Source organism: Hemicordylus capensis, chromosome 6 (assembly GCF_027244095.1).
Source record: "Hemicordylus capensis ecotype Gifberg chromosome 6, rHemCap1.1.pri, whole genome shotgun sequence".
NCBI classification, from domain to species: Eukaryota; Metazoa; Chordata; class Lepidosauria; order Squamata; family Cordylidae; genus Hemicordylus; species Hemicordylus capensis.
In genome coordinates, this window is record NC_069662.1 from 23,584,735 (window position 1) to 23,705,021 (window position 120,287).

The 120,287-nt window shown below is 46.7% G+C and overlaps 6 protein-coding genes across 10 annotated transcripts in view; 4 read left to right on the top strand and 2 right to left on the bottom strand.

Moving 5' to 3' along the window:
* SPNS1 (SPNS lysolipid transporter 1, lysophospholipid) overlaps window positions 1-994 on the top strand; it is a 15,992-nt gene extending 14,998 nt beyond the window's left edge. For all 4 annotated transcript variants that reach the window (XM_053265614.1, XM_053265613.1, XM_053265612.1 and 1 more), the window contains exon 13: window positions 727-994. In XM_053265614.1, coding sequence (XP_053121589.1) covers window positions 727-821 — 95 coding nt within the window. In that variant the 3' untranslated portion in view covers window positions 822-994. The remainder of the gene's footprint in view (window positions 1-726) is intronic.
* Window positions 995-43,342: 42,348 nt separating this feature from the next.
* Window positions 43,343-53,417, top strand: LOC128331549 (CD276 antigen-like). Its single transcript, XM_053265109.1, has 3 exons — window positions 43,343-43,453; window positions 48,332-48,670; window positions 52,491-53,417. Exons 1-3 carry the CDS (start codon window positions 43,399-43,401, stop codon window positions 52,673-52,675), a joined length of 579 nt encoding a protein of 192 aa, XP_053121084.1. The 5' UTR covers window positions 43,343-43,398; the 3' UTR covers window positions 52,676-53,417.
* A 1,285-nt stretch (window positions 53,418-54,702) lies between these two features.
* Window positions 54,703-69,117, top strand: LOC128331547 (ADP-ribosylhydrolase ARH1-like). Of its 2 annotated transcripts, XM_053265106.1 has the most exons (8): window positions 54,703-55,078; window positions 57,851-58,080; window positions 60,910-61,008; window positions 62,284-62,389; window positions 62,472-62,551; window positions 66,603-66,786; window positions 68,509-68,723; window positions 68,840-69,117. In XM_053265106.1, the coding sequence occupies exons 1-8, from the start codon at window positions 55,068-55,070 to the stop codon at window positions 69,001-69,003; spliced, it is 1,089 nt and encodes a 362-aa protein (XP_053121081.1). In that variant the 5' UTR covers window positions 54,703-55,067; the 3' UTR covers window positions 69,004-69,117. The 2 variants fall into 2 exon arrangements, with proteins under 2 accessions (XP_053121081.1, XP_053121082.1); XM_053265107.1 differs by lacking the exons at window positions 54,703-55,078; window positions 57,851-58,080; window positions 60,910-61,008; window positions 62,284-62,389; window positions 62,472-62,551 and adding an exon at window positions 65,366-65,869.
* A 347-nt stretch (window positions 69,118-69,464) lies between these two features.
* LOC128331548 (dynein assembly factor with WDR repeat domains 1-like) lies at window positions 69,465-80,550 on the bottom strand. The gene is made up of 11 exons (XM_053265108.1): window positions 80,508-80,550; window positions 79,757-79,892; window positions 79,573-79,657; window positions 79,125-79,260; window positions 77,129-77,318; window positions 76,887-76,995; window positions 75,314-75,345; window positions 74,375-74,474; window positions 73,657-73,722; window positions 71,200-71,292; window positions 69,465-70,474 (listed from the first exon to the last, which is right to left on the bottom strand). The coding sequence occupies exons 2-11, from the start codon at window positions 79,870-79,872 to the stop codon at window positions 70,352-70,354; spliced, it is 1,050 nt and encodes a 349-aa protein (XP_053121083.1). The 5' UTR covers window positions 79,873-79,892; window positions 80,508-80,550; the 3' UTR covers window positions 69,465-70,351.
* A 5,383-nt stretch (window positions 80,551-85,933) lies between these two features.
* Window positions 85,934-97,582, top strand: CABP5 (calcium binding protein 5). Its single transcript, XM_053258880.1, has 6 exons — window positions 85,934-86,011; window positions 89,008-89,038; window positions 90,640-90,783; window positions 93,700-93,809; window positions 95,906-96,053; window positions 97,284-97,582. The coding sequence occupies exons 1-6, from the start codon at window positions 85,949-85,951 to the stop codon at window positions 97,307-97,309; spliced, it is 522 nt and encodes a 173-aa protein (XP_053114855.1). The 5' UTR covers window positions 85,934-85,948; the 3' UTR covers window positions 97,310-97,582.
* A 4,731-nt stretch (window positions 97,583-102,313) lies between these two features.
* On the bottom strand, window positions 102,314-113,072 carry PRODH2 (proline dehydrogenase 2). Its single transcript, XM_053264316.1, has 10 exons — window positions 112,803-113,072; window positions 111,671-111,864; window positions 108,161-108,281; window positions 106,666-106,749; window positions 106,507-106,587; window positions 104,699-104,845; window positions 104,378-104,544; window positions 104,133-104,243; window positions 102,701-102,789; window positions 102,314-102,602 (listed from the first exon to the last, which is right to left on the bottom strand). Exons 1-10 carry the CDS (start codon window positions 113,070-113,072, stop codon window positions 102,433-102,435), a joined length of 1,434 nt encoding a protein of 477 aa, XP_053120291.1. The 3' UTR covers window positions 102,314-102,432.
* Between the last annotated feature and the right edge of the window lie 7,215 nt (window positions 113,073-120,287).

Below are 120,287 nucleotides of genomic sequence, written 5' to 3' on the forward strand. Positions count from 1 at the left end.
GGGAACCTTTTAGATTGTGAACCGTCCAGGGACTTTTTTGTATGGGGCAGTATATAAATGTACTTACTAAATAATAAAGACCAGCTCTTCAGCCCAGCTTTTAATAGTATTTAAGTAATTTTAATAGTTTTTAAAATGAGCTTTATATTAATATTATAAATGGTTTTGTTTTAAATTGTGAACCACCTTGAGCCATTTTTCAGTGGGCGGTATACAAATGAAATAAATACAGAGTCAGACCATTGATCCATCTAAGTTGGCATTGCCTGCACAAAACTGGCAGCAACTCTCCAGTGGCAGGAGTTTCTCCCAAGCCTACCTGGAGGTGCTTCCAGGGAGTGAACCTAGGACCCTTCTGCATGCAAGCAGATGCTCTACCACTGATCTATGGCGCCATCCCCAGGGGAATATCTTCCAGCAGATGGCACTCACATGTAGTCACCCATCCCAATGCAAACCAGGGTAAACCTTGCTTAGCAAAGGGGATAATTGCCACTCTCTACCACAAGACCAGCCCTCCACCCCCAAGGAGGTGACTAAAGGGGGTGGTACCCATCCCCCCCCCTGAACGTAGCTCTGTAAGGAGTCGGGGTGGGGAGTGCAGCCACCTGTGGTGTACAGTAAGCCCCACTGGAGAGGCTTACTGGTGATCAGCCAACTCCTTTCCTTTGCCTCATGGCTGGCACCCCTGTATTCAGACCCTGACACACCCCTTTTCTTCCCCAGGACAGCTGCCCGAATCACCGGAGGGCGAAGATCGCATTGTTGTTCCTCAGCGCGGCCGATCAACAAAAGTCCCCATCTCCAGTGTCCTGATCTGAAGCCTGAAGCCTGAAACCTTTATCCTCCAGTCTGGGAAAGGGGCGTGTGGGCTCTGTTCTCAGCTGCTACAGCAGGGACTCTCTGAATGGACCCAGGCGGGCTTGTGGACAGCTGGGGAAAGTCGGACTCTCAGTGTATGCCGAGTTTTTATAAAGCACAAACTTTATCCAGAGTCATGTAGTGGTTTTTAGCCTATTTTGTGAAGTGAAGAAGGCTTGAGAGAGGAGGAGAGCGCGTCTGTGTCCTTGCACTAACTTCTCTGTGTTAAGAGTAATACAAACCAAGTTCACTACATGAGAGGGGTCCAACTGAGCAAATCTGTGCAATAAACACAGACTGCCATTGGGGGGAGCCACAATCAAATTTTGCCACTTCAATCACAATCTCCCCATCAGGACCAATGGGGAAACTCAAAAATATAAACAGCTCCCAAATGGCTGGGCAGAACGCTCTGAAATTTCACAAGTTCCCTCCCTGGAATCTCCAAGATGGGGCTGGGAGAGACTCCTGCTTGCAACCTTGTAGAAGTTGCTGCCAGTCTGTGTAAACGATACTGAGCTAGATGGACCAGGTCTGACTTGGTATGAGGCTGCTTCTTATCTTCCTCTGTATATGCTGTTCCTGCGTGATGATAGCATTAAACATGTGGATGTTTAAGGAAATCAGTCCACCTGTTGATTTTTAATGAATTTTTTAAAAAATTATTTTTTAAATAAAATTCATTAAAAATCCATGGTGGATTGATCTCCTTGCATGTCCACATATTTAATGCTACTATCATGTGCTACCACCATATGAATTTTGAGAATGCCACGTGGTGACATTTCACATTGGCTGGCTCAGGCTAAATGTATCTAGCACCTGCTGTTACTGGGGACTATGAAGTGGTTGGTGGGCAGGCAAGTGAGGCAGACAGGTGAGATGGGGCAAGAGAGCAGAGTGGAGCAGAGGAGAACGTAGGGGCCTGCAGGGTTAGCCCCTGTACCCCGCCACACAATGGTAGCTCTGCCCCTCCAACCAGCTGCAATTCTGCCACACCCAATTACATAGTACAAGTACAGGCTGTAGTCTTGGATGTAGAGTTCAGACTCCTATGACCCTCCACTTTTTGTTTTTGTTTTTGTTTTGTAAATGCATATCAAGGCCTTGTGGCCAGAGATGAGGTTGAAAATATGCAGACAAGGCCTGCTGAAATCTCAGAAACTTAAAAGGTGCTAAGTAGCATTTCCTGTGATTACTGCATTTACCTGAATAGGAGAGGACTTTGAATTTAAAAAAAATAGAGATTAAATACAGGTTATACCTTTTTATATTTCCCTGAAAGGAATAGGACTCTGAATATCAGATAAATATGGTATGCTTGTGGGTCCTCAGTCCTGTGTGCAGCCCTTTCATCCCTCCTGCTGACTAGCAGGGGCAGAAAGGTCTATAGAACACACAAATGCGTGCTCATTTATGTACATAGGAAGCTGCTGTCCACTCACTGAGTCAGACCCTTGGACCATCTAGGTCAGTATTGTCTACTCTGGCAGCCACTCTCCATGGATGCAAACAGATATTCCCCATTGAGCCTGGGGCCTTCTACATGCAGAACTCACACTCTACCACTGACCCACAGGCACCCCTCACCCACCCATCGTTTCATATCTGGATGTGCGTTTCCTTGATGCAGAATTTGGATTTGATTCAGATTTGGACTGATGGTATTTTGGCAGCTTAACTCCTGCTCGATTCTGAGAGATGGCCTCACAGTTGTCCTTTAGGCTTGACTTCAGATGTTGGTTTAAGAGCTGGGGTGGATGTTAGGATGTAGATGCATGTTATCTCCTTACAAACAGACTCTGAACTTCATGGCTTGCTGATTTTCATGGGGCCGGGGAAGTGTGAATTGCCCCTCCCCAAGGGGAGGGAGGAAACCCCCCAGGCACGCACTGCAGGAGCAGGAGCTAGTCAGTGTCTTTGGGTGACTGCTGCGGCAGGGCTTTGTGGTCTTTCCCCCACCCCTCCCCCTACAAAGACACATTGGAAGGTGTGACTTTCGGAGAAGCTCTTGCTCAGAAGGCTGGTTAGTACAGTCAGCAGAAATCAGACCTAAAGCTTTTCCTGGACTGTGCCACTTGGCGGGTGGTGGTGGTGAATGTTTGGAAACTTCTGCATTTAGGAGAAAAAGCGTATTGGAAGAAAGATACGTCGAGCCCTTCTCTCAGGCATGCCTCTTTCTCCCCTCACCCATGCATGAGGACGTTTTGTTTTCCTGGGAGAGCACTGAAACATCCAACCAGCCAACGCGCCCCCCGCCCCGTGCAGCCTGAAATGGTAGAATCCAGGAAAAGCTTTACCACTTGATTCTTCATGCCTGAACGTGGCTGTGAGCACTGTAAGATATTCCCCTTGGGGGATGGAGCCACTTTGAGAAGAGCAGAAGGTTCCAAAGTTCCCTCCCTGGCACCTGCAAGATAGGGCTGAGAGAGATTCCTGCCTGCAATTTTGGAGACGTAGTTGCTAGTCTGTGTAGACAATACTGAGCTAGATGGACCAATGGTCTGACTCAGTATATGGCGGCTTCCTATGTGTTCTCAGCCATGTGGGAAATCTTGGTCTCCGATTGTGAGTGACAAGGGTGTGTTGACAGGATTTTCTGAGCTTGGGATCTTGTAGGTGGATTGGGCACCCTACCCACAAACTGCTGCTTGGCAAGGGTCCCTTGCTGCTCTTAGAGTTGACACTTCTTCTGTGCTCAGCTGCCTGGCTATTTCTTCTCCCCCCTCCAGTCAGACCTGCATACACACACAAGGTGTGAGAGGCATCCTGATCCTAGGCATTTTTATGCAAGCATACGTCCTGTTCCTTTCAATGGGATGACTTACTCCCATGTATGTATGCACAGAGTTGAGCCTTTTCCTCTTGTGCCACCCCTGCCAGGATCCCTGCTGGCTCTGGGGCCTCCAGTAGCCCTCCTCTCTGTGGTCATGGGGAACGAACGATTCTTCTCCACATGTGCTCCTGTGCGGGCCATTTCCCCGAATGAGAGGTGTGTGCGTTTTAAAAGCAAAAGTGGGCACTCTCTGCTTGATTTGGTGCACCATTTAACATGTTAAGATGTTCTTCCCAAGTATAAAATCTTCCATGTCTCTCTGGATTCCCCTAGCCCAGGGGCTTTCAGACCTGGGCCCCTGGATGATGTTTTGACTACAACTACTATAATCCCCAGTCACAATGTGGTTAGGGATTATGGGAACTGTAGTCTAGCAACATCAAGTTTGGGAATCCCTGCTAGCCCGTGGTTACCCAAATTAAATTAAATGGTGCATAACAAACATAGGGCATTTACTGCCACAGGTTTAGCTGGCTTTAAAATGGGGTTAGACCAAAGCTGGGTAATCCTTTTCATGCTGTTGTTGAAGTACAACTCCCATCTTCAATCACTTGTGGCTGGGGAAGATGGGAGTTGTAGTTCAGCAGCTGGAGGGCCAAGTTTGCCCACCCTTGGATTAGACCAGACCTGCTCCACTTTGCCCCACCAGCTGTGTTTGGACTACAACTCCCATCATCCCCAGCCACAGTGGCCAATAGCCAGCGATCATGGAAATTGTCAGCCAACTTCTGCAGGAGGGCCGAAGCTGAGCATCCCTGGGAAGGACAAATGTATGGAGGAAAATCGGGCAATAGCTATTGGATAACCAAAACCCCATAGGCAGGGGGCGTGTGCATCTGGATACCGGTTGCTGCACTGGTGGCTGCTGTCTTCAAGTCCTACTTGTGGGCAGTGTTCCCAGATGTTGACTACAACTCCCATCACCCCCAGGCTGAAGTGGCTGGGGATGACGAGAGTTGTAATCAACATCATTTGGGAATCCCTATTCAAGGGAAGCCTGTTTGTGGGCCTCCTAAAAGCCTTTGGTTGGCTGCTCGGCAAAACAGGATGCTGGACCGAGGGCAACTTCCATTTCATGCCCCAGGGCTGCTCTGAGAGGGATGTGGACAGCAACATGTGTGGGAAACCTGCTTGGGCCACCAGCGCTCTAGTTACGGTATTTGCACAGAATCATTAGAAAACATGATCAGCTGGAAGTGATCATGGGGGAATGTGGAGTTTAATTCAGAGGTAACTGAATGCTCCGGGAGCCTATTGAACGGTACGGATGGATCTCATGTGTCCTCTTGAGTGAACGTTGTCCTGGCTTGAACTCTCCTAGTTCTCTCTGCATCTGGTACACAATAAAGATGCCAGTTTCCCATATGGAGATAAAGGTTAAGAGTGACTTTGCAAATGAATCCGCAGGTTAGGAAGACAGGAAGCTGCCTTCTATCGAGTCAAGACCATTGATCCATCTCGCTCAGTATGGTCTACCCAGACTGGCAGTGGCTTCTCCAAGGTTGCCGGCAGGAATCTCTCTTGGAGATGCTGCCAGGGTGGGAACCTTCTGCTCTTCCCATCAGGGGAATCTCTTACAGCACTCACTCTTCTTGTCTCCCATTCATATGGAGCCAGGGTGGACCCTGCTTAGCTAAGGGGACCAGTCAGGCTTGCTACCACAAGACCTTGAGCGTGAGAAGAGGAGCCCTTTCGTATGAGTTCAGCCGTCTGGCTCAGCAAATGTCTCAAGAGCCCCTTGCCACGGGGAGGAGGCTGGGTGTGTGTTCTGGGGAGGCATGAAATACTCCAAATAGTCCTCGAAGCCCTCTTGATGCCTGGGTATCACAGATAGGCAAGATGTGCCCTGGCATTTCTGCCTCCCCCCGCCCCACTCCTATGTCTTCTCTCAGTGCACCTGCCCTTACTTCCTGCTGTGGTGCTTCCTTCCTGCCTCGGCAACCGAACAGCAGCATCGCCTCCACCACAGCAGAGAAGTCCTCATCCCAGCGTGGAACCTGAGAGGTCCAGGAGGGAGTTTGGACAGATGTGAGTGTTTCAAATGTGAATGGGAGGGGGAGGGGGAGGAGGAGGGGAGCTGACACGGCTGGCAAAGCCCTGTCCTTGGCTACCAACTTGTAGCCCCTGGGTCTGCTGGAATCCAGAATGTGGCCCTAGGAGCTAGGACCCCTAGAACCTTTTGGTCCAGAAGAGAGAAAAGGGGTCAAGAGGGAGCAAATGTCCGAGGGGGTTACGGGGCAGGCTGAGAAGATGTGTCCATGTAAAGCGCAACGTTGTAGTGTTGTTTTGTGGGTTTTTTTAAAAAAGGCTTTTCTTCATTGCACATGCACAGGGGTTTTTTGCTCTGCCTCCCCCACCCTCTACCCCGATACGATCTCAGTTTCTTGCTCTGCTGTCGCGTTCTTTTGCTCTCTGATATAAATCTTCAGCTTGGGCGGACTTGGAGGATGGGCATAAGAACATACAGGGTAGGACTGGAAAGAGATGGGATGGAGCATTCATGCCCCCACAGGGCTGCCCCTCCGATCCCAACCCGAAGGAGCCCCCTTCCCAAGCACTCTGCTGTTTTGCCCCATTTCCTTCCAACAAGCTCCTGAAGTGCTGCCAGTTTCCGTCCCATAACGGAACCCGTGGTTTGTGGTGAGCATGGCCTGCTGCCAGCGTTCTGGCCGAGTGGGGCAAAAGTGAGGAAGCTGGGTGGAGGGCGATGAGAGCAGGCTGCTCACGCTGAGCCTCTTGCCGCCTCCCACTGGCAGCATGGGCAAGCCGTTCTTCTGGGTGCTAAACAGGGACGTGTCCTAGTCGCCACCCTCCTCCTTTCCCCCTGAGCGGGCGATGCAGCCTTGCAGCTGCAAAGTTGCAGCTGCACGTTCCCTCCCACGGCACCCACAACACAGAGCCGGGCTTTGTTTGCAAGCGCCCAGATCCGGCTGTGGGTCGTGATCGCTGGCATGAGTCACTCCTGCTGTCTCCACGGTTCCCACACTCTTGCGGGGGGAAGGAGGGGGGAAAGCACCCTTCCAGAGGACCTAGGACTTCTTCTGGCACCCACGGGTGGGTGTGCGGTATGGCATGGAATGCCAGGTCTGATACAAAACGAGGGTTTTTTAAAAGGGATTTAAAAGGCTTTGGGTTTTTTGGGTTTTTTTGGCACTGCCAAGTCTGTAGCCTTGGTTGCAAGGCGTTCTCCTTACGGGTACTGGCCAATTCTGCAGCGTGTGACGACCTCCAAATATGAGTCGCATCTGTCATGGCCCCTGACTAGCTGCTAATCCTTCCTGCAGTTACACTGGGGCAGTTCTCTTAATCGCACGGCCCAGGAACCAGCAGCGGCTCCTGCTGACCCCCAGTGTGGCTCCTGCTGACCCCCAGTGTGGCTCCTGCTGACCCCCAGTGTGGCTCCTGCTGACCCCCAGTGTGGCTCCTGCTGACCCCCAGTGTGGCTCCTGCTGACCCCCAGTGTGGCTTCTGCTGACCCCCAGTGTGGCTCCTGCTGACCCCCAGTGTGGCTCCTGCTGACCCCCAGTGTGGCTCCTTGACTAATCGTCTTTCAGCCCTATGCAAACAGCTTCAGCTGAAGCCAAGTACTCTGCACAGCTCCCCTGGCACTGCCCAGAGGTGACTGTGCCCACCACACAGTGCTGTGCTTTCCCTGTTGCTGGTGAGGCTCTTTAAAGGGAAACGGAGCCCTCTCGAGCCCCAGCGCCATCTTGGAAGGTGCACATGGAGCACTGGGGAACTGTAGTTTTTTCCAGGGCTTTCCCCATACAGCCCTATGGAGAAAGTGCTGGGGAGGACTGCACTTTCCCAGCAGTCCATGCACACCTAAGATGGCACTGGGGCTTGACAGGGCTCCTTTTCTCTTATAGCATGCTTGTGCGCGCGCACACACACACACACACACACCCACCTACCTAACTTCTGGCATGAGAGCCATTTCCCTGTGCTGATCTCTGCAAGTGTGATGCTTTCCCCCAGAGAGAGAAAGGGTGTGTGCGTGTGTGCACATGCTTTAAGAGAAAAGGAGCCCTGTCAAGCCTAGACTAGAGAGAGATCCAGTGGTCTAGTTCAGTAAATCGTGCCCCCCCCCGCCGCCAAAAGTGACTGGTCCACAACAAACTTCTATTTGTTTGCTCGCCTTAGCATAACATAAGATGTGCCCTGCTCAGGGGTAAAGCTAGGGGATAGGGGGCCTGTATTTGCCCCTCTCCTCGGTGGCCCCTTGGAGTGAGAGAGATAATGAAGAAAATAGGGAGGGGTGGGGAGCTGGTGGCCCCCCTCGGAGGGTGTGGAGCTGGTGGCCCAGGTTCTTTGAACCCACCTGCTCAATGATAGCTATGTCCCTGGCCCTGCTGGGTCAGACCAAAGATCAGATCAAGCACCCTGCTTCTCACAATGGCCCAGGTGCCTCTGGGAAGCCCAAAACTGGGCACTAAGTGTATGAGCTTTTGCTTTTGGTCCCCCAGCAACTGGCAATCAGAGGCACACTGCCTCTAAACACGAGGGTTCCACATGGCCCTCATATGGATCCAGTGTTTCTGTCCCTCTTCTGGAGCTTTCCCAGACGACAGACTTTACCGACTTTAGGTTTTCTGTGAGTTTGAAGTTGCCCAAAGAAACTGGTGCAAAATGTGGATGCTTTTACCCCGGATATAAATCGGGCTACTCTCTAATGTGCAATGGAGAACCTGAATTGTGTGTGAGGTGCTCCCCGATAGCTTGCAGGGACTTTGGAGTAAATTTGGCTGATATGTGAACGCACACCTCCATTCTGGAGGGGGTCTTATAGACAGGGCTTTCCCCCTGAATCCACTCCTGATTGGAATGTGCCAGTCCACATAATTGCTGTATTTAACCTGATCTCCCTGCTGGCTATCAGGGCCCAGGACAGGCAGGGCTTTGAATTCTGGCTTAGCCCGAGGTATGTCTGATTTAAAATAATCCTCTATTTCCAGCGACCTCAATGTTCCTGCTAAGCTCCGAAGCTTGTCTTTGATATGTGTAGGGGAGCAGCCAGGGCTATGTGAATGCTCCACCGAATCCCCCAGATTAAACTGTCTTGAATCTGCTGCGCAGTGGATTCGCTCCTCGGATACCCCACAGCATAAAGCCCTGTCTGTAAAACCTCCAGGAGATGCAAACTAAAAGCCGGATGTGAAAATCTTCCTGGGGATTTGTTCCTGGCTTCCTTTCCTTATTTAAGAGGATCAGAAGGAAGCAATACAGTTTTACAACCAGCAGCTGCCCTTTTCCTTGGCTGCAATAAACTCATTGCATGGGGGAAGAGAGGCTTATTTGGCTCTATGCATGACTAACAAGTCAGAGGTTGCCAGTTCAAATCCCCACTGGTGTGTTTCCCACACTACGGGAAGCACCTATATCGGGCAGTAGCCATATAGGAAAGATGCTTAAAGGCATCTTCTCATGCTGCGTGGGAAGAGGCAATGGTATACCCCTCCTGTATTCTACCAAAGACAATCACAGGGCTCTGTGATCATCGCCAGGAGTCCACACCGACTCGATGGCGCACTTTACTTTTACATGGAATACACTCCATTTAGCTGGGCATACAGGCCAGCCCTGGATTAACCATAAGACAAAACAAGCATGTGCTTAGGGCATCAAGGGAAGAGGGGCACCACAGAGTTTCCCCCCTAAATCTTTCACTGAACATAAGAACAGCCCTGCTGGATCAGGCCCAAGGCCCATCTAGTCCAGCATCCTGTTTCACACAGTGGCCCACCAGATGCCGCTGTGAGCCACAGGCAGGAGTTGAGGGCGTGCCCCCTCTCCTGCTGTTACTCCCCTGTAACTGGAACTCAGAGGCATCCTGCTTTTGAGGATGGAGGCGGCCTATAGCCCTCCAACCAGTAGACGATGCTAGACCTCTCCTCCATGAAGTTATCCAAACCCCTTTTAAAGCCATCCAGGTTGTTGGCTGTCACCACATCTTGTGGCAGAGAATTCCACAAGTTGATTATGTGTTGCGTGCAAAAGTACTTCTGTTTGATGGTCCTAGATTTCCTGGTAATCAATTTCATAGGATGACCCCTGGTTCTAGGGTTATGTGAAAGGAAGAAGAATTTATCTCTATCCACTTTCTCCACACCATGCATGATTTTATAGACCTCTATCATGTCTCCCCGCAGTCTTTTTTCTAAACTAAAAAGTCCCAGGTGTTGTAGCCTTGCCTCATAAAGAATGTGCTCTAGGCCCCTGATCATCTTGGTTGCCCTCTTCTGTACCTTTTCCAGTCCAACAATGTTCTTTTTTAGATGTGGTGACCAGAATTGTATGCAGTACTCCAAGTGTGGCCGCACCATAGTTCTGTATAAGGGCATTATAATATTAGCCGTTTTATTTTCAATACCCTTCCTAATGATCCCTAGCATGGAATTGGCCATTTTCACAGCTACCGCACATTGAGTCGACACTTTCAACAAGCTGTCCATCACGACCCCAAGATCCCTCTCCTGGTCAGTCACTGACAGCTCAAATCCCATCAGCATATATTTGAAGTTGGGGGTTTTTTGTCCCAGTGTGCATCACCTTACACTTGTTAACATTGAACTGCATTTGCCGCGTATTTGCATTTGCAACTGTGGCTTCCAGCGGCATCTGGTGGGCCACTGTGTGAAACAGGATGCTGGACTAGATGGGCCTTGGGCCTGATCCAGCAGGGCTGTTCTTATGTTCTTATGTTCTGCTTTCCATCAATTTGCCTAGAACAGACATTAAGCTAACCGGCCTGTAATTTCCCGGATCACCCTTGAATCCCTTTTTGAAAATCAGTGTTACATTCCAGTCCTCCAGTACAGAGCCTGATTGCAGGGATAAGTTATATATTTTGGCAAGGAGGTTGGCAATTTCACATTTGAGTTCTTTGAGGACTCTGGGATGGATGCCCTGGTGATTTGTTAGTTTTCAGTTTTTCCAGGCAGTTTAGAACATCATCTCTTGTCACCTCTATCTGACTCAGTTCTTTAGCCTCCATCCCTGAAAAGTCTGGTTCAGGATCAGGTATATGCTCTGTATCCTCTGCCATGAAGATGGACACAAAGAACTCATTTAGCTTCTCTGCAACCTCCATATCATCCTTAATAATCCCTTTCATTCCCTCATTGTCTAATGGTCCAACAGCCTCCCTGGCAGGTTTCCTGCTTCTGATGTATTTAAAGAAGTTTTTATTATTCCCCTTGATACTTATAGCTAAAATTTCATCAAACTCTCTTTTTGCCTCCCTTATTGTCACCCTGCATTTCTTTTGCCACACTCAACTTCAGTCGATTTTTTGTAATTGTTTTTATCTGCCGTGTTCAATTTTACTCTGCATTGTGAAAAAAACGTTTTCTTAGGCTCGGTGAGCGACTAGAGTTTTGAGAAACTACTAAACTATGTATCTGAAGTAAAAAGTCATTGATTTGTGAAAGATTACTGTAAAGAGCAGTGCAAAATATTGATAAAACTTCACATAAAAGATGGTCGTATGTTATGATGTCTGACCTTGAAGATGAAATATTTTTCTCAATCTTCTGTTGTGGCTGTTTATAAGGAATTATAGGTAGTGGAACTGTTATGTTTTACCCTAAACATCCAGAAGAAAACTTTTTAAAATTTAAATAAGTATTAAGGTATAAGTAAATAATTTGCTTGAGTCTTAATGTCTTGTCAGTTAAGTAACGGAGGGGGCGGGGGAGGCACCATTGTTGGGCTGTGCTTAGGGCATCAGTTGCCCTTAATCTGGCCCTGATACAGGCTTAATTCTGGCCAGGGCTTCAAGCAACAACCCAGAGTTGTACCACTTGCTCTGTTGCTTCTTATTTCCTTTGAATTAGCCTTTGCTCAAAGCAGAGCACGTGCTTTGCATCAGAAGGCCACAGGCTCAATCCCTGGGAAAGACTCCTGCCTCAAACCTTGAAGAGCTACTGCCAGTTGGTGTGGACATTGCTGAGCTAGATGGACCAAAAGCCTGATGCCATCGAAGTCAGCTCCGTACGTTTTGGAAGGAAGGAAGGCAGCACGATGCCTTCCTTGTGTTGCTTGGCACTTGGCAGAAAAAATCTGCCGAACGCGTCCAGTTTAAAAACAAAGGCTGCGGAACGAGTTATTTCCCTGGCAATCCATTTTAAAAGCTTTCCATCATTGCAAGGCAGGAAGGAAAATCTCATGGGAGTTCTCCACACAGCAGACTTTACCGCGAGTTTTCAGCAAGGCTTTACTGCGATCTCAAAATTATCCCCAAAACCCAATGCAAAAAGTGGATTTTTTAAAAAAAATCTCGGATACAAATCGGGCTACACTCTAACATGCACTGAAAAACTTGAATTATGTGTCAACTGCTCCCCGAGAGCTCATAGAGACGTCTGGGTAAATCGGCCCGATATGTGAACGCACCCCCTCCATTCCGAGGAGATGTGAGTGAAAGGGCTTTGAAATCCCCATGTGTGAAAAACTTCATGGGAAGTCCTGAACAATATTAGGAGGAGGGAACCTCAAGGAGGAGTTAAGGTGTGTCATTCCTTCAGAAACAGTGAGGAGTGACGGTGTGTATAAGTCTGTTATTTCAAAGATAAGGACTGTTAGACCTCATTGACTTCAACAAGAAAGTTGTCAATGTTGCCCTCAGAATTACTCGCCCAACTTCCTTAACTTTGGCTGCATTGCATTCTGCTCTGCTTCTTGTGACAGAAGAGTGACACTGGAGTTTTAGCCGACTTTCCGAAGAGAAGGCCTATGGCAATGTTCTTCATTGTAAGGCCTGGGGTGGGGGCGGGCGTAGTGGCATCCCCCATCAACCCTAAAGATGGATCCTTGACTAATTGTTTATTGGGCCTGTGTGAACTTTGGCTAGAGCTGAATACTCTGCACAGTCCCCCAGGAAGCATGCAGAGTTGACCGTTCTCACAGTGCAGTGCTACACTTTGACCAGCACCAGGAGGCTCCTTTAAGGGAAATGGAGCCTTTTAAGACCCTGTGCCCTCTTGGGAGATGTACCTAGAGCAGTGTTCCCTGTAAACAGGGATTTCTGGTGGTTACTGACTACAACTCCCAGCATCCCCTGCTGCAATGGCCTTTGGCTGGGGATTATGGGAGTTGTAGTTAACAACATCTGGAAATCCCTGTTACAGGGAACCCTGACCTAGAGTACTAGAGTACCCTTCCAGTGCTTTCCTCCTAGAACTCTTAAAAGAGGGCTTAAAGGACTGTGTCTGTCTAATGTACTTACTGGCTTGCTTGTCAAATTTGTAGACCGCCCCACACTTGCATCTCTGAGCAGTTTACAACATAACAGACTAAAAATTAAAACCTTAAAACAATTTAAAACCACAGTCCAGTTAGAAAGCTTGGGTGAAAAAATATGTCTTTAGAGCCCTTTTAAAAGTCGTCCGAGATGGGAGACCTTCCCATCAGTAAGAAAAGTGCAGTGCTGTGTGGAAGTCAGCAGAGTGTGAAATGGATCTCATGCTGAAGAGGGTTTTGTTTTTGCTAAAGTGATCCTTGCTTGAAAAATGGTGAAGATCAGTGACGTATGAGATCGTATTTTTTATAGAGCTGATACAAATCAAATTCTCAGCACATGGGAGGGAGTCTTAGAGACCCTGATAGTTTGCGTGTGTTTTTGTTTTGGCCAACATGCCATCTTGTTTCAACCTGGCCACTCAAGCTATAGGCAACATCTATTTGTAATTCATTTGCTGAAAGATGGGTAGAAACCTAATTCAGTGCATAATGGGAAGAGGAAAGTGGGCTCCGTCATTCTTCTTAAAGCGACTTGTTTCAAACAGGCTGCTGCCATGTTTCCTTCTTTATAGCACGAAGTTATGTGTTTGTTTTACACCTTTTGCTATCCCCTTGTTCATTCTATTCTTAATATCCTTATTTGACATATTTTTATACCACCCAAAATGCAAGTTCTATGGGTGGCTTACATTTCTTATGAAACATAACATATACCAATTATTTAATTCCTGGTGTTCATAATGATTTTTAATGCAACACTTACATAGCCCCTTATTTATTTATTTGTATTTTATTTAACATATTTATATACCACCCAAAACTTATGTCTCTGGGCGGTTTACAATATCTCTTGGAAGTTTACAAAGTAAGTTGATGTTAGTTATGAGGAAATCACTGGTTTCCTCACTCATTTATTTGAAACTTCACCTAGCAAGAGAGGCTCACGACAATCCTGCCTTACAGGTTTGGGAGCTGTCCTTCGTGCAGAGTGCCAAATCCTTCCTTGGGCTATCCCACCCATAGAGGCAAGCCAGGTAACTGCCTAGAGTTCCAAACTTCCAGGGATATGTGCCTAAATGATGTAAATCTTTTAGAAGGAGAATTGCTGCTAGCCCTTCAGTGGAGCCTTTGTTTGAGGGCTAACATGGCCCCACGCTATCAATAGCTCAGGGGAGAATCCAAGTGAATAGAATTTCTTTGCTGTTAGTAATTTCCATAGCGATTGAAAGCCATCCTTCAATATCAAAGGGAGAAAAACAAGCGTTAACCATCAATTACATACCGCTAGCCAGACCCCGGTATCCACACTTGGTACACCTGCCTCACATTAATCACATTAGGCACACAGCAAGGCACTTGAAACAAGCTTCTCAAAAACTTGGTTTGGGTTGTTTCTGAAGTCATGCAACTGGAATATAAGATGATTTGGGCACCATGTAGGAGATAGGCTAATGCTTTAGCTTTGTATAGTTTGATAGCAGCTGGGATAAACTGCCCAACTCTAATTTTTAAAAAAGCCAAGATTAGGGATGCACCTGAACCATGCTAGAGAATGTGATTCGAGCACTTTGATTAGAATGTGATTCGAGCAAGATTAAGGATGTTCGAATGTGATTCGAGCAAGATTAGGGATGCACCTGAAACATGGTTCAGAATGTGATTCGAGCACTTTGATTAGAATGTGATTTGAGCAATTGTGATTAGGGTGTTCGAATGTGATTAGGGTGTTCGAATGTGATTCGAGCAAGTTTAGGGATGCACCTGAATTGTGGTTCCGAATGTGATTCGAGCACTTTGAGGGAAATGAAAAAGGGGACTTTAAGAAAACAGAGAGCAGGTGCTCACCTGCTCTCCGCTGCCTCTTCCAACTTCCTGCTGAGGTGGTGCTGCCTCGTGCGCCGTCAGCATGCAGATGGAGTCCATGCATAAGCGGGCGCCATTTGCATGGTCAGTAACACCATGCTGAATCTTGCATGAATCTTTCAGCAACACCATGCTGAAACGTAGCTGAATCTTATGCCTTAGCTACAGTGATCAATTGCTGCTTTCATTGCACTCTTATTATTTATTTATTATTATTATTATTATTATTATTAAGCAATTTATTTATTTATTTAGCAATTTGATTTATTATTTATTATTATTTAGCAATAATTTGTACTGTGTTTTTTCCTGCAGTAATAAACTCTGGAGAAGCATTAAGGCTAAATTCTCCCTATATGCCTCGAAAGCTCTAATTAAAGTTCTCTTAGCATTATAAATCTGAATCAAACCTGAATTTGACTTGTTCCCTGAGAGCCAGGAACTCTTTGCACTGAGCAAGGGCATAGGGAGCTTGGCAGGGGCCAGGGAACAAAGTCTGACCAGTGGCTCCCCCGCCCCTGAGTGTTTCTTTTCGTGCACAAAGCTCCCCCCCACAAGCCACGCGCCTTGCACTTGACATCATTTGCAAGGGGGTGGGGCCAGTGCCAAGACCGGAGCTGTCACAGCCCTGGCAGAGTTTAATTTCCCATCAGTGGTTGGTGGAATCACTGAAAGGGGGCTCCAGGCAAAGGAGCTCCCTTTCAGTGATTCCACCAACTGCTGACAGCGGAAATTAATGACAGCCCCATTCCCACCCCGCTTGTGTTTGACATCAGACACAGGGGAGGGGCCAATGCCCAGGTTGGGGGTGAGTTCATCCATCCCCAGCCAGGAGAGTTGTGTGTCTTGCATTCCCAGCTGGTGAGCACTTTGCTCGCCGGCTAAGTGTGGGAGTGGGTGAAGGGATGCCCTAGCCAAGGGTGGGGGTGAGCCTTGGGGGCCCCTCAGGCCCTTGGGACAATTGTCCTCTCCTTGCTCTGTAGCCGTTACACCCCTGGCACTGAGCACATACCCACGACTTCTGCCCCTCATGCAGATAGTCATACATGCAACACTCCGTGCAATCCACTGGGACGCACGCCCTCCCCTGCTGGCATTCTCCCTCCATAACTGATTTTATTGGCTATTTAGAATGTATAGAGCTTGTTTAGTTGAAAGCGAGGTCTTGACTGAAGTTGTCAGCTAATTAAAGGTTTCAAGCTTTGTCCTCCAAGAAAATTGCAAAAGTGGGGTAGTACTCATCTTCTCCTCATGCTGGGTGTCTCTTTTGTGATAAAGAGGGGCCGCTTGTGTGCCTCTCTGCACACTTCCCCACTAATCACCACACAAAACTCCTTTGAAATATGTTAACAAAACCCTGTTCACAAAGCTCTGGGTAGCAGATCTCCCCTGGACTGAGCCTTGTCTTCTCAAGAGCTGCTTCCAAACTGAGTCACCTCAGGAATGTCCCCCTCTCACCACAAGCTGTGTGACTCACCTGCAGCTAATCCCCACCATCTCTTTAGGCACAACTGAAACTGCCCTGTCAAAAACAAACCCCTATCCAGCCAGAAACCAAGCCCTAGAAAAGACTAGCCCTAACAAACTTACCTTGTCCTTTCCCCCTTGTTTTCTTGTTGATTAATTTTGCTTGCTTGCTTCTTTAAGAAAGAAAACAAAAGTTTCTTTCCTTCCCTGGTCTGTGCTTCATCTTCTCAAGAGCTGCTTTCAAAACTCTTTTTCCACTTTGCCCAGTGCTGGGGTGGGGTGGCTTCTTTAAAGGAAATGGAGACCTCTTGAGTCCCTGCACTATCTTGGAAGGCATGCACGGAGTTCTGGGAAGTGTAGCCTTCAAAGTGCTTTTCTCCTATAGCTCTTAAAAGAGGTCTCCACTTCTCTTAAAGGACTCTCCCAGTACTGAGAAAAGTGCAGTATGGTGCTCAGCACAGTGGGAAATGGATCGCAAATTGAAGGGTTTTTTGTTTTTTTGTTTTGGCAAAGTGGCCCCTACTTGAAAAATAGTGGAGATCGCTGAAATAGTGCAAGGGCCATGCTCAGCATGTGGTCAGACTGCTTGTTACATGGTTGCACTGTTGTGCCCCTCTTGGGACCAAAGGTGTGGTTATAAAGCAGGCAGTTTCCCAGGAAAATGACACCCAAAAGCTTAAATCCAAATAAAATTTTATTTTGTTGAATACAGAGTGAGGCTTGAGTCATATAGAGCAGGGATTCTCAACATGTGGGTCCCCATATATTATTGGACTTCAACTTCCATAATCCCCAGCCCCAGTGGCTTTTGGCTGGGAATTATGGGAATTGAAGTCTAATTACATCTGGGGACCACATGTTGAGCATCCCTGATATAGAACATGCAGGACATTCTCCTATGACACAGAACACACAAAATGAAACATATGTCTGGGTGCTATCACTTAACCTCTGCTTTAAGTTAGATGGGCTATTTAAAGGAGCATGCTATACTAAGTACAGTATATACTATCCTACAGACTGGAGGAAGGGATGTGTGGGAAGATGAGGGGCAGGCAACACCTAAACCAATTGGATTGGAAAAAGGGGAACCTGCAAACAAACAAAGTAGAGGCTTAGAGAACATGGACCCGAGTGAGTCTGGATAAAGGAAGTGAGTTAGAGTCGGTTCAGGAATCTATAGAGATAGTGGGGTCAGCTAGACAAGAGACCTGAGCGAGTTAGAGTCAAGAACACACATTGGAGTCAGTTGGGAGAGCGGGAGGAGAGAGACAGACTAAGTCAGGTGAAATAAAAGCAAAAGGTAAGTTACTGGTTACCTCGAGGTGCCTCCCGTGTGGAACAATAAGGAATAGATTGCTGGGTACACGAAGAGGATTGAAATGGAGTTAGACCAAAAGATAGTCTTATCTCGAGAACCAAAACTGGTTTTGGGAAGTTTACCCATTTGCCTTTCAGCTTAGAGGAAGCCAGAGGAGATTATTCAATGGCATTGCTCCCTGGAAGAGGAATGCGGGAAGGGAAAAGTGAGTTTGTGCTAGGAAAAGACACAGCCTTGGATGCCTGGCTGAAGTGTCTCAGGATGGCTGTAAAAGGTCACAAGGCCATGCAGGACATCAGGTTGTGTATATCAGGGAGCCCTGTGTAAACTCCTAGAGGGATAGGAGGCAATATACATGGTTCCTCCCTCACCTGACTCCCTCGGCTAGTCTTGGCTTGGTACTACATTAGCCTCTTCCTGGACTGATTTCCTCACACACAGGTGTGACGAAAAGAGTTTACTCTATGCTTTCCCGGGATCTACCCTCAGTAGAGAGATTGCTCTGATCCCAAACGAGGAGCATGCCGCTCCTTCGAGGTAGGCTGCCACCAGTTGAAGACTGATCTAAAGCCACTGACCAGATTTAGATGTGGCTTCAACAATCTAGAACTGTCTGCCTTGGAACGTACAGGCACTGTACAGCTGGAGTCCACTGCACAGCCGGAGCCCACACAACAACTAGACAACAATATATTATTCAGGAAACAACTCAACAGTAGCGAATGACCTTACGAGGCGCATGGGGAAGTGTCTTGCAAGTAACCCTCCTGAACCTGTTAAATCAGACTGAAGCCACTTCTAAGTATATGGACTTTATTATATAACAAGTTGCACACAGAATAAGGAATTGGGAAAAACAGAGGAAACTGGCACACAGGAATTCAAAAGAAAATACAAAACATTAGCTAACTAACTAGCACTGAGTTTTACCTTAGTCTAGCAGTAAGCAGGTCCTTGGCTGAAGGAGCATTCATCCCTGCAGCTTCTCCTTTTCTGGACACTAGTAACAGCTGGTACATGGTACCTGGTTGCTGCTGGCAGCTCATGACTGTAAAGGTAAAGTGTGCTGTCGAGTCGGTGTTGACTCCTGGCGACCACAGAGCCCTGTGGTTGTCTTTGGTAGAATACAGGAAGGGTTGACCAATTGCCATCTTCTTGTCCCCTATTTTATAGTGACTAAAGAGGGAGAAGGCTTCCCCACTCTTCCAGAGATAGACAGTTCTGGGATCCAATGGAAAGAGTCAGGACATCTCTCATGTAATACTGGTCTTAGGCCAATCCAGGGTAGAGGTTTCCCTCCCAGCTGGAGGTTCCTCCTCCTCAATGAGTCTGAACTTACATGTCTAAAGGTGAGTCCAATAGAACTGGTTACCTATTGTGAAAAAGGGCTTAGGCCTGTAGTTTGAGGGCCCTGTCCCCTCAATAACAAACATAAGAAACTGTCCCATTTAGTAATAAAAGGGAGGAAGGTCCCCCATTCGGAGCACTCAGAGCGGAGTGTATGTGTAAGACATTATTGAGCTAAGGAGGATATCTGAGTTTCATCACAACAGATCAAGCCAGGCTAGGCAACTTTGTGAGGGATGCCAAGTGGAGTGGACAAAGAGTCCAAAAATGAACCTCTGTAAGATGCTGACAAATCCTAGGATGAAAGATGGGCATGCAAGCATCTGGATTGTGTGCAAGGGCCTGCAGGTAAATACCGCGGGAGCTTTGAAAAGCCCGCAATGAATTCGTGTCTGGGGGAACCCATTTGTCAACAGCCAGATGCTCCAGAAAATGAATGAGGAACTATTTGTGATTCCAACACACAAGGCTGGTGTGGAAGCAACCCTAGTTGCCTAAACATGCCCTGCCTCCTCTGCAGGTGCCTTGCCATCCTAGGGCACACCAAACGATTGCATGAGAACTTCTAGCTCAGTGGTGTAATACTGCAGGGATATAGTCCCGGCACTTATTTTCTCCAGTGTCTCGTCAGGGATTCAAAGCCCTTTGCTTTCTAAATGGAAATAATATGCTGCTCTGGCTTATTCAGTGGTTTGTTACAGAATTCCTGTTGAGCCTGTTTGCCTCAGTTTGAAGCCTGCTCTGGAGAGGAAGAGCAGACCTGGGAAGGCAGCAAGCTTTTCTAACAATAAATCAATCAATTAAATATCATCTTCAAACAAACACATAGGTGGAAGGGGAGACTTTGAGGGACTAATATCTCTTTAGAGAAGAAGTCCTAGCGTGTCTGTGTCCCCTTTTTTGGTGTGACCAGGGCTTGTTTTGTGGCTGTGTGGCTTTTCAGTTTCTCTTTTGCCTGGAGAGAGACAGTGGGAGGAGCCAGTTAGGGTTCAGTGAGTCACACCTGGTAGGAGGGGCTACATTCCTGTTGAGCCTGTTTGCCTCCATTTGAAGGCTACTCTCTGCATAAATGGAGACAACCAGGGAGCTTAGCAACAGGAGCTTAGGAATTAGTAAACAGGTATCATAGGAGTTTTGCATGGAGTTTAGTGGGGAAGTGTGCAAGGGAGCTTGGAAGCAACCCCTCTTGATCACAAGGAGCCCTACAGGAAGAGAAAGTAAGTGTCACTCCCTCTCTTATATTCTTGGCGAAGTTTAAACTGTTGAATTAGCTGACAACTTCAGCTAAGACCTAACTTTTACATAAACAATCGCCAAATACTCTAAGCAGCCAACAAAGCCAACCATGAAGGTAGAAAGCCAGCAGGGGAGGGGTGCTTCCCAGTGGATTGCATAGAGTGTTGCATGCATGACTATCTGCTTGATGGGCAGAAGTAATGGGTGTGTGCTTGGTGCAAGAAGCTCCTGGCTCTCAGGGAACAAGTTTGTTCTCTCGGAGCCAAGGTGGCTGATCAGGAGAACCTCAGAGAGGTGCACAGAGTAGTCCTTGAAGGACATAATAGAGGCATCCCACTCCCAGGCTGACGGACATTATAGAACTGCATAAGGTACAGAAGAGGGCAACCAAGATTATCAAGGGCCTAGAGCACCTTCCTTATGAGGGAAGGCTACAATACCTGGGGCTTTTTAGCTTAGAAAAAAGATGACTAAGGGGAGACATGATGGAGGTCTATAAAATTATGCAGGGTGTGGGGAGAGATAAGTTTCTCTCTCTCTCTCTCTCTCTCATGACTCTAGAAACATGGGTCATCTAATGAAACTGATGGTCAGGAAATTTAGGGCTGACAAAAGGAAGTACTTTTTCACATAACATATAATTTAACCTGTGAAATCCTCTGCCACAAGATGTGGTGAGAGCCACCAACTTGGAGGCTTTAAAAGGAGCTTAGATAAATGTATTTGTATTTTATGTATTTATTCAATTTCTATACTGCTCTTCCAAAAATGGCTCAGTGAGGTTTACACAGAGAAATAACAAATAAATTCATGGAGGACAAGTCTATCAATGGCTAGTAGTCTGAGGGCTACAGGCCATCTCCAGCCTCAGAGGCATGATGCCTCTAAATACCAATTGCAGGGGAGCAACAGCAGGAGAGAGGCTGTGCCCTCCTCTTTTGCCTGTGGGCTTCTCAGAGGCATCTGTGGGCCACTGTGTGAAACACAGGATGCTGGACTAGATAGGCTTAGGGTCTGATCCAGCAGGGCTGTTGTGTTCTAAACTGAATATAGAACTACAGTACAATTGAATAGATTACTATTCTTCCAGTTTTCTACTATGGAGAGTATCCACCAACCTCTATGGCTGACAATTCAGATTGCTTTTCTAAGTGAATAACCACATTCAAGCTGTGTAGGACTAGGAAACTATCCTTGACTTCTTGTAACAGAACCTCACAAATTATCCCATCTATCTAAGGGGGGGGGGGGCAGCAGTGGCTCTTGGCTGGGGGGGGGCATAGTTTTCAGGGTGGGAGTGAGTATGCTTGCACTCCTGAATTTGTGACACCGCCACTGCTCTATGCTATATCTTCTCTTTCCTTCTCTTCCTCCCCTTTTATACCTACCTATTTTGCAGGGTCACTTTTTGCTGTGCAAATTCAAATGCTGCAAGACCGAATGTTGGGGGGTGGGGGTGAAGGTCAGTTGCCCCGGTTGTATCAATGCCATACACTGAGTTGTTGACTGATGTGTCTTGTTTCCTGCAGGGCTGTTCACATGTCGCACCACTAGCCTGCCCGATGCTGTTCTTCACCACGGCGCTTGCACCCATCCCAAGTCCAGGGTATCTCTACTGCCTGCCCTGCAGGTGGCATGGAGGCCTTCTACCAGGGCGACATCTGGTGGCTGGCTCTTGCTGTCCCAGCTTTGGTGGTTCTGCTTGTGCTTTGTATTGACTGCCGGGACGCTGAGTTAGACAGTTAAGTATCTTCTTTCTCCCATTTTCTCCATCCCCTGCCCAGCTCACTCCTTTCTGAAGGGGATCATCAGTCACTCCCAGCTTCTCCATCCATCACTCCCACCCCAGGGAACCAACCTGCCAGGACCGCCCCCTTGAAGAACCCAAGGGAAAGAGTTGTAGTATGCAGTGGAGTGGAATCAGGAATATTAATAGTGTAATGAAATAGATATTATGTCCAGAGAAGTAAGCGCAGACTGCTTTTCCGTGCTCTTGCGGTGGGCTGTTTGTTAGCCCTGCTTCTATTCCAAGACTGGATTACAAGTAACTAAATCAGTAGCGGCTGGTGGGCACTGGGGCAGGGTAGGGGAGAACCAGTCACCGAGGCAGAACCCTATCCCCCTATTTACCCTATTTGGGTAAACCCTATTTACCCAAGCCCACCACCACTGAGGGAAACAGAAAGAGCAGAAAAGCAGGGCAAAGGTAGAAAGCAGGGTTGTTGTTGTTTTGTTGGTTTTTTTGGAGTGGGCAGGGAGGTAGAAAGCAAAAAAGCCAGGACAAAAAACATGGAGAAAGGCTGCCAGAAAGCAGAAAGGAAGGGCAAAGTGCAAAAGGCAGAAAGAGGGACAGAAGGGAGAAAGCAGGAATTGCATCCCCCGCTCCCACCAAACAAACAAGCTAGTAAAAAATCAGGCTTACCAGCAGCCAGGGAATCCTCCAGGGCAGGGAGCTTCCTCCAGCCCCTTCTCCCCTAAAATGCAACTTCCTCTTTTGGTCTTACTGGCTGGAACAGCTGCAACTCAAGCTGCTCCAGCCAATCTGATTCCTAGGGGGCTCTTCCTGGCACTGCCCCTAGGAAGAAGGGAAACATGTATTAAAACATACTCCCTGAAGCAACCAAGAAGTGCATTTTTAAACCATTATTTTAGTTCTTCCTGGGGGCAGTGTCAGGAGAAGCCCTCTAGGAATCAGATTGGCTGAAGCAGCTTGAGTAGCAGCTATTCCAGCCAGTAAGACCAAAACAAGTGACAAGCAGGGCAGGAGAGGCTGGAAGAAGCTCCCTTCTTTGAAGGTTTCCCTTGCTGCTGGTAAGCCTGAGTCTTTAGCTTGTTTGTTTTTGCTTGGAGGGGCACTGCTCCTCCTTCCCTTACTGACCAACTAAAGTCCCATTCAAAAGCTGGCCTGGATCAAGGAATGGATTAACCAAAGACACCACACTCCTGATTTCATTTCTCTTTCTCAACAGCACCACCTATTGATGATTACCAGTATAAGTGAGTCTGTGTCTGTCTGTCTTGGGCCAAAGTGAAGGTGGGAACCCTGGACACAGAAAGGTTGGGAAGCAGGTGCATAATCGAGAGGGGGCCAAATGCAAAAAGAGGGCAGACATTTTGGGAAGTGCAAATTCTCTTATTGGGGGCAAAATAGCTGGTGTCCTTCCTACCCATAAAGACCAGCCATCTTGCTACCTGTAAGGTAAGTTGTACCTTCCAGCTCTCTTCTGTATAACTAATAAAGGCCTAGGATTGCTGTCCTTTGTTTGCACCTGCCTTCCTAACCCTGAAAGACAAGGGATTCTCAGACTTGGGTCCCCGATGTTGTTGGGCTACAACAACACTTCAGCTACTGTGGCAGGGGATTGTGGGAGTTGTCGGTTGGGAACCTCTGCTTAAAAAACAAAACTCAAAAAAGAGGGAGTGTTCCCATCTCTGCCATTTGCAAAGCATTGTAAAGGGATGTGTGGGACTACTTCAGTGGGGTAGGTAGGGAATGAGTATGAGAAGGATCAGGATCCCTGGGTCCCCATGAAAGCACTGGAGTGAGAGAATACAATAAATACAATGAATATTTATATATCACTTTTCAACCAAAGTTCCCAAAGCAGTTTACATAGATATAAACCATCAAATAAATAAAATGGCTCCCTGTCCCCAAAGAGCTCACAGTCTAAAAAAGAAGCATAAGATAGACACCAACAACAGCCGTTGGAGGGATGCTGTGCTGAGGATGGATAGAGCCAGTTGCTCTCCCCCTGCTCAGTAAAGAGGATCACCACTTTAAAAAAGTGCCTCTTTGCTCAGTTATCAGGGAACAAGAGAAGATTCTGAGGGTCAGTGCAGTGTGTGTGTGTGTGAGAGAGAGAGAGAGAGAGAGAGAGTGTGTGAGGGCGGGGTTGATTATTAATTGGGGGGGGGGGTCTGTCAAGCAAGTCTTCTATATGAGGAAATGGGTCCTGACCCCATTCTTGTCCCCGCAGGCCTTCAACTTGTAATAGCACTCGGACCTTCGAGTTGCTGAGACGCCCTCCCTGTGAGTAACCATTTCTTCGGTCCTGTCCCAAAATGCAAACCTTGATGTGCTTCCCCTTCCCTAGGGCTCCTCCTGTCATATCCAGCCCCTGCTCCCACCCTTAGCAGCCTCTCCCAAACTTCTGATAGTTGTGCCACCTTCCTCCCCTCCCCCGAATTAAGGTTTAGAGTGGTGTACTTAAACGTAGACCTTTTGGGGTATGGGTTGAGAGTATACAAGAGTAGCACTGGCTCGCCTTCAGAGGAGCCCCACCATCAGTGTCTTCTGTATGGATTTCTCATCTGAACAGGTCTCCTTATCAGGAAGCCAACTGAGAACAAGCATTCCTGCAGAGATCCAAAGAGCAATAAAATCTGACGGCCGGTCATTCTGTTGCACCTCCGCATCAAGGATGATGGAATGACCTAAGAGAGGGGTGAAAGAATAACTTGCCCCTTCCAGCTGATTTTTTTTTTTTTTTTTGGAAAGAGGCAAGGTCAGGCTGTTACACCATGCAGAGTAACAGCATGCATCTTCTTCCAAGGGGGGCTGCTTTGGATTCACAGGAACCTTAATTATTTACTTTTTTTTAATGGCACATGCAACTTGGGAATGACTGCCTTCAGGCAGCTTGGCTAGAATGAAAGCCATGGTCAGCATTTTGCCGAGTGGTCAAGATCTTGAATCTAAAATGCTGAATGTGGAAACTTTGGTTTTCAAAAGGAGATGGAGAGTTAGTTTGACACAAATGACAATTTAAAAAGGAAAGGAAAGGAAAACCAACAATGAAGCAAACCCTATACAAATCAAACATATTTTAAAGTGATGATGTTTGTTAGCTAGTAACGTCTCAAAATCAGGTTAGTTTATATCCACACTAAAAAAAACCCCAGCCACTCTGCACTTTGGGAATCCAAATTCTGTAGCAAGAAAAGTTGGATTTTCCCAGCCTAAATGAGGTAAATTGAGCAATTTTGCATAACTTATTGTATTTTTCATAATGCTGATATATTGCTCAGAAAGCTGTATCCGATATATTCTGTTTTTTGTGCATGCCTGCACAATAGTAGTACCCCAAAACAGCCCTGTGTGTATGCATGCAGCTGCATATATAGGGGAGAATGCTGTAAAAATATTGAATCAGGAGATCCCTCCCCCGCCATTTTTTCGCTCAGCCTGATGCCTGGCTTTCCCCTACGGTGCTCCCCACCTCAATATGTGGGTGTTAGAGTTCAGAGGGGTTAGATTATTTGTCTACCCCACCTGCAGCAGACATGCACAACTAAAAAGAGCACAACTGAAAGAGCACTACAAAGAGCACTGCTGATTAATATTGTTTGTAGGCATGGAGTAATGCTTCTTGTCAATGACTGAAATAAAAATGACTGACTGAGACATGGAGCTGAAGTTCTAAATAAAGTAGTGTATTTAGGAAATACGCCAGAAATATAGAAAGCCTAGGGCCGCACTGCTCACTGAGAGGAGAGCTGGTCTTGTGGTAGCAAGCATGGCTTGTCCCCTTAGCTAAGCAGGGTCCGCCCTGGTTGCATATGAAAGGGAGACTAGAAGTGTGAGCACTGGAAGAGATTCCCCTCAGGGGATGGAACCACTCTGGGAAGGGCATCAGAAGGTTCCAAGCTCCCTCCCTGGCAGCATCTCGAAGATAGGGCGGAGAGAGATTCCTGCCTGCAACCTTGGAGAAGCCGCTGCCAGTTTGTGAAGACAATACTGAGCTAGATAGACCAAGGGTCTGACTCGGTATATGGCAGCTTCCTATGTTCCTATGTACATCAGGAGCGGGGGAGGAAGAAGATGGAAGTCTGTCTTTCAAGTGAGAGAATAAAACCTGAGCGTATCTGTCTAACAAAGGGGCACCAGTATAGAGAGAGCATGGTCAGAGATAGGGATGTGTACAAACGGCTCGTGGATGCGCGGGTGGGGCAGGGAGAGGTTCTCTTTAAAAGCAGGTAAGCAGGTCCTTACCTGCTCCACTGCCGCCCCACTGCTTTTCGGGGCACGGTGCTCTCTCTACTACCAAGGGCTGGCATGCAGCTGCTGCACTGTTCTCTGCATCCTGCGCGCAGTGTCGGTCCACATATGGCCTACGCGCATACTGACGCCACGCACAGGCTGCAGGGAACAGCACCGCAGAGTGAGTGCCATGCCTGGGAAAGTGGAAAGGCGGCAGTCCCGGAGCAGGTAAGGACCTGCTTACCTGCCCTTTCAAGGAACCGCTCCCCGCTCCACTGAACCAGTTCTGCTGCAGTTCAGCACTTCCGAAAAGATGCACCGAACAGTTTGTGGACATCCCTAGTCAGAGAGGGGCTTCCCCTTACTCACTGTCTCTACCCCTAACGCCCCTAGTGGTCAATAGGGTTGGTGGTGCTAGGAGTCGATGCCTTTAGGATCTGCAACTCCAACAGTGGGGCCCAGGGCAATCCCCCCCCCGCAAAAGACAACATGACGCCCCCCCCCTGCACCCCACAGCTGCTGCCAGGTGCTAAGTGTTCCCAGGCCATGATGCTAAGACAGCGGTGGTGACAAGTGCATACTCTTGGACTATACCACCGAACTAGACAGTGGCGGCAGGGGTGCCTCTAGCTCCCTTTGCAGGGGGGAAGAAGAGGTGAAGCCTAGTGGGGTGAGCAGGCGGAAATAAACGACGTGCCTCAGTGGGGTGAGGCAGGGAGTAGCAGCGGGTGGCAGGGTGGAGGTTCGTGTGAGGTGGAGTCTCCAGGTGGCAGGGGGTGGGGCTTGCTACAGTTAGGGAGGTGCACAGAACTGGGAGGGCCCCCTCCGAAGGAGGTGTGTGTCTGCATTTAAGGGGAGGGGAGGGTGCACTTACCCCTCCCTCTGCTTCCCCCCTGCTGGCACTCGGTCGTACCTCCCTGCCGCCTCGCCCCCTTTGAGGAAACCGAGTGCCGGCAGAGGGAAAGTGGAGGGAGGAGTAAGTGCACCCTACCCGTGCCCTTAAAGGCGGACGCGCACCCTGCCTCCGAGCCGGCCAGTGTTCGAACCTGTTCAGAGGCCCGTAAAAGAGCCTCCCCCCAACAGGTCCGTGCACATCCCTAGCTGCAGTCTGTGCCTGAGCTGACTGCCTCACCCTGCCAGAAGGGCCACCTCTGCATGTGTGGGTGGGTCTGGGAGGACAGGAAACTGGGCCCCGCCTCTGCCCAATCCCAGCACTGATGGCCGTGGTGTTCCTCCTTCCCTTTATCCTGCAGCTCCGCCTTGGCCTGCCATCCAGACCCAGCCACAGTCATGGAGGTGAGCAGACCCTGAATGGCTGTAAGGTGATTGCTGGTGGATTGCTGGTATAAGGAGATTGCTGGGTGCCTGTTGTTCTCCCCATCTGTTTTGTAGGATTGTGCAGGCCTGTTTTGTGAAGGAGCAACTATGGCTGAAGCCTCGTTCTCCAGCACATCCACACAGACACGTTTTCCTTTCTTTGTGGACGTAAGAATTGTCCTGGGCGTTTTTCACACAGGGCTTTTTAGCTCACCCCTCCTCTGGAATGGAGGCTGTGCACTCACATATCGGCCAGATTTACCCCCAAAGTCCCCGCGAGCTATCGGGGAGCACTTCTCACATGATTCGGGTTTTTCATTGCGCGTTAGAGTGTGGCCCAATTTATATTCAGGGTTAAAAAAAAATCAACTTTTTGCATTTGGTTTTTTGGGGCAACTTCGAACTCTCAATAAAGCCTCGCAGAAAACCTATGGTAATTAAAGCCCGCTGTGTGGAAAATGCCCTGGTGGATCCAGAGCAAAGGTCCATCCCATCCCGCTTTCTACCTGCAGCACTTTAGCAGGTACTTTCAAGGAGCTAAAAAGTAGGGCATGAAGGCAAGGACTCTTCCCTGTTTGTCTCCAGCATCTGATACTGAGGGGCATACTGCTTTTGTACATAGAGGTTCCATTTAGCCATCCTAGCTTATAGCTGATGATAGGACAATCCTCTATAACTCTGTATAAGGGGAAAGTCAATAAATCTCACCCTTCAGTGTTTAAGAGAGGGAAATGTTCATGTACATCATGCTCAGGAGCACTTGGATAGCATCCAGACTGTTAGTCATATTAGGTCTCCTTGAAATGAATGAGATTAAATAACAAGTCCCATTCATTTCCATGGGAATTAGTCATGACTAACTTGGTCTAAACTTGAGTTAGTCGTGATTAACTTGTCTAACTGATTTCACGTAATCATGACTAAGTTTTAACTTAGTTCTAACTTAGTTAAGTTTAACTTGGGCTAAGTTTGACTTAGTTTTAACTTAGTCATGACTGTCTGATTGACTAACGTCTCATTGATTTCATTCAGTCGTGACTAATGTGTGTCTGGTTTCACTTAGTCATGACTAAGTCTGAAGTTTTTAGTCATGATTAACGTTTCATTTATTTCAGTGGTGCTTAGCCATGACTAGCTTAGTCTGGACCGTACCTAGGGTCTCATTCACACATAGCTGCATATCACTTGATCTCTCATCATTTGTTGCCGTGGATTGCTCTTTGCTGAATATGTGAGCTCGCTCCACCTAAAGGTGCAGTGCTCGAGGTGATATATAACCCCATGGGATATGTAGTATTCAGCCTGTGATGCTGGTATCTCACACATGGAGGTAATCACTTGATGTTGCAGTAATCTCGTGATAGCCATGCGTGTGTGAACTCACCTAGTGAGTCCAAAATAGGATGGTCAGTAAGCTGCTTTCATGGGGCCTGGTTGAGGAAAAATCCTGTCAAGGAATCTGTAAAATAATTCACTTCAAAAATAATGGTTTCTTTCCAGTTCCAGGAGTTCTCAAACTTGGATCCTCAGATGTTGGACTACTACAGTGGCCAAAGGTCATTGTGGTTGGCGATAATGGGAGTTGTAGTCCAATAACATCTGGTGACCCACGTTATAGTCCAATAACATCTGGACTATACATCTGGTTGGGGATGATGGGAGCTGTAGTCCAATAACATCTGGGGACTCACGTCATAGTCCAATAAAATCTGGACTATACATTTGGTTGGGGATGATGGGAGTTGTAGTCCAATAACATCTGGGGACTCACAGTATAGTCCAATAACATCTGGACTTTACATCTGGTTGGGGATAATGGGAGTTGTAGTCCAATAACATCTGGGGACCCCTGGGCTCTAGCTTTCCGTGTATGTATGTGCCGTGCAGACTGAAATAAGAGCAACATGCTTATAGGTGGGGGAAGTGTGTGTGTGTGTGTGTGTGAGAGAGAGAGAGAGAGAGAGAGAGAGAAGGGGGGAGATGTGGGAGGGGGACGCACACCTCTGCCTTATAATGGTGGAACAACATCTCATCAGGCTCTCGAAAGGTATCAGTTTCCTGCTTTACTCCTACAGATGTCCCCCACAGATCCTTCCCATTCAACCAGCTTCAGTGTTGGTGAACGAAGAGGATAATGGTGAGTAACAAAGCAAGCAGACATGAACTCGTAGGCAGTCTAGGATGGAGTGGGAGCCCCTTTCCCATAGAAGCCCTTAAAAAAAAGATAGGAGGTTGTCCCTATCATGGCTACTTCGTTATTGATCTGATTTTTGCAATTTGATACCACTTCGAGAAGCTCATATTGGTTTGGTTCTTTCTTCCCAATGTTAATCCTCACGACAACCCTGTGAGGTAGGATAGGCTGGGAGGGAGTGACTTGCCCAAGTTACCCAATGAGCTTTGTGGCTAAGTGGGGATTTGAACCCAGCTCTCTCAAGTCCGAGTCTAACCACTACACTTACACTGGCATGCCAGCTGTTGAAGTGTATTGATATAAATGCCCGTTTGAGTGTCTGATTCTATGAAGCAGAAAGGGAATGGAGGGCAAAAGGGACAGGATTAGGAAATTGTGACATCTTGGAAAGCCTTATCAGTGACTTTCTTTCTTTCTTTGCATCCTCTTCTCAGACAGCCTTCCCAGTTATGAGAACCAAGGTGAGGAGCTGTGGGCATTATTGTCTGCCTTGTCCCCTTTCTCTGAGTTTTGCAGCTTGACTCATTTGCATGAATCTACTGACTTGCTCTGCAGGCACTTTGCTACAATGTGCTTGGTCTTAGCTGTGACATGCTGGAGGCTGGATTGTGCATGCTGATTTCAACAATCTGCCTTTATGGCTGCAGTTCAACAGCATGGCCTTTGGGTGTCCTTCCGACTCCTGTGAATCTCTCTCCGCTCCTTAACACTCTGTGGTGTAACTAACCCTTTTTTGGTCTCCATCTTTCCAGTAGGGGCCTGTGTCGCTGACGACGATGGCGCTGGATACATGTAAGTTATCCATGCATTTTGGGGGTTATAGGCCTAGACTGCTTAGTTCAGTGGACCATGAACCAGGCCCACAAATTTTGGTCACTGGTACTATCTCAGGGGACAAATGCTCATGGTGATTTTGGCAACGTCTATCCCCCTAGAGATGGAATACAGGTGATAGCATTGTTGCACTGACCGTTCTCACCCCTTTTTTATCCCCCCTCAAATAATTAGAGTAAAATATTGGTCATTTTTTCACAGAGGAAATGGTCAGCGTGGGGTTAGCATAACAATGAACACACTGTACTGTCTCCATACAGTAATCTTTGGAGGATATTTCTGCCAGTCTTCATTTCAATTTCTCTGACAACATCAAGAAAATTTTATAGTAATTTTTTGTGTGTTAAAAACTTTTTAAAGTGTTTAAAATATCATTGCCAATTTGGCCGCTGCAGGTCCAATGGCTGGGCCAATAAAAGTATGATAAGTACTGTATTATTTACCTGAATCCAAGACTAGTTTTTTCCCAAGTTCTTTGATGTTAGAAATCAGGGGGTCCTCTTAAATTCAGAGACCTCTTCTTTTCAAGTAAATGCAGTATAACCTATATTTAACCTGTATTTTTAAAGGGGGTTGTCTTAAATTCAGTCATCTTCGATTTGGATAAATATGGTATTGTAATGCTATCACCTATTTTGCATCTCTAGGTATGGAGACCTTATTGAAAACCACAATGAGCATTATTCCCCCCCCAGATGATACTGACCACCCCCGCTGGCTCCTGTACTGTAGTATAATACAGGGGTTCCCAACCTTGGGTCCCCAGTTGTTGTTGGACTACAACTCCCATCATCCCCAGCTACAAGGGCTGGGGGCAATGTTCCCTCTAACAGGGATTCCCAGGTGTTGTTGACTACAGCTCCCAGAATCCCCAGCTGCAATGGCTCTTGCTTGAGGATTATGCAAACGGTAGTCAACAATATCTGGGAATCCCTGTTAAAGAGAACACTGGCTGGGGGCCAGGGATGCTGGGAGCTGTAGTCCAATAACATCTGGTTTGGGAACTCCTGGTATAACATGGTCCTAGCTGGTAGTGAGTCATAGCAGATCAATGGCAGAGTACAGGCTTTGTGTCTATTCTTATTGGTGGCCAACATGACGGACAGCCCTCTGTTGACGACAGGGACCGCTGCACAGCTTAAAAGGCAGCTCTGACAGTACAGCAAGAGGGCCGAGGGAGGATCTATAATTGGGCAGCTGTGTTCAAAGAACCAGAACTGCCTAACACCTGGGAGCTGCCTGTCTCATCCCTTCCCCCAACCAGTCTCCTTCCCAGCTGCAGGCGTGGAGCCAGCCGAGTGGCGGCCTGCGTCCAGCCCCGCTCGGTGGCCCCCTCCAATATGCCCGTGCGTGTGATGTCACGTGCATGGGGGGCGTGGCTCGGGCTCCATAGGAGCCAGAGCAAACTCCCCCCTCCCACGCCCGGGTGGCCGAGAGCCCGGGTGAACTCTTTGCTAATTATTTCAGGCAGCTCCGACTGCCAGGTAGAACGTTTCCCCCTTCCTTTCCCTCTCTGGAGGGAGAGAAAGGGGGAAACGTCCTAACAGCAGCCCGCCACTGGCCTGGGCTGCCGAGAGCCTGAACGAGCTCTCAGCTCGTCATTTCAGGCAGTATCGGACTGCCTGTTAGGACGTTTTCCCCTTTGTCTCCCTCCAGAGAGGGAAAGGAAGGGGAAAACATTCTATCGGGCAGTCGGAGCTGCCTAAAATAATTAGCAAAGAGGCCACCCGGGTGTGGGAGGGGGGAGTTCGCTCTGGGCTCCTATGGAGCCCGAGCCACGGGGCAGGGCTCTCTTGGCGGCCTTTCCCCATTGGCGGCCTGGGTTCTTTGAACCCTTTCGCCCAATGGTGGCTCCAGCCCTGCCCAGCTGTCTTCATTGTCAGCTGGGTGTTTTATCTGTTCTCTCCCCCAATGAGGGGGAGAACTAAGAAAATACCCAGATGACAATGAAGCCAGCTGGGAAATGAGCTCTGGAGGGCTGTGCAGGGCCTTCTGGGTGGTGGCCACACACCCTGTGTGTGACATCACATGCAGGGTGTGTGACTGGCACATGCGAGGGAGCGCCCACTCTCCCCTAGCTATGAGGGAACAGGGCTGCTACAGGATGCCTTTAAACGGCTTCCAGATACCAGTTCAGCCCTCCTTTCCATCGCTTCCATTGCCAATCAGAGGATATAAAACTGGGTAAGATGAGGCAATGGTCTGATTCAGGGTTTCTTAACCATGGGCCCCCAGATGTTGTTGGACTACAACTCCCAGAATCCCCAGCCACAAAGGCCATGTCTGGGGATTCTGGGAGTTGTAGTCCAACAACATCTGGGGACCTAAGGTTAAGAAACCCTAGTCTGATTCATATAAGGCAACCAACTGCTTATATCTCTGTAAATCCATGGTGCTCTAAGCTTGTCTCCTCTCTCTCCACCACAGCGAGGTACTGCCCGATCCTCCACCTACAGGTCCGGAAAATGGGGATTGTGCTTCTTCAGGTGAGTTAACAGCCAGTCTGCCCCGTTTCAACAACGTTCGCAAAGTGGTTTACATGGAAAAATAAATAATACATGAATAAGATGCTTCCCTGTCCCCAAAGGACCAATAGTCGAAAAAGAAAGACAAGGTAGACACCAGCAACAGCCACTGGAGGGATGCTGTGCTGGGGCTGGATAAGGTCAGTTGCTCTCCCCCTGCTCAATATAAACAGGGAACATCTCTTTAAAAGATCCCTCTTGGCACAGTTAGTGGCATATAAATATTCATAGTAGTAGTAATATGCCTCCTCCAGGTCTGTGGGGTCTTCTTCAAGAGAGCTAACCTGCCTCTCTCCAGACCCATAATATCAGGGTCATCTAAATGAGCAAACAACCTGGAGCTTCCAGGGAAGACAGGAGAATCTTTAAACCCTTTCAGAGCTCCTGAGGGATTAGGGCCAAAGAAGCAGACCATGCAGCTATTTAGGGCTGTTACTACAATTGGGATTAAGTTTGGAGAAATCTCCCACCTTCAGGAGCCCTGCGTGCTACTGATCAGCCCTCGTGAGAATGCTACAAGCAAGGTGGGAGGCAGTGTTCTCTCTAACAGGGATTCCCAGATGTTGTTGACTACAACTCCCAGAATCCCCAAGCAAAAGCCATTGCAGCTGGGGATTCTGGGAGTTGTAGTCAACAACATCTGGGAATCCCTGTTAGAGGGAACACTGGTGGGAGGAGGGGGAAATGCTCATCTGTGAGCTGGGTACAAAGGGATGCAGGGAGTGTCCTCACTCTGTGTTTCCCACTGTCCTCACTCTGGAACTGGGTACGGGTTCTGGGCTCACCACCCAGCTCATACACGAGCATTTTGTCCTCCTCCCATCTTGCTTGTAGAATTCTCACGATGGCCAATCAGGAGCCAGAACCAGGAAAATTCTAAATACCCATTGCAGGGGAGCAGCAGCAGGATAGAGGGCATGGCCTCGCCTCTTGCCTGTGGGCTTCCCAGAGGCATTGGTGGGCCACTGTGTGAAACAGGATGCAGGACTAGATAGGCCTTGGGCCTGATCCAGCAGGGTGGTTGTTATGAGTGTGCATGGCTCCCAGTTAGCAAGGCTCCTCCTACCCTTATGAGGTTCAGGGGAACCGTCCTATTGTCTGACTGCCCGCCTGCTTGGTTTTTCAAATGTAAATAGCCATGAGGGAGGAGGGGATGGGTTAAAGCTGCCTCCCCTGCATTGTCCTGATCAAAATTTCCCCTCCCTACCATGTCCTATTTAAATTTTTAAAAGCAAGCAAGCAGACCCCAATCATCATCCATCTGCTGGTCTAATCTCTCTTCTTCCTGAAGCAATTTAAAAATATAATCCCGAATAAGATTTCCCAATTCTCTTCTGGGGTATAGAAATATGTCACATGAGAAATGCTATTGTACAGAGATAATTAAAGGCATTGGCAAGCCCAAAGCATCAGTCAGTAGAGGAAGGAACCCCTTGTTGCTCTGTATGGTTTCACTACTTTGGCTTTCCCCCTTCTCTGCTGAGGGCGAGTAAAGCTGCTTTCTTTCTTTGCTGGGTGTGACTGAAGAGCTGATAATCCCTGAGGCAGAGAGAGAACAGAATTCCCACAGAGGAGGTTGTATCTCTGCATGAGTCAATGCTATGGACTTAGGTAGGAACATAGGAAGCTGCCATATACTGAGTCAGACCATTGGTCTATCTAGCTCAGTATTGTCTTCACAGACTGGCAGTGACTTCTTCAAGGTTGCAGGCAGGAGTCTCTCTCAGCTCTATCTTGGAGAAGCCAGGGAGGGAACTTTGAAACCTTCTGCTCTTCCCAGAGCGGCTCTACCCCCTGAGGAGAACATCTTTCAGTGCTCACACTTCGAGTCTCCCTTTCATATGCAACCAGGGTGGACCCTGCTTAGCTAAGGGGACAAGTCATGCTTGCTACCACAAGTCCAGCTCTCCTCTCCAACATAGGAAACTGCTTTATACTGAGTCGTAGGGGTGTGCACAAAACCAGTTACCCTAGTTCAGTTCGAATCCAAATCAGATTTCAACAGGACTGAACCGCCCCTGGCTTGGTTCAAATTTGAATTGGCTCGGGCCCGGTTTGAAGCCCCTACCGTGCATTAAATAAGGTTAAAAATTGTTACTCACAGCAGCAGCCTTGGGTAGTGGCAGCTTCCCCAACACCCTCTGGCCTCCCCTCAAGTGTCCTGGGCTGGCTCAGACCTGATTCATGCCCGATTCAGGCTGGTTCAGGCCTTCAGCTCATTTTGGGCCTCTGCGTGTGTGTGTGGAGGCCATTTGTTTGACCTCAGCACATGCACTGTGGCCATTTGCATTACCCGATTTGGGCTGGTAGGGGACCAGAGTCACATAAATGGCCTGTGCACATGCACTGCACAGAGGCCCAAAACAGGCCAGAGTCAGCCCTGGACACTCGGGGGGAGGTCAGTGGGGGTTGTGGGACCTGCCGCCACTCTCCTGCCGCTGCTGTTGTGAGTAACCATTTTTAACCCTATTTAATGTGTGGTAGGGGCTTTGAACTGGGCACAAGCCAGTTCGGTTCAACCTAGAACTGAACTGGGTTTGGTTCAGTTCGAGGTTGAGCCTTCGAACCGAGCTGGTTCTAGTGCAAGCTGGCTTGATTTCAGGCTGGCTCGCACACCCCTACTGAGTCAGATCATTGGCCCATCTAGCTCAGTATTGTCTACACAGACTGGCAGCAGCTTTTCCAAGGTTGCAGTCGGGAGTCTCTCTCAGCCCTCTCTTGGAGATGCTGCCAGGGAGGGAACTTGGAACCTTCTGCATGCAGGTACTCTTCCCAGAGCGGCCCCCTCCCCTAAGGGGAATATTCCTGCTTAGCAAAGGGGACAATTCATGCTTGCTACCTGTATCCTTTCAGACAAGAGGCATGTTCATATCAGCGACTTATGCAGTAACATAAGGAGTGGGGAGTACATATGAGTGTCAGTAATTTACATGGTTATAAAATGTCACTCTATTGCATAGTTAAAATATGTCACTTTTTTGCACCTGTTTGTAATGGTCCCTGCTTTTAATCAAGAATTGCCGGTGCTAAATCATCTTCTGATTTCCACTGCAGGTTCCATAGCAGGGTCATATGAGAATCTGGAGTCCTCCCCGCGAAATTCACTTGGTAAGTGGGAAGAGTGGACCAGAGATGCAAAGGCTGACTCACTAGCAGAATGCTGGGGGTGCATCCAAAATGACTCCGGGAGGGGTGGGATGATTGAAAATTCTACAAAACAGAATTAACTGGTTGCTATTTATAGAGATATTTATTTACTTACAACATTTCCAGATGTGGATACAATTGGATTTAAGGATTTTAACAAAAAGAAGACATCAAGGATTTGTATCTGACAAGTGTAATGCCTTGACATTTGTCAAGACGACTTAGGATTTCACTGGGTCTGACGTGTCCTTCAAAAGGACACATGTGTTCAATATGTTTGAAATTCTAGATATGGAATTTAAAAATGTGACTGGTTTTTGAAAAGGCTTTATCAGGTTCTTCCTGTTTATAACCTTGTCTTCCTCCAGATAGCTTTGGGTAACATATATATGGAGTTATCACAGTGAGATTGGATGACCATAGCTCTGTGTGTATGCGTGTGCATGCCTGCATACGTGTACATATGTACATACATAAATGGGCTAGTTTAATCCCTGGCATCTCCAAATAGGGCTAAGACCCTCGCAGGAGACTTTGGCGGGGGAGAGTGAGAGAGAGGCAGCTGCTGCCAGTCAGAGTAGGTTCTACTGAGTGACATAGCCCAATGATCTGACTCAACATAAAGCAGTTACATAAAGTCCCCTTGGTCTAATGCTCTATCCCAGGGGTTGGATAGAGTGTTGTTGGACTACAATTCCCATCATCTGCAATGGCCAAAGGCTATTGTGGCTGGGGATAATGGGAGTTGTCTGGGGATCCAAGGCTGGAGACCCCAGTTCTGTCCACTCTGCAAAACTGCCCTTGCTGTGATGTAGTGGCTGAAAAGGCATTGCTGGTTCTCAATGTGACTCTCCTCTTTTCTCCCGCTCTTCCTCCCTGCCAAAGGTGAATATGTCAATGTACTCGACCCCGAAGCCACCATCGTAGATCCCATTTTTGGTAAGTGAGGCATTGTGGGCTGTGGGGAGTTTGGTTTAAAAAAAAATTAACTTCAGCACTGCTCTCATTTCCATTTAAGCCATAGGCAACCTGAGGTTCTCCAGCTGTTGGACTACAACTCCCATTATCAATTTACTGTGGCTAGGGATGATGGGAACTGTAGTTCAACAACAGCCTTGGGTAGTCCCATGTTGACGAGCTCTGTGACACGTTGCCTATGAACTGGGGTTGTGTGCTCCACCCTTACCCCATTGCATCTGCTCTCTTCCTGCAGTAGGCACCAGTGATCAGGAAAGTGAAGATGACACTCCAGACTATGAGAATGTCTGCCCTGGAATCTGAGGTAAATAGACTCAAGGAAAGGGGCTGAGAAGGGCTTTCTCCAGGAGCGGCCCTTCCATGAGGCAGAGTGAAGGTTCCAAGTTCCCTCCCTGGCAGAATCTCCAAGAATGGGCTGAGAGAGATTCCTGCCTGCAGCCTTGGAGAAGCTGCTGCCAGTCTGTGCAGACAATACTGAGCTAGATGGACCAATGGTCTGACTCAGTATATGGCAGCTTCCTATGTTCCTATGGGCTTTGATTTCTTGATAATCTTTTAGCTGTTGCAAATTTACGAAGCGAATGCTCAGAGTATGCATGAACAAAAACATTGGTGGTGGGAAGACAATTATTTCTCAGGCTAATGTGACTAACTAAGTCTCATGGTTATAGATTAATATAAGAACAGCCCTGCTGGATCAGGCACAAGGCTCATGGTGTGGGTGGAGAGCTGGCCTTTGCTAAGCAGGTCTGCCCTGGTTTGCATTTGAATGGGAGACTACATGTGAGCACTGCAAGATATTCTGGGACCGCTCTGGGAAGAGCATCTGCATGATTCCCTCCCTGGCAGCTCCACGATAGGGCTGAGAGAGATTCCTGCCTGCAGCCTCGGAGAAGCTACTGCCAGTCTGTAGACAATACTGAGCTAGATAGACCAGTGGCTTGACTTCATATAAGACAGCTTCCTATGCTCTGCTGCTTCTTCATTGGTTAGTGTCTCCGGGGTGCTTTCCAGATTAGACCCCACAACGTGGTCACAGCATATCTGCTAAGTGTGCTTCCATATTTCCTGTGTTGAGACACCGCAGTCCCTACGCTGTCAACAGGGAGCCGTTCACATTCCAGGTGCATGTGCAGAGTCTTAACAACCATGTCTTTTTTCCTCCCCCAGGCTGAAATATTCGTTTCAAAGCAGCAGTTCTTGGTAGCTCCGATCATCCACATGCAGGATGGATCTCTGATGAATGACATTGTTGGCCTGAGGATACCCCTTCTCCAATCAGTCACCCCAAATGTTACCATAACTTATTATTACCCCCATTTGCACTTTGACTGACATTTCCTGAGAATTTCCCACAATCCTATGATGTCTCGCTAGCAAACCTCCGAAAGCTAGATGGTCCTACCCTCTCCTCACCTAAAAGCAGTCTGGGTTGTTTTTATTTTGTGGCTGAATAAAGAACCAGGAAATCCATCAGAGTTGCCTTTGAGGGGGGAATTGGAGGATGGGGAGAGAGGCTTGGATGGATCAACAGACAGTAGCAAGAGTCTGCAGGACCAGGAGAATGGATGAGTCTTGGGAGTCATTAAGCAGTGTGCTGAGATCAGGGGCGGCCCTTTAATGAGGGGAGGGGAGGCAATAACCTCAGGTGGCAGGCTACTGGGGCATCAGCAGGGCAGCAAAATAACCTCTGCCGCTGCCATCAGAGCAGTTCTTTGGGATCAATCAGACTCTTCTTGCAATGAAAACAATGCCCTCAAAATTTGAAAGTTACGCCCCCAATGAAAGGATGAAGTGCACAATTTCACATCACAAAACTGGTTCCCAACTTCTGCTCAAGATTCTCCAATCACTGAAATTTGAAGTTGAGGACCAGAGGTTGGTGGGTTCAGATGACATGTCTGCTGGCAGCCACCCTCCCCAGGAACCTTCCGTTACCATCAGTCTTACTTTTGAGTGCAACAGGCCTATATTTTATTTTATTTTAATTTATTTATTTTAATTAATTAATTCATTCATTCATTATTAATTCACTTTCTATACCACCCTTCCAAAAATGGCTCAGGGGGGTTTACATAAAGAAATAATAAATAAAATAAATAAGATGGCTCCCTGTCCTCAAAGGGCTCACAATCTAAAAGAAATATAAGAAAGACACCAGCAACAGTCACTGGAGGTACTGTGCTGGGTGTGGATAGGGCCAGTTACTCTCCGCCTGCTAAATGCAGAGAATCACCACGTTAAAAGGTGCCTCTTTGCCAAGTTAGCAGGGGTTAATATAACAGGCTAAGCTATATATTACAGGTTAACAGGCTATATATAATCCTGCCACCAACACTCTGACTTTCTTGGGAGGAAATCATGTCCTGTGCACATTTTAGGCTGCAAGATAAGTGAACTACTGTTGAAAGGAGGGTGGGATTCTTGTTTTGCACTGTAGCGATGTCTGTCTGTCTTTTGTGATAGTTTGGGTAACCTCTCCCACACTGCAGATCACCAAATATTTGTGCCATACTGTCCACTGAAAGGCTTTGGGCCTTCATTTTAATGTCTGCAACTTGAAGCATCACAAAATATATATGCCACGGAGGGAGGGATTTTCTGAGATTAAAAAATGTCTTGATAAAGTATCAACTTAATAGTTAAAATTGCTGTCTGTTGTGCCCCTATGCATGCTGCATCCTATGGGGCTGCCTTGCCTGCCTACTAACCCCACATTCTGGCTCTGCCACATACTGTACCAAGGTAGGCTAGAGTCCTGGACTTCCAAGTTCCCACCCTCTTTCTTGGATTCCCAAAGCACTGAAGCTGTTGCTTCTCATTTTGTCAAACCTTACTAAATTAAATCCAAAATCGGGATATACTACTTTTCAGCAAAAAAAGAAGGTTCTCAAAGTAGTGTACATAGCAGTGGAAATAGAAGATGGTTCCCTGTTCCAAAAGGGCTCACAATTTTTTTAAAGTACACACAAAGAAGACACCAACAACAGCAGCCACTGGAGAGGCATTTATATCCTGCTTTTCCTGTAAAGGGCAGCTTCCTCAGAGCAGCATGCATGGTTCTCCACGCTATTTTATCCTCACAACAGCCCTGTGAGATAGATTAGGCTGAGGGAGTGAGTGGCCCGAATGAGTTGCATGGCTGTGTTGGGATTCAAACCCAGATCTTGAAGGTCCTAGCCTGACACATGAACCTCTACACAATCCGAATAGCAACACTTGCTCTGTCCTTGCTAAATATAAGAGAGCTACCACTTTAAAAAGTGCTTAATTGCCCAGTTAGCGTTGATAGATATATATCCCTCAGTTGCACCCACCTATCTCCAAGCGTCTAAGCAGTATCCTGAAAAGCCTTCTACTGAGAAGGGGTTGGGAGGCTTTTATGGGTGGTAAAAGTTTATTCTTTTTATCTCTTATTCCATATGGTGTGCAAACTAAGGCCAGCTGCCTCTGGGAGAGAGGGCAGTGCCTTTCTGGTGGCATCTTGGCACAATTATTATTTCTTTCTTTTACATTTTATATCCCGCTCTTCCTCCAAGGAACCCAGAGTGGTGTACTACATACTTAAGTTTCTCCCCACAACAACCCTGTGAAGTAGGTCGGGCTGAGAGAGAATTATCGTAGACAAATTCTGTTCTCTTTCCCTCCATCCAAACATGCAAGGCAGACCAGGTATTTCTGGAAGAATAGCCAGAAGGCTGGTGGGATATCAACTGAGGTGAAGGAGGACAGGGAGACTGTTGTCAGATGTGTAGTCTATGAGCAGGGCATGAAGATGGCAACCCTCTCTGGCTGCTGCTGTTTCCCAGCATCTGGTATTCACGTATATTGCCTCTGAAGCTGCAGGCGCTGTTTAGATCTTGTGGCTAGCACCCATGGATAAAAGCTATCCTCCATAAAGCTCTTCTCTCCTTTACTCTTTAATTTCTTAATGTCCTCTGTGGTAGTGGCTATCCACACATCATGTGGCAGGGAGCTCCACTATGCGAAGGCCGGCTTTCACTGCCGCTGCCAGTTAATGTCATTGGATGATAAGCCCACATTTTAGTGTGTTACGAGAAGGAGAAAAAACACTCTCCTCCGCACTATGCATAGTTATCAATCCACTAGCCCAGGGCTAGGCAAAGTGTGGCTCTCCAAATGTTGCTGAACTACAACTCCTATCACCCCCAGCCACCATTCGTTACAGCCGGGGATGATGGGAACTGCAGTTTATCAGCATCTGGAAAGCCACACGCTCCCTACCTCTGCACTAGCCTTTCCCTCCTTAGCCACCATTTTCTAAACGAAAAAGCAGGGCTTTAAAAAGAAAAATTCAGAACTGCCCAATGGTATTATGTGAGTGCAAGAAACTCACGTAGCATATGCTGCTACAACACGCCCCTGTGCATTTTCCTTGGCTTTACAGACAGGGCTGTTACCCGGAATCTCCTTCGGAAGAGAGTGTGTGCACTCACACCAGCCACACTTAACCCAAAGTCCCTTCGAGATCCTTGGACCCGCTCCACACACAAATCGGGCTTTGTCTTGCGAATTCTAGCTTATCTCAGTGTATTTCCGGGTTTTTAAAATGCTGGTTTTAAGTTACTTTTTCTGAAAACGCCAGAGCAAATAGGGAGAGGCACTGATGTAGAATCATCAGCATGATAAGAAGGATACTACTCTCTTTACAAATGCTGATCTAGCTCTTCAGTAATCTCCCCACCCCCCCTTGGCTAGAAGGAAAACACGGAGCATGCCATGTGAACCTGCATCAAAACAAAACCCGAGCACTGAGGGGAGGGGCTGCTTCCCTCAAAGCCGTGAGTGTGATTCGGAACGGCTTCGCTCAACATTTACCCCACATCATGAAGCCAGCTGCGCACACATTCTTTGTTACATTCCAATACATTTAGAAGCCTACACAGAGTGGGAGAAAATCCTCCGAGCCGGGAATTTGATCATACCATTGCAGAAGAGTCTTCATTGGTGAGGACTCTGTGAGGATCAGCTGTGGAGTTGCCAGAAGTGTCTTTGGCAGTGGCAGGGAGAGAAATGGGTCCGCTTGATAATGGTCTTGATTCTAGAGGAGCAGTCAGTGGTGAAGCGACATTGGCAACAGCCTGTGACTAGATTTTTGGGTCGCTCCCCCTGCTTGCCTCTGCAACCCCCACCAACTATCCACTGCCACCATCACAGCCGGCTTGCTTCCCTTTGCTGGCCACAACGACAAGGGTAGCAAGCATGAATGGTCCCCTTTGCTAAGCAGGGTCCACCCCAGTTTGCATTTGAATGGGAGACTACATGTGTGAGCGCTGTGAGAGATTCCCCTTCAGGGATGGGGCCGCTCTGGGAAGAGCACCTGCCTGCTTGCCTGCAGAAGGTTCCAAGTCCCCTCCCTGGCAGCATCTCCAAGCTAGGGCTGAGAGAGATTCCTGCCTGCAACCGTGGAGACGCTGCTGCCAGTCTGTGTAGACAATACTGAGCGAGATGGACCAATGGTCTGACTCAATATATGGCAGCTGCCTATGTTCCTATGACATCACTGTCCTGGCACCTATTCTCACCGGGATGGGCTCGTGCCGGAGTGGTGACGTCGTACAGACTACATCACGGCCAGCAAAGGGAGGCAAGATGTCGGCGGGGTGGGTGAGCGGCTGAGTGGGGTCCGTGGAGGTGAGCTTTGTCAGCACCAGGAGGTGCGTCAGCGGCTCCCTCCGACTCCAGCCCCACTTGGTGGCCCGTCTGTTCTGCCCATGTCTGCTCAGTTGGGGCTCCACCCTGTAGAGGAGCCTGGACGACGCTCTTTGCTTTTCTCTTTGCTGCCACTTTACTTTTCTCATTGTTATCTATCAATTCACGCATCATCTAACTTAATCTAACTTTTGCACGACTTAAATTTTTTAAGAATTTAAAGAACTGCGCATTCTTTTAGAAAACTGGATGCTTTGTGTCTGGATGTCCATTTCTGGGAAAGCCCTGAGAAAAAGCCCCAACTGGTATGGCCTTTCCTCATAGGGAAGGCGTTTCACCCCGCGATTCTTTCGGTTGCCCTTATCTGCACCTATCCCAACTCTTCAGTACCCTGTTTATGAGGGGGGCAAGCACCCAGTTATCTCAAGGGCCCAGTGGGTGAGCCGTGTCTGCTTGTAGCCACCTCGGCTGATAACGCACGTAGACACACGCGCACACACTGTCCTCCCTTCGACTTAGTGGCTGTGCTATGAGGTACATCCACACATTCCAGAAGAGCAATTGCTGAATGCAGAGATGGATTTCTTACTGCTGACCTTCCTTGCCACCTCCTGTTTCCTTGGGAAAACCAGTAAGTTGCCAGTGATTTGGAATATGGGGTGATGGGGAACAGAAAGGCGTCTGGTTCCTACCAGCACGCTTCAGACCCACACTTGCTTTTTTCACACGGTGGCACAATTAGTTTGACTGACACTTGGATCAGGGCATGTAGGGATAGAGCAGTGGGACCGGAGGCCCTGGGGAAGGAACCATAGCTCAGGGTAGAACACCTGCTCTGCATGCAGAAGGTCCCAGTTTCAATCCCTGCAGCATCTCCAGGGAGGGCTGGGAAAGGTTCCTGCCTGGAACCTTGGAGAGACGCTGCCAGTCCGTGTAGGTGATACTGAGCTAGCAGGAGCCATAGTCAGACTCAGCAGAAGGCAGCTTCCAGCATTTCCCAACTTTTGAAACAGGAAGTGCCCTCTAACTTCTGAAAAAAGTTAAGAGCTTCCTCAATTTCTAGTGGATTTAACATTTACAGTAAAGTGTGCCGTATGCTGGGGAAGGGGCTGTGTCATGACAGATATTTGATCTAGTGTGGGCAGAGCGGCCGCCTCTTATTACAGCCAGGGTGCACAACTTGAGTATGTAGCTGGGCTACTGCTGATGTTGGCCTCCACTAGAAAGGCTGGACCCAGGGCCGTGCATCGCAAAGCATGCCCAGTTATTCCTGGGAAATACAACGTGGTGTGTATTGAATGGCACACCAATTTTTTTTTTTGGCCACCATTCTGAGCAGAGGAAGGGACGAGAGAGATGGGGAAAGAGAGACTGAGGCTCAAGACTGAGCAGCAAAGACAAGCAAGCACTAGTCTCTCCATCCTCCTTGCTGGGCTTCTTTCCACTCCCTCCCTGTACTACTACTACGACGACAGATATTTATATACCGCTCTTCAACCAAAGTTCTCAGAGTGGTTTACATATAAAAATGAATAATACATAAACATGGTCCCCTGTCCCCAAAGGGCTCACAATCTAAAAATAAACAAAAAGTAGACATAGGAACATAGGAAGCTGCCATATACTGAGTCAGACCATTGGTCTATCTAGCTCAGTATTGTCTTCACAGGCTGGCAGCGGCTTCTCCAAGGTTGCAGGCAGGAGTCTTTCTCAGCCCTATCTTGGAGAAGCCAGGGAGGGAACTTGAAACCTTCTGCTCTTCCCATCCCCTAAGGGGAATATCTTGCAGTGCTCACACATCAAATCTCCCATTCATATGCAACCAGGGCAGACCCCGCTTAGTTAAGCGGACAAGTCATGCTTGCTACCACAAGACCAGCTCTCCTCTCCTAGCAACAGCCACTGGAGGGATGCTGTGTTGGGGTTGGATAAAGCCAGTTGCTCTCCCCCTGCTAAATATAAGAGAATCACCACTTTATGAAGTGTCTCTTTGTTCAGTTAGCAGGGGTATGGGTCCCTCATCCCATACTCTCTGCCTGTGTTTCATGTATCTCCAGAGGCATATGGGTCACAGACTGAAATACCATGCAATAGAGCACCAGTTGCTGAGGGGACAACCAGCAAGAGAGGACACCCATCATCACTGTGTCTTGCTTCTGCAATCTGTCTACAACTGGCAGTCTGTGGGGATACCTTTTCGGGCCAAAGTTCTCAAACGTGGGTCTCCAGATGCTGTTGGACTATCATTCCCATCACCCAAAAGTCATGGCAGCTGGAGCTTTCTCAGACAGCAGGCAGGTTTACTCAAAGGCTTTACTGCGAGTTCGAAGTTGCCCCCCCAAACCGATGCAAAAAGTGGATTTTTTTTACCCTGATTATAAACCGGGCTACCCGCTAACAGCCGATGAAAAGCCCAAATTGTGTGTGAATTGCTCCCCGAGAGCTCACAGGGACTTCAGGGTAAATTTGGCCGAAATGTGAACCCATCCCCTCCATTCCAGAGGAGGTGCGAACTAAAAGCTGGGTGTGAAAAAACTTCCTGGAAATTATTTGCACATGGCTTCATGCTGCGGGGTAAATGTTGAGCAAAGCCATTTCGAATCACATTCGCTGCATTGAGGGAAGCAGCCCCTCCCCTCTGCTCTTGGGTTTCGTTTTGATGCAAGTTCACATGGCACGCCTCTGCATTTTCATTCTAGCCAATGGGGGGGGGCATTACTAAAGAGCTACATTTGCATTTCTAAAGAAAGTATCCCTCTTATCATGGAGAGGAGAGCTGGTCTTTTGGTAGCAAGCATGACTTGTCCCCTTAGCTAAGCAGGGTCCGCCCTGGTTGCATATGAATGGGAGACTAGAAGTGTGAGCACTGCAAGATATTCCCTTCAGGGGATGGAGCCGCTCTGGGATAAGCAGAAGGTTTCAAAGTTCCCTCCCTGGCTTCTTCAAGATAGGGCTGAGAGAGATTCCTGCCTGCAACCTTGGAGAAGCCGCTGCCAGTCTGTGTAGACAATACTGAGCTAGATAGACCAATGGTCTGACTCGGTATATGGCAGCTTCCCATGTCCCTATGCTGATGATTCTACACCAGTCCCTATTTGCTCTGGCATTTTCACAAAAAGTAGCTTAAAACCAGCATTTAAAAAACCCGGAAATACACCAAGATAAGCTAGAATTCGCAAGACAAAGCCCAACTTGCGTGTGGAGTGGGTCCAAGGATCTTGAAGGGACCTAGAGGTAAGTTTGGCTGGTGTGTGAACGCACATGCTCTCTTCCAAAGGGTTAGGAGATTTGGAGTAACAGCCCTGTCTGTAAAGCCTCCTGCAGATGATGGCACTTGTAGGCCAACAACATCTGGTAACCCACATTTGAGAACTGCCTAAGGGGCATCTGGCCATAGCCCGGGGGGTTCCCAAGCTTGGATTCCCCAGGTGTTGTTGAATTATAGCTCCCATCATGCTCACCACTCAAAGGCCATGGCGGCTGGGGATAATGGGAGTTGTAGTCCAACAACATCTGGGGACCCATGTTTGAGAACTCCTGGACTAGTAAGACGATCGTGCTCTGCTCACAAACAGAGCATGATGGAGGTGGCCAGTTTGATGATTCCCCTGTTGCTTGTCACCGACGTCTAGTGCTTGGAGATTGCCGCTAAGCATGCAGGTTTTATTTGTCCATTACAGATATCTGCTCATATCCAAGTTCACAGAGGATTAGACAGAAACAATGACATCCACAACCTAAGGGCGACGCCTGAGAAGACCCAATCCCAGGTCACCACCAAATGAACCGGGGGCACCCGAAGATGACCCCCACTCCTGATTATCTCAATGAGCGGTGGGAATCTTGTAGAGAAAGGAGCTCCCCCAGGTAACCCAGACCTCAGCTATTCAGGACTTTAAAGGTAATAAATCGGCAGCCAGTGCAACTGTTTAAGAACAGGCATAAGGTGTTCTCTCCAATCTGGGCTGGCTGCCGCATTTTAACTATCTGAAGTTTCCAAACTACCTACAAAGGCAGCCCTACATAGAGCACGTTGCAGTAGTCCAATCTGGGGGTTAGCAGCTGGTGCATCACTATTTTGAGGTCATTCTCCTTAAGAAATGGACGGAGTTGTCGAATCAGTCGCAGGTGGTAAAAAGCGCTCCTGGCCACAGCCTCCACCTGAGGCACCAGGGTGAGAGCCAGGTCCAAGAGCACTCCCAAGCTACGAACCTGTTCTTTCTGGGGGAGTGTAATCTCATCCAGAACAGGAAGTTCTATCCCATCAGAACAGGAAGTTCTATCCAATATGCTGATGACACCCAAATCTATTTCTCTTTGTCATTAATATCAGGAAATGGCATTAGCTGCTTAAATGCCTGCCTACAGGCAGTAATGGGCTGGATGAGGGATAATGAACTGAAACGGAATCCAAGCAAAACGGAGGTGCTCATTGATGGGGGTTGTAATCTGCAAGACAGGATTGAACCTCCTGTTCTGGATGAGGTTATACCCCCCCCCAAAAAAAGAACAGGTTTGTAGCTTGGGATTGCTCTTGGACCTGGGTCTCACCCTGGTGCCTCAGGCTGAGGTTGTGGCCAGGAACGCTTTTTGCCAGCTGCAGTTTACCAGTTTCTCTGGGGCATCCTGGAGAGACCACATTATGCCTATTCTTAAACAGTTGCACTGGCTGCCAATATGTTTCCAGGAAAAGTACAAAGAGCTGGTTATTACCTTTAAAGCCCTGAATGGCTTAGGTCTGGATTACCTGAGAGAGCACCTTTCTAGACAAGATCCCCACTCAGAGGCGCTCTTACCCCTGGACTTTGGGACTGAAGTCCAGGGTCTCCACACCCCTTGGGGCCCCCCAAATCCTCTTTAGTCTGTTCTGGGTGGTGTGGTTTGTGCCCTCAAGAAACTACATGTTGCAGCAGGGGGCCTCCAAAGGCCTTTAGGTCCAGGCTCCAAAATGACCTAGGAGCACCTCTGTCCCCACTGCTCATTAAGAACATCAGGAGGGGTCCCTCTTTGGGTGCCACCAGTTCATCTGGTGGCAACCTGGGATTGGGCCTTCTCAGTTGTCACCCCAGATTGTGGAATGCGCTCCCCATGGATATAAGAGGATTATCTTTCTTGGAGGCCTTCAGGAGAGACTTAAAGGCCCCTCTTTTTAGCCTGCCTTTTAATATCTAGTTTTAGTTTTAATGAGTTTTAATCTGGTTTAATTTTTTTTTATTTTAATTGTTTTATTATGTGATTTTTATTTTAATATAAATTGCCCCGAGCCACTTCAGGATGGGCAGTACACAAATTTTATTTATGTATTTATCAAATCTGTATACCACCCCAAACTCCTATCTCTGAGCAGTTTACAACAACTTAAAACAAGTTAAAACACATCAGTAAAAACCTTAGAACAATTAAGGTTCTAAATTGAATGAGCAAATGAACGAACAAACGAACGAATAAGGTGTAGATTAATCGGATAACTAGCAAGGGTTTCAGTCTTTGCCTTCTGTTCCTTGTCCAGCTGGGGAGCCACAAACGAAGGCGGGCCCCTCCCTGGTAAAAGCGTCAGTTGGGGATGATGTCTTGCTGAAATGCACTTTCACCATTGACGATGGTGCTGCAGCTGCGGACCTGAGCCGCCTTACGGTCCTGTGGTTCCACCGAGGCAAGCAGCTGGCTGAGTTTGACAATGGAGTGACCGTGTCCAAGCAGGGCATCAGCCTGAGCCAGGAGGAGTTGGCAACCGGAAATGCTTCCTTGCTCATCTCCAAGGTTGCCACTGCAGATTCGGGCAAATACAGGTGCTACACCGTATACATGCCGGAAATACTCATCAGGGAAGTGACTTTGCAAGTTGAAGGTAAGATACCTGCAAGCCAACGAGCAGAACTGGGTCTTTTCGATGTTAGGTGCCATAAAGGTAAAGGCAAAGTTGTGCCGTCGAGTCGGTGTTGACTCCTGGCAACCACATTGAGCCCTGTGGTTTTCTTTGGTAGAATACAAGAGGGGCTTACCATTGCCTCCTCCCATGCAGTATGAGATGATGCCTTTCAGCACATTCCTATATTGCTGCTGCCTGATATAGGCCTCTCCCATAGTGGATTCAAACCGGCAACCTCTGGCTTGCTAGTCAAGTTATTTCCCTGCTGCGTCATAGAGCTCCCTTATCTGCAGGGGCTGGAATACCTAGGAAATACCCATTTCTCCAATAAATGTACAGATAGGACAGCTGCTAGGACTGGGGTTCCCAACAGGTTTAGATATTAATCTTTATCCATTTATTTCAAAGATTTATTTTCCTATAGGTGGCTGGGGTTTTGTTTGTTTGAGAAGGTGCTCTTGCACAATGGTGCTACTTCAGAAGGATTCGACTTGTTTCTTCTTTTTGCAATAGCAGGGGTGCACAAGATCACTTTGTCAAACAAAAAGAGAGAGAGATGGGAATTCAGAATGCAGTAAAGGCTGGGCAGAGAGCTCTGAAAACGGGTGGGATGGATGGGGGAGAAGCCTGCTGTATGAACAAGCCAAGGGTTGAAAAGCCGTAACAGCTCTGATCAATTGCAATAAAAAGCAGCAATGTGAATGGCCCAGATTTACTCCGATTTATGCTTATTTACACTTATACATGCTTATGTGCATTTATATACTTTTGCCCTAATTCACACTGCAGTGCCTCCTCCTGCAGTAAAGTAAAGACTTCGGTACTATTTCCCAACACAATCTTACCCTCTATACACCTGCTAAGCAGAGACCTCATGCAATTTTCACAGTGTCACCTGCTGGCCAGCTTTTGCATTCCACAAAGAACCAGCCAGCAGGTGGTGCTTCAAAAATCACACTGAGATCCCTGCTCAGTGTGTGTACAGAGGATAAGATTGCACTAGTAGCACAGAAACCTGCAACGGTGTCTGTATGATGAGTAAGATTTCACCTGGAAATTGTGCAATAGCTTTGAACACACCACACTTTAATTGCTGTATGGAACCCCCCTTTGTACTGTTGGGAGGGGCTGGGTTACAGAATCCAGTAGAAACAATATGGAGAAAAATATGGGTTTTTTTCAACGTTGCAGAAGATAAAAATCAGACAGGATATGTAAATATTCTGTATTTCCTGTGCAAATTGGAAGCTCACTTAGAACAGTTTGGTGTTGATCCAGCTAGATTTAATCATGATGAAAAGGCTGCAATCTTCTGTACTCTTACTTGAGGAGTCAGGCTTATTGAACACAGTGGGATTTACTTAGAATTAGTCTGCTGAGCCCATTAAAAATCAGGGGGGTTAAATTAGGGACTTGTTAGTTGTGACCAACTAGTTCAATGGATTTCAGTGGGAGTTAGCCACTGCTTGGCTTAAAAATACAGTAAAATGAGAGGTGGAAGAGTACGGAAAGGGTGAGCTGCGTTGGGAATCTCATTTATAATGTTCCCTCACCAAACCAAAAAAACAACTCTCCCTGAAGTCAGAAAACTACACAGTAGGGAGCGGGCTAGTTAAAAACCTTTCTTCCTGATGTGCTACTTTTTACTTTCAGGAAGGCAGTGGAGCAATCCAAAATGGCATCCCCCATCTGCAATCCAAAGTGGTACAATCCATTCTGTCCCCTCAGAGTTCTAGCACCTCATTCTGCTGCCTGTGTAGACCAAGCCCTGAGGATCAGGGCCTTTGGGCATTTTGGTCTTTGGAACTCCCAGGCCAGCAAGACTGACTTGCGCTTCCCACCCCTGCAATGGCTTTGCAGTGCCTGATCAAAACTTATTTGTTTTATCAGGCACTTGATTGAGATTGATGGTTCTTTCCCCTTTTCATTAATGCTATGCTCTGTGCTGCATTTCAGATTTCAATTGCTTTTCATTTTAATTAATGTTTCTCTGATGTCAATATGGTTGTAATATTGTATTGCTGCCCCAAGCAGTAGTGTACTGGAGGTAAAGGTAAAGTGTGCCGTCAAGTCGATTTTGACTCCTGGCGCCCACAGAGCCCTGTGGTTTTATTTTGGTAGAATACAGGAGGGGTTTCCCATTGCCTCCTCTCATGCAGTATGAGATGATGCCTTTCAGCATCTTCCTATATTGCTGCTGCCCAGTATAGTACCAGCGGGGATTCGAACCAGCTTGTTAGTCTGCTTGTTAGTCAAGCTTCTGCTTGTTAGTCAAGCATTTCCTCGCTTCGCCATTAGGTACTGGAGGGGCGGGGTATAAAGAAATAATAATCAATAAATAATAAAATTGTGTTTTTATCAGTTTTAATATGGTTGTAATATTGTATTTGTGTTTTTATCCATTTTTAATTGATATCTGCAAACTATGGAGATCCAAACTGGGGCCAAAAGATGGAATACAAATTACCTAAAATAAAGAAATAAAATATTATTTTATTTTTAAGCCAGCCTTGCTAGTACTGTCTACAAATCTTAACAGCCAACTAATAAAGCATTGTTGGCTATTAAGATTTGTAGACTGTACTAGCAAGGCTGGCTTTTAAATAAAATAAATAAAATAATTTCTTTTTCTGACAGAAAAACTAATAACTAATAGTTTGTCTCTCCCCCCCCCCAGACTTTTGTTAATAATTTGGGGCATACTAAGAATATAAAAGTTCTTTTCCCATTTAAAATCCCCTTCCTGCCTGATCACCTGATCACCATTGGTGACTGGGCAAGTGGCTATTTACAAACATAATATAACAAACCCCGAGCTGGAAAATGGCGACTAGTGCTTAATAATAAGTACAAGTATGGACTCACAACAAAATGTTGTAGTATATCCCTGGTGTGCATGTGTTACCTGAGCCTGTGCCTGAAAGTTTCAGACACCTTTCCTCCTCAGAAACAGAAGGGGTTGTGAGTGTCTTAGGGCAGTATTCTTCAAGCAGAGTAATTTCCCAATCTTTTTGTTCAGGTCCTGCTTCCCCCTCTTCACTACTGAGTTCCATTATCTCTACCCACCTGGTTGTCTGTTAACTGCCATGTGAGTCTGCGGACATTCAGCTCCACTGAGTTACACTGGGATAGTTGTAGGGCCGGGGAGTGGGGTGGTTGCTGTTGTTTTCTTTAGATCCCCCCGCCCCCGACCCTGTTCTTTCCTTCCTTCAGATTTTTGTAAAGCCAATATATCTGAAGGTTACCCTGAGTAACCTCCATATCACCTTCAGGTGCTCTGGTTATGCATCCATAAGGATCATAACATTTCTAGATCTTTTGGAAATAGATATAGGATGGTGTCCTTTTATATTACATTCATATCTGTATGTAATACATTTAAAAGGGCAGTTAAGACACATTTGTTCACCTAGGCTTTTAATTAGATTTACAGTTTTTAATGGTTTAATATTGTGTTAAATTTTAAATTATTTCAATGTTTTAACATTTTAAATTTTGTTTTAATATATATTGTTTAGTTGTCAACCTCCCAGAGACGTAAATTTTGGGCAGTATACAAATGTGTTAAATAAACAAACAAACAAACAAATAAATATTACATGTAGATATATATTACATACATAAAGTTTGCAGCGGTGTTATTGTGTTATATTGTGTGCAAACACGAGAAATGCAGAATTTGGCAGTGAGCACAACACAAGATTGTCAGCTTTTAATTTTTTAAACATCAAGTTTCTAGTCCTGGTGGAGAGACCTTTATGCTGATGTTGAGTGGAGCTTCTTTTTCAATTCTCTGCAGACCCCTCTCAGCCCTCTGAGGAAGATCGGGAAGATTCACTTGGCTACTCAGATGTCCTGAAAGAGCTGCAGCAGATTCTGAGGGCTTTGGAGCAACTGGAGGCAAAGCTAGATGGGTTTGTGAGCAGCAAAACCACACCAGGATGTGGTTCTGATGCTGTCACCCAACAGCCCTCAAAGCTCTAACTGCATCATGTCTGTACCAACTGAAGCCAACTGTCCTATCCAAGGAACTGTGGGAACTGTAGTTCTGTGACAGGGTTTAATGCAGGGGTAGGTTGAACTACAACTCCCATCATACCCAGCCAACTTATTGTTGTAGGGAGCTGTAGTTCAACAACAGCTGGAGAGCCAAGGTTGCCGATCCCTGGTTTAATGCATCTAACAAATCACTCTTGCAATACTACAGTCCCCAGGACATTTTGTGGGGAAGCAGAAATTATGACCATTAAACCAGCTTCAACATAGTCAAAATCAATAGTGTAATTTTGCTGTGATGAAGGAGACACGGGGTGGGGATGCTGAATGCAATAAAGGAGAATTGACCTTGCAGTCTCTGGGTTCACCAGAGACTGGAGAGCAGGGAACATGGCACAAAGATATGGCTGCCATATGGAAAAGAGGACAGGGCTCCTGTATCTTTAAGAGATGCACAGAAGGAGGAATTTTGACAGGTGCAGCTTATCATGCAGAGAAAAGAACAGCTGCACCTGCTGAAAATTCCCTCTTCTGTATATCTCTTAAAGGTACAGGAGCCCTGTCCTCTTTTTCTGCATGACAGCCCAATTTTGCAGGCATTTCTGGGTGTGCAATGGCAAGAGTGCCCCACCCCACAAAGCAAGAGTGCTGCTTTCTGGATCAGGGTGTGCAGATGTGCGATGCAAGTCCTTGCTTTGTGAGCAGCTGAATAAACCGTGCAGTAACCTCTGATCTGTCTATTTCTTTGGGCTGGGGTGTGGACGGTAGCTAGGCATGCCCTGATGGGGTCATTAGAAGCAGCCTCTCCAGGCCTCTGGGGAGCTCTTGGTAACCCTGGGATTGTCATGACACAGAGTGGACCTCATGGGTGTTATCGGAGAGGTTGGTGAGAATGGCACCGTTTTACACACCGTGTTCTGATTTCCCTCTTTCCCCTTGTGGGGGCAGTTCAAGACATGTTGCTGTTGGGGGGTGGCATGCCCATGGTGATGTGGGGGCCCCAAGTTGCCACCCCATGTCCCTCCTCACACCCATGCCTGAGGAAACTGCCTCATCCTGCTTCACGGAAGGGCCGCCCTGAGCAGAGATAAAAGGCAACTAAGATTATGTTGGGTTTGGAGCATTTTCCCTCTGTGAGAACACCAATTAGTTTGTTTTTAATTTGTTTTTCGTTGTTGTTGTTGTTTTTAAAAACACCTTTTTAAAATTTAGGGGAGCGGTGGGGTGGGGGAAATACCTAAGGAGAGACCTGGTAAGAATTTAATATCATTTAGAAATAATGAAAAGAGACCATTTTGTCTTTCTACTCAGGGTCATCTAATCCAATTAATTAGCAGAAGTAACTTTAGACAAGATAAAACATGACACTTTTTAACCTAGTGCATAGTTAAAATATATAATTCATTGCCATGTACAGAGTTCAGCAGATAGGGATGGCTACAAGCTCAGATAAATATAAAAAAGGGATTGGGGGAATTCATAGAGAATATGATCCAAGATGGCTATTTAGTCATGTTGGCTAAATGGAACTTCCATGTTCAGAGGCAGTATATCTGAGTACCAAAGGCTGGGGACAAACCAACACCTTTCTCCCCTCCTTGTGACCTTTCCCAGGTGATTTAGCTGGCCACTGGTGGAGACCAGTTCTAGACCAGATGGCCCAGGGGCCTTTGGTCCCATCCAGTAAGACAATTGTTGCATCTAATATTACTTCTGATTTTAATCCTTGTATTGAAAAGACCCCCCCAGTCCTGGAGCTGATTTTGGCTTTCGTTTTCCACACATTCCCTCCCCCCCCAATTTAAGCCCTATTTATCCCAGCTGGGTTTCAGCTGTTGCCAAAGAGGCATTCCCAAAACCCCCACTTAATTCCCGAAGCCGACGCCTATTTAGAACTGAAGCCTCCCTCCCCTTTTCATCTCAAATAATGTGTGTCGAGTGGCTATAAAAAGAAACGGGTAGCAGGCAGTGCCAAGAAATACTCTGCCTATGTTCAGAAGCACTCTACGTTTCACAGCCTATATATCCTGAGGGTTGGAATTCTGCCTGGGCGCGTTCATCATCTTACCAAATCAAGCCGCGGGGGACGGACTCTTGGGCGGTTGTTAAAGGCACAAATCTTGTTTTTTTGCTGCCTTTCCTTGTTCCTCCTAAGCCAGCAGAAATATTGAGGGTCAGCCTGAGAGGGGCTTTCACTTTAAGAACCGCCCCCCCCCCCCGCCCTTGGACCTTGGCTGGGGTACAGCTTGCTTTCGAAGGCGCTGAGGCAGCAGAAGCAAGCAGCGAGTGGGAAAGGAGGAGGGCCAGACGAGGTCGGATTAAGGCTCTGCGGAGGGAAGGGACGGGACAGAAGACGCGCAACAAGCCCTGGGCCACCACCATGGAAGGCGTGTAAGCAGCTGGTCGTCCTCCCCCACGGCTCATTTATTTAACAAGCAACTAGGGCGTCCCCTCCCCCTTATGTTTTCCTTGCTTTTTGCAACTCGCCTGGCCTCTCTACCCCTTAAAAGCGGGGGGGGGAGGAGTTGGGGAGAGTTGTAGGCGTGGCCGTAATACATCGAATACACGTGTGCCACCAAATAATTCTGCAGCTGACGTCGTATATATGAACTCTCTTCTGCTGCTCTTTAGAGTTACAGACTAGTAGAAAGACGACTTGTCTTAGATTCTGTTACCGTAATGGACGTAACACAGAAGCATCTCGCAGCGTTAAGAATGGAATGGGCGTGCCATGGGAGATCAGCAAGAGGGTCAGAAAGACAGAGGGGTAGTAGAGCTCCCCCACCCCACCCCCGCCCCGTTTTCCTGGTAAAGCTCTTGTGACAAGTAAAAGTTCAAAAGGCGCAGCTTTCTCCAGAAGGAGATGGCATAGGGCTGCCCTATGGAAAAAAAGAAGGCAGGGCTCTACTTTTAATAGATGCACAGAAGAGGGAATTTTAGCAGGTGCTACTTTTCTCCCTTGCCTGTGCCATCTTCAGAGCCTCATCCATGGAAGAAGAGAAGTAAAAGGGCAGAAGTGACCATTTTGCTAATGGAACAGAGCAGCACCTGTTTAAAGTACTGATTCTCAAACGTGGGTCCCCAGCCCCACTGACCTAAGTCTGGGAATGATGAGAGTTGTAGTCCAACAACATTTGGTGCAGGGGTGTAACAAGGCTGGAGTGGGCCCAGAGACAAAATGTTAAAACGGGCCCCTTGCTGATGCGCACACACACTTCACAATATATAGTCATGTGACTTGCCTCATGTGACTTGCCTCTGGGGGGGGCCTTGAGGCGTGGGGGCCCCCAGGCAGTCGCCTCCCCTTGCCTAATGATAGTTATGCCCCTGATTTGGTGACCCTAGTTTGAGAGCCCCTGAATCACTGGGCTAACGGAATTAGGAATATGTGCCACCAGGTCTAAAACGGCTTACATCTGCCCAAGACTGTGATTTCCATGTGGGGACTGTTCCGTTGTCTTGATAACCTACTTTCATAACCTGAACCCCAAAACCAGTTTACATAGGGATTTTCAGTGAACTGGAATGGAACTCAAACCTAAAATCTCTTGGTTCTCTTGAACTTGAGCAGGAATCAAACTACTACACACACAAGTGATAACCAGTTAAAAATAATTGGTCCAACAAGCAGACATTCAGCTTTGAACTGTATGAGTAATGCTTTGTGTTCCTGTTTTTTTATCCTGTTGTATGCATTTTGTAAGTAAAATGTTTTTAAAATTCAAAAATAAACTGTATATAATGCATTTTCTCCAGTGAAATAGTTATCACTGTGTTCATTTTATTACATTGCAAGCGAAAGACTGATACTATTCCATGTAACTGTATCTAAACCATTCAGTGTGACTAAACCAGGGGTGCCTTCAGCTCCCGTCAGCCCTGGCTACTGACCACTGTGACTGGGGATGACAGAAGTTGTAGGCCGACAACTGCTGGAGGAGGGTTGCAGTTTGATACCCCTGGTCTACGACTGTGAATATTTGTATCCTGCTTTTCAACAGAAGTTCCCAAAATGGCTTACAGAAATAAATACAAACAAAGAAATAAAATTAAAAAGTAGTCTAAAAGAACTTCTGAACCAATTTTTATAACTTTGTGTCTGAACTAGAACTGAACTAGAGAGTAGTTTGATTCCCTGCCAGTGTCTCGGGAGCAAGGGATCACAGTTTGCCAATATTAAACCACTATATTGCATTGTTGGGAAACTGCAGTGGTTTTCCTTCTAAAGGGAGACAGCAGCATGGAATTGCTGAAGATGAAATTGCTGAACTAGAATGTATCCACAAGTTTAATTGTATTTATTTAGGACTTGGTTGCAACCAAAGTTTCCTCTTCCACTATGGGTGTTAAATTGGCACAGTAAAGTTAGGAAGATAGTGTTAGTGCCAATTCCTGTTGTTATTTATGAAGGGTCACTGTGTGCTTATCTTGTATATGTTTAAGCTTTGCAAAGATAGATCACAGAGCATTCTTCTTGCATTTCAGGGCTTTTTGAGCTTCCAACGTTTCCCCCCTTGTACTGTATATCCATGTATATTCAATTGAGGATAACATTCATCAGATGCAGGACTAGATTCTAGGCCACAAAAGCTTATACCTTAATAGATCTGTTTGTCTTTAACATGCCACAAGACTTTTTGTTCTGCTATAACAGACTTAACATGGCTTCCGCTCTGGAATCTTTCCCCAGTAAATGCAGTTATCATAGGTGCTGATGGCTGTAGAGATGGCAACTTGGCTGGTCAGCAGTGGTGGCTCAAGGTCTTTGTGTGCCCCAGGCAGTGTGCTAAATGCCGCTCTCTTGGTGTGCACCCTTCTCCCCCTCTTTTACAAAGCAAGGGGCAGAAGGCCATCTGGCCACCTCACTGGTGCCCCAATACTCTGCTGCCTGAGGCAACCATTTCACTTTGCCTTATGGAAGGACTGCCCTGCTGATCAGGCCTTCTGGTGATTTGGGGAAAGGGCTTCAGTGTGCTGCATAGCTCCCCGCTGGCCACATGCCTTGAATAAGCTGAATACATTATGCAAGATACACAAATAGATACCACTAAGTTAAAGTACTTAATTTCAGCAGGTTGCAGAATTATTTTATTGACACACATCTGTTTCCCCCCATAAAGCAAACACATTATATGCCTCTCAGTTTATACTTTCCCTCTGCAGCCCCCAGACTCCCCCCAAGGAAGCCTATCGTGCGGCGATGGTGCTCTCTGGTGCAGGGGATGCCCTTGGATATCGCAACCAGCTCTGGGAGTACTGCACCTCAGGGCCCCAGATCCACCAAGAGCTCCAAGAAATGGGGGGGCTCAGCAAAGTTCGTGCGGCTCTTCCTGATTGGCCTGTCAGTGATGACACTGTGCTGCACCTGGCAACGGCTGAGGCTCTGGCCACAGGTGAGTAGCAGGAAAGGCCTAGCCATTATGGATATGCTTCCCACTGACACTTGGGGAATAACCTGTCTCTTTCACAGCAGAACAAGGTAGTGAGATGGACTGAACTACTTCACACTGTAGAGGGGGGGGTGTCACATTTCTGAATGCTCCTCTATGTTAATAAGTCCCTACAAGCAGACAACTAGCACAGCAGGCAAATGGCTGGGTGGGGAGCCTTTTTCCCTGAGCAGCTACTTTTCTGCTTGCAAGGTGTTATGTGGAGAAGTCGTCAAGAGTGGTATGGCCTGCCTGTAGTCTAGAAATACTCCATTCTACCACTTCATTTTGCTGCATCCAGCAGCTCAATATGGGCCTGGTTTATACTTGCAGCAGAACAAGGTAGAAGAGGCTTGAAGTAGTAGAATGGGACATACCATGTCACTGAACAGAGAGGTCACATTTTTCATTGTTCACCTATGGAAAAGTTACCTGCTGCAAGTAGAAAATTAGCACAGCAGCAAACAGTCTGGGATAGAACCTGCTTTTGTCTAAAGAGCAATTAAAATGATATCGCCCACCAGCAGTCGGAAGAGATTAAGTCCCCTCTACCTCTTCAAAATTCTTCTATAATATTCACATTTTGCTATATAGAAGGACCTTGGTATCTGCGGGAATTCCATTCTGAGCTAGTGCTGCGGATTCCGAAACTGTGAATACTGAGGCATTAAGTCAATGGGATAGCAGGGGTTAGGTTCCAAAGGGCATGGGAAATTGCAAAAAATAAACACAAAAAACTCCAAATAAAGTGCTCTGCTGTGTGCCACAGGTCCCCAGCATTCAGCAATGCCCCCCAAATGTCTCAATTCTGCCATTTTTTGGGTGGAAAGTTGCAATTTTTAAACAGTTTGTTCTTTGGAAATGAGCCACAATATGGCTCCGGTTCTCATAATGGCAGCCTGGAATGACCTCAGAGGTCATTTCTGGCCACCCCCAATACGTGGATTTTAACCCTTTAAAAACCCGGTTTCCCTCTCATATAGCAAGTTGGGGTGCCATTCACCCGACCATGGATACGCAAATCCAGGGATGCCAGATCTGCAAATAACAGGGTCCTACTGTATGTGTAACTCCATTCTTGTAGTAGCCACATTAAGTATCCCTAGCCTTGTTTTGGTGTTCACTGAATGCCTGAGCAGGGCTCCTGTTCCCACTTAATGGAAGAGTGTTGGGACAACCTTGTTACCGGGGATACTCTGCTTTGGTTGGGGAAGTCTGGTTTTATTTTATTTTTAATTGTAGAAGGCATGTGCTTGAGACCTGGAGTGGCTGAGCCTTCAAATTGGAAACATGGTTTAAAATTGCTGTCTAATCCAGTATTGCAGTCTAAAATTGCAGTCCAATCCAGTATTGGTAAGCAAGGCTGCACTGATGACATAAAGAACATAAGAACAGTGTTGCTGGATCAGGTCCAAGGTCCATCCAGTCCAGCATTCTGTTTCACACAGTGGCCTACCAGATGCTTCTGGAAGCACACAAGCAATAGCTGAGGGCATGCCCTCTCTCCTGCTGTTTCTCCCCTGCAATTGGTATTTAGAGGCATCTTGCCTCTGAGGCTGGAGGTGGCCTATAGCCACTGGACTAGTAGCCATTGATAGACCTGTCCTCCATGAATTTGTCTAAGCTGCTTTTAAAGCCATCCAAACTAGTGGCCATCACCACATCCCATGGCAGATAATTCCATATAATTATACGCTGTGTGGAAAAGTACTTCCTTTTGTTGGTCCTAAAATTCCCAGCCTTCCGTTTTATGGAATGGCCCCTGGCTCTAGTGTTGTGAAAGGGAGGAAAATTTATTTCCGTCCACTCTCTCTCCTCCATGCATTATTTTATACACCTCTATCATGTCTCCCCTGACATTTGTGGCAGTAGCATAGCCACCATTTTGTAGTAGTGGCTGCTGAGGCAAAAATTTCTATTTCCTAACCAGGGACTTTTATACACAGCAGGCTTTACCATGAGTTTACTGGGAGGCTTTACTGCAAACTCATTGTCACCCCAAAACGATGCAAATAGTGGATTTTTTTTACCTTGGATATAAATCGGGCGACACTCTAACGTGCAGTGAAAAACCTGAATGTGTGTGAACTGCTCCTCGATAACTTGCAGGCACTTTGGGCTAGATCTGGCCGATATGTGAACACACCTCCTCCATTCAGAAGAGATGTGAGTTAAAGGACTTTAGAAGCCCTGTGTGGAAAAACTTCCAGTGGTGATCTGATTGCTAGGAAATAATAGTTTCCTGACAGTGCTAAGGTGCATTCAAGTCAATTCTGTTCAATTCGTCTTCAGTTCATCAAGTTTCATTGAAAGGGGCAGGTCATGAGCCCTCCAGTAATGGTCAAAACTGAAAGCAAACCTGCTGTTTACGTACTTGGCCATTTCCACCATGGAACATCCACCTATGGCTCAGGCTCAGTGGATATGTTTTAGAAGTGGGTATATAAATTAAGATATGCAATGTAAAATTTGCAGATGTTGCGAATATGGAAAGGGGCAGGCAACAATCCTAGCTAAAGAGAAACATTGATGGGTTTGGCAAGGCTGGTCTGATGGTGACATAGATTGAGGTCCTGCTTTAGGTGGCATGTTTGGGAAACAATGTAGGAGAGGGTAAATTTTGGGCACATTTTGTCTAAAAATGTACTCCTTCAGGGGTCCTAATCCTGTATGTGTTAATGCAGTGGGCAGGGGTAAACAAACAAACAAACAAATAATTATATTAAAATTTGAGGGGCTAGAGCAGGCTTTAAAGGAAACCATTTTTATTTGTGTTCCCTGTACCTCGTTCAGGGAAGGATGGTGAACCACTATTCCAGGATCTGGCCAAACGTTATGTGGAAGCCATGAATGATATGGAGGGCCGGAAGCCAGGGCCCACGAGCATTCTGGGTAATGTACATCAAGAGCTTCCTTGTATAATTTACAGAAATCCAATTCTGCTAAAAAAAACCCCAAAAAAACTCTTTGATGTTTGGCTAGGGCTTTTTGTGTTTTTTTTTAAATGAAGGAAATGTTAAAATATTGATTTTGGTAATAATAGTAATAATAACAGTACATAAACTTTATTTGTTAGCCTCCCCATGACAGATTGTTCTCTGGGCAAGCTCAGATAAACACTGTTGTGATCAGGAAAGGGTGATTTCCACCTCTCCTTGTCAAGGAGGTGTTTCTTTTCCAAGTTTCTTTTCTGTTACTGCCGCCATACTTAATGCAAAGGAATACACAATAGTTGCTACTACTTTTCTCCTTGGGAATTGAAAATGATGAAGAAGAATGGTAGCCCCTGCCCGCTTTAGTCACTGTGGGAGTGTTCCCTGCATAGCTGGGCTTCTGTCCTATTCCCTGTTGTCTCAAGAATAGTAAAATGATAATGAGCATTTCATTGCATTTTTCCAAAGCACTTCATGTATGTTTCCTCAACAGTCCTTAAAACAGCCCTGTCTTTATATCCTCTTACTTATTAACAATCTTCTTATCTCCATATTGCAAACAAAGGGTTGAAGCTGAGACTCGGTGACTGGCTAGAAGCCAAGTCTGAGTTTGTGGCTGAGGTAATATTGAACTAGGGCATCCTGGCTTGCAGCCTACACTTTTTAACCACTAGCCTCACACTAGCACTACACTGAGGGCCCAACTCAGTGAGATGCTCAGTTGCATGTACTGTGTCTCCAACCTCTATTTAAATTTTATAAAATGCAACCAATGTGGCTGAATGAATGGGGTGTGGGTGGATGAAATAACTTCTTAACCTCTTTCTCACTGGTGAGTTTTCTGCTAAAATTGCCCCTCCTGGTGGATTTTCCCATGTGGGAGGCGGTGGGGGGGTGAGAAGGGACTTGAGGGAAGGGCTGGTTTAAAGTAGAAAAATCAGCAGAGGGGAAAAGGAGAAGAGGTTGGGGCTGCAACTTTTAGCAGAACAATAATCAGAGGGGAAAGCAATTAAGTAGAAAGGTGGTTTTTAGTGGGGAAACCACTGGAATGGGGGGAAATTGTTATGAAGTCCCTTTCCCTCCTTCCTTGCATGAATCTTCTGTTTTAGATGGCAGTCTCTCCACGGCCGCATTATAAAATGTGGGGTGGGGGGGATTCGAGGCCGAACTACACACAACCTGGCATCCTATGTAGCTTGGCTTTTAGACATCTCTCTTTGTCTCCTGTCTGCAGGAACATCCCAGTTGCATCCAGGAGAGCCAAATGGATACCGCATTCCCTTCAATCCCAATGCGACAGGCTGTGGTGCTGCCATGCGGTCCATGTGCATTGGGCTTAGGTAACATGGTGCACGGTGGGGATGAGATAAGCTTCAGGCCAAGAGCAACTCTCTATTGACTCCTGGCTAACATCTTTTCCAGGTATCCACGTCCCTCAGATCTGACTGCCTTGGTTCAAGTTAGCGTAGAAAGTGGAAGGATGACGCATCATCACCCCACAGGTATGTGGGACAGCACCCCCATAATAGGATGCCTTCCAAGGACAAAATAACTGAAGGGAAAGATGGGGGAGCTTTGTCCAGGACAGTGAAGCTGTTGTGTATGTGTGTGAGAGAGTGAGTGAGAGATTTATTTGGCTTAGGGAAGGGGTGACTAACCTGGGACTCTCCAGCTGTTGTGGCTGGGGATGATGGGAGTTGTAGTCCAGCAAGAGCTGGAGAGCCTCTGGTTAGGCACCCCTGGCTTAGGGAGGTCTGAAGGTGAGGAAAGATGTAACACTTTAGCTTTTGTTCATAGTGAGTTCTTAACTGAAGTTCTTGACTTTGACATTTTCATACATATATGCTAGCAAATGAATGCTAGTTCAGACCTTGACAAATTTTCTTTGCATCTAGGAGCCAGCCCAAACATTTAGGAGTCAGACAGTGGACACTTGACAAAATTACCAGACTTAGTGATGGACATTGGAGTGGAGAGGGTAAACATGTTTTTCTTTCCCCCCTGTACAAGTAACATACTTGGAACAGAAACAGGGCTGTCTGGGACGAAAAAAGATTTTATTAAATAACTCTGTTGCTGAATATTCTAGTTAGGAGGACTACTATCAACACACTCATGAAGGAAGTGGGGCATAGGGGAGCAGACCTCATATTTTTTCATAACTTAAGTAAGTTCTATAAATACATATATTTGGAAAGTATACTACTTAAACATGCCTCCTTCAAAAAGCTAAAAAATATATACGGTACACCATAGGAAAAAAGAAAGAAATACATTTTCTGTTCATGGGGAAAGTGTTCACATCTTTATGTCTTGGGTTATCCCACTTATCTAATTCACTGCATGTACTCCAGACCTCCCAAGTGATGCTACAAATAGCAATGAATTATGTTAATGTTTGGAGATGGTCATCATCCCGCAAAATAGTAATAAACTCCCTGAGTCTACTTCTAAACTGTCACCCCAGATTTATAGACCTGGACTCATTTCAATTCCTGTCTAGCTGTCCATAGGCAAAAAGAATCCTGGTCACCTGTGCCAACCCACCCTTACACTTAAGCTCATTTGGGGGCGAGGGGGCAGATCCTTTCCATAAATACAAGATCTATCAGAGTGTTTAAGGACTGCACCATACTACCATTAATTGCTGGGGAAATTAAAAGCAAAAGTGGCTCAGGGCGGTTTACACACAGAGAAATAACAAATAAATAAGATGGATCTCTGTTCCCAAAGGGCTCATAGTCTAAAAAGTAACATAAAACAGCCACCAGCAACAGCCCCTGGAGGGATGCTGTGCTGCGGGTGGATAGGGCCAGTTACTCTCCCCCTGCTAAATAAAGAGAATCACCACCTTAAAAGGTGCCTCTTTGCCAAGTTAGCAGGGGTTAATGGATGCAGAGTGCCAAACTGACCTAGGTAGGAAGCCAAATCTCCCTATCTCTGAAAGCCTAAGGTATATAGTGGCACCTGCCACATATCTAATGTGGCTAGAGACCCCTAACCACAGAAGACCCTTCACCCTGGCTCACTGCAGTGCCCTCCCTTCGGCTGTATTGGGTAGAAGATACAAGAAGATCTGTGCCCCTGCGACATTGGGCAAGTTGAAACCACTGAGCACATCCTCTTACACTGCCCATTTTATAGAGACATCCTAAATACCTTCATTCCCCCGCTACTTACAAGGTTGCCAGACTGCTCAAGCCAGTTCAGCGTCTCCCTACTACTCTCCAACTGCAACCCTATTATAACACACAATGTTGCCAAGTTCTGCGCAGCAGCGTGCAAGATTCACCGGGATCTGACTGCCATCAAGAATGAATTAAGCCCAACATAGTCCATACCTGCACTGTTGTCTCTCCTACCCAGTTATACAGTTCTCATTTTATCATATTTTAATCAAATTTTAATTCTAATCTTAACTTTTTATAACTTCTCATAGATTTTAGTTTTATGCTCACTTAGCCTTTTTGCATTTTATCATATTTTATATTTTATCATGTTTTTAAAAATATGTTTTATATTTTTATTTTACCATGTTTTAATTAATTTTATGACATTGTATGGTTCTTAGTTCAATCTTTACAGTTAATCTTTTCTTCAAGCACAGACTGTTTTTAATGCCACTGTTTTTATGCTTTAACTGATGCTGGTCAAAGACTGAAATAATGATTGATTGATTGATTGATTATGTCTTGGGTTCAGCAAAAGAATTATTGTTTAAGTGTAGGTAAACAAGAACCCCCCATACCCCTTTTTCCTCCCCACTTCACCCTCGGGGCATGCTCTGAGGCCTGCAGCCTCTACCACCATTTCTGCTACTGCTGTTCTAGCTCTGTGCACCACACGACCCATTGGTGCTTTCCTGGAAACAAATAGTGGGAGTTGTCATGAGAGTATCATGGGTTTAGACTGCATGCAAGTAGAAAGATGTGTATTGTTTTGTGGGTCTAGCCACAAGACTCTATAGTTGTCTAGAGTTTTTAGTTTATATGTCATAGGATTACCTAGGAGTGCACCTGATTTTGTGAGCTCTCACCCCATCCAGTTGGCAGCTCTGCTCCATTGTTCAGTTTAGATTCCCATCCTTATAGCTAGGAGGGGGAATTTTGTTTTTTGTAAACAACTTTCATTGTTAGCGGAAGCACAGATCTATCACCCAAGGAAGTATCAGCCAGCACCCACAATCTTCATCAAGCATCTACCATGCCTGTAATCTTCACTTTGAACTGCAAAACCCCACAAGCGGAGGCTCTTGAGAATGTAAGTCACTTGCATGCTTGGAAGTTAAAGCAAGTCTTAAAAACCAGCTGGGAATTGATCCTTTATTCGAGTGAGTGCTTGCTTGGTATCCCAGGATAGCTATGATAAAGTGCAGGGCTTGGGGCATGGCAGTACAGATGGTCAGGCCACCAGCAAGTAAGCGAGCCTGTATGCCGGCACCAGTGAGTCAGAGTGTGGAAAGCTGGAACAGCAGCAGTGGCAGATGTCAGAGTATGCTCTGGGAGGGGGAGGCGGGAAGAAAAAAGGTGTTGTGCTCCCCCCCCCATGGTGGGCTGGGGGGAGAAACGCACAGCCCAGAACCTCCTCCTGTCCACAGAGCAGCAACAGCAAGCCTGGATGTTTGAACAGCCAGCCTCCTTACCCTTTCTTGGCCAGCATCCTCCTACTCCAAAGTTGCGCCAATCAGTATGTCCTGCTCCCACCCTGCAAAAAGGAAGGGGGCCTGCTTGCCTACATGATGAAGCTGGAGGAGAAGGAAGGCATGCCCAGGAGGACTTTGAAAGGGAAAAGAGGAGGCAGGAAAGGGAGTGTAACAGCAGGTAGGCAATCGTGGGCTCAGACCCAGGGGCAAAATTACTATGAAGCTCTCATTGAGCTAGTTTGCTCCAGGTGCCATGGTTATATTTCTAGGCACCATGGTGCCCTGGCATCTGGGATTTATTGAGCCTTGAGCTAGTTCCCTTGTCAGTCTTACCACTCCCATCATGCCTCAGGCTTCAGATGAGCTACTGGCCAGCTTTCCCCCAAAGCAGCTTATTTATGTTTATTGCTGTATACCTTTAAAGTTTTTCAACATCATTCAGCACACACACAAAATGTGTGTGTGTGTGTTCGGGGGAAGTGTTTAAAATGGTTGCAAAATTGTTCTGGGGACTGAGAATGGTAGATGGGTTGGTGATATCACAGGCGCTAGGCAATTGGTATCTTCCATAGTCGGCTTTTTTCCCCCTGATTCAAACTGAAACACACAAAGCTTAACTTTCAAAGCTTACCCAGGAACAGTAAAATATATGTTTGAACTGAACATGAGGGTGCTTTTTAACTGTTCTTAAAATGTTAATCTGCTTTCACACTTTTTTCAGATACCTACCAAAGCCATGGCACTCACTGGCAGCCTTGGGCAGGTCTCTTTAACTCAGGGATGTTGTGAAGCTAAAATGGGAGTCTTGCACATATGCTGCATGGAGCTTCTTAGAGAAAGCACAGGAAACAAATGTGAAAATAGCAGGTCAGGCCTGAAGGATGCTAATTTTTTCACCTCCTCTGTTGCAGGATACTTGGGTGCCCTGGCCGCTGCCTTATTCACTGCTTATGCCGTACAACGTCTCCCCCTTGAGCGCTGGGGGTCAGGATTGCTCAAGACCGTGCCCGTCGCCCTAGAGTATGTCCAGGCTACTGCAGTTGAGAGTGACTCCAATGTAAGTGCCTGGGCCTATTTCCAGGAGAAATGGGAATGGTGAGTATTTTGTGGGGAGTGATAGAGAAGAGGGATAGTATGGTGGATAGAGGGTTGGGTTTAGAGCAGGGAGACCCAAGTTCAAATCCTTGTTCAGCCATGAAACTTACTGGGTGACTCTAGGCCAGTCACTGATCTCTCACCCTAACCTACCTCACAGGGTTGCTGTGAGGAGAAACATAAGCAAGTACACCATTCTGGGCTTCTTAGAGGAAGAATGGGATATAAATGTAAAAAATAAATAAAACTAGGATTATCAACATTTTAGGATAGTACAATTCTAAAGCCATCTGTAGGGCTGCTTAAGGGTCCACCATCAAGGGTCTACCTCCTTCAGGGTCCACCTCCTTCATCAAGAGGACTAGGAACTTGTTTTTCAGGGGCGTAGCAAGATTGGAGTGGCCTTGAATCAAAACATGAAGGCTATCACTTTCTTCTTCAGAGAGGTGTGAGGGAGAGAGCAAAGAGCAAGCTGTCACTCAACCAGTGGTCCCCCGGCCCAGTTCAATTATAGCTATGCCCCTGTTGCTTATCTCAATAAATGTCTGACGTTCTCAGACAGATTCTATGCAAAACTGAGATCTGGTGCAGTGCAGTAGTTAGTGTGTTGGAGTAGGTCTTGGGAACATGAATTCAAATCTCCACTAAACTATGAGGCTTACTAAGTGGTTTGGCCTAGCCACTCTCTCAGCCTTACCTGCCTTAGGGTAGTTGTGAGGGTAAATGGCTGCAGGGATGGCTATTATATCCCCTGAGCTGCTTGGAGGAGGGGTAGGTTAAAAAGGTAGCAAGTAGATAATTACAGAACAGCAGCCAGGACTGCGATTACGCAACCATAGAAATAATGACATATTGTCAGTTCTAGATGGACATGATCTAGAATGCTTGCTTATTAGAAGAAGGGCAGTCAACTTGAGGATGAAAAATCCAGGGAAATTCACAAATTGGCTTGCCAGACTTGGTGTTTATATTCTCATTGTTCTAAATTTTTGACTTGATACCATTTTTTAATGGACATCGTTGATTCAAGGCTTTTAACAAAACAGGAAAATGTAAATTTTGGCAGGTTAATGATTCAGCATGATTTCCTTAAAAACAACACCTAATGGTTTTTTGTATTTTTTAAAAAGCAAAACAAAACTGAAAAATTGCAGCATTGAAAAATTGTAATTGGATTTATAGACTATTTGCTCATTTTTGTGGGGGGAAATAATTTCAGCTCCATTTGGGATATATAATATATATGCAGTAGGTTATAGCGCATGCACACACACAGTATCTATCTATCTATCTATCTATCTATCTATCTATCTATCTATCTATCTATCTATCTATCTATCTATCTATCTATCGGCATAAGCCCTGTTCAGACATTATGTTGTATGTGCATTCAGGTGTCTATACACAAGTACATATTTTTGCGTGAATGACTATACCAGTGTTCATTTTAAAAGTGAACCTGGGTGCAGCCCACCTCAAATGCAGGATACAGATAGGAAGTGTACTATTCTATGTGCATTGAACATAACATGTGAATACCATTCACACATTATGAATGGTATCTGTACTTATACTTCCTATACACATGTACAGATCCGTATTTGTGTACATTGTACACAGACCATATGTGTGTTGAACATGATGTGTGAATAGGGCTACAGTGAGGAGGTGTTGATGACTTTCAGGTTTTTCAATTCATGTCTCCCTCCCCGCCCCATTTAGGTACCTTTCGGATCGGGGTCTTGCTGATGGCCGGGGTCCTGCCCGATTTCCTCCTGCCTATAGTCCTGCCGAGCGTGATGTCATCTACAAAACCTTCAGCCTAGATGGGTGGGCTGGGCGGAGTGGTCACGATGCCCCCATGATTGCCTACAATGCCCTGCTGAGTGCAGGGGACAGCTGGGAAAAGCTCTGTAGCCACGCCATGTTCCACGGTGGTGAGTCAGGAGGCAGACCCAGCAATAGCAAATGGGGACCCTGTATAAGCAAAACACTCTACGCTAGCCAGATCTCACTTTTCTCCATGTGAGTTTCTCTTCCCTCTACTCTTTAGGAGACAGCGACTCCACTGGGGTGATTGCTGCATGCTGTTGGGGAATCGCTCATGGATTCAGCGGGGTCCCAGAGGGAAACCACATGGAGCTTGAGTACCGAGACAGGATGGTGACTGCTGCCGATCAGCTCTATGACCTTGCTTGGGGTCAGAGGCCTGTTTGAGGAACTGCTCCCCTTTCTAGCATCCCTGGCTCCTGGAAGAGGGTCTGAGGATGATTTGCATGGTGCTGAAATCTGCTGTTTGTAGAATAAACTGAAGCCACATTTGCAATTGTTTATGTGTCTTGGAGTAGCTGGCTGGAAATGGGACTGAAATTCTGAAAAGAAATTTGCTCTGGCATAATTTTGTGTTGCCCTGGGAAACCTCCCTGATCCCAAAGGTGTAAAGGAGAGCTGTGATTACTTAGTGGTGAAGGAAATTCACTCTGCACATGCCCAGAGAGCACTTTCTTCTTATTATTACTTCATATATACCATGGCTAAGCCCTGTCACCAGAGGCAGGTTCTGACACTAAACCCTGGACTCTTTTAGAGAACTCGGGAGTCATAGCTCCCCTCTGCCCCATGTCCATATGGCCAAATCCCGTTCATCTCCCAAAGAACCCAGGAGTCCTGGACACAGATAGAGGCCCAGCCAAGATGGTTTAATTTGGCACCAAGGCAGTGTTTCAGGGTAGCCAAGCTGGGATGTGGGGAACAGAGAGAGAGAGAGAGAGAGGTACTTGCTGCCTTAACCCCCGGCAGGTATGACAAATTCATGCAGCGATACACTTGATTGGAAGGCAGTTCTGGCCTCCAGAGGGCGATGGAATTGGCCATTCATATTAGTTTGTCATGATTCTCCACAGCAGAGGAGTATGGGAAGTGATTCAAATCCCAGAGCATTCTGGGAACAGTGCCAGTCAAGTTAGGACACACTGCCATGGCAACAGACAATGAAAATGTAGGTTTGGAGCCACATGGCATAGTAGGGTTGGCCACAACTGCATTAGAGCATTATGGGAAGGTAACTGCAGCCTAGGGGTGTAATGGGGCTGCCAATATCCCCTCCCAGCAAATGATAATCTGCCATTGTCCATGGGCAAAGAGAATGCTGGAATAATCATCTCTGCGTTGGCACTGGATCAAAATGGAGAGGTGTCCATAGATGCAAAGCATGATGGGAAGGTTTCAGGCATAACGGTGTGCATCGCAAGCAGAAGACCATGATGAGAGGCTAATAATGTTAGCAGAACATGGTGGGATTGGCCACATCTAGTCTGGTATCAGTCTCTAGTGGCAGAGCATGATGCAAAAGTGTCCACAGAAGCAGATAGTTCCGAGATGACATTAGACACGTCACCATGTCCTTATGTAGCAGACCATGATGGAATTTTGATAGAAGCCAAGGTTGAGAAAGCCACACCTGGTTGATGAGAATCATCAAAAGCAGAGCATGATTGGAAGGTGTTGATGGCAGCACTTGGCAGCGGTAAGAGTCCTATACTGAGACGCCATCTGAAGGGAAAGTTCAAGGCCGTGCTGGAGTCTGTGCAAGATAAAGGTTGGTGCTGGAAGTGGCAGATAGGATTCCACGGGCATTGATGTGGGTACTGTAGACTCCCCCAGGCAGGTCATTCAGTGCCCCTGTGCTCTGGCAGGAAAGGAAAAGAAAACAGAGTCTCACAGAAGTAGAAGACTGCAATTTCATGGCACCCCACTTTCCTCAACCCCACACCAGCTTAAAAACCAGTGCCCTTTATCCTGTCAGTAGAAACACAGGAAGCTGACTTATACTGAGTCAGACCATTGGTCTGTATAGCTCAGTAATTGTCTACACTGACTGGCAGCAGCTCTCCACAGCTTCAGGCAGGAGACACTAGGGACTGAACTTAGGACTTTCGGCATGCAAAGCAGAAGCTCTACCACTGAACTACAGACCTGTCATTAAGCCATGCAACCTAAGAACACACAAACCCTACTGAATTTGTGGCCCATGACAAATGACCCATAAACGTGCATCTATTGCACAAAACCCCTTAATTGTTCAGGAAGGACCCCCTTTATTAGTGGTCCACTAATGTTGATGCGACCTGTGAACTGCAGACCGGCCATGGAGTCATTAGCCTGAAGCTTTATGTTCTGCCCTTTCTCTTCCCTACATATATGAAACAGCCTTATACAGAGTTGGATTATTCTCTGATTGGAAGCAATTCACAGAGTCTTAAGTCAGATACTCTTTCTTAACATGGCTATCTACAAACCCTTTTAACTAATGATGCCAAGAAATAAATCCTGGGACCTTCTGCACACAAAGCAGATGCTCAACCACTGAACTGTGTTTCATTCCTTCGAGCAGCCTCCATTAAACAACCCTACCATGAGGATTCGCCTGTCGATGAGCCGACATGTGTTGTTCCGACTCCCGCCGGCTACAATGTGGTCCAAGCCAAGGAAGTGGCAAGTGTAAATCTAGGGAACGAGGAGGAGAATTGTGCAGTTAGATGGAACTAAAAAGGGAATCACATCATCTTGTACAGCAAGGAAGGTAAGAACAGCCCTGCTGGATCAGGCCCAAGGCCCATCCAGTACCAGTCTAGCATCCTGTTTCATGTGGTGTGTGTGTGTGTGTGGCAATGTTGCTCTAAAATGTCCAGCCAGTAGGTGGCACAAACATTTGCACAAACAGTGATCCTCATTGGAGGCAGAGTCCCTCCCTTCTTCCTGCCTGTCCTTCTTGTTGAACTTGTCTCTTCCTGTTTCTCAATAAAGTAGTCTTAACCTATAATGAGCCTTTTGGAAGGGCGGTATAAAAGTTTTAATAATAAATAAATAAATTAAATTAAATTAAATTAATGAGTCACCTTAAGTGGCACAGCGGGGAAATGTTTGACTAACAAGCAGAAGGTTGCCAGTTCGAATACCTGCTGGTATGTTTCCCAGACTATGGGAAACACCTATATTGGGCAGCAGCAATATAAGAAGATGCTGATGAAAGGCATCATCTCATACTGCGTGGGTGGAGGCAATGGTAACCCCCTCCTGTATTCTGCCAAAGAAAACTACAGGGCTCTGTGGGTGCCACCAGGCGCGGAGCCAGACCACCAGCGACCTGTGTCTGGCTTCCGCCAGCAGCTGACATCAGACGCGGGGGCTAGCCACAGCCCCGCGTCTGACATCAGATACTTGGGGCGTGGTCTGGCTCCCGAACAGAGCCATGCGGCTCCGTTTGGGAGTTTGAGTCTGGCCGGCGCTGCATTTGCAGTGCGGCCAGGAGCGACCACTTAACTTCTGAACGGGGGCTGTGTGGCCCCCACTTGGGAGCTAAACCAGCATCCCCCGCGTCTGACGTCAGGTGCTGGGAGGGTGTCGGGGCGGCAAGGCGCAGCCCCTGATTGGCGGTGGCCCAGGTTCTTTGAACCTGTTCACCAAATGGTGGCTGCGCCCCTGGACTGCACACTTTACCTTTTAGCCTATAATGGCTGCCTTCCTCTGAGCTCTCATGACACAGTGGCCTACAAGATGCCTCCGAGAAGCCCATGAGGACATGCCCTCTCTCTTGCTGTTGCTCCCCTGCAACTGGTATTTACGGGCATCTTGCCTCCGAAGCTGGAGGTGGCCTATAGCCCCCAGAGTAGTAGCCATTGATAGACCCGGCCTCCTTGAATTTGTCTAAGCCCCTTTTAAAGCTATCCAAGCTAGTGGCCAGCACAACCTCTCACGGCAGATAATTCCATAGATTAATTATGTGCTGTGTGAAAAGGTAGTTCCTTTTCTTGGTCCTAAATTTCCTGGCAATCAGTTTAATGGGATAACTCCCGGAAGTTTTCTACAACAGGCTTTTAGCCCTCAGCTCTGGCATGGAGTGGACGTGTTTACATATTGAGCAGATTTACCCCGAAGTCCTTGTGAACTATCGGGAAGCACTTCACACGATTCAGGTTTTTCACTACTTGTTAGAGTGCAACCCGATTTATACCTGAGGTTAAAAAATCCACTTTTTGCATCAGGTTTTTTGGATAGTGTTGAGTTTGTAGTAAGCCTCACAGAAAACTTGTGGTAAAGCCTGCTGAGTGGAGAACTCCCTGGTTTTAGTGTTGTGAGAGAGGGAGAGGGAGAAATCTCTCTATCCACTTTCTCTACTCCATGCATAATTTTATAAACCTCTATCATGTCTCCTTGAGTCCTTAGAGGGGCTAAGATGGGGAGACCCGAGTTCAAATTCTCATTCAGCCTTCAAACTCACTGGGTGACCCTGGGTCAGTGACATCTCCCAGCCTAACCCACCTCACCAGCTTGTTGTGAGGATAAATATAACCAGGTACACTGTTCAGGGCTCCTCACAGGAACAGCAGGATATATGTAAAAATAAAGACCAGACCTCCACAGACAAACCTATATAATATAAACCAGGGTTTCTTAACCTTGGGCCCCCAGATGTTGTTGGACTACAACTCCCAGAATCCTCAGCCACAAAGGCCACGTCTGGGGATTCTGGGAGTTATAGTCCAACCACATCTGGGGGCCCAAGGTTAAGAAACCTTGCTATAAACAAGTGAGTTTCCAGAGCAGTTTATGAAAGTGAGCCAAACTGCATGCAAGGAGGGGAAGGTGGGGTGATAGGGAGAGAGAAGCAAAGCTGCTTGGGTAGAAGCAAGGAGCAGCATTGATTTTGGAGAGGGGGATCTAAAAGTGGTAGGGGAAGAAGATAGGAATGGGATTCCCTACGCCTCTATCTAGTACATTTTAGGTCATTTTCTCTGTGTGAGGGGGTGGTATGGCAGGTGCATGGATCAGAGGCTGTATAAAGGCAAGAGTCAAAAAAGTGTCTTCAACCTGTGATTGACCCCGGAAGTCTTCTGGGATGTCTATAAGCTTGGCTCCAGTTTCAGCGTCCCATATCTGCATTAGGGAAGAACATGATTTTATTTATTGTATTTCTATGTTATGGGTTTTTAAAAAATACACAATAATAGTAGCAGATATGCTGCCTCATAGGAATGCCTCTCTTTTTTATTTTCCACTTACATTATGTAACAAGCACATATAAAGATGTAGGTCTATAAGGCTTTCACATCCACAGAAAACTAAACCCTGTAGCATAATCCCTGCAGTGTCTTATGTGGCTGATTACACACACCCACACACCACTTTTCAACAGTTTACATAAGCAAAGAAGATGGCCCTCTAACCCCAAAGGCATCACAATCTTAAAAGAAAAGAAAAAAAGAGGTGGACACCACCAGTCAATGGAGGGATGCTTTGCTAGGGTGGAATAGGTTCAGTTGTTCTCCCCTTGTTCAGTATAATAACTGTTTTGAAAGGCGTCTCTTTGCCCAGTTAACAGGGGTTGAAACTGAAATAAGGAGCACAGAGCAATACACTTAGACTTCCAAAAAGTTGACGGTCCCTTGCTCCCCACTCCATTCTTCTAACCTACTAGCCCAGATATCCTTCCTGAGTGCTGGAAACCCAAGCAAGCCTGCTTCCTTGTTCTCCAAAATACTCCAGAAATCCTTCTATGCAGCTTGGCAACTCCTTTTCCAGCTCTCACCTCTAAGGTGTTACTTCGCCTCCAGGAGCCTGTAAGAACCTGTGCCCCAGTTTTGTCGATAGAGATAGCATCACCGCAGATGTGGGGTCCAGAGAGACGCCTGCAAGAATGGTAGAGAGCATCAGGGAGGAGGTGAGAGCAAAGAAGGAGCCAGTAGACAAGGGGGCCCTGAAGGGTTATTAAGGGTTCCGGGGAGCAAAAAGCAGAAAGGAAGGTGGAACATAGGAAGCTGCCTTCTACGGAGTCCAATCATTGGTCCATCTAGTTCAGTACTGTACTGTCCACTGGCTGGCAGAGGCTCTCCAAGGTTTTCAAGCAGGAGTCTCTCTGAACTCTACTTAGAGATGCCAGGAGGTTTTACAGACAGGGCCCTCCCCCCAATCCACTCCTGATTGGAGTGTGCCAGTGTCAGGAACCAGGACAGACAGGGCTTTGTTTTTCTCCGAAGGGAGGCTGTTATGTTCGGAGGGGTAGGTGGGTAAAAAAATCTACTCCGGGGCTTCTGCTTTCTCCGAAGGTGTTGATGGAGGTTGATGGAGGTGCTGATGGCTATGCAAAGGAGGTACTGATGGCTATGAGAATGGTCCATCTAATCCCTCGAATTAAAATGCCTCCAATTGGCTGCAAAACAGATTCGCTCTTCAGATACCCCGAGGCACAGAGCCATGTGTGAAAAACCTCCAGGGAGTGAAACTGGGACTTCCTGTATGTAAGCAAGCAGATGGTTTTCCACTGAACTATGGCCCCCTGCTCTAAAGGGAATATCATACAGTGCTCACATGTAGTCATTCATCCACATGCAAACTAAAGTGCACCCTGTCCCTGCTCAGCAAAGGGAACAATTCACGCTCATTACCACAAGACCAGCTCTGGAGAGATGACCATGGGAAGAGAAGGGAGAGTAAAAGGGGAGATAAGTGAGAGGATGTGCAAGCATACCTTAGGGAATGTTTTGACTGCATTGTCCAAAACTGGGGGGACAAAAGTCAGAGAAGTGAAGTTAGATGGTCTCTTCTCTTCAACACTCACCTGGTTAAAAAAGGCCCTTTGTCTAGCTGTCAAGGAGGGATGAAGCACAGTGGCTTTTAAACTTCTTGCCCTCAGGAAACCTAGTCAGTATCCCTGAGGGCAGGAAGGCCCATGCACTGCAAAGAATTCTGGATACATTCTAGGGTACACACACAGTTCATGCAAGGTGAAGAGCCCCCTGCTAGATTAGACCAAAGGACCATCATTTCCAGCATCCTGTTTCCCATCGTGGCCAACCAAATGCTTCCAGGAAGCCCACAAACAGGGCCTGAAGACAGCAGCCCACTTTGCTGTTCCCCCTGCCCCAGCTACTGGTATTTCAGAGGATAAATATGGAGGTTACACATAGTCATCATGACTAACAGCCGACAAAAGAGCTCTCCTCCAGAAACTGTCTAATCCGCTTTCAAATCCATCTAAGCGAGTGGCCATCATCACGACCCAGGGCAGCAAATCCCATACATTAATTATGCATTATGGAAAGAGGTATCTTCTTTTGTCTGCCTTGAATCTCCTGCCAAACAGTTTCATTGGATGACTCCCAAGTTCTAGTGGAGAGGGGAGGGGAAGTGTTCTTCTCTCCGCTTCTTTTACACCAGGGTTGCACAGCTTCAGCCCTTCTGCAGGTGTTGGACTACAACTCCCATCATCCCTGACTATTGGCCACTGTGGTTACAGATAATGGGAGTTGTAGTACAAAAACGGCTGGCAGCCTGAAGTTGTGCAGCCCTGTTCTACGGCATGCATAATTTCATAAACCTTTATCATAATTCCCTTGTTGGGCTTTGCCTTTCCCCCAAACATACTGAGAGTACACCCCAGAATGCAGGATTTGAGGGCCACTTAGGCAAGGCACTGTCAGTCTTTTCATGAGGCAAAGTGAAGGCATTGCCTCAGGTGGAGGATTATTGGGATGCCACCAGGGTGGCAAGATGCCCCATGCTGCTGCCGGCTTCAGAGCAGGTTTTGGGGACCAATTGGATCCCCCAAATAGGAGCTTTGCAAGGAGCGCCTCTCCTCACACTCCTTGCAAAGTCTGCAAGAAGCATGAAGAGAGAAGAGGAAGCTACTGGCAACCTTCCTCCTCCCTGCTGCCCCACTTTCAGAGCTTGAAAGAGTCGCTTTTAAAAGGGGGGTGTTCCCCAGCAGGGGCACAGGGCATGGCAGCATTTGGCATCTCACCTCTGGTGCTGCAATATTTTGGGCTCCTCAGGGACAGCGGGCCCTTTTCCCCTGAAAGAGGTGGGAACTGAGAATTATCTCCTGTTGCCTTTGCCCTTTCTGAGTGCCCTGTACAAATTGAAGACAACAGCACTCCTGGACCATTTATTGGACGTAGGATGCCAGCAGACATCCGAGCCAGACCTGCCAATCTCCATCTCTCCAATCCGCAGAATGACTTGGCTCCACCAACGCCCATTTTTGCCCCAGCCAGTCTCCACTTCAGCCCTACCTCCCATGTCACAAACACTAGCCCCAGCACCTGTACAGTGTTGTCCCATCCTCCAGAGACAAAACGGTCATCATTTTCAGGGAAGAAGGTCAGGGCATAGACCCGGGACATGTGCCCATCCATCACATTTGTGGAATCACTGGGGGAAGAAGGGCGTTGCTGCTTAGAGGACCAATAGCCAGACATAGCATATTCTGCTAAATTCAGCGCAAAATGCTTTCTGCTCCCACCACCACTAGAACCATCTTCTTCAGATACTCTCACAAGCTTACCTTGGCTCAAAAATTCCCAGTTTATCCCAGGTCTGAGCATCGTACATGTAAATCCCAGGTCCCGATCCACCTGTGATGAACTTGGAGCCAGAGGGGTTAAAGCAGCAAATCATTGTCTGGCGGTCCTCCTTCATGGTCCGCACACATGTGTGGGAAGGGACATGCCATAGCTTCACCATCCCACCAGAATCTGTGAAGGGAGGAGATGTCAGAAGTTATTATTTTCGGATACATTTTATTTAGGAGAACAAAATCCTCAAGCACATTTTCGTAACTTGAATTAGTGTACGCAAAACCCAATTCAACTTGAGTTTCGTTCAACAGCATTCAGCATGAAGGACCCTGCTGGATATAGGTGTGGGGAAACAAATGAACACTGAATTTGGCAAGAATGCTTCATCATGTTCAGGGCTGTTCGCATTCCATGCTAAAAAATAAATACCTACAGTTAAACATACCAAATTCTGCAGCAAGAAATGCTAAATTCTGAGATCTGTATAAAATATACAAATTTGCATACCATGATCTTTTTTGTATATCTGATTCTGCAATTTTTTTTGCTTTGCATAATTTTATTCACATATTGCCAATCATTCCCAACCACTGAAAACCATACTCAGCCACCTCTTTGGCTGCTAAGGTTTTAGCAGGCACACATGCTTTCAAGCATATGTTTGCAGCCAAAAGGGCTAGAAACTTCTTGGAAGGAAGGAAGGAAGGAAGGAAGGAAGGAAGGAAGGAAGGAAGGAAGGAATTAATTAATTATTGGGAAGTCGGAGTCTGTGTCCACTACTATCTTCTATACTTTTTTCTTTGCTTCTGTAGAATTGCAAATATATATAGCCTTGACATTTATGTTATTTATTTGCTTTTCCATCAGATGTACAACATAAAAACATACAAGCACAGACAATGTTGAGATGAAATATGCCACCAACATTTACAATAAATTAAAATATTCAAACATGTAATTCAGAACAGAGTCATAATATCTTGTTATGTAATGACAATGTTATGTTATGTTATGTTATGTTATGGCTCTCTTATAAGAGCCAGCGTGGTATAGCGGTTAGAGTGCTGGATTAGGACCAGGGAGACCCAAGTTCAAATCCCCATTCAGCCATAATACTTGCTGGGTGACTCTGGGCCAGTCACTTCTCTCTCAGCCTAACCTACTTCACAGGGTTGCTGTGAGGAGAAACATAAATATGTAGTACACCGCTCTGGGCTCCTTAGATGAAGAGCGGGATATAAAATGTAAATAATAAATAATAATAATAATAATCACTACTCTTCATGCATTACATACTTGCTGAAATTAGTTATTGGGCAAAGTTACCAGTTTAATCATTTCCTTACTTTTTTCTTTACTACTCAGATTTTTTAAAGGAATAGTTGCCTTCCGGTTTCTTGTAAACCCAACTTTAACTGCTGTTAGTGAACAAAAGTAGGCCGCTGGCCCAGGTTTCTGGAAGAGAGGAGAGCTGGTCTTGTGGTAGCAAGCATGACTTGCCCCCTTAGCTAAGCAGGGTCTGCCCTGGTTGCATATGAAAGGGAGACTAGAAGTGTGAGTACTATAAGATATTCCCCTCAGGGGATGGAGCAGAAGGTTTCAAGTTCCCTCCCTGGTAGCATCTCCAAGATAGGTCTGAGAGAGATTCCTGCCTACAACCTTGGAGAAGCTGCTGCCAGTCTGTGAAGACAATACTGAGCTAGATAGACCAATGATCTGACTTAGTACAGTATATGGCAGCTTCCTATGTTCATAAGACACAGATTACGAACTACACAATAATGCTTTGAAATCAAACTTTAAAACAAATTTTTGGAATGCTAGAAATTTGGTATTTTTTTCAGCTCCAGCACAGACTAAGAGTGATAAGAAGATGCAGGTCAAAGGTCAGCAAAGAAGACTCAATGTGGGGAAGAACATCTAGTTAACTTAGGTACAGGGGGGCAAAGATCATGGTCAGTGTATAGGGAAGGCTTCACTCACAGGTGACAAGTAAGACGTCTGCATTGTGGGCTGGCCCACGAGGCAAAAAGCGCATAGAGGTGGTAGGCAACCCCAGTTTCCTGGTATCGTTATCAGCGAGTACATGATGAAGGGATCCATCACTGACAGAAAAAACCTTGAGCAGAAGAGAGAGGCATGTCAAGCGTATGAGAGGATGGGCAAGTCACAAGAAATGGCGGAGTGAACTGCACCATTAAATAAATTAAGCCGTGACACAAAAACTGCTGAGATGTTTGAACAGCTAGAGATACATTACCGTGGACAATGCCATTAAACACAAAGTGGAGCCCTCCAGTCACCAAGAAGCCTCAAAATGTTCCTGGAACCAAGCTGGTTAGATCTCAGGAACAACAGTGAGGTCAGAGAAGGTGCTTTGGAAAGGTGTCTTTTTTCAAGGTGGTGTATGACCACCTCCCACAAAACTGACCTTAATGGTGCCATCGCATGCTCCTGCACAGACCCGTGTCCCGTCATTATTGAATTGGCAGCAAAGAAGCTGATCTCCACAATCTCTGTAGGGGGAGAAGAAGAAAAAACACACAAGTAGTCTTGGTAAGCTTTGCAGGGAGAGGGATACTTCACACCCTTGTCCTTGTCCTCCGGTTACCTACATCGTGTGTAGTAGCCGAAGGTCACCGGAGATGGAAGGGCTGGCTGTAACGGTCGCTTGCTGGGTGGTGCTTGGGCCTGCTGTGGTCACATGGCCCCGGCGTGCGGCAGGCTGCATGGCCGGGGGTGGGGGCAGGTCTTAAAGGGGGTAAAAGATGAAGTTAGAGGTGTTATGACACTCCCATCTTCTGAACCTATTTTCTGTTCCCATTATGTAGTTGCTCTCAGTGGTTCCCCCAACTCCCCATGCCCTTTCTCCTAATGCAGATTCTTAATTCCCACCAGCAACCCTCTAGCTATGCAAATTATTTCCTGCCCCACCATGCCCCTGCCCCATATTCCCAGCACCCCCAAACCCTGCTGCCCCTCATCCCAGCACCAGCCTCTCTCTCTCTTCCTCTCTCTCGTTCTCTCTGGTTCTTCACTAGCTCCTAGCAACCAATGAGGAAGAAGGAAGAAACCATCTGGTTACCATGGCAGCTGCGAAGGGAGGCCAAAGGTTCTCAAGGGCTTAAGAGAACTGTGTCCCACAATCCCAGTGACCGCTACACCCCATATTCTTGTCCCCCATGACAATTCCCTGAGGAGCTGGAGAATGCAGAGAAAACAAGGGGGCCCTTGTCTGGGTCCAGCCCCCTTCAGCTGCTCTCCCTCCATCCCCCAATGTATCTTTCTAGGCCCCAGATATGGCATGATGCATTCCATGATTTCCATGAGGCACTCATGGCTTTGGTTTAGATTATAGATGGCAACCTTCTGCAGCCTCCACAGTCAGGTTCTTTTCTCGAGGGCCATCTGCAGGGGTGGCCCAAGAAGTGGTTTTATTTTATTTTATTTTATTTTATTTTATTTTATTTTATTTTATTTTATTTTATTTAGAATGTCTTGTATACCACGTTCTCCAAAATAAAATAAAAAATTAAAGGGCAAAAGCCTGGTGAAAAAGGTAGGTCTTGAGAAGGGCTTTAAAAGCCACTAAGGAGAGGGCTGAACGAATCTGGCGGGGAAGGGTGTTCCAAAGAAGAGGGGTGGCTACAGAGAAGGCCCTCCTATGGGCCCAGGCACCACGCACTACACCAGGGCCCGGGACACTAAGGAGGGCCAACTGAGAAGACCTCACAGGATGGGATGCAACTGGCCGAGAGAGGTGATCCCAGAGATATGCAGGTGCTAAGCCCTTAAGGGTTTTGTAGGTGAGAACCAGCACTTTAAATTGGACCCGGAAGCGAATGGGCAACCAATGCAGCGACCACAAAAGAGGTGTAACACTATCAAATTTATGGCCACCCATAAGGAGGTGGGCCACTGCATTCTAGACTAGTTGAAGCTTCCAAATCGTTTTCAAAGGCAACCCTAGGTAGAGCGCATTAAGGTAATCCAAGCAAGAGGTAACAAAGGTATGAGTTACTGTTGCCAAGGCCTGCTGGTCGAGAAAAGGTTGTAACTGTCTGGCGAACCAGCCAAAGCTGTCCAAAGGCACCCTTGGCCACGGCCTCCACCTGCTGTTCAAGCAGGGGCCGCGAGTCCAGAAGGACCCCCAGATCACAAACTGTCTCTTTCAAGGGAAGCACAACCCTGTCAAGAGATAAACTCACACATGGCAATTGACCAGGGCGCTTTCCAGACTAGATCCTACAACGGGGTCAGGACGTATCTCAGAAGTGTGCTTCCACACTTCCTGTGTCGTGACACCGCAGTCCCTACGGGGACAGCCAGGTACCGTTCACATTTCCAGTGTCTTGTTGCGAATTTAATCGCTGTAATATAGAGCTAGGACTTTGTATATCTGGCATGAAATAGTTGCTGTTTTTTCAGGTTGTTAGTTGCTGCAGGGCTGCTCCCCCTGCTGTTTACGGCCCGAATGCAACTTGCCAGAACAGAGGCATTTTGCTGCTGATAAGCAGCTAGTCTGGAAAGCGCCCTGATCACTAACTGAACAAGAGCACCTTGGTCTTGGATTAAGCCTGAGCTTGTTTTGGCCCACCCAGGTCCTGACAGCCTCTAGGCACAGAGCCAGCACATGAACGGCATCATTTATCATCTATCCCCTGCTAACTGGGCAAAGAGGCACCTTTTACCGTGGTGATTCTCTTTATTTAGCAGGGGGAGAGTAACTGGCCCCATCCACCCCCAGCACAGTACTTCCAGTGACTGTTGCTGGTGTGTGTCTTATGTTTCTTTTTAGAATGTGAGCCCTTTGGGGACAGGGAGCCATCTTATTTGTTTGTTATTTCTCTTTGTAAACCGCCCTGAGCCATTTTTGGAAGGGCGGTATAGAAATCAAATTATTATTATTATTATTATTATTATTATTATTATTATTATTATTATTATTTGTTTGGCCAGGGGTAGAGCTATAAAGCTGAGTATCATCAGCATATGATGAAAAATTACCCCAAACTGACGGATGACCAGGCCCAACGGCTTCATGTAGATGTTAAAGAGAATGGAAACAAGGACTGAGCCCTGTGGAACCCCACAAGAAAGGGGCCAGGATACAGAACACTTACCCCCAATCGACACTGACTGGAATATTTGTTATAAAATATTTGAATACAATATTTGTTGTATTGATAACTGAGGATGCATTTAATTGATTAATTTGTTAAAGTAATCTATTAAAGACCTTACTTTCAACTAAAAAGGCATCCTCGATTAATTGGGTAGCAGATATTTAAAACATTTTAATCGTTTTTAACAGAAGTTCTTACAAAAACCGTGAATAGGGGGCACCATATAGGAAGAGGTATTTCCTCTTCTAAGATGTTGCTTTCAACATGAATGCATAATCTGCAATCAAAGAAAATATATCTTTTCCTTCAGGATGATTTATTATCATTTATATAAATTCAGACAATTAATTGATTCCTTGACTAACACTATATGATTAATTGGTTAAGATATCATTAAAGTTGTACCCTGCCAACTGAGCAAAGAGGCACTTTAAAAAAATGGTTATTCTCTTTATTTAGCAGGGGGAGAGCAACTGGCTCTATCCATCCCCAGCACAGCATCCCTCCAGTGGCTGTTGCTCCTGTCTATCTTATATTTATTTTTTAGATTGTAAAAATTTAGAATCTAAAATTTTATATTTTAAATTGCCATTTTATTTATTATTTATATCTATGTGAACCACTTTGGGAACTTTTGTTGAAAAGCAGTATATAAATATTTGTCACCATCATCATCATTAATCTGGTGATAGAGTTAATTGCAATGCACTGATCCCACTACTGCCACTAGTAAATACATGTACTAATTTTGTAAACAAGTGCAAGACACCACCAAAAAATTTTTTTGATTTGTAATTTAATAAAATAATGATTCTCTTCTCCTACGTACGGAGAAGTTCTCCTCCTCTTGTCTGCCTCAACAACACACTTCACAGGGTTGCTGGCTTCCCCCCCCCTTACACAGCTGCTGTCTCTTTCTCACTACATGACAGGTACATGACACTTCAGCACATGAAGTGTTTCCTAGCTCTTTATCTCCATGCCCAGCAAAACCTGTGAAACAGGATGCCTGGAGGAGAAGTCAGGGAGAGTACTGTTCCCCTAGAACTATCTCCTCTACAAAACAGCATGGCCCTCCAAAAGAAGGCAGTCTTACATCCACCTGCACTGGGGTTCCCACATACCCATGGTGGATGTAGGAAAGCCGTCATCCTGGATACAAAATGTTCAGGAATCTGAGAAGGAACATTGCATTAAATCATTTTACCATTTTTCCCCCTGGTGCTTAACATAAGAACAGCCCTGCTGGATCAGGCTCAAGACCCATCCAGTCAAGCATCCTGTTTCACACAGTGGCCCACCAGATGCCTCTGGGGAGCCCACAGGCAAGAGGTGAGGGCATGCCCCCTCTCCTGCTGTCGCTGCCCTGCAACTGGTATTGAGAGGCATCATGCCTCTGAGGCTGGAGGTGGCCTATAGCCATCAGACCAGTAGCCATTGATAGACCTGTCCTCCATGAATTTGTCTAAGCCCCTTTTAAAGCCATCCAAGCCTGTGGTTATTACTGTGGCAGAGAATACCATAGATTAATGATGTGCTGTGTGAAAATGCCTTCTCTCCAGGCATTATAGCTGCATAGTGACACCGTTTGAAAGCCCCATATCCTTGTCCTTTCTCCAGCGCCAGTGCTGCCAACTGGCTAGGTTGGCTCTCTTTATGTAGCTCAGAAAGCCCCTTCCCCTCATTTCTGGATCATCTCTAGAGTTAGTGAGGGTCTGCTAAAGTCTAAAGGCAGCAATAATGGACACCAAACATAGAATAAAAAAATAAAACAATTCCAAGTCCAAATGTATTTAAACTACAGTAATTTTATAAAGTCTTATTAAACAAAGTAAACAATCAATACAGGTTTCTTTGATTTCACACCTTTCTGGCACTTTCCAGATTACACACTTTCCAGATTACACACTGTTCAGCAGTAAAATGCTTTGGCTTGGCAGGATCGAATTGAAAACGGAAATAGCTTGCACAACCCTCCTACAATGGGAAAAAACAGCTCTTTGTTTGCGATGCACATGCAACGTTGTAGGGCTAAAACACAAGGATAAAATCAGAAAGAAGGCATCAGGAACGTGAACAGCACCTTGCTAACAGCAGCAGCAACAACAACAAATATTTATATACCGCTTTTTGCCAAAAGTGTCCAAAGCGGTTTATATAGATAGATAGGTAGGTAGGTAGGTAGGTAGGTAGGTAGATAGATAGATAGATGCTGACACTGCAGGGACTGCAATGTCGAAACACAGGCAGTACGGAAGCACACTTAAGGGACAGTAGTGACACTGTTGTAGCGTGTAATCTGGAAAGCAGCCTGGACATTTTTCACACAGGGCTTTTAAAGCCCTTTAGCCTGCATCACCTCCAGAAGAATGGAGGGTGTGTGTTCACATATTGGGTAGATTTACCCCTAAGTCCCTGCGAGCTATCTTAAAGCACTTCACACACAATTTAGGGTTTTCACTGCTCATTAGAGTATAGCCTGATTTATATTTGGGGTTAAAAAATCCGCTTTTTGTTTTGGGTTTTGGGACAACTTTGAATTCGCAGTAAAGCCTTGCAGTAAACCCACGGTAAAGCCTGCTGTCTGGGAAAGCTCCCGCTCTTGTGCTACTGCCAGCAGCGGCTGACATCCCATGCAAGAGTATGTCAGCCCAGAGACTCTGAATGCCCACAAAATGCAACAATTGTGCATTGATGTTATACAACAGTATGCGCAATGGAAATAATGGGCTTGCTCTTGTGTAACATCAGTGATGCCATTTTTGAAGTTGTGCAACTTGCATGCACGCAAAGTTGCTGGGCCGACGTACCCTTGCATGGTAGGTTGGCCACTAACCCTCTTGTTGTATTATTCTGTCCAGTATCTTTTATGGGGGATGGAGTCAGAAAGGAAAAGGGAGGGGAAGGGGAAGGAGAAAATGGAGTTGTTTCTGAACGAACTCTTAGTTAAATCTTTTTTAGAATACTTTGTGTTTGTGAGGGAAACAGCTATAAAACACTGCTCCTGTGCAAAATACACTGAAGGGGGAAATGCATGAAACAGCTACCAAGCCTTGCTGTTGAACACTCTTTCCAATCCTGGTGAAAAAGGTTTTAAGATTTGTGCTTGCACCCCTTTTTTTAAATGGTTGTGTCCAGGAGTTATCTCTGGCCAGTGTGGTAACCCTAACCTGCACTACAGCTGCACTGACATTTACTTATTGCCACTAGGTGTCCCACAGGCAACAAGAACACCCAAGAATTCTGGATCAGATCCAGCATCTGTTTCCCTTTCAAAGACCTAAATTTCATTCTCCTTCCCAGATGTGCAGGCACAACAAACCCCTGTACTATTTCTGCCTATTTCCTCTTGCCGTTTACCCATTTATTCTAACCCTCTGGGCCTTTGACCTCCACCCAACATGAGAACCCAGGAGTCCTGGCTGCCAGCCCTTAACATGTGGCAGATGTTAATCTGGGGAAGGGAGGGGGGACTTATTTAGCAGATGTTACAGCTAGAAGAGCAAAAAAGCTTGGAAGGGGAGGGGGATCAGGAGTGTGGGGAAAGATAATCCTCTCTCCCTCCTCTATAAATCACCCTCATCATAAGAGCCACCTCTCCTTCTGCTAAAGAGGACGGGATTCAGGAAGACTGTGGTGGGTGACGCGGGCTCTGGATTGGGACACGCATCTCTGAGCACCATGCAGAATACGATGGGACCGGCCTGCATCTTCCTGCGCAAGGGCATTGCTGAGAAACAGGGGGTATGGCTATCCAGAGAGTGGTTGCGTGCCATCCTAGCGGATGTATGGATACTCCAGAATGCCAGGACAGAAGATGAGAATCTTCTGTCTTCTCTGCAAGGGGAATTAGGTGAAAAGTGTGCCACGGTGGAATGCAGGAGTTCAGGATTTCAGCCGCAGATTTGGGAAAGGGGCTTGTTTTCTTGTGTGTTGTAGAAGTGGGTGCTGGGAATAAAGGCTCAGAGAGGAGGAGAATAGCGTGCCGGTGCAGCGGTGGGCAGATTGGGCCCTCCAACTGTTGTTGAACTACAACTCCCATCTTTCACAGCCACAACTTGTGACTGGGGATTGTGGGAGTTGTAGTTCAATAACAGCTGGAAGGCCAAGTTTGCCCACCCTGGGGTTAGTGTCAGAGGCGCTCTTACCCCTGGACTTCCGGGCTGAAGTCCAGGGCCTCCACACCCTTGGGCCCCCCCAAATCCTTATTAGTCTGTCCCGGGTGGAGTGGTCGCATTAAAAATGTGTTAAAAACACTGCGTGTGGGTGGGGTGGGGGGCTCCAAATGCCTTTAAGTCCAGGCTCCAAAATTACCTTGGTGCACCGTGTGTGTGTGTGTGTGTGTGTGTGTGTGTGTGTGTGTGTGAGAGAGAGAGACCTGGGGAGGTGGGGGTGGAGGGCCAGAGGAGAAGGTTCTCTTGAGAGAAAATCCAGAAGGTAGGATAGCAAACCTTCCAGGCCAGGAATCAGCATCAGCAAAGACTGAAAAGCAACTCTGAAGATTGTGTAACAACTTGATATTGTGAAAAAAACCTGTCTAGGAAATCTCTAGGAATAGCTTAGGTCACAGTAGGCAACTTGAATGTTCAATGGGATGCTTCCCTCTCCCCCATCCCCTGAGAATAGAAGAAGGTTTCAAAGAGGCATGGCTGGCTCATGGCATGTGTGCTTTTGCCCCCTAGTAAAAAGGGGTTTTTATTGTTCCCCAGACCTGTTTGCCCACTAGCATCAGTGAGAAAAAATAATGAAGAATGTGTATGTCATAGGGAGCAATGCCTCTCAGAACTCACAGTGTGATTATGCTGCTCTGTCTCCAGCCAGAAGTTCCATACAGGGTGGGCCTAAAGGCTGGCAAAATATAGAAGGGAAGGGCCAATCTCTTTGGTGGTGGTAGTCTTTTGTGCTAAGTTGTTTACCACAAATTTCCTCCTGCCCTTTTTACTGCATATATTATCTGTCCAAGCCTGTCAGTCCAAGCAGGCAGGGTCAATGTGAAAGGTTTGGGCAGCTGCCGAGGGCCCTGGGCCCTCAGAGTGGCCAACTGGTTATTCTAAATGTATCTCTGTGCCTAGAGCTAGTTTGGGCACTAGGCAGACCTAGGCAGCTGAGGGCACCAAATCTTGAGGGGGCATGATCTGGGCACTACTGCCCCACAGAGTGAATAGCTGCCATGGCTCCCTGTGGTGTCAATGACAGGGCTGGTAGTTAGGAAACTGATTATACTTTGTAAAAATTGTAAAATGTTCCTCCGCTGCTGCCCCACCTCCTGCCCCACTCCATGCAGAGTACACCCCACAGTGTGTCCTGCCCCACGGCTCAGCTAGCAGACACATGTGTGTGGCTGCTATTTGAGGGGCCAGGGCACTTTCCAGATTAACCCCTACAACAGTGTCACAACGTATCTGCTAAGTGTGCTTCCGTACATCCTGAGTTGTGACACCGCAGTCCCTACGCTGCCAGCAGGGTGCCGTTCACATTTCAGATGCCTTGTTTCGGATGTTATTGCTGCGATTTAGTGCTATAGTGTTGTATGTCCATTGCAAAAAAAAAAAAAAAAGCTGCATTTTCCATTGTAGATTCCAGGGATCGTTTTCAATTTGATCCTGCCAAGCCGAAGCATTTTACCGCGGTTGTAGAGGGTAATCTGGAAAGCGTCCGGCTCAGTAAAAAACTTTGCTGGGCTGGCCCCTCAAATGGCTGCTGCGTGTGTGCACAGGCCAGCTGAGTTGTGGGGTAGGGTGTGTAGCGGAGATGGATTCTGCGGTGTGGCGTGGCAGTGGCAGAACGGCTTGCAAATTTTTAGGTATACTCTGCTTGCTTCTTCACCATGCCTGCCTCAGTGAGCGCCAGCCATCAAGTACGACTTTGCACACACACCCAAATTCAGTTAAAATTACATCCTGTGCCTTACAAATAATTTTAACAGAATATGGTCAGGGAGAGCACTATACTTATACATCACCCAGGGTGCCAAAATTCCTAGGGCTGGCCCTGTCTGTGCCCATAGCCTTCATGTGGTATGTTGGAGCAGCTTTCTCAGTGGCCCCCTTGGCAGGAGAGGGCCTGTAATGGGCAGTTTGATGAGGACCCCCTCAAACATGGTCCTATCCATCCTGTTGAATTTGTTAGTTGGCAGATGCTTCGGTGACCCTCAGGCTTGCTGTTCATAGACTTACCTTCAGTTGTGCTGGAATGAAGTTTTGAGGAAGAGTCTCTTATGAGCCGGCAGATTGTTGGATCAGAAAGGATGAGAGAATGGTCTCGGTCTTTCTGCCCTCAGTCCTCTGTAGCTCCATGGTTGGACCCCTATGACTCTGCATCTCCTGGGTTGTGTCGTTGAACTGAAGCATCGCACAGGGTCTCTCCCCTCTCATTCCTCCATCTCACTGAGGTGCTGTGAAAGCCGGCTCCATCATTCTGGGCAGAGTTCCAGCTAATTACTGGATTCGGTTTGTCCTTCCCTGTGCCTCGAAATATTGATCCACAAGCAACAAGAGCATCGCAGTATTTGGGACATTAAATGTGATGGGATTGGTTGGCCTCAGGGAGCTGAAGCCTTTATTTAGGAGCCAAAATGGGTTGGAGCTGGGGGAGGGGGAGGAATCAGGATGCCTGGGTGCTTTATTTCTGCTGCTCTTATGGAATGAGTGGTTTCGGGTGGGTTGCGGTTGGGAGTCAGGTATTCCGTTTTCTTCCTATATGCACACATTACAATGGATGTCTATACATCTCTTCTTCAGGAACGGGAACTGGGAGCTGATGAAATTGAAGGTAAGAAGGCTGGTATACACTTGTGGGTTTGGGTGGCTGTTTTTCAAATGGAGTTCCGGAAAACTCTGAGGTCTCCCAGAAGCTCATGAGGCATTCCTCAGGGGGAAGATCAGCAACCAGGGCTGGGGCTTACCCAAACAGCAGGTTTTACGGCGGGTTTACTGCGAGGCTTTACTGCAAGTTCAAAGCTGCCCCCCGCTCCAAAAAAAACCAAAACACAAAAAGTTAAATTTTTTTTAACCCCAGATATAAATTGGGCTACACTCTTAACACACAATGAAAAACCCGAATTGTGTGTGAATTGCTCCCCGATAGCTTGCAGGGATTTGGGGGTGAATTTGGCCAATACTGATTTGCTTGTTTGTTTATTGAATTTATTGAATTTATATACTGCCTAATATAACATCTTTAGGCGGTGTACAGAATTAAAAACATAATACAAAATATGAACATTTAAAATTCATTAAAATATAAAAATCATAATAGATAAAAACACATTACAATTTAACAATTAGATTTCAGTTAAAAGCCTGGGAAAATAGGTACGTCTTCAGGGTCCTCCTGAAAACAAATAGAGAAGGAAATTCTCTTATTTCAGCCGGGAGCGCGTTCCAAAGCCCCAGGGCAGCCACAGAGAAAACCCGGTCCCAACTTGCCACCAAACGAGTTGGCGGCAACCGTAACCAGACCTCTCCAGATGATCTTAATAGGTGACAGGGTTCACGACAGAGAACGTGCTCTCTTAAGTACCTTGGGCCTAAGCCGTTAAGGTAATAACCAGTGAATATGTGAATGGACACCTCCAATATGTGAACGGATACCTCCATTCCAGAGGAGAAGCAAACTAAAGGCCGGCAGTCAGTGAAAGACTCAGGTGTCAGGAGCTGACATCATTGGGCAATTGGCTGCCAAGGGCCCAGGACCCTCAGAAGGACCAACTGCTGCGTTCTGAAAAAAGCTTTGTGGCTAATTAACCTTCATGACGTAATGGTGGTGATTCTCTTGAGGCCAACCAGGGGGGAGGAGAGGGCCCATGAAATGCAGACTGCTGAGGTAACAGCTGTCAAGCTTCCCTGAAAGATAATTTACTGTTTTTCCTGAAAGATAATTTACTAATTTACTGAAAGATAATCTTCTCTGATAACTGGCAGTTGTAGAAGAGTAGTGGGTGAACTTGTGGGTCACTAGAGGTGATGGTGAGACCCCAATACATACCTAAAATCCTTTGCAACACACAGGGGTTGTGTAGTAGACGCTTAGTCCCTCAGCAGGCTGGTTGTCACATACAATAGTCCCTGAGGAGTGAACATTTGAAAAGCACTGATCTGGAGGGTGAAATCAATGAGGCAGAAGCAAGCTATATGGAACCTCCAGCTACCAAAGCAGTATGCCACATAATACCAGTTGGGAACTAGAGAAGGCTGTTGAGTTCACACCCTGTGTTATGCAGGTATCTGGTTGGCCATAGTAGGAAGCAGGATGATGTTGGACCAGACGGACTCTTTGGTCTGATCCAGCAGGGCTTTTTTATGTTCTTAAGATGATAGCCATAGTTTGCTTTAATAAATTAATGTTTACATATTTAAAAAACCCCACCCCAGAGCTCCGTGAGGCCTTTGAGGAATTTGACAAGGACAAAGATGGATACATCAGCTGCAAAGATCTGGGGAACCTCATGAGGACGATGGGATATATGCCAACAGAGATGGAACTCATAGAGTTGTCTCAGCAGATCAACATGAATCGTGAGTGCAATATATCTGAGGAGTATGTGTGTATGTGCACGGACACCCCTTCCATGAGGCAGGATGAGGCAGTGGCCTCAGCTGCAGGTGTGGGGAGGAGCTCAGGGGGCAGCAAGTGGCAGACCCCCACCACTATGTGTGCCAGCCCAGCTTGTCCTCCACTGCCCGCTGCTGCCCTTCCTGTCCATTTGCACCTCCTTGCCCCACTAGGGCATGCATCTTCTTTCCCTCCCCACGACTTGAGCTAGCACTGCAGTGCCCCTGCCAAAATTGCACAGGGTGGTGGCATAGTCTGCGAATGCTTGTATGTTGCCACCAGAACCTCAGTAGTGTGACCTGAGAACGTTGAGCACTCACTTGAAGATGGGAAATGTGTGTGTCGTATTGTCAGCCTCAGGCTGTCACACGTCTTGAACCACGAAGGATCCATAGATAAAGAACTGGGCCCATGTGGCAGAGAGAGAGAGAGAGAGAGGCTGAGAATAAGTGTGAGGCAAGCGCGTTTTGGTTTTGTTCCCTGAGTTTTCAAAGAGAGTTGGATCCAGGATAGGGGGTAACAACCAGCAACTCCTGAGGTGAATCTGATCCACAGCTGCCATCTCAGGAGGAAAAGATAAATGTGGAGGGATGTGGAGTGGAAGGTGCTAGAAAGATATTTGCCAGTGGCTGTTCCTCATGGAGGAAAAAAATGTAGAAGATTATAGAGAAGTGATTACCTGCTTTGATGGTGATGTATGTCAGGGTTAGCTCCCAAGGGTATGCCCCTCTGTGTCCCCTCAGTTCTGCACCTGAGTTCACTTTTCTTCTGATTTTCACCGTATGCAGTCAATTAAAAACAAAAAACAAACCTGGGGTCAGTTTGATCAATATTAAAATCTTTCAATCCATCCCTTAAATAAAAGATTTTTCTGCAACTGTGCTCTTCTCAGAGTACTAGCACCCTTTAGGGAAAGAAACTTTTGCCTCCTCCCCATCAGTGTTCTCTTTAATTTTTTTCATCTGTGTGTGGAATGAGTTTTGTTCTGGGCGGCAGTGTCAAAGCAGTGTGCGTGCACATGTATTCAGAGTGAGACCTTCCTGATTCAACCTGAGCAGGATCTAAAATTAACTGAACGGACATCAAAAAACGTGTGAGCATGCACACATGCGCACACCTTAGAGGGAACACCACTCCCCATCCTCAGCCTCTCTCTCTCTCTCTGTATCTCCAAATGATTATGGCTGGTCTTGATTTAATGTTAGACACTCTAAATAACGTCAAAGGGACATTAACAAGATTGTCTGAGATCCAGTGCTGTGTTACGGATGTGCAACACTGCAGTGTTGGGGTTCCACTATAGAGGCAGTTGGGCAACCAACACTTCTACAAGTTTGCCAGTTTGGGACAACAGGGAAACTTGCGGAAGTGCTGGTTACACAACTGCCTCTTTTACACAGTTCTGATGCTGCTCTTGAAGGGCTCAAAAAACATATACAGGATAGTATATATACCGTGTATAAGAGTCTATTTCACACACACAAATTACATATAATTACAAGAATGAAACACACAAATGGCTAAGAAATTGTCTGTGTTCTAGACCCCAAAACAGTGTAGCTGAAGGTCAATAATGTCCATGGTCCTATTACATGTAGACATAATGCTATACTGAATCTTGGCCATTGTTGCATAGTTCCTGTCTTGCTGCAATCATGTGGGGAGTTAAATGGCAAAAGTTAAGCCTCAAAACTTGCACACAGAGTGTGTCTCTGTGGACCCCAGGACATAACTACATACAATTTATATAGTATAATGGCCTCACAGGGGTTTACGATGCTCGCAATTTTAAGCCAACTCTGTAAATAAACAAAAAGGTTATAAACATTTAAAGTGCTTTTCCATTACAGCCTATGGTTGAAGCATCAGGGAAAGAGGTTAGCACAGCTGAGTGTAGTAGTAGCAGCAGCAGCAGCAGCCTCCATGCCTTCCAATTCTGAATCAAGACCTATGTGATCTACCAGTCCTTTGCTCCCCTATTGTGTGTGTGTGTGCACACGTACACACACACACACCACTATATGCCTACCCCCAGTAATGGGAAGAGCTCAAGAGCAGCAATTTATCTTTCTTTCTTTTTTAAGGAGGAAACTACAGCCTCAGCAGCATAGATTGAAAGCCATTAAGTTCAATGGGACTTAATTCCAGACAAGTGTGCATAGCATTTCAGCCAAGTAATTTCAGATGACCGAGCAGGAGGGAATGGGAACAATTCAGTGCAATTTCAGGAAGTGATTTATTAAGGGAACACAGAGACACTGAAAACCACATTCAAACATGGCTTCTTCCGTTCTTAGCTCCACGGGAGTCTCAACAGAAAAGTGAGTGGGGGCAGGAATGCTGCAGAAGTGTGGGAAACTGGAAGGGCGGAACAACAAAATTTAAAACAAAACAAAATAAACTTCAGTGGGAGAGACAAGGAAGAGACACCAGTCCGCAGTGTTCCCCAAAGGTCCTCAGCCTAAGGCCATTGCAGCTGAGGATGCTGGGAGTTGTAGTCAACAACATCTGGGAATTCCTGTTATAGGGAACACTGGTTCTGGTTCTGGTTCAAATCCCCACTCAACCACAAGTGCTTATTGGATGATTTTTGCTATCCCTCTGCCTAACCTACCTCAGGGTTGTTGTGAGGACAGAATGGAGGGGGTATATTTGTTGTCCTAAGCTCTTTGGAGGAAGGATGCGATAAACATGCAATTAAATAAAAAGTGAACGACAAGCCAGTTTGGTGATGAAGGGAATTGTACCTTGACCTGCCAACCTTCTTGCACCCTCTTCAAAGTGGCCTTGAGGCTGTCCAGCCAGGGATCTAGGAAGCACCGTATCTGGGCTTTCGTTTTAGCCTACTCCAAGCATTAACCTAATTCTCCTCACTGCAGTTGGGGGACGTGTGGATTTCGAGGACTTTGTGGAGATGATGACGCCGAAGTTACTTGCAGAGACAGCAGGCATGATTGGACTTCAGGAAATGAGGGATGCCTTCAAGGAGGTGAGACGAAATGAGGGGAGCGTTATTGTGTTATATTCAGGTACAGTGAATTTACTGCACACTGTCCCTTTAAGGACAACCCAGCCTACTTTTCTCTTGACATAGGAAAAACCCTGCTGTAGGCCTGTGTTAACAGCCCTGCCAGGAAACTCAGTTAATAAATCAGTTAAATTACCAACACCTCTATGGAGCCTGAATTCTGTAGTCAAAATTCAATAGACAACAAACATAGAGGTATATTTGTATTACTTTTTATTCCAGCAGGCCTTCCTCTAATTTTATACATCTTTCTCTGATTGCCCTGTTTTAATGATTGCCCTTTATCCTGCATTTTTATCATTTTAGAGGCTATTGTGTTATGATTTATTATGTTTTTTAATTTTGCTGTAAGCCGCCATGAATTTTTAAAATGAAGAATGGTAGAATGCAGAGAGAGAGAGAGAGAGAGAGAGAAACTAACTACAGCTAGGTAGTGGAAGAGGACATAGCTTCTATAAAACACAATTTCATATATTTAGGACATCTAAATGCCTGTAAATCACACCAAATATCCTTCCTGCTGGACCACAGCCCTTTTACACACTTCTGTAGGGTAGACAGCAGTAGGGATCAAAAGTCTGGAGTCCTAACTGACATCCAGAACCTGCCCACCACTGACATTAGTTATGTTTCTCATGTAAACCACATACCTGATCCTTCTCAGAATCTGGACTCTGGCACACACCCCTCATTACATATGTTGCAACATTTCACAGGTGGAAATAGGGATTTGTTTGTGACACCTCTATTATCACACAAAATAGTACTGCCTGAACACCACCTTCTCAAATTACACATTAGGGAGACTCATTCTGCCCTGTCTGTTTTATTCATTTATTATTTTGATTAAAGATATAGTAGGTACACACAATTGTTCTACGTTACAGGAGGCCCTTGATTATCGTAAGGGTTATGTTCTTCTCTCTACCACTGCAAATGCAGGAACTGTGATAATTGAAACCTTGCGCCTATGGGAACCATGGGGTTAGGTTCCTCAGTACATGAAAAAATGCTAAAAATGGGGGAAACCCAGGGGAAACCCAGAAATAAGAGGAGTACAGCACTGTTGCTTGGCCACTCCAGCTCCTTCAGTAATGGCCCCCCAACCCCAACCCCCTCCAAATTCTGCCAAAGAACCTTCCAAATTCCAGGGAGAAAGTCCCAGTATGTCTCCACACTGCTTCCAGAAGTGCCTCCAAGCTGGAAATGCCACCAGAAGTGTGATGAAAATGGCCAAAATCCACCATTTGATAATGGAAACTGGGTATATATAACCCAAACCAAAACTGTGAACAAAGAGAACCTGCGATAATTGAGGGTCTCCTTTATAATATTAACAAGTGGAACTCACAACAAAAATCAAAATTTCTTTGCTCCCTCCCTCTCTCAGTTGTTTCTCTCACCTCCTTTCCCCAAATTTCCAATGTTATTGGCTGTATCCTGTTGAATGAAAGGAATTCCTAAAGGAGGTTGAATGAACCTCCTTTAGGAATCATCATTCAAGCATTCTGTGACTGCATAGTGTATGCTGTCTCTACTATTTTGGGAGTGGTTTTTGGTTTTGAGGAGGAGGTCCAGTTTCCCTCCAAAAACTAATATTTTGGGGACTTGCCTGGTGATCCCTCCCAACAACCCTAACTTTTAATGACAGTTTTTGGAGGTGCTGTGCCTATCAATACAATCTTCTTAGCAATCAGCAATATACTCTGTTAACAGATAGTTTAAACCCTACCTCAGCAGCTGCAGTGTGTAAAATAGTACTCAGACGGTGCACTTAACAGTCCCTTAGTGTTCATGCACAGACATTACCCCATGTGAGACAAGATGGCTCCACCTGTCCATTCAGAAACTGAACTCCTAGAGACCCTGAAATGGGAGCTGAGCCTTGAAGAATGATAGCGCACATGTTATTCTACTAACAAATTTCAAACAAAGCATTCTCAACAGGAAGAAATAGAGACGAGGATGGTTCTCCAGGGATGGGTACCAGAAAATTGGGACCCTCTCTGGTAGTTTGGAATGGGGCATATAGGTAACCACCCTTCCTTCCATTTCAGTTTGACACCAATGGGGATGGTGAAATCACTCTGGACGAACTGTATCAGGCCATGCAACGGTTGATGGGTGAGCGCTTGACCCCCAGGGAGATTGCCGATGTAGTGAAGGAAGCCGACGTCAACGGAGACGGGACAGTGGATTTTGAGGGTGAGAAGCGATTGGGCAATATAGGATTGATGGCTAGAGATTATAGGCTTAGGGGGATATAGGGTGTGATGTTAAGGCGTTAAAGGTCTAGAGAGATAGGATTTAGGAGCATAGAGGGAAAAGATATAGGCTTAAATGGGTTTGGATAATAGGGTTAGAGAGTTATTAGGTTGCTCCATTTACATGGAGATTGCAGGTTGGACGTAGAAGCCTGTTTTTCTTCCACCTCCAATATACTGTTTTACAGACTGTTTTACAAGGCAAAGAGACTGTAGAGCAACCTAGCACTCTACCAGACAGGATCGTGCATTGTTTCTCTCTTAGGGATGTCCAGTTTTTGCCTTGGAGAGCTCTTGTGTGGAAAGTCAGATTTGATCCTGGTTTGTTTTCGCAAACCGTGGTTTCTCATTACATCTGAACTGGGCTAATGTGTAAACAACAAGGCCTGAGCGTCAGTGATTTCAGATTCCAAAGCAGGTTCAAGGAATGTTTCCAAAGGTAGGGGTGCAGGAGCGACTCTAGAACAACTAGTTTAGGGGAGCAAAGGGGTAACAAAGGACATTATCGGGGAGTGAAGATTTTGCTATACATTAAAGACTTACACAGAGGTAAGGTAATTAATATAATTAATGTATTTACCTTATTAACCACACTTAGGTGGAGCTATGATAAAGTGGATGGGTTCTAAGAACCTGGACTGCCCAGCTTCTGGGAGCCGCCTGCTTTGGCTTCCCCATCCCCAGTACTCATTTTCCAGCCAGAGTTTGCTGGACTAAACATACCCAGGTATGTTTCCAGGCTGAACATACCTAGCTCTTTCAACTGGTCCCCACAAGACTTGGTTTCAGACTTCTCACCATTTCTGTTGTCCTCTGCTGAACCTGTTTCAGTTTTTTCAAAGTCCTTCTTAACATGTGGGCCCCTGAATTGGACCCCTGGCCATTGATGCCAATTCCTGGAGACTCCTGGCCAATCCTGAGGGGGCTGGCAAGGAAACCCTCACTGTATCTTGTCCTTCCTCTATGGAGCACAGCGGGGGCATATAGCATCTCTTCCCATCCCCATTTTAACCTCACAACAACCCCGTGAGGTTGCTTAGGCTGAGAGAGAGTGACTGGCCCAAGTCACTCAGTGAGCCTCACAGCTGCGTGGGGACAAACCTAGATCATCTTGGTCCTATCGTCTAACCATGACCACACATTGATGCACTGAATGATGCTTGCCTTGCAGAGTTTGTGAGGATGATGTCGCGCTGATGGTGCCCCCAGCCCTCTCTGGTTCCAAGGACCGGATATGAGACCCTCAACGCTTACAAACATGTATGGAAGCCAACTTCAAATCCCAGGCTGAGCTGGGAGAGGAGGTCACACCTCAGTTTGCAAAGAGATTGAGGAGAGCGATGGGGTAGATGGCCAAGGCTACTTTTACGATGGCCTCCCTAATCAGAGAGGGGAGTACCTAGCTTTGCAAAGCCCACCCCACTGCCTGGCATTCCTTTTCTCACTCATTAAAGCCCTGTTCAGACATTATGTTGTGTGTGCAGTCAAGTGGCTGTGAACACCGACAGGTGTTTGTGTGCATTACTGTACTTGTATTCATTTAAAAAGTGAACCTGGGTACAGAACCCCCCGAAAAAATGCAGGATACAGAAGCCTTTGTCAGACTTTACGCTGCACCTGTGTTCAGATGTCTGTACACACATATATGTCTTTGTGCAAATGACTGTACCAGCATTAATTTTGAAATTGAACCTGAGTATACTGTAGGCCCCTTGAAACACAGAAAACAGTTAGGAAGTGTACTGCTATATGTGCATTCAACATAACATGAATATGCATACAGTTCTGTACCTGCTTGTACTGTGTACAGATTGTACAAGCACTGGACATAATGTTTGAACAGGGCTAGATAAAATGTGTACAGCTGTAATCTACATCATGGCTGCATTTGCACGTAATGCAGAACTGCAGCTGAATAGGCCTGTAGTTCCATGGACATTACATCTGAATGCAGGGAACCACAGTTGGGTAGGGCGATGAAACCGAGGGTTCAGGATTGGAACTCGCTGACTGCAGAGAGACAGCTCTCCTGAATGTCTGGAGTTGGAGGGGAGAGCGGGAGGAGGGGGCGTGGGGAACCGGGGGTCCATTGGATCTGCAGTTCCACATTACATGCGACCAGTGTGTGAGCACATATACAGCATAATGTGTAACGTACATGCTTACACTTCTAGCCCTATTCAGACATTACGTTGTGCATGTGTTCAGGTATGTGTACACATGTGCATGTTTTGTGTGAATGACTGTACTAGCATTTATTTTGAAAGTGAACCTGGGTCCAGACTCCTGAAAAATGCAGGAAACAGATAGGAAGTGTACTACTATATGTGTGTTCAACATAATGTGTGAATAACTGAATGAGCATACAGATCTGTACGTTCATACACTGTACACAGATTGTCCGTGCACAGAACATAATATGTGAACAGGGCTCAGATCTGTCCCTTAAGTTTTATGGATACCTTTCAACCTGACTCCCGCTACATTCTTCCCTCAGTGAGGTACAATGCATGCAAGCTTCCTTGCACAGGATCTCCCAGAATGTATGTGGTGGTTTTCTTGCTGCCACAACAAACACACACCAGAGTTTCACGCTGGCATTTGCAGTGGTCAGAAAAGCAGTTTAACAGCTCAAGTCTGACCCTGCGCAAAGCAGATTATCCACTTTAATCGCTGTTTGGAAGAACAGCATATGGGCAGGAATAAACGGATTAAAGGAAAAACAGGGTACTGCGCAGGAACGATAGAACTTCGAAGTGGGGCTAAGAACCAGGACTCCTGGGTTCTGTAGCCAGCTTCAGAGACACTAATGAGGGCCCTTCATGTCACAGGAGAGGAAGGCTGGGAGTCAGAACTCCTGGGTTCTCAGCTATCAGCAAGCCCAGCCTATACAAGGGATTACAGCTTCAGGCTACTTGTTTCCAGCTAATGACCCTTTGCAGATTAAAAGCCATGGTGTTTGGAGCAGCTGATGCAGTTCCACCTCTCCATTCCCCTAATCGCAGTGGGGACAGGGTGGGGGGGGTGGATAGGCAGAGATGGCAGCAAGGACAGGTCAAGGTAATTCTTGGGCAGATTATATTTTCAGTTCTGCTCTTCGTATAAGCCTGAGCTGTCATCCCATCCAGACCAGCCATGAACCCATTCTGGACCAGTGCTCAACTTAAGGGGAAAAGGTACATGGGGCTGAATAAAATCCACGAGACCGCCCCATAAATCCCCCAAACTTAAGTTCAATCATGTCCCCCTTTCACCTTCCAAAAACAGTATCTAAGGCGGGGGGCATCTCCAAAAAGAGAGAGAGAGAGAGAAAAGGAAAGAAAAAGTGCTGGAATTCAAGTATTGCTCTGGACCCCACTTCTTCCCTCCCCACCAACAAGAAAACCCTAGACAACCTGTTTATTGCTGTGTCCCTTTGGATGGCATTACCCTAAAGCCACAACTCCCCTGTCTAGGTTTTTGACAATTCTCCATATGACTGCTGTTTTAATCCATTTATTCCTGCCAAAATGTGTGGGAGTCAAGCTCACTAATACGTACATTTTGTTAAATCCATTATATAAAGTCCCAGACTCCCCTCCCCGCGCTGCTATTCACTATCCTTGCACTGGTCAGTGTGGGGGCGGGGGTGGGTGGGTGCGTGGGAAGCAAACAATACAGCCTAGGCAGGAGGCAACTGAAAGGACAAGCCCGCCCGCGCCCTGATCGCATCCACCAGCCATCAAAGCATCTGCGTCACCATGCAGTATAATATGAAATGCCTCGAGAAATGGGTTGCCAAAATTGAGCCTGCAGCAGCAAATCTGTCACATGGGCAGAGCAAGAATGCCGACTGGGAGCTGCCTTTGAGTGCCAGAGGTCAGCCCTAGGGCAGAAGAAACAGGGTGGCATCCCAGCTGACAAAGCCCTGATCCTGACGACCTTCCTCCTCTTCCAAACAGATATAAAACACACAGCAGATCATCATCAAACTTCTTGGGAAGTGTTTGTTTTTATTAAAGTATAATGCACAGAAGGAAGGGAGCAGTGTATGCCAAACTGCAGTTTAAAGGCAAAAACATCCAATCCCATCAATTTAAGTGCTGAATTTTGGAGTTGACGGTGGCAATTTAACCAGATTCGCCTTTACTGCAACCTTGACTTGTGTGGGATCTTATTTTGCTGTAGTCTCTGTTTTCCAGGTGAATGTGTAATGATTTCTGGTGATTTAGCATTTCAGAAAATTATTTTTCATGTTTCCCAGCTCCCTGAAACTTGAAGAAAAAGGAGCCTTCCAATGCCAATCAACCATTCTGCTTACAGTATTGGCTTACTAGTTTCCCAGTATCTGACAGCCATATTCCCAAGGCATTCTGGGATTTCAGGTCTGACCTTGTGACACGGGTATATTAATTTCATTTGTGTTGTGAATTTCCCCCCCACTTGTGACACATTTTAAAAGAAACAAGAACAAGGGTGAACTGACACCACTGCGGTCTTCTGTGGCAAATAATTTCGCTCAGTTGTTCAGCAGACTTTATTCCAACCAGAGACTTGCTCTCAAAATTTCTTTGTGGATTTTGAAAAAAATAACCTGCTTAGTTCTTACCAGTTTTAACCTCTTTTGCTAGGGCTCTATTAAAGCAATGAAAGCATAAGTCCATGTCACAAAGCCAGACCTGAAATCCCAGAATGCTTTGGGAATATAGCTGTCATATACTGAAAACTACTACTACTGCTACAGATATTTATATACCACTCTAGTAAGCAAATAAGCAGAATGACTGATCTACACTGAACAAGCCCACAATCCAGCAGAGTATTGTTGTCACAAAATGGTGATAGAGGCAGCCTCATAAGGCAGTGAAGCTTAGATGGTGACCTCCAATGTGGTTGATGACAAATTCACCAGCTGAAGGCCTCTACTCTTGGTGAGGGCAACATTAGCATCATTCAGCCAGCAGAACGCGTTCCTGAGAAATTTTTGATGAAGGAATCTACTGATGAAGGTGACAGGAAGTGAAGAATCAAGATTGATAGTTCCCAATATTTTCCTTTGTGGACTCAGTTTCAGAAGGGAGATCAAATGTGAATTCCCATTGCAACGAAAGAGAGAGGCCCTGTTTTACTCCCCGCCGCCAAATTTCCCCGCCCGCCAAATTTCAGTCAATTTGGGGGCTCTGCCTGTGCACAGAAAACCCCGAAATGGGCCAGAAATGTCCTGACCTGTCATTTGGGCAGCAGGAAGGCCCACAGAAAGAGCTTTCACTGTCTCTGCTGCCATTCCCACAAATGGCCCAACCTGTCATTTGGGTGGCAGGAGGACCTACAGAAAGAGCTTTAGCTGCCTCTGCCACCACCCCTTAAGGCGGTGGAGGGGGGAAGTGGGGCAGGGGAGCGGATCAGCTGGTGGGGTTAAAGGCAGAGAGAACTAGCGTGCAGATGCTCTGTGCCGGACCAGCTAGTTTCCCAGAATCCTCCAATTCACCAAGAATCATTACACATTCATGTGGAATTCAGATAGTACAGCAAAATAAGATCCCCTACAAGACATACAGTAAGGGTTGCTGTAAAGGCAAATCTAGTTAAATTGCCACCTCCATAATCCACCCATCCCCCACCCACTAAATTCAACACTCATACCCAAATTCTGCACTCAGTTGAATTCAGATGCACCTTTTACTCCTTTCACTTGTTTGCAGATGTGTTGTGCTTCCCTGCATCTAACAATGTAAAATGGAGAGTCCAAATAAAACAGGAAACCAGGGTATGTGTGTGTGTTACTCAAGTCTTATTCTATCTCTGTGTTGCGGCCAGACCCCCCACTCATATTGCTTAAGTATGTTGGCACCACAAACAAGGGCGGAAGTTAAAAATCATTTTTCTTTGGCTGCTAAAACTTAAAAAAACAAAACAAAAACAAAAACAAAATGGCAGCAGTAGCAGCCCTACTATCCAGCAGAACTTGATTGACGATCCCCTTGTGGGTGACAGTCCATCAGTTTAAGGCATCTATTTTTGATGAGGGCAACATGACCAACACTCAGCCAGGGGGATCTATTACTAAGAATCTTCTGATGATGAAGGTGGCAGGAGGTGAAAAACTAATATGATGTACAAATATCAATATTTTTCTTTGAGGACTCTGTTTCAAAAGAGAGAGCTAAGGTAAATCTCCATTACAGAGAAACAGAAGGGCTCTGGGTTTGGTGCACTGGAGAAAGTAACTGAAGTGATTTTGAAGAGTATGAAATCTTTTGTGGGTTGCGTTGTCGGGTTCATGGTTCCATGAGTGCAGGATGAAGCAGCTGGAAGTCGCTCTTCTGGATACTTGGGTTCACTCAAGCCTGTCTCAGAATCCGTCTCCGCAGCTCCAAACGCAACAGATCTCTCTCCTTCCGGATGCCAAGGAGGACGCTCTGGTTCTCATGAGCACGGCGGATCAGGTATGGGATCACTTCTTCCACTGAGCCATAGGGGATGGATTTGTAGATGGCATAACCTGCCTGACCTAGGTTTGGGCAGAAGATTTGAAAAAAGAGATGACATATCACAGAAAGAACGGAGGAAATTGTGATGATGGAAAAATCGACATGGACCAGCTCTTACCTAATGCCAAAGAAACCTGGTCGCACATGCCCAGAAGCTGCCCAAAGCTGACAGGTCCAGCATTCTTGTTGATGCCCATCTCTGCCATCCTTAAAATGGATATAAAACAAGCACATATCAGTGATTGGTTAAGTACCCAGATATAGCATAGCAAAGAATACAGAAGCAGCAGGAAGCCATGATGCAGATTCCAACTCTCCCATAAATTTATTTGCTGGTTTAATGGCAGGTTCCTTGCAACTATCTCTTATTTTCAGCCCACCGCCCCCACCCCATTTATAATGTGGGGATTAGAATAAGGATCCTGTTTACATGTTTGCTGTAAGAAACTAATCATTTATTACATTTTATTCCATCTTGCCCTCAGAGCAGCAATACAAGTTTTCTCTCTCCTGCCTTTATTTTCACAAAAATCTTGAGTCCTAGTGACCAGCACTGTGAGCTTAATGATCCAAGTGGGATTTGAATCCAGGTCTCCCCAAAGTCCAACACAGTTATCTACTACATCAGGGGATCCCCAACACAGTAACGTTCACATGATCAACTTAGCCAGGCCTGGGAAGGGCTAGTGGAGAGGCAGGCTCCTGCCTGCCTCCCCACACATGAGCATGAAGTGTTCATGAGCATGCGGTAGCCCAAGTGGTGTTGTGGTGAGCAGCAGAGCCAGGATGCGGAGGATTGACTCCTTTGGCATCCCACAAAAGATGGTGCGAAGAGCACGGTGCATTGGGGATTTCCCTGCTGCTGGGCACTCCTGCCACTCAGTTCTCTGGATGTTCAGGCTGTAGGCAGCCTGTGTGTCCACAGAACTGGGAGGGAGCGCACTCTTCTCCCTCACTTTTAGCCTGGGTAAAAAACCCGGGCTACCCAGTTGAAGCTCACCAGGATTGGGACCGATCCTGCTGCTCCTCTTGGCCAGCCCTACCCGTGTAGGGCTGGTTGTGTGAATGACCTTAGTGTCTGTCATCTGTCCAGAGGATGGGCAAGTTGGTTATTCTGCTCCTCTGAATGTCCACATTCATTCTTGCCTCTGGAGACGGCAGTCTGCTTCTTCCTTTAACTCTGAGGTGTGTTGTTGGTTGTATGCTAATAGGCCTGAGATGTGGGTAGGGATTGGAACATTGGCTGCTGATGTCACAGAGGCAAGGAAGCCTCCCTGAAGCAAGGGAAAGCAATGCTATTCCCCAACCCCTCCTAGGAGGAAGGGATATTTGAAGGGGTTCTTTCCCAGGTTAAAAGGTTGTAGATTCTCCTCTATTGCTTTTCTCTCCCTCTCAGCTTTCAGATAATACCTTCACTGTCTAATTCAGAAATCTGTTAGAGAAAGAGAAGGCAAATATACTTGAAGATGTGTGGAACATTTTAATAGGCAATGAAACAGGAAGACAGACCCAGAACCACAACATTCCCACCCCCTTCTAGCTCCTCATACCTTTGTACAGCATGCATCACTGAAGCTTCATTGTGTGTGGCAACTATCAGCTCAAACCTGCCTCTGGCTGCAGCCACTCGATCCAAGGCAAAATCCAGACAGCGCTGGTAACTATATCCCAAGGGGAAAGGAATGAACATCAGCATGATGGAGGGACCTCCGACAGGAAGCATATCTCCTCAGTCATAGCTCATATTCAAGATCAGTAGAATTGAGGAACAGAACTGTGGGGAAAGAGTCCTTGCCTGTTGTTGGTAGCCTCCCAGCTGGGATGCACAGGATCGGGGTAGCCTTTTTCCTTCGCCAGTTTCCGTTCCTTCTCCATATAAGCTCCCCTTACCAGTTTCACCCCAAAACAGATGTCCAAATGCTCAGTGAAGGCCACGTCCTGTTTTATCCGTTCTTGAGTGTCCTGAAGAAAGACAGCAGTCAAAGACAAAATAGCGGCTAGAGGAGAGCAACACACAAAAGCATCTTCCAGGATCATTGAGTTGGTGAGGCTAGAGTGGATCCCTTTACTTCTAGAAATGTGGCGAACAGAAGGCTGTTTCTGGAAGAGGACCCACCTTGAGATATGCCTGATATGTGTTCCAAATCCATGGGTTCTTGGTATTGCACACAGCCATCATTGCCATGGTGACTAGTGTCAGGGCAGGGTTAATGTATGTGTACTCAGCATCCACCAGAACACGGACCCCTTTTTCTACAGCATACTAAGAAAGGAGAGGAAAGACACCTTGATAAAGAGGGATTACATTTGACAGGTGACATTGCTTTCTGGTACCTGGATTATTAGTTGAAGGTTTCACACTACCCATGAAAAGTTTACATTTGGATAAGTGGCAATATGCTACCAGGATTCTCCCAAACCAAAAGGATGAGGATTAAGGCTAGCAGTGCTTGTGAGTAGCCTTCCTACCACTTCTACAAGGTGATGCCTCTTTAGCCTGTAACCTTAGTGATGTGGAGCACTACACAGAATACAAATTCATTGTTTCTTTCAGCCAGACAGCCATAGTGTTGTCAGTTCCTTTAGACACCTTTCCTTCGTTAAGCAGATATTTGGTTAATACCCCAGAATGGTCAACTTGCTGTTTCATCAGTCGGAGCTAATGGTTTGAGAGTGGTTTCCTGGTAGGTGAGGGATCTCTTGGTGTTTTTGAATGGTATATCCATCCAAGCTCAGGAAAGAAGGTGCTGCTCTAGCTGAGGGAACGAATAGATGAGAGAGCAGGGTACACGGAGGCAGGTTTGACAGTTTTGAAAGCTGCAATGAGAACTGAGAGAACTGAGTGATTCCAGCTGGAGTGAGCTGAAGCTGAGTGTGTGCGGGAATACAACTGCCTAAGTTGCTCTTGGTAAGATCTTCTACCTTGTAGGGGTTCCTGTTCACCTCCGCTTGTGTCCTGCTTGCATATTCGTAAAATAAATCAAATATTACAAATTCCAGAAGGGTAGTTGTGTTAGTTTGTCGCAGAAAAAACAATAAAAAGTCTTGTAAAGTAAAGGTAAAGTGTGCCGTCGAGTCAATTTTGACTCCTGGCACCCACAGAGCCCTGTGGTTTTCTTTGGTAGAATACAGGAGGGGTTTACTATTGCCTCCTGCCACGCAGTATGAGATGATGCCTTTCAGCATCTTCCTGTATCACTGCTGCTCAGTACTGTACCAGCAGGGATTCGAATTGGCAACCTTCTGCTTGTGAGTCAAGCATTTCCCCGCTGCTCTTGTAGCACTAACACATTTATTTCAGCTTTTGTGGATTACAGGCCACATCATCAGATGCAAACCTTACAAAGACACTGTGGCCGTGTTCTTAAAATTCAGAAAGTTAGCCTGGGGAGGGGTCAGCTAAGATTCAGAATGATGTGTGCTCCCGAAAACCCTGGCGGAAATCCCAGCTGGGGGACCGGGACATGATCGTGTGCAATGGGGAATCATCGTTGAGTGCTGTGCTGAGCCAACATTGCTAAGTCTTCAATTTGACCTACAGTGGTGCCACCAAGCACCCAGCTGCAATTCCTCCTTGCACACGATCACTCCCCCAGTCCTCCAGCCGGGATTTTCACCACGGTTTTCGTGAATGCCTGTGGTTCTGAATCTTAGCTGGTCACTCCTCAGACTAGCTTTCTGGGTCATAAAAACACAGCCAGAAACTCTCCAGTGTTCTCTAGTCTCATCTACTGGAAACTCAACCCAGGTAATGTTGCTTCTGGAACTTCTCAATGCTCAGGGAAGCAGGACAGCACGTCATAAGACTATTAGAGGCATGGATATTCCTTCCTCACTTTCTACCCAGCCCCCCTTGCATTTTGCACTCCCACCCCCACCCCATCTCCTGCAAGTCAGCATTCTGGGCGGCTTCGTTTCCTGTACCTGTGCTACAGAATTAAGCCGATGCAGCGATTTCTGGAAATGCAGGTTTTCTTCTTGGGTCAGGCAGCCAAAGCTCAGTTCCTAGGAAGGGGGGAGGGAAGAGGCATTTTAAAAAGTGTCATTCTCTCCAAAAGGTCAAAACGCAAGGGCGAACCTCACCTCTCCTTTCATGAGAGTCACAACTCTCTGGATGGTAAGGTCTGACACGCCTTCTGGCTCTCGCAGCCTCAGGGTAATAGTCTTCTGTGATGAGAAGAAGAAAGGGGGATTCCAAATAAGATCAGAAAGATTTTCCCTTCAAAGAAGTATCAAAGCACCCTAGAGCTATACAGGATGATGAAGCCTGACCTCCAGAATCGCTGATCAACCCTCCCTTTGCTTGTACTTCTGGGAGTATCTCAGTTATTAGCTGACAGCAGGAGGGAAATTACTCAAAGTAGTGCCATTGAAATTAAAAAGGACAGTTTGGCAATGCCCAATTTATATTCCTAACTTAAGGATTAGGAAATTGTTCTCTTTTTTAAAAAATGATTCTCAAGATACCAATTTCTTGTTTTTAATTTTTGTTAATATGCAGAATATTATGCCAAACAAAATCATATTATCAATTATACACCCAAATAAAGTAACAACTTATGTTCTGCTGTTATCGCTTTTAAGTATGTGTTCTTAGATATAGGGCTAAATCCAGAGGATGCTAGTCATGCTTAAGTCCCATTGTTATAATGGGCCCTAGGTTAGTCACAGACAAACTGTTTCCAGAGATTAGCATTGCATGACTAACTTTCTCTGGATCTTAGCCATTGTTTAAAAATCTGTACCAATGAGTCTTCTGTTCATTAGTATCTGCCCATTCATTAGCATCACAGGCTCTTGCATATGCCTACACTTTTCGAAGCTTTGGTGGTGGTGGTGTGTGGCAGAGCCTTCTCTGTGGTGGCTCCTAAGATGTGGAACTCCCTGCTCTGGGGGATCTGTTTGGCACTCAGTCTGTCTATTTCTGACAGTTATTGAAGACGTAGCTTTTTCTTCAGGCTTTTAATTAGTCATATTTTTTGTATGACTACTGTTTTCAGTATTTTGGATATTTTCTGCAGCTTTTGCTGTAATGTTTATTATATTTTGTAGTAATTTTTGTTACAATTTTCTATTTAATTTAACCATCATTGGGAACCACCTCAAGCTTTACTGGAAAGGTGGGATATAAATGTTCTAATATACGTAAACAAAATTATGTTTGTATTTTTGTTTGTATTGTAAATGGAAAGACAGGATAACAGTCTAAGAATAACAAGGGCACAGACCTATCCTTAAGGAGGGAAACAATAAACCAGTCTGAGCAGTACAGGATTTGGAGGAAATACCCTGATGCCAACAAATCTTTAGGTATGGTTCCACTGTCACTCCAACACTGGCACAACTCCATTATAGGATTGCCCAGAGCATCTTAGAATAACCAGAGCCTTTACTTGCACTGCCAAAAAAAAAAAAAAAGCAAATATTTCCAGGATAGCAAGCTGTGTACCTAATAAAGAGGATACAAGCGAGCAGTTTGCTTGTGGAATCACAGAATCCTCTCCCAGCTGTAAACACCTGCTCAGACTTTGCAGCCTGTGAAGTCCCAGTAGCCGCCATCCTGTCCCACAATACTTACACAGAGTTCAGCAGCCATCAGGGCCGTCACCTTCAGCTGCATCATGGGACTGGTGGCACCCCCGACTGACAGATCGAGGCAGGTCAGCATGGCACGGGCATTTTCATCATACCACCCCTCCCTGGTCAAGACAGAGCAAAAGAATCCCTTCTTGAGATTTCACATGATCTCCTCTTCCCTGTAAATTTATGCGGGCATCTGAAGATCACCACAGCCTCTTCACTTAAGGGCCACAGTGACTGCACTGTCCATTGAGAGCAAGGCCCTCTGCCTCTCCTTAATTCCTCTCAGTGCCAACCTTCAGTTTTCTGTTATCCCCGCCCTCCTGCTGGCATCCTTGATGCTTTTTGCAACAGTCTCCAAAATGGAAGGAAGAGTGGGGTAGCCCTTCTATGAGACAGCGTGAGGCGGTTGCCTCAAATGCAAGTGCAGGCAGGGTCAGAGGGGACAGCAAAAGCCGGGCCACCACCCTCATGGGTGCCACTGTGCCATCCACTGCTGCCGTCCTTCCTCGCCCTGCTGGAGCAAGCTGCTCATTGAGGTCATATTGCCCTTCATCTCAGGCAGCAAAATGTCTTGGACCACCCCTGAAGGGGGCCTCAAAGTTCAATGTAAATGTGAGATTTCTCAATCTGCTGTTCTGAATTTTCCAGGAGCCTCTTCTCGGCTCATTGTGCTTAAAGGAAAATGTTCCTAAATATACATTTCTGATGATTTCTGAAAATTAGCTGAAGGCCCGTCTAGCTGGTAGCTGGCGAGAAGGATGATGGAGAGTTCTCTACCCTTTCTTCCACCATCAAGGTCACTACTTCAGTTGCATCATGGAGTCACTCTTGGTCCCATAGAGCAAAATGGAAGCCTCTGAGAACAAATCAGGCTTTATCTACATAGCTTCCTTCCTTCCTCCGCATTGTCTTAATAGCTCTATTCCTTCCTCTGCCTTGGCTTTTTGTTTCTGGGATAGAGAATTGGGAATTGTTTTGCTTGATATATATCTAGGATTCTCAAAACATGGGTCCCTAGGTGCTGTTGCATTACAACTCCCATCATCCCAGTCATAATGACCAAAAGCTATTGTAGCTGGGGATTATGGGAATCATCATAGTACAACAACATCTGGAGAGCCTTGTTTGAGAACCCAATACATACAGACTTCCATAGAACGTGGGGATGGACACTACCTTAGATGGCTTTAAAAGGGAATTAGGCACATTAGGATAGGTCTACCATTGGCCACTAGCCATAATAGCTAGGTGGAACCTCCATGTTCTGTGGCAGTATACCAGAGAATTCCAAATGCTGGTGGGGAGGGGACAGCTGAGGAGGGCTTTTTCTCCAGCTATGAGCTTCCCAGAGGCTTCTAGCTGGCCTTTGTGGGAAACAAAATGCAGAATTTGATAGATCTATGATCTGATCTGGGACCAAGATCTATCAGTTCTTTGGTCTGATCTGTATGTTCTTAGGTTGCTTTTATTTTGGGGGGTTTTGCAGAAAGAAAGGGTTCAAAACATTTGTCAGTTAAATTTGTAACTATATATATTTTTAAGAACCCTTGGTATACTACTGCATGTATAAAAGGTGGCTGCAACGTGCTCAGTGAAAATGTGAAGCTACCTTTAGCTCCTGTTGTCTGCATTACCACCACTTCCTGATCTGAACAGACTGTGCTGTGAAGACACATAAAGATCAGCTTCACACATTATTGGGAAACACCAGGAGGAGGTGTGTGAATCATGTTTCTTTATTCATATGAGAATTTATTCTGACGCCCCGCAATCCCACCCACCCAGTGGTGAAAACGTGTGAGTTGCCTCATTAGGAGCACATACACCTTAACCATCACACAGCCACCCAAGTGCTAGCTAGGCAATGAATTAATAACAAAGAAAGGAAATGTGACTCACATTTACCAGCAACACACAAAACCTCCAGGCAAAGTCACGGAAAGCAGGCCTTGAAATATGGGGGGGAGGTGTGGGGGGGGAGGGAGATCCTTCGTGAGATCCACCAGTCCATGGTGGATCCCCAGATTTGGGTCTCCAGATGTTGCATTACCACAACAATGCGGGTGGGGGGAGGGGCATTGTGGCTGGGAATGATGCTGTCGTCCAACAACATCTGTGGACCCTCTGAGAATCCCTGAACTAGACTTAACCTGAACTAGGCTATGGGGGACCTTGATTGTATTCAAATCAAGGTTCCCCATAGCCTTCTAAGGACAATAGCTAAGAAGGGCATCATAAAATCTAGAGATGTACAGTTGCCAACTTTCCAGCATTGGCCTGGAGTTGTCAGAAATGGGGAGCAATCTCCAGGCAATTATTGAAAACAATCCTGGAGATTTTAATGTCTTGATATTGTGCAAAATATTAGAGACAAATCTCCAGCAATAGCTTTAGTCAGAGCTGTCAACTCTATTGGGATGTACCCCTTCTGACCTCTCTGTTATTTGACAAGAACTTTATTCACATGTTATGTTTAACACTCATACAATCTGTGTACACATGTACAGATCTGTATGTAGATACAGTTATTCTTGCATGTAATGCAGAACACAGGTACAGCAGTACACTTCCTATCTGTATCCTGCATTTCAGGGGGTCTGTATGTGTGTACAGCCATCTGAACACAGTACAACAGAGTGTCTGAATAGTGCTTCTGTATCCTGCATTTCAGGGGTCTGTGCCAGCATTCAGTTTTTAAATGAATCCAAGAATAGAGCCTGCTTCAAAGATCTGCTAATTAACTTCATATATTAAGCAATTGAGAAGCTTTAATGCTTTGATTCAGGTAAATACAGTAAATCTGTTAGTCCAGGGGTTCTCAACCTCTGGTGTCCAGATGTGGTTGGACTACAACTCCCATCATTACTATAGGGGTGTGCGAGCTGGCTCAGTTGAAGCTGGGCTTGATGTCAAACCAGCTCGGCTTGACAGGTTTGGGGTCAAACCAGACCGGCCTCAGCCGATCCAAGTTCGAACCGAATCAGTTCGGAGCCCTATTGGTAAAGGGGCAGGGAGGCTTCCCTAAGCCTGGGGTGGGGGGCAGGAGGGAGCAGTTAGTACTTACAAGTACTATCATTGGTGGTGGCGGCTGGGGGGGGCGGGCGGTGGATGGTGGTGACCACAGAGGTGGGGGGCACAGCAGCTCCCACTTCCCACCGGTCTCCTCCAGAGTAGCCAGGGCCAGCAGTGGGACCTAAACTGAACCGGTAAAACTGGTTTTGTGCACATCCCTACATTACTATAGCTATTCATTCATACAAAAAATGTGTGTGTGTGTACAGACATCTGGACATAGGTACAGCATGATGTCTGGACAGGGCTATTGTCAAGCCTTCTAACCAGCCAAATCTAAATTTGGGATAGATAATGTGATAGTCTTCCCACCCCTTAGGAGAGCATCTGGGGTGTTCCTCGTCTGGTCCCCCTCTCCCCCACTGCTATATCAACACACAACCTACCTTCTGCTGTCTCAATCCTTCCCCCTCTACCTGCCTTCAAGACTCACCCTTCCTTGGCCTGCCCCACGTCTTCCTCAATAGGAACAGCAAGGAGAGGACGGACCCCCAAATGCTGGAGCCGCTGCAGCGTGCCTTTGATCTCTTTTTGGCTCTCACCAGCCACAAACTGTCCGTAGAGTGTGAGACGGAGAATGGAGCCCCAGAGCCGGCGGCCCAGAACCCGTCGGGAGATGGAAAGGAGCTTGGAGGAGCAGAGGGAAATAGAAGCTTAGTGGAGAAATCCCAGAGGGGTCGCCATGTTGGCCTCTTGCAGCAAACATGGCAAGAAAAAGAGTTGTATGGCTCCCTAAAGACTATTTGCTTTGGTACAAGCTTTCAGGGACTAGAGCCCACTTCACAGAATCTACAAACTTCATGTATCTAGCCGTTGAGGAGAAGCTTTAATGCACCCGAAGGGGTGAACTCTAGGCTGTGAGAACTGATGCCACAATAAATCTGTTAGTCCAGAGGTTCCCAACCTTGAGTCCCCAGATGCTGTTGGACTACAACTCCCAGCATCCCCACCACAATGGCCTTTGCCCATTGTGGCAAGAATGATGGGCATTGTAGTCCAATAACTATCTTTGAGGTGCCACAAGACTCTTTTCAAAAAAATAGAATTAGCCGTCCCACAGCTTGACCCAAAGACTCTGCCTCTCAATCGCAACATAGCACTGTGGGGCACCCCCTTGTGGTGATGGTGATTGAGAAAGAATCATTTGGGTGTGTGGGTTGTGGGCTCAGAACTGACCCAAGGTATTGCGGCAACTGAGGTGAGGTGCCAAATGCTGCCTTGCCCCATGCCCTTGATGGGGGCCAGCCCCCTTCAAACCAACCCTTACAACCTTTGAAAGTGTTGCAGGGGCCGGTGGGTGGAGGAGGGAAGGTTGCCAGCAGCTTCCTCCTCTCTCTCCTAGTACTTCTTGCAAGCTTTGCAAGGCATGTGAGGAGAGGAGGTCAGCCTTCTCTGTTATCTCACACTCACTCAGTCCCAAAGAGCTGCTCTGGTGGCAGTGGCAGAGGACATCTTGCTGCCCTACTGGCACCCCAATAAGCCACCGCCTGAGGCAACCACCTCCCCTCGCCTCATGAAAGGACCGCCTCTGTGTGGGTCAAGATCCAAGCCATTCCTTGCCTCACCGTGGGCGCTTTCTGGACCAGCCATGGGGAGGAGCACAGCAGGAAGACCAGAAGTCCACGCATGAGCTCCCAGTTGCTCTTGAGATGAAAAACCTTCCCGTTCTCCAAGTCCAGCGAAGGAGGAGGAGGCAGGGGTTTCTGTGCTGCAGCAGCAGCCGCAACAGCAACTTGAGGCGGTGACTTGGGAAGCGTAGATGTCTGTGCCGCAGCATGCGGGGCCCAGAGGGCTACCACCCGGTGGCGAAACAAGCGAGCCCCCTGGTTCAGCATGCTGACAGCTCTGCCTGTCTGAAGGTCACAGCACCACTTCTGGGAATGTGGCACCTGGCTCTTCTCCCACAGTGTTCGGGGCAAGCAGGAAACAGGGGTGGGTGGGGGAAAGAGCACAACGACGAGGCCCACAGGGTGCTGGCTCAGCAGGTGGGGGGCCTCTGTGCAAGAAGCTCGGTAGGGTAGAAAAACTGCTGAGGAGGAGAAGTCACTGATTAACGCCAGGGCTCCTAATGCCTCTACTTCACTGCTTTAGCCCATCAGGATTCAGTCCCTTTAAGAACGCCAGCAACTCTTGGCACTCTGGATTCCCTGTAAGTTGGTCCCCTCTGTGGCATGTAGGCCTGCATTCACCTTGGTGCGCCATTTATTTGCTCACGCCCCATCTTTCCTGTGCAGGGTTGTTAATACAGCTTACCATCAACAATAAAGCCCAGGTGTGAAGTACGTCCTGAGACTACGAGAACGGAGAAAAGGTAGTATCACTGAACTTTGGCAAAATGGGGCTCCCATTCAGCAAAAGTGGCTGTCTGAGGAGAAACAGCACTGAGGCTGTTCCCACAGTCAGCTGAGTTCGGGCTAGGGGAGCCTAGCCCAATTTCGGCTGATCACGGGAGCCACCGGGCTTGCAGGTGAGCCCGTTTGCCTCCCGGTGGTTAACCCGCCAAACAACCTCTCCCCTTAAACCAGGTTTGCGGAGCGAGCACTCCACAAACCCGGTTTATAAAATCACGAGTAGCTGCTACGCGGCTCCGTGCCGTGGCTACTCACAAGTAGACCCCCGGAGAGTCGGAAAGCCACCTCCCGGCTCTGGGGGTCTCTCCAGCACTTGCGCAGGGCATACTGGAGCCTCTGGGGGTCACGCGGCCCCCGATCCTCTCAGCTCCGTCATGGAGCCAGCAGTCGTGTGGGCAGCTACTGTGGCCGCCCAGAGCAGACTGGCTGGTCATCTGTGAGGAGAGCGGGGAGCCATCCCATAGAGGCTCTTCTCCGTGATCGTGAGAAGAGCCTCACTGTTAGCCAACAGTGAGTAGCCAGGGTCTTGCTCCCTTGCAGTGGCAGCTCAAGGTCTCTGTACACCTGAGGCAGGGCGTCAAATGTCACTTCTCCTTTGTGTGCACACCTCTCCCTCATCTTTCCCGTTAATTAAAGTGGTGGGCAGAGGGCATCTTGCTGCCTCGTTTGGACCTTGATAATCAGCTGCCTGAGACGATCTTGCCTCATGGAAGGGCCACCCCCTGTTCCCTTGCCCAAAGGACTGGATGGCCCAATAGAAAACCCATTACAAGTACTACACTGGGAAAAAGGAAAAGGCTACGACTCCTATGAATATTTATATACCACTTTTCAACAAAAGGTCTCAAAGCAGTTTACAGGGGTGGATACAGTGAAGAACACAATGTGTTAAGATACAGTGTTAAGAACACAAGGACATTTCCATTGAGGATGACACATATACTGAAGCTCATGTTTTACATGTTATATGTGAGTGGGATGCTACTTTGATATAGGATCAATATGAGATAGTGATGTACACCTTGAGGTGTACACCACACCCACACATGGGATCTACCTGAGTATAAATTATCAGGATGAAATATTCATTCTGCAATAAAATAGTGGCTCACATGCAGCACAGGAAAATGTGGGTGGCTCACCAGTGTTCCCTCTAACTGGGATTGGCAGATGTTGTTGACTACAAGCAAAAGTCATTGCAACTGGGGATTCTGGGAGTTGTAGTCAACATCTGGGAATCCCTGTTAGAGGGAACACTGCTTTGAATGCAACTGGTATCAGCCTGTTCAGTGTGAACGGTCAAAGCCTTGCTGAAATAGCCGACAGGAGGAATAGTCTGCAATGCAGCTTTGTTTAATTTATGTATTATTTACATTGATATCCTGCACTTCCTCCAAGAGGTTCAGAACAGAGTACATAGTTAGGAACATGGGAAGCTGCCATATACTGAGTCAGACCATTGGTCCATCAGGCTCAGTACTGCCGACACAGACCGGCAGTGGCCTCTCCAAGGTTTCAGGCAGGAGTGTCTCCCAGCCCTATCTTGGAGATGTCAGGGAGTGAACCTGGGACCTTCTGCATGCAAGTGCTCTTCCCAGAGTGGCGGCTCCAACCCCAGAGGGGAATATCTTACAGTGCTCACACATGTAGTCTCCCATTCATATGCAACCAGGGTAGACCCTGCTTAGCTAAGGTCATGCTTGCTACCACAAAACCAGCTCTTCTGTGTATTAAGGGAGCTGGTCTAGTGGTAGCAAGCCTGAATTATGCCTTTTGCTAAGCAGGGCCCACCCTGGTTTGCATTTGGAAGGGCAACTACATGTGAGCACTGTCTGCTGTAAGGTATTCCCTTTAGGGCAGGGCTGCTCAACCTCAGCCCTCCTGCAGGTGTTGGCCTACAATTCCCATAATCCCTGGCTATTGGCCACTGTGGCTGGGGATGATGGGAGTTGTAGTCCAAAAGCAACGGGGGTGGGGTGGCTAAGTTGAGCAGGCCTGCTTTAGGGGATGGAACCATAGCTCAGCAGAAGAGCATCGGCTTGCCTGCAGAAGGTCCAAGGTTCACCCCCTGGCATTTCCTGGTAGGGCTGGGGAAAGACTCCTGCCTGAAACCTTGGGAGAGCTGCTGCCCGTCAGTGTAGATCAGGGGTTGGCAACTTGGCCTCCAGCCATTCAACTACATATCCCATCACCCCCCACCACAATTTGTGATTGGGGAAGATGGGGGCTGTAGTTCAACAACAGCTGGAGGGCCCCAGTTTGCTCACCCGTGGTGTAGATAATACTGAGCTAAATAGACTAATGGTCTGACTCTGTATTAGACAGCTGCCTATGTTATCCTCACCAGTCTGTGAGGTAGGCTTTACATCTCAGTTGTAAAACGGCTGTGAGCGCTATATAGAAGACCTTTGCCCGGATTCACTGTATATGCGCCTGCACGTAGCTTAATAACTAGCCTGGCTTCATTAAGAAAGAATCTGCATCTCTGCCTGCAGGGCTTTGAGTATTAAGGGACAGAGGAATTTGTCCTCAAAAGCAAAGTCCTTTGGTAATGAAGCTCATTGCCTTCCCTGCTCACTCGCTCTCCCATGAGCGAAACGGCCTTGTCCAGACTTCTAAACGAGTTAAAGCATCTATGTGTGCACAAGCACTTAGATGGGGGTGGGGCAGAACATCTCCCCCTCCCCAGAGCAGCAACAAAGGAAGAGACAGAAAGGAGGCAGTGGGTTGGTGCTGAGGAGGAGGGGACGCCCTGCCTGATCCCCCATCTTTCAGCCAGCAGCAGCAGGGTTCTACTGCTTACAGCAGGGCTGCACAACCCTGGCCTCCATCTGTGCTCTGAACTGCAATTCCCATCATCTCCAGTCACAGTGGCCCATACTTGGAGAGGAGAGCTGGTCTTGTGGTCGCAAGCATGACTTGTACCCTTAGCTAAGCAGGGTCTGCCCTGGTTGCATATGAATGGGAGACTTGATGTGTGAGCACTGTGAGATATTCCCCTCAGGGGATGGAGCCGCTCTGGGAAGAGCAGAAGGTTCCAAGTTCCCTCCCTGGAAGCATCTCCAAAATAGGGCTGAGAGAGATTCCTGCCTGCAACCTTGGAGAAGCCGCTGCCAGTCTGGTTAGACAATACTGAGCTAGATGGACCTATGGTATGACTTAGTATATGGCAGTTGCCTATGTTCCTCGTCAGGGATGATGGGTGCTGTAGGCCAACTTCTGCAGGAAGCCTGTCCAGCCCCAGGTAACAGCACGGCAGGTACAGCATCAGGCATCCATCTCCAGGCCACGCTACCCTTCAGCACCCCACTTCTGTTTTCCTACCCCCTCTGCAAGTCACTCTGTGAGGCAGTCAAAAACGCCAACTCGGGCACCTTCAGATCAGCCCTGGGGAGTTGCAAGCAAGAGCTGGGAGAAATAAGAACATAAGAACAGCCCTGCCGGATCAGGCCCAAGGCTCATCTAGTCCAGCATCCTGTTTCGCACAGTGGCCCACCAGATGCCGCTGGAAGCCACAGACAAGAGTTGAGGGCGTGCCCTCTCTCCTGCCATTACTCCCCTGCAACTGGTACTCAGAGGCATCCTGCCTTTGAGGATGGGGGTGGCCCACAGCCCTCCGACTGGTAGCCATTGATAGACCTCTCCTCCATGAAGTCATCCAAACCCCTCTTAAAGCCATCCAGGTTGTTGGCTGTCACCACATCCTGTGGCAGAGAGTTCCACAAGTGGATCACGCGTTGTGTGAAAAAGTACTTCTGTTTGTTGGTCCTAGACCTCCTGGCAATCAATTTCATGGAGTGACCCCTGGTTCTAGTGTTGTGTGAGAGGGAAAAGAATTTCTCTCTCTCCACTTTCTCCACAACATGAATGATTTTATAGACCTCTATCATGTCTCCCTGCAGTCATCTTTTTTCTAAACTAAAAAGCCCAGGTGTTGTAGTCTTGCCTCATAAGAAAGGTGCTCTAGGCCCCTGATCATCTTGGTTGCCCTCTTCTGTACCTTCTCCAGTTCAACAATGTCCTTTTTAAGATGTGGTGACCAGAATTGTACGCAGTACTCCAAGTGTGGTCGCACCATAGTTTTGTATAAGGGCATTATAATGTTAGCAGTTTTATTTTCAATCCCCTTTCTAATGATCCCTAGCATGGAATTGGCCTTTTTCACAGCTGCCGCATATTGAGTTGACACTTTCAACGAGCTGTCCACCACAACCCCAAGATCCCTCTCCTGGTCCATCACCAACAGCTTGGATCCCATCAGCATATACTTGAAGTTGGGGTTTTTCGTCCCAATCTGCATCACTTTACACTTGCTAACATTGAACCGCATTTGCCATTTTGTTGCCCACTCCTCCAGTTTGGAGAGATCCTTTTGGAGCTGCTCACAATCCGTTTTGGATTTCACTACCCGGAAGAGTTTGGTATCATCTGCAAATTTGGCCACATTGCTGCTTACTCCTGCTTCTAGATCATTTATGAATAAATTAAAAAGCACCAGTCCCAGTACAGATCCCTGGGGGACCCCACTTCTTACTTCCCTCCATTGTGAAAACTCTCCATTTATACCTACCCTCTGTTTCCTGTCTTTCAACCAGTTAGCAATCCACACATGTACTTGTCCCTTTATCCCATGACAGCTAAGTTTCCTCAGGAGTCTTTGATGAGGAACTTTGTCAAAAGCTTTTTGGAAGTCCAGGTAGACTATGTCAACTGGATCACCTTGATCCACACACTCGTTGACACTCTCAAAGAAGTCCAAAAGGTTGGTGAGGCAAGATTTACCTTTGCGGAAGCCATGCTGGCTCACTCCCAGCAGGGCCTGTTCTTCTATGTGCTTTATAATTTTATCCTTGAGGATGCTTTCCATCAATTTGCCTGGAGCGGACATTAGGCTAACTGGCCTGTAATTTCCCGGATCACCCCTGGATCCCTTCTTGAAAATCGGTGTTACATTTGCTACTCTCCAGTCCTCTGGTACAGAGCCCGAATGCAGGGATAAGTTAAATATTTTAGCAAGGAGGTTGGCAATTTCACATTTGAGTTCTTTGAGGACTCTTGGATGGATGCCATCCGGCCCTGGTGATTTGTTAGCTTTCAGTTTTTCCAGACAGTTTAGAACATCATCCCTTGTCACTTCTATCTGACTCAGTTCTTTAGCCTCCATCCCTGAAAAGTCTGGTTCAGGATCAGGTATATGCTCTGTATCCTCTGCCATGAAGATGGACACAAAGAACTCATTTAGCTTCTCTGCAACCTCCATATCCTCCTTAATAATCCCTTTCACTCCCTCATTGTCTAATGGTCCAACCGCCTCCCTGGCAGGTTTCCTGCTCCTGATGTAGTTAAAGAAGTTTTTGTTATTCACCTTGATACTTTTTGGCTAAATGTTCCTCAAACTCTCTTTTTGCCTCCCTTATTGTCACCTTGCTTTTCTTTTGCCAGAGTTTGTGTTCCTTTCTGTTCTCTTCGTTTGGACAGGCCTTCCAATTTCGGAAGGAAGTCTTCCCTTTTATGGCTTCCTTGACAGTACCCGTTAGCCATGCTGGCATCCTCCTGGACTTAGTGGTACCTTTCCTCCTTTTGGGTATACAATCTAACTGGGCTTCTAGTATTGTGGTCTTGAGTAAACTCCATGCACTCTGGAGCGAAGTGACTCTCCTGATTTCCCCCCTCAGCTTTCTTTTCACCATACTCCTCATTTTGGAGAAGTTTCCTCTTCTGAAATTCAAAATGTCTGTGTTAGACATCCTTGGTGATTCTCTCCCCGCATGTATGCTGAATTTGATGGCACTGTGGTCACTGTTCCCTAAAGGGTCGATGACACTGACATCACGCACCAGGTCCTGGGTGTCACTCAGAATTAGATCCAAGGTCGCCTTCTCTCTGGTTGGTTCTATGACCAACTGTTCTAGGGCACAGTCATTTAGTGTATCTAGAAATTTGACCTCTTTGTCCTGACTTGAATGTGAATTTACCCAGTCTGTGTGTGGGCAGTTGAAATCACCCATAATTACAACCCTGCCTCTCCTTGACACCTCCCTGATTTCCTCCTGCAACTCCCAGTCACTGTCGGCATTTTGATCCGGAGGGCGATAACACATCCCCAGTAGCACGTTCCCTTTCTGGCCTTGTATAGTCACCCACAGGGTTTCTGTGGAGGACTCCAGTCCACCTAGGTTTTCTAGCTTGTTAGATTCTATCTCTTCTTTAACATACAGTGCTACCCCTCCTCCAAGGTGCCCCTCCCTGTCCTTTCTATAGAGTTTATACCCAGGGATAACAGTGTCCCACCGGTTCTCACTGTTCCACCATGTTTCTGTTATGCCCACTATGTCTATTTCTGCATTAGCAACCAAGCACTCCAGCTCACCCATCTTGGCTCGGAGGCTTCTGGCATTGGCATATAAGCACCTATACACTGAATCTCTTCCCTGATGTATGCTATTATTTTGACTCTTTGACCTGCTGGCACAGGCTCCTGTCTGCTCTTTATGCAGTTCTGCTCTGTCCCCTTCTGTTTTATCTGAATTCTTTGCAGCCTCACACTTTAAAGGATGACTTTTGCCAAACAGGATACTGCCCAGCTCCCATCGGCTGTTCCCCAGGTGTCATTTTAAAAGCTGCTCTGCAACCTTTTTGATTTTAAACGCCAGCAGTGTGGTTCCATCTTGGTTCAAGTGCAGCCCGTCCCTTTTGTAC

Excerpts from the sequence above, each read along its gene's own strand:
- LOC128331549 (XM_053265109.1), top strand. The coding sequence starts at position 43,399 with ATGGATTTCTTACTGCTGACCTTCCTTGCCACCTCCTGTTTCCTTGGG. Across the intron at positions 43,454-48,331 it reads CTGTTTCCTTGGGAAAACCA|CTGGGGAGCCACAAACGAAG; the intron begins GTAAGTTGCCAG and ends TTCCTTGTCCAG. Across the intron at positions 48,671-52,490 it reads AGTGACTTTGCAAGTTGAAG|ACCCCTCTCAGCCCTCTGAG; the intron begins GTAAGATACCTG and ends AATTCTCTGCAG.
- LOC128331547 (XM_053265106.1), top strand. Across the intron at positions 62,390-62,471 it reads TCCATGTGCATTGGGCTTAG|GTATCCACGTCCCTCAGATC; the intron begins GTAACATGGTGC and ends CATCTTTTCCAG. Across the intron at positions 68,724-68,839 it reads CCACGCCATGTTCCACGGTG|GAGACAGCGACTCCACTGGG; the intron begins GTGAGTCAGGAG and ends TCTACTCTTTAG.
- LOC128331548 (XM_053265108.1), bottom strand. The coding sequence starts at position 79,872 with ATGCAGCCTGCCGCACGCCGGGGCCATGTGACCACAGCAGGCCCAAGC. Across the intron at positions 71,293-73,656 it reads ACTTCCGGGGTCAATCACAG|ATTTACACTTGCCACTTCCT; the intron begins GTTGAAGACACT and ends CTCGTTCCCTAG. Across the intron at positions 70,475-71,199 it reads TCGACAGGCGAATCCTCATG|AGCACAGGGGCACTGAATGA; the intron begins GTAGGGTTGTTT and ends CTTTCCTGCCAG.
- CABP5 (XM_053258880.1), top strand. The coding sequence starts at position 85,949 with ATGCAGAATACGATGGGACCGGCCTGCATCTTCCTGCGCAAGGGCATT. Across the intron at positions 86,012-89,007 it reads GCATTGCTGAGAAACAGGGG|GAACGGGAACTGGGAGCTGA; the intron begins GTATGGCTATCC and ends TCTCTTCTTCAG. Across the intron at positions 93,810-95,905 it reads TGAGGGATGCCTTCAAGGAG|TTTGACACCAATGGGGATGG; the intron begins GTGAGACGAAAT and ends CTTCCATTTCAG.
- PRODH2 (XM_053264316.1), bottom strand. The coding sequence starts at position 113,072 with ATGCTGAACCAGGGGGCTCGCTTGTTTCGCCACCGGGTGGTAGCCCTC. Across the intron at positions 108,282-111,670 it reads GTGGGGCAGGCCAAGGAAGG|GGAGGGGTGGTATGATGAAA; the intron begins GTGAGTCTTGAA and ends TGTCTTGACCAG. Across the intron at positions 104,545-104,698 it reads CATATCAGGCATATCTCAAG|GACACTCAAGAACGGATAAA; the intron begins GTGGGTCCTCTT and ends GTCTTTCTTCAG.